The sequence below is a fragment of the Phaseolus vulgaris genome, chromosome 3 (assembly GCF_051622355.1).
Source record: "Phaseolus vulgaris cultivar YP4 chromosome 3, ASM5162235v1, whole genome shotgun sequence".
NCBI lineage: Eukaryota > Viridiplantae > Streptophyta > Magnoliopsida > Fabales > Fabaceae > Phaseolus > Phaseolus vulgaris.
The window spans coordinates 12,471,887-12,592,514 of NC_143500.1; the positions used below are offsets into that span (position 1 = coordinate 12,471,887).

At 33.5% G+C, this 120,628-nt stretch overlaps 8 protein-coding genes and 3 pseudogenes across 20 annotated transcripts; 5 read left to right on the top strand and 6 right to left on the bottom strand.

The window, feature by feature from the left end:
• Nucleotides 1-13,840: 13,840 nt before the first annotated feature.
• On the top strand, nt 13,841-17,514 carry LOC137806608 (guanosine nucleotide diphosphate dissociation inhibitor At5g09550). 9 transcript variants are annotated; one of them, XM_090300570.1, is made up of 8 exons: nt 13,841-14,170; nt 14,375-14,536; nt 14,640-14,667; nt 15,215-15,316; nt 15,427-15,486; nt 16,020-16,230; nt 16,632-16,706; nt 17,260-17,514. In XM_090300570.1, exons 2-5 carry the CDS (start codon nt 14,418-14,420, stop codon nt 15,463-15,465), a joined length of 288 nt encoding a protein of 95 aa, XP_090156696.1. In that variant the 5' UTR covers nt 13,841-14,170; nt 14,375-14,417; the 3' UTR covers nt 15,466-15,486; nt 16,020-16,230; nt 16,632-16,706; nt 17,260-17,514. The 9 variants fall into 9 exon arrangements, 4 of the variants coding, with proteins under 4 accessions (XP_090156696.1, XP_090156695.1, XP_090156699.1 ...); XM_090300569.1 differs by having other exon boundaries at nt 15,478-15,562; XM_090300573.1 differs by lacking the exon at nt 15,427-15,486.
• A 9,601-nt stretch (nt 17,515-27,115) lies between these two features.
• LOC137805807 (WRKY transcription factor 72A-like) lies at nt 27,116-39,989 on the bottom strand (annotated as a pseudogene). Its single transcript, XR_016519378.1, has 4 exons — nt 39,890-39,989; nt 28,586-28,996; nt 28,211-28,324; nt 27,116-28,117 (listed from the first exon to the last, which is right to left on the bottom strand). The product of XR_016519378.1 is annotated as a WRKY transcription factor 72A-like (transcript).
• Nucleotides 39,990-58,613: 18,624 nt separating this feature from the next.
• Nucleotides 58,614-59,359, top strand: LOC150028687 (uncharacterized). Its single transcript, XM_090300055.1, has 3 exons — nt 58,614-58,874; nt 59,079-59,252; nt 59,327-59,359. The coding sequence occupies exons 1-3, from the start codon at nt 58,614-58,616 to the stop codon at nt 59,357-59,359; spliced, it is 468 nt and encodes a 155-aa protein (XP_090156181.1).
• A 290-nt stretch (nt 59,360-59,649) lies between these two features.
• On the bottom strand, nt 59,650-61,336 carry LOC137839092 (uncharacterized). The gene is made up of 5 exons (XM_090300056.1): nt 60,941-61,336; nt 60,638-60,889; nt 60,167-60,469; nt 59,877-60,107; nt 59,650-59,796 (listed from the first exon to the last, which is right to left on the bottom strand). The coding sequence occupies exons 1-5, from the start codon at nt 61,334-61,336 to the stop codon at nt 59,650-59,652; spliced, it is 1,329 nt and encodes a 442-aa protein (XP_090156182.1).
• A 13-nt stretch (nt 61,337-61,349) lies between these two features.
• Nucleotides 61,350-62,485, bottom strand: LOC137839093 (protein FAR1-RELATED SEQUENCE 5-like). The gene is made up of 2 exons (XM_068648223.1): nt 62,357-62,485; nt 61,350-62,282 (listed from the first exon to the last, which is right to left on the bottom strand). Exons 1-2 carry the CDS (start codon nt 62,483-62,485, stop codon nt 61,350-61,352), a joined length of 1,062 nt encoding a protein of 353 aa, XP_068504324.1.
• A 5,037-nt stretch (nt 62,486-67,522) lies between these two features.
• On the bottom strand, nt 67,523-70,651 carry LOC137806609 (single-stranded DNA-binding protein WHY1, chloroplastic). Of its 2 annotated transcripts, none has more exons than XM_068606820.1 (7): nt 70,297-70,651; nt 69,883-69,983; nt 69,703-69,795; nt 69,038-69,132; nt 68,630-68,703; nt 68,236-68,324; nt 67,523-67,877 (listed from the first exon to the last, which is right to left on the bottom strand). In XM_068606820.1, exons 1-7 carry the CDS (start codon nt 70,517-70,519, stop codon nt 67,758-67,760), a joined length of 795 nt encoding a protein of 264 aa, XP_068462921.1. In that variant the 5' UTR covers nt 70,520-70,651; the 3' UTR covers nt 67,523-67,757. The 2 variants fall into 2 exon arrangements, with proteins under 2 accessions (XP_068462921.1, XP_068462922.1); XM_068606821.2 differs by having other exon boundaries at nt 69,883-69,977; nt 70,297-70,625.
• A 4,403-nt stretch (nt 70,652-75,054) lies between these two features.
• LOC137839095 (uncharacterized) lies at nt 75,055-75,408 on the bottom strand. Its single transcript, XM_068648224.2, has one exon. The coding sequence runs from the start codon at nt 75,406-75,408 to the stop codon at nt 75,055-75,057; it is 354 nt and encodes a 117-aa protein (XP_068504325.2).
• A 6,968-nt stretch (nt 75,409-82,376) lies between these two features.
• LOC150028688 (uncharacterized) lies at nt 82,377-84,246 on the top strand (annotated as a pseudogene).
• Nucleotides 84,247-87,835: 3,589 nt separating this feature from the next.
• LOC137806610 (zinc knuckle (CCHC-type) family protein) lies at nt 87,836-92,852 on the top strand. Of its 3 annotated transcripts, none has more exons than XM_068606822.2 (8): nt 87,836-88,166; nt 88,274-88,329; nt 88,950-89,112; nt 89,751-89,839; nt 90,960-91,092; nt 91,558-91,650; nt 92,183-92,285; nt 92,361-92,852. In XM_068606822.2, exons 1-8 carry the CDS (start codon nt 87,978-87,980, stop codon nt 92,813-92,815), a joined length of 1,281 nt encoding a protein of 426 aa, XP_068462923.1. In that variant the 5' UTR covers nt 87,836-87,977; the 3' UTR covers nt 92,816-92,852. The 3 variants fall into 3 exon arrangements, 2 of the variants coding, with proteins under 2 accessions (XP_068462923.1, XP_090156612.1); XR_016519583.1 differs by having other exon boundaries at nt 87,841-88,166; nt 91,544-91,650; XM_090300486.1 differs by lacking the exon at nt 89,751-89,839 and having other exon boundaries at nt 87,843-88,166.
• Nucleotides 92,853-97,923: 5,071 nt separating this feature from the next.
• Nucleotides 97,924-100,648, bottom strand: LOC137805808 (AP2-like ethylene-responsive transcription factor PLT2). The gene is made up of 8 exons (XM_068605726.2): nt 100,366-100,648; nt 99,912-99,994; nt 99,772-99,780; nt 99,588-99,676; nt 99,417-99,490; nt 99,276-99,326; nt 99,099-99,175; nt 97,924-98,719 (listed from the first exon to the last, which is right to left on the bottom strand). Exons 1-8 carry the CDS (start codon nt 100,590-100,592, stop codon nt 98,115-98,117), a joined length of 1,215 nt encoding a protein of 404 aa, XP_068461827.1. The 5' UTR covers nt 100,593-100,648; the 3' UTR covers nt 97,924-98,114.
• A 4,704-nt stretch (nt 100,649-105,352) lies between these two features.
• Nucleotides 105,353-107,046, top strand: LOC137839096 (uncharacterized; annotated as a pseudogene).
• Nucleotides 107,047-120,628: the final 13,582 nt, after the last annotated feature.

Consider the following 120,628-nt stretch of genomic DNA (forward strand, 5'->3'; position numbering starts at 1 on the left):
ATAGGAGAGAACGTCTTGGAGAACAAGATAGAGGGGTATGGGTGTCATTTGTGAGAAGCCTTCTAGAAGGTAGGTTAAAGAAATCCCAAACCTAGAAGCACTTGTTATGAAAGGTGGACTTGGCACAAGCCCAAATTACTAATCACACCTTACTCAAATTACTAAGCACGCCCTACTCAAATTACTAAGCACACCCTACTCAAATTACTAAGAACACTCCTATTTATGCTATGTAAACCTACTGATGGAGATCAAGCTCAAGAGGACATGGAGGCCAATCAACAAGATCAAGAAGAGGTAGAGGCACAAATGGAGGACGCCCATGGAGGTCAAAGCCCACCTTAAAGGCTCACAAGAAGCATGTTCAAAGCTTTAGGAGCTAGGGGACATTTATTTTCTCTTTTTGTAATTTCTTTGGTTGAAGGTGCTTAGAGGGAAACATTAGAAACCTCTTTTGTTATAGCATCTTTTAGTTTTTAGTTAGGAGCTTTAGGAGGGGGGGTGTGTTAGTAGATAGGTGTAGGAGTAGAATAGGAGGTGCCAAAGTGAAGGAAGAAGTCACACCTTCCTCATGCCTTGTAAATAGGCGCCGGTTCTAGAATATGTTTAGGGGGGAATTTTGAATTTGTGTAGCTTACTTTTCAGCACCATAGGCTATAAATAGAGGTGCTCTCTTTGTAAAATTCAGATTTGAATTTTAGAGAAAAGAAACTATACTCAAATTTTGAGTGATCATTGGAGAGCTTTTGAGCCTTCTTCTCTAGTCTTATCTTGAAGGATCCATGGTGTCCTCAAGTGGCGGCAGCACACTCATCTAGGAGCAACCATCCTTCTAGTGGCGTGATCATCTAACCATATATCCATCTTCATGAGCACTCTCTTCTCCTTCCTTTCTTCTTTTGTTATTTCCTTGTCTTAGCTTGTTTCCTTGTTGAACTTGGTTCGGCAGTTTCAGTTTTAATTGTGTTGCTTCGGTTCTTTTATTGTGCCTTGCTGTTCTTCATCTTTCTTCTTAATTTTCCAGCTTTTTGTTCGGTACAATTTAATTTCCAGCATTCTATTTCAGTTTGCTTAGCTTTTGTGCCTTTTTGTTCGGTTCAATTTGACTATAATTGGAACTTCCATATGAGTTTGTGTTTTGGCACTAGTTTTGGTGAGTTCTTGTTCATAGAACCTTGATCCATTTCTATGATAAAGTGCCTATCTCTTAACCAACTCAAGATAATTCCTAAGAATGTCAAGAATCATTCTAATTGTGCTAGTGGAATCACATCATGTGGTATCAAGAGTTTAGGTGTGTTCTTGTTTAATTGTTGAGTTGTGTAGCACTTTATTTCAAGAGCTCTTTTATTTTCTTGCAATTTAAGTTTCTGTTTTAGGCTTATTTTGAGTTTACTTGCTGTTTTAATTCTTTTGCCTATCATATGTTTGAGTATTTTCCTTTTTGAATCATGTCAAGTTTTGTCTTAGTCATGTTATTCCATAATTGTCATTACTTCTAGTAGTACTTTTATTGCTTTTGATTGTTTCTTGCTTTAGTGTCATATAATTTTTTGTTCCGAATTGATTTTGATCCTTTGTGCTTTTTCTTATTAGAATTGAGTTCATACTTGTATTCTAGACCTATACAAGTTCCAATACATCATTTTCCATTATGTCTTTGCTAGTTCATAATTCTGTTTTTTTATTCCTATTAGGATTCCTCTGTTTCTGGAAAAAAGTGCTTACTGTTTTTCCTTATTGCAATTGATTTACTCACTGGAAAATTCTGAAATTCTGGATTTGTGATATTCAAAGTGTTAGAAAAGAGTAGAAAAAAGAATTACTCAAAAATTCAAAGTACACAAAAAATGATAAATAAAATAAAAAAAGTGTACAATTCTGCCGAAAAGAATACGGTAATCTGGCAGCGATTTTAAAAAATTTATCTCAATTAATTGGTTTACTGTTTTTAATTGATTCCAGTGCCATTATTGAGTTAACATCTTGAAGTTTCTATGGTTTAAATTTCATAATCCAGTTCGCTCTAAATCATTCCAGTTAAATCAGTGAATATCAAGCACAGTTGCATTAAATTTTTTTTTCCAGTAGCTAAATTTTTTGTTTTCTTCATCTACTCTAGTGCTTTTCCTTAAGTATTCTTTTGTGTGCCTACTTTCTCATTGAGTTCTTTATTTTCTTGATTGTCTTTCATTCCTTACTCTTTGAGTTTTTCTTACATATTGTTTTCCTTTTGCAATTACCTTTCTTTGCTTATACCTTTTCTTGTTTGTCTTTATTGTTTCATTGGTTTTGTGGTGGTTGCCTTTGAGATTGGTGTGCTTGCTTTGACATCTTTCATTTGAGGATTCCAAGGCCTCAAGATCAGATTGGTGCAAGGACATTATTTCTTTGAGAGTGACCTCTTTTTCTGCCTCATTTCACTTCGGCATTCTTGCTGGACACACTCACTGTTTTTGCTAATTTTGTTTCTTAACTTGTTTGCTGTTTTTGTGTGTTTTCTGTTTTTTAATTCCAAAATGGCTGGATTTTCAAGTGATGCATCATACAAGCAGAATTTTCCTTCCAAAGCTTCAATCCTTGGTGAATTACATGAAGCTCAAAGAACCATTAGACGCTTGGAGGAGAAATTGCAAAAGATGGAGGTGCAACAAGCTAGACCATCTCCTTCTATCCATGATGAGCATCATAGACCTTCAACAAGAGCTTCTTCCAATGATTTTGGCCGTGAAGATGAGCATAGGAGAAGGAGAACTCCACCCCAAGTCCATGGACAAAGACATCCTCACCAAGGGGAAAGAACTCACTACGGCAATGGCTTCTATCATGATGCAAAGTCTAGGCTTCCTTCAGTCAAGCTTCCTTGTTTTAATGGCTCTAGTGATCCTAATGTATATTTAGATTGGGAGGCTAAGTGTTAACAAATATTTGAGATCCATGAGATCCAAGATGAGCATAAGCTTAAGCTAGCCACCCTAGAGTTTAGTGATTATGCCATGAAATGGTGGCATGGAATTGTAAATGACATTATCTATCACAAGGGTCCTCCCGTGGACTCTTGGAACTCTTTAAAGGATCATATGCGCACTAGGTTTGTGCCCCCACATTTTAGGAAAGACCTCATGTTGAGACTCCAACGGTTTCAACAAGGCACGCTAAATGTGGATGAATATTATAAGGAGCTTGAGACGCTTGTGCTTAAAATTGAATTAGAAGAAAGTGAGGAAGCTATGATTGCTAGGTTTGTGAGTGGTCTTAGGAAGGATATTCAAGACATTGTTGAGTTACAAGAGTATTCATCATTGGGCTCTTTAGTTCATCTTGCAGTGAAGGTGGAAGCCCAACTTGCTAAGAAAAATTCTTTAAAAAATGCTTCCAATGATGGATACTACTCCAAGTCTTGGAGAAACAAAAATTCTTTTTCTAAACATCCTTCCAAAGATTCTTCTTTCAAACCCAAGGAAACTAAGCCATCTACTTCTAGACCTAAGTCTCCCACTAGAACATCCAATACTAAATGCTTTAAATGTATGGGTTATGGTCATATAGCTGCAAATTGTCCTTCCAAACGAAGTATGTACATGCATGAGGGCATTGTAGTTAGTGAGCATGATTCGGATTCTCCTAAGCATTCATTGCATTCTCATGCATCTAGTGAGGAAGAGAGCGAATGTCCACTTGAAGGGGGCTTGTTAGTTGTGAGAAGACTTCTTGGACAAGTTTCACAACCTTTTGATGAAAGTCAAAGAGAAAATATTTTCCATACAAGATGTCTTATTCAAAACAACATTTGTTCCTTGATAGTGGATGGGGGTAGTTGTGCAAATGTGGCTAGTACAAGAGTAGTAGATAAGCTTGGATTGCCTACTATCTCTCATACAAAGCCCTACAAATTACAATGGCTTAGTGAAGTAGGAGAAATAATTGTCAATAAACAAGTCCTCATCCATTTCTCCATTGGAAAATACAAAGATGAGGTATTATGTGATGTTGTGCCCATGGAAGCCACTCATGTTATTTTGGGAAGGCCTTGGCAATTTGATAGAAAAGTTTTACATGATGGCTTTACCAACAAACTATCTTTTGAATTCCATGGTCACAAGGTTACTTTAAAATCTCTCTCTCCAAGAGAAGTCCATGAGGACCAAGTTATCATGAAGAAAAAGAGGGAGAGTGAAAAAGATAAAAAAGATAAAAAAAGATAAGAGTTCTAAGCCTACACTCCTTGTGTGTAGGCGTGACATTGAAAGGGAAATAGTGGCTCATCATCCTCTTTTCTTAGCCATCCCTAGAACTCTTAGAGTAGAATCACTTGTTGATAGTCCTCATTGCTTGGAAAATTTGGTAGAAGAGTTCCAAGATGTGTTTCAAGATCCTCCAAATGGACTTCCACATTTGAGAGGGATTGAGCACCAAATTGATTTGATACCGGGCTCTTCTTTACCAAACCGTCCAACATATAGGACCAATCCAAGTGAAACCAAGGAAATTCGCCAACAAGTTGAGGCTTTGATTGAGAAAGGGTGGGTGCAAGATAGCATGAGTCCTTGTGCTATGCCTATCATCTTAGTGCCAAAAAAGGATGGCACATGGCGAATGTGTTCGGATTGTAGGGCCATCAATAACATAACAATTAAGTATAGGCATCCCATACCTAGACTAGATGATTTGTTGGATGAATTACATGGTTCAAAAATCTTTTCAAAGATTGATCTTAAAAGCGGCTACAATCAAATCCGTATCAAACCGGGTGATGAATGGAAGACGACTTTTAAGACCAACTTTGGTTTATATGAGTGGTTAGTTATTCCTTTTGGCCTAACTAATGCACTAAGTACTTTCATGCGCCTCATGCATCTTGTTCTTAGACCTTTCATTGGTAAGTTTGTTGTTGTTTACTTTGATGACATTCTCATTTATAGCTTATCTTTGAATGACCATAGGTTGCATGTTAGGCAAGTTTTAGAAACCCTTAGGAAGGAACATTTGTATGCTAACCTTGTTAAATGTATGTTTGCTCTTGATCATATAGAATTCCTAGGGTTTGTTGTGAGTTGCAAAGGGGTCCATGTGGACAAAACAAAGGTGATGGCCATTCAAAATTGGCCTACACCGAAATCTTTGAAAGAGGTCCGAAGTTTTCATGGACTTGCTTCTTTCTATAGAAGATTTGTCCCAAACTTTGGTACCATTGCCGCACCACTCAATGACATAGTGAAAAAGGATGTGGTCTTTCATTGGGGAGAAGCACAACAAAATGCTTTTGACACTTTGAAAGAAAAATTGACTAATGCTCCCATCTTGGCCCTTCCTAATTTCACTAAGACATTTGAGATTGAGTGTGATGCTTCAAGCATAGGTATTGGGGCTGTTCTCCTTCAAGAGGGCCACCCCATAACCTATTTTAGTGAGAAATTGAAGGGAAGTCATCTCAATTATTCCACCTATGATAAGGAATTATATGCACTTGTTAGGGCTTTGTTTACTTGGCAACACTATCTTTTTCCCAAAGATTTTATGATACATAGTGATCATGAATCTCTTAAATATTTGAAAAGCCAAAACAAACTTAACAAGAGGCATGCTAAGTGGGTGGAATTCATTGAGCAATTTCCTTATGTGATCAAACACAAGCAAGGCAAAGTAAATATTCTGGTGGATGCTCTTTCTAGAAGATACACTTTGCTAAATCTTTTAAGCTCTCAATATCTTGGTTTTGATCACATTAAGGAACTTTATCATGATGACCTTGATTTTTCTCTCATCTATCAAGAGTGTCTTAAGGGAGGACACAAAGACTTTTTTATTCAAGATGGCTTTCTTTTTAAAGGAAAACGTCTTTGTGTTCCTCAATGCTCTATTAGATTATCTCTTGTTAGAGAAGCTCATGAGGGGGGTTTAAGGGGACATTTTGGGGTTGCTAAAACTTTGGATGTGTTGCATGAACATTTTTTTTGGCCTCATATGCATAAACATGTTCATAGTTTGTGTGATAAATGCATAGCTTGCCGCAAAGCTAAGTTAAAATGCATCCCCATGGTCTATATACTCCTCTTCCTATCCCTTCAATGCCTTGGGTAGATATATCTATGAATTTCATCTTAGGCTTACCCAAGACATCAAAGGGAAAGGACTCCATTTTTGTGGTAGTGGATCGTTTTTCAAAGATGGCTCACTTTATTCCTTGCCACAAAGTGGATGATGCATGCCACATTGCAAACCTCTTCTTCCAAGAAGTGGTTCGCCTACATGGGATTCCTAGGTCTATAGTGTCCGATAGAGATCCCAAGTTCTTGAGTCACTTTTGGAAGACCTTGTGGGGCAAGCTTGGGACTAAGATTTTATTTTCTACCACTTGCCACCCACAAACTGATGGTCAAACTGAGGTGGTGAATAGAACTTTGGGACAACTATTGAGATGTTTTATTTCGGGGAATCCTAGAGTGTGGGAGAATTTACTACCCCATGTTGAGTTTGCATATAATCGTGTAGTAAATTCTACCACCTCACATTCTCCTTTTGAGGTGGTCTATAGGTTTAATCCCCTAACACCTCTTGATCTTCTTCCTATTCCCCTTCTTGGAGATGTCTTGTGCAAAGATGGGGATGAAAAGGATTCTTTTGTGAAAACTTTGCATAAAGACATCAAGAAGAGAATTGAGAAGAAGGTTGGCAAGTATGCTGAACTTGCCAATAAGAGGAGAAAAGCATTGTTGTTTGATGAGGGCGATTGGGTTTAGCTTCACTTGAGGAAGGATCGCTTTCCTACTCAAAGGAAGTCCAAACTAATGCCTCGAGGGGATGAACCTTTCCAAATCCTCAAGAGGATTAATGACAATGCTTATGAGTTAGATATGCCTGATACATTCTTAGGTAGTCATACTTTTAATGTCAGCGATCTAACTCCTTTTTCTGTAGGTTTCCAGAATTCGTGGTCGAATTCTCTCCAACTCGGGGAGTATGATGGAGATCAAGCTCAAGAGGACATGGAGGCCAATCAACAAGATCAAGAAGAGGTAGAGGCACAAATGGAGGACGCCCATGGAGGTCAAAGCCCACCTCAAAGGCTCACAAGAAGCATGTTCAAAGCTTTAGGAGCTAGGGGACATTTACTTTCTCTTTTTGTAATTTCTTTGGTTGAAGGTGCTTAGAGGGAAACATTAGAAACCTCTTTTGTTATAGCATCTTTTAGTTTTTAGTTAGGAGCTTTAGGAGGGGGGGTGTGTTAGTAGATAGGTGTAGGAGTAGAATAGGAGGTGCCAAAGTGAAGGAAGAAGTCACACCTTCCTCATGCCTTGTAAATAGGCGCCGGTTCTAGAATATGTTTAGGGGGAATTTTGAATTTGTGTAGCTTACTTTTCAGCACCTTAGGCTATAAATAGAGGTGCTCTCTTTGTAAAATTCAGATTTGAATTTTAGAGAAAGGAAACTATACTCAAATTTTGAGTGATCATTGGAGAGCTTTTGAGCCTTCTTCTCTAGTCTTATCTTGAAGGATCCATGGTGTCCTCAAGTGGCGGCAGCACACTCATCTAGGAGCAACCATCCTTCTAGTGGCGTGATCATCCAACCATACATCCATCTTCATGAGCACTCTCTTCTCCTTCCTTTCTTCTTTTGTTATTTCCTTGTCTTAGCTTGTTTCCTTGTTGAACTTGGTTCGGCAGTTTCAGTTTTAATTGTGTTGCTTCGGTTCTTTTATTGTGCCTTGCTGTTCTTCATCTTTCTTCTTCATTTTCCAGCTTTTTGTTCGGTACAATTTAATTTCCAGCATTCTATTTCAGTTTGCTTAGCTTTTGTGCCTTTTTGTTCGGTTCAATTTGACTATAATTGGAACTTCCATATGAGTTTGTGTTTTTGCACTAGTTTTGGTGAGTTCTTGTTCATAGAACCTTGATCCATTTCTATGATAAAGTTCCTATCTCTTAACCAACTCAAGATGATTCCTAAGAATGTCAAGAATCATTCTAATTGTGCTAGTGGAATCACATCAACGTCAAACTGAAATTCTTGGTTTAATTCATACCGACCTTGCTGATTTAAAACAAACCATGTCTAAAGGTGGTAAAAATTATTTTGTAACTTTTATAGATGATTTTTCTAGATACACCAAAGTGTATTTAATTAAACATAAGGATGAAGCTTTTGACATGTTCTTAACTTATAAAGCGGAAGTAGAAAATCAACTAAATAAGAAAATTAAAATAATTAGATCAGATAGAGGTGGTGAATATGTTTTATTCAATGACTATTGTGTAAAAGAAGGTATTATTCATGAAGTAACCCCACCGTATTCACCTGAGTCTAATGGAGTAGCTGAAAGGAAAAATAGGACTCTTAAAGAAATGATGAATGCTATGCTTATTAGTTCTAATGCTCCTGATAATTTATGGGGGTGAATCCCTGCTTACTGCGTGTTTTTTACAAAATAGGATACCACATAGGAAAACTGGTAAAACACCCTATGAGTTGTGGAAAGGTTATCAACCTAATCTGAAATACTTGAGAGTGTGGGGGTGTTTAGCAAAAGTGATGTTACCTGATCCTAAGAAAAGGAAAATAGGCTCTAAAACATCTAATTGTATGTTCTTAGGATATGCAGAACATAGTGTTGCCTATAGGTTTTTAGTTCTTAATAGTGATATAATTGAACGTAACACTATAGTAGAGACGAAAAACGTTGAGTTCTTTGAACACATGTTTCCTCTAAAGAGTAGTGGTACATCTGAACAACCTATAGATAGTGCTAGTGATACCTTGAGTGAGGATGTTAGGGGAAGTAAAAGACAGAGAAAGGAAACATCTTTTGGAGATGACTTTTATACTTATCTAGTTGAGAATGATCCAATAAGTTTTGTAAAAGCTATTAGTGCTCATGATGCTAAACATTGGGATAAGGCCATTAAAACTGAGCTTGATTCAATTAAGAAAAATAATACGTGGACCTTAGTAGATCTGCCTAAAGGAGCAAAATCCATTGGTTGTAAGTGGATCTTTAAGAAGAAGTACCATCCTGATGGATCCATAGAGAAATATAAGGCAAGATTAGTTGCTAAAGGTTTTACTCAAAAACATAACATAGATTACTTTGATACTTTTGCACCTGTTACTAGGATTTCCTCTATCCATGTATTGCTAGCCTTAGCATCTATCCATAAGTTAGTAATTCACCAAATGGATGTTAAAACAACTTTTCTGAATGGTGAATTAGAAGAGGAAATTTATATGACTCAACCTGAAGGATGTGTAGTTCCAGGTCAAAAGGAAAAAGTATGCAAACTTTTAAAATCTTTGTATGGTTTGAAACAAGCACCAAAACAATGGCATGAAAAAACTTGATAATGTTTTACTTTGTGAAGGTTTTTCTACCAATGATGTTGATAAATGTGTGTATTCTAGATCTGAAAATGGTGAATATGTCATTATATGTTTGTATGTGGATGACATGCTAATTTTTGGTACATGCAATGATATAGTTTTTCAAACAAAATTGTTCTTGGATCTAAGTTTGAGATGAAAGACATGGGTGAACAAGTGTGATTCTAGGAGTTAAAATCATAAGGAAGGGAGATAGTATATTACTATCCCAAGAAAAATACACTGAGAAACTTCTTAAGAAGTTTGGTTACTATGACTTTAAGTCAGTGAGTACCCCTTATGATGCTAACTCTAAATTAAAGAAGAACAGAGGAGAATCTATTTCTCAAACTCAGTATGCCCAGATAATTGGGAGCTTATTGCATTTAATGAGCTTTTCTAGACCAGATATTGCTTATGCAGTAGGTAGATTGAGTAGATACACTCAATGTCCTAGTCAAGATCATTGTGATGCACTTGCGAGACTCATGAAATATTTGAGAGGTACAATGGATTATGCCATTCAATATAGTGGATTTCCCGCTGTGCTAGAAGGGTATAGTGATTCTAACTAGATCTCTGATTCAGATGAGACAAAGTCCACTAGTGGTTATGTATTTACACTTGGGGGTGGTGCAATTACATGGAGGTCAGCCAGGCAAACTATTATTGCAAGATCAACAATGGAATCTAAATTTGTTGCTCTAGAAATGGCTAGTAGTGAAGCTGAGTGGTTGAAAAACTTCTTAGCAAACATTCCTTTAGGAATGAAACCAACCCCATCTGTATCAATGCATTGTGATTGCCAATCGGCAATAGCTATAGCTAAAAATGAAAGCTACAATGGAAAGAATAGACATATACAATTGAGACATAATTTGGTGAAACAACTGTTAAAGAGTGGAATGATTTCTATTGACTATGTCAAGTCAGAATGGAATCTGGCAGATCCTCTAACTAAACCCCTAGGGAGAAAAATGATTTTAGAAACATCGAGGGGAATGAGACTTAAGCCACTTGCAAACAAACAAGTGATGGAAACCCAACCTTTGTGATTGGAGATCCCATGAATAAGGTTCATATGGGTAAAAATAAGTCACTTGTTAGTTCTGCTAGCACTGATATTGATTTAAAATCAATTTTTTCCATTTCTATGGTGTATGTGAAAGTGCTAGTTACTGCATCATCGAGAGGATAAACTTTGTGGTTAAAATTCAGCTATAAAAAAGTTTTAATGATTTACAAAGTTTTAATGATTTTCATATCCCTATGGGTGGTGTATAATTTGTAGCATACACTTGATGAAATCACCTATATGAGTGTCAAGTGGGGTCGCTTGCATGAGATCTTGGCAAGATCTCTATAGCACTCATGAATACCGGGCCCGCGCATGACCTAATGGCGCAACACAGCAATAACAACAAGTAATGTGGGGGTGTATTGTGATTGAAAAACCTCTAACACATACGAAGTGTCTTGGTTCATATAGCTTGCTATACCAACTACACTATGTGTTAAGTCCATCAATCTAAGACTGGTTCATATAGTTTGCTATACCAGCTCTGATGCATTACATCTTAGATGAACCCAAAAGCTTTCTTTCTTTATCTTTATGTTTTATCTTTTGCAATATGTGGGGGATTGTTGTAAAACTGTATATATTGCAAAACGAAAAACAGAGTGCGTTTTTGCGAAATGGAAAACAGAGTAAGTAGTCAAACCCTAAAATTCTTCAGTGACGTTGGAGGAAATCGTGGAGGTTTGGCGAAGACTGGATCTGCTCCGAGATGATCGCGCGACGTTGCCCCTTCCACCCTGAATCGTAGCCGCACCTCTGGGAACGCTCACGCCTTCGCTCTGCAGGTCGTGTGGAATCTTAAGAACGTTGCTAGATTCGTGGGTGGTTAGCTCCTCCATTCCCGCAGATCTTCCTCCACCTCCGGCGGCCATGACCGCTCCTTTAGGGTTTGAAGATGTGGCAGTGTGTTTTCTCCATCTATAAATACTGCATCCCTTTGCTTCAAAAAATGCATCTCACACACTCACCTCTTCATCTTCTTCAAACCCTCCGTTCACCATCTTCTTCCTTCTCCATTTTCCCTTTTCAATTTCTCTCTCTTCATTATTTTATTATTATAATAATTCTGGGTTCTATTTGGGTATTACTCTTTTAAAGAGAAACTTGCCAGTTCTGATCCTCAGAAATTACCGGGAAGTTCCCGTTGTATCCTGGGGGACTTGCGCCTGTAATATCTTCTAGAGCCAATTGAATGTTCAGTGATGAGAACAACTTGCACAAAGTCTCTTGAATATCTTCAAGTTCTCTCAACTAGTGACTAATCCTAGTGGAAGGTAGTAATCCCTTGCTGCGTCTCACAGGGAGAATGGAAATGCCTTAAGTTTGGATTTTTTTCCAAGAACATCCTTTTCAAGTTCTCCCAACTAGTGACTAATCATAGTGGAAGGTAGTAACCCCAATCTTTTGTTAAGTCTTACAGGGAGAATGTAAATTCCTTAAGCTTGATATGTAAATTCCTTAAGCTTGATATGTTCCTCAGGAACTCTAGACGATCTTATAATGGTGCAAACAATGTGAAATTCCTATAGGTGTTTGTGTGGGTCCTCACCTGCAAGTCCATGAAAACCAAATTTTAATTCACAAGGCACATTTGTCTCGGGATATTAAATATAGAGTCTAACATCAGGTGAAACAAGCTCTCTTAGATTTCTCTTAGCCATGATATCAATAATAGAATAAAAATCAAGAGAAGTATATAGTGAAAAATAAAATAGACGCTCTAATAGATGTTGTGTTAGACAGTCTATTTGTAGACGTTTATACCGGGCAAGTGATGACTTTTTACGGCAAGCGCACTACATTTGTCAGAAGTAATAATTGTCCCTAAGGACGGATATCGATCCCACAAGGAACATTGAATTATCGAGCACAATAATCGTTAAATATAAAAACAGAACAATTAAAAGAGTTTTGAATTAATTGTGTTGGCACTGATCAATAAGAAAACAGACAAAGAATTAGTTGTTTCAATTGGAAAAATAAGGATTAGTTTCATCTCTCTCACTCTCAAGTATTTTGATTAGCATGTCAATATTAAGTTCTTTGATTGAAATTGATGCCCGTATAAAAATCATTTATGTTGATTCCTCGCATATAAAATCCTTAAGAATGTCCCTAACTATTGATCCCTCGCATAATTATAAGAACAACTTAGAACGAAGCTCAGACGTTTAATAGCAATTAACATTTCAAGTCTATTCCTAGCACTCAAATATGTTAAGTATTGTTGTTTAGGTCCGAACCCTAAAAATACCTCCCGGTCAGATTTAAGATTCTCAATTTGTCACGGAAAATTAAAAGTAAAACAACAATACCAATAATCAATCAAGAACTAAATATTAATATATAAGATATCACCTCAATACATAAGAGTTTGAGCAGATTACTCCCAATCCCAAAGGGTAGAATTAGCCACGCATACTTCTAGCACCTTCCATTCTCCCAATTGGGTTACAATTCACTCTATGGTGTTTTCCTCTCAATCTGGCACACTAGGGTTTAGCCTCTAGCCCCCTATTTATCATAGTTTTCTAGGGTTAGGTTGTTTCCTGTGTCGCGCTAATGGGCTAAATGATAAAACATAAAAAAGGTCCAATCTTTCTTTTCATCTTTTTCCATTTTGGGACCTTCCGGCTTTATCTTTTTAGCTCAAATTATTCTCCTTTATTCCAAATCTTCAATCTTCCCTAGAAATCTGCAATTAACACCAAATTTGGGAATAAAATGTTTTTATTCAAATAAAGCTCATAAAAATGTAAAAAGGTTTAAATTCATAAATTATGGATTATTTTATATGTAAATTAGCAATAAATCCTCATAAGTGCCTATATTTTAATATGAAATATTACTGAAATTAGGCACTTATCAGCAAGTAGAAAACAATGACAAAAAACATTGATTGTCTATAACTCAATAATCAAACCAAAAAATAAAAAGAATAAGATAATGACAAAGCCCCCAACCACACACAACAACATAATAAGGAGGATGAAGACTTATACTCTGTTTATGGACTTATTTGGAAATATGGGTCTATGATGAAGGAATGTACAAAGCATATCTAAGAAGATCTCCAACTCATCAAAACATAAACTAGAGCTTTGGTCAGAAGAACACAAGAAGACTGAGTTTCAACTAACTAGCCAACATTATTTTTGGACCAAGCTTTACACTACAAAAAATCGTGTAAAAAGTGGCGGTTTTAATATGTCGATTATTAATAACCGCCACAAATTTCAGTATAATACGTCATTTGACTAACTGCCACAATTATCTTTCAAAATATGTCATTTTCAACTGCCACAATTACCTTTCAAAATATGTCATTTTCAACCGCCACAATAATCCTTCAAAATAAAAACAATTTTTCCTTGTCTTTTCAATTATTTTTTAAAATGATTTTGGTAACCAAAATATTTTTGAAAATTTGGTTCGAAGTCCTCTCCTCACGAACACCCTCCTCACGAACATCTTTCAACGTTTGCAAAATAAACCCTAAACGCTTTCACGCTCAAATTGCTCTCACGCTCAAACCTCTCCCTCTGTGCCTAAACTCGAAACCCTAAACACACTTCACAGTCACGAACCCTAAACGCTAAACGCTCTTCACCGTCATGAACCCTAAATGCTAAACGCTCCTCACAGTCACGAACCCTAAACGCTCGAAGCTGTACGAAATCATTTCGATTTTCCGAAATCGCTACCATTGGCGCCTCCGCAGAAGAATTTGTTCAGGTTAGTTCACATTCTTTTTGAGTTCGATTCATTTAGTGTTCTCTGATTTGATTGTTCTTAATTTTATTTTTAACTTTGTATAGTTTAAGGTTAATTAATCTTGCTTTGAAGTGATTTAGAAAAAAAAAGCCGTTTAACTTTGTATAGCAATTTATTCAGTTTTTTTCCTCATAAAAAAATGTTACTGTGTTCATGTGATGGTAGGTGGAGAAGTTCAGGGTCAGAGAAGAACAAGGTGAAAGTAAGGATGAAGCTGAGAGAACCACAGTTTTGTTTCCAGAAAAGAAGTGATGTGGATCTGCTTGATGATGGTTACAAATGGAGGAAGTATGGTCAGAAAGTTGTGAAGAATAGCCTTCACCCAAGGTAATAACAATCCTTTCAAAGAACTGATTCATTTGATCAAAGAAAATAATCACAAAAGTGAATTTTACTGAGGTATGACGCAAAATTATTTCATAACGTGAAGGCCGAAATCATCCTCTGCAGTAATAGAGGTAAATGCATTGGTCTGAATTCATTTTTCTTTCTTTAATTAGGGAGACAATACGCATATGGGAGAAGATATACTTTCTGCTTTCTTAATATAGGTATATACACATTTAGTTGTCTATTCTTTTATTTATTTTCTGTATGATAAACCAATTGCTCTATAATTACTTGTGAAATTTGTATCAAGAGCTTTTATTTTAACTTTGAAGTTTTTTTGGGAGTCATTTTAAAATAGTTAATTTTGTCCTTACTAGTTATTCCGTTCTCTTTCAGTTTTTGTAACTTGATGATTACCTTAGTTTGTGTTGCTCAACTCCTGAGACGTGCTAAATAGAAGAATCCACGATATACAGAGCAAAATGCTATTCAGTACTCTTCAAATATGGGTTAAGGAAACAAAAGTTGAGAGTATTTAATCACAAACATTATATTAAAATAGAAAAATCAATTAGACTTACTTTTTAAGTATCTATAAGCCTCTATTTGAATGTGTACTAAATGCTCCTTAACCAATATAATCAAAAGTACTCTCAAGTTCCTTGTTGTACACAGGTAGAATTTGACGAAAATGGGAAAGCCAATGGTGTGAATTCAAAAGGAGAAACAACCAAATGCAAGAAAGTTGTGTGTGATCCATCATATTTATCTGATAAGGTTAGATTTCTATGATAACAAGGACTGTGAGCTAAGTTTTCTCAAGTGTTGTATTTAGTTACTGGACAAGCTTTACATGAATGTCTGAAGTCTGAAAACATGAATTGCAGCAAAGTGTGATCTCCTCCACTCCATCTGACACTACTTAATTCATTCAACAGGTTCACAAGGTTGGAAAGGTTTCACATGCAATATGTATTATGAGTCATCCTATTCCACAAACCCATGACTCTCACTCAGCACAAAGTATTTGTAACTGACAGATATTGTTTTGTTATACTGCACAATATGTTATGAAATGGAAAATTCAATTCAAAATTCCATTTTAAAAATCATAAAAGCAAAAGAAAAAAATATAGTTTCCTACACCAATGGGAAAAACTACCGACTAACAATGCATTATCCATTAGTTTGGTTCATTCAGTTTCTAGTTACAACTTAGAAATTTTAAAATTAGTGAGTAGAATGTAGTTCTAGTTTGGATTAGCTCCTAAGTCGTGAGAGTTTTACTTAAAACTCTTATATTATACTTTTTTAGTACTGGAAGGCAAATTTCTGTTAAGTTTATAGGCGCTTATTCAGAAGTTATATGAAAGAGTTTGGGTGTACTTGATGAGAAGTTAATTCAAATTAGTTCTTACCTATGAAGATTATTTTTTCCTACTTTATTGGCTATGTTTGCTCATGTACCTCATTATTGCAGGTATCTCTTATGCTACTCTTATGCTCATAATGTAGCACCCAAAGGAAAATTTATCGCTTTTGTTACAACAGAAGTAGAGACCGACCAACCTGAGGAGGATTTGAAGCCTGGTATTAACCTTCTTGGATCTGTAAATGAGATATTCTATGACATGTATGACAGGTTTGAACCCTGCAATGATCATGAGGTTGATGGTTGTTTCATCTCTACTGTAAGTATTAAGTAGAATCTCTCACAAGTATATTTTATTTTCTTTGGTTGTTTCTTATTTCCAAACCATTACGGCACTTGATTGGGTTATCTAGAGTATAGTCATACAAACACATTACAAAGTTGCTTGTTTTATTTAACTTTCGTAAATATCCAAAAGTCTATCACTGATGAATATGGTCAGGACATGTTGCAAAAAAAAAGAATCAAATGTTATTTTGGTTTAAATAAAGTAATGAACATCTCATGTTCTGTAAATTTACAATTAGAATCCAACGGTTTTCCCTGGTGTCCTTCATGATAAGTACGAAATCTTATTACACTTCTTTTTCAGCATTTAGATGAAATTTCTTTCCTTGTATTTTTTTTTAATTGTAATAATCTGAAATTAAATCCTTGCAGAGTTATGATCCTACCACACACTTTGAAATCACAGTTAAAGACGTGGTCGGGATGTACAGTAAAATCACTGGAAAGGTTTGTATCTTTTCACTTAATATGCAATTCACATTACATATCTCATCACATACTATGACAATTATAGGTTTGAGAACAAGAAATAAATAAAAAACTGGTATAGCAAAACGACTAGGCCAAGAAATTGATAGATCTCTATTTCTAATTGACTAAACTTGTAATTTTTACTTTCTTTTGATAAAAGGTATCTTTCATTTACACAAAAAAGCTTGTGCTTGGAATTTAACACTGATTTCATTGTTTTTACTCCTTATTTATGGTATTGCATTTTAAAAAATAAAGCTAAATTTTAACCAGAATATAGAATGGTACCTGCACTTGTAGATTTGAACTAAAAAGCATGTATAGGGTTACCTCATATAACATAGAATTTCTATACCTTTAGAGGACCTGATAAAAACGATCTTGGAATTCCGCATTTGCATGCACAAAAACATTTAAGCTCCAAATATAATGTTGCATAAATAAAATATCATATTCAAGAAGGAAAAGGTCATAAAGTCTGGATTTGTTTTCTTGTCTTGATTAGCATCACTTTTGTCTTTTGTTTCAGATTCTTGATCTTTTTGTCGACCTGAGTGTCGTAAGTGCTGCAGCTGAAGAATGAGATTGCTTGAAACTATATCATCATGCCCAAATTTCAAATAATTATGTGTTGTAATTTTAAACTTGATTAGGGATGTATGAACTTTTAATTTGTTTTAATTTTCAATTACATATAAACTCTTGAACATTATTATGTGTATAAACTCTTGAACATTATTATGTGTCCTTTAATTTTCAATTACATATAAACTCTTTAACATTATTATGTGTGCTTTAATTTTCAATGAAATGAATGGATGATTATAACTTTATACATTATTTTATTTTATTATGAAAAAATAGTGGTTAAATTTTATAATTGTATAAAATAGATTATAAAAAATATTATAAAAAAGTGGTTAAATTTTATAATTGTATAAAACAGATTGTAAAAAAGATTACAAAAAAGTGGCGGTTAAATTTTATTTATTCAGAATTAAAATTACGTCAGTTAAAAACGTCACTACTTACGTATAATATGGTGTCAGAATTTTTTTCAATGGATGTAAATTGTGACAGTTATAACTAACATTATTTACCTATAAAAACCGTCACTACTTACACTATGTTTAAAGTGGCGGGTGTTGCGGCGGGTAGTGTAAAACCGCCACATTAAACTTTGTGGCGGCCAGTTCTATGACGGTTTGGGAGACCGCCACAAGCGTATATTGTGGCGGTTATAAACGCCAGTTTATACGAAAATAACCGCCACAATATACACTTTTTTTGTAGTGTTAGCTTAAATAAATTATATAAAAAAATTTAGGATTTGATGGGCCATGTATTGAACCTAGTAGCATAAAATAATTGGACCAAATATTTGGCTAAGTAGCATAGGTTTTTTGGTTTGTATTTGGACCAATAATAGAATAGGTCTAGTTAGGGTTAAAAATGACTAGTTATGGTAACAATTGGACTTCTTTGAGCCCAATTGAACCCTAGAATGTCTAGGGTATAATGTAGGACAAAAATTAACTTGGTAAGGAGCACATGGACGTCTACATGGAAGCCTAAGAGTGGAGAGGATTTAGCATGGAAGGTGTGATCTAAACATGGAAAGCATGATGACACCTTCCATTGAAGAGTTTTATTTTGAATTTTCAAATTTTGGTTCCAAAATGTTCAGCTCTCTCTCCTATATTTTGAGGTGCTTAGCTCATGTAAAGGAAGATCAAATATATGAGTGTTATGGCTCATGGGTGCAAGTAATCCATGGCTCCAATGGAGCTCTCCTTGACTCACTACTTCCATTAAGCTTCCACTAACTTTCACCCAATTTCAAGAAAAACTCATTCAAATGAAGGAGATGTTATTATTAAAATTGTTATAATTTGAACAAACCAATTGTTAGAAAAAAGCATATTGTAATCAATGCAAAAGGCAGGAATGAAAACAAAATTGAAAAATTAAAAATAAAATATGTTGAAAAATAAGAAAACTAGAAAATGAAAATTAATTGAATTCCCAAACAAAAATTCCACTTTGATCATTGTCGTTTTCAATCAAATAAAAGATTGTAAGTGTAGATTGTCAATCAATTCGTGAATTAATCAAACAAATGTTATGAATAAAAGGTTTTTCTTGCTCAGTCCATAGGGACCAAGGTTTTTCATAAATAACCTTTTCATTTTCAACCATAGGAATAAAAAGTCCATTTTTAATTGCATTCCAAATACCTTTGTCAATAGATTCAACAAAGATTTTCATTCGTACCTTCCAAAATTGATAATTCACACCACAAAACAGTGGTGGTCTATTTATAGAAGCACCTTCCCCAAAAGGTAGTTTATCAGCCATCAATTCAGAATTTGATCAACTTGAATATCTTTCAAGAACCTAGCTCTTGATGCTAGTTGTTAGAATTGAAGGCCTTAAACAAGAGGGGGGTGAATTTTTTACAAATGTTTTTCGCAAAGATTGAAGGTGTGAAGAAAGTCAAAGAAGAATCTCAGCCAAAGGAATAAAAGAACACAAGATATAAAACAATTTTAGTTGAATTCCAGAAATTCAACCGGTTGTTTCTGCAATTCAATCAGTTGTTTTTACCAGTAGAATATAAAAACAATTAAAAAAATAATCACACAAACAGTTTTATACTGGTTCACTCTTACACCAAGAGCTACATCCAATTCCCAGAAACCTCTGGGTATCCACTAAGTAATCAAAAACCAGATTACAAACACACAACCACCAAAAAAGTGATCTTGATCCCCTCAAGAACACACGCTTCCTTTGGCACGCCACAATCACACCACATATCAGAACACCCTTTGACTCTGTGAACACCAGTACTAACAAAATTACTAATGAATAAAAAAATAGGATTGATCACACCTGGTACAAATCAAATCAAAGTATACAGCAAGTCCTACTTCACTCTTATAGAAATATCCAAAGCCTTAAAGCAATCTTGGCGAAAACTTGATTTCACAAACTGATCTTGTAAAGTTAATGCTAGGAGCGTAAAACATAACATTTATACTCCAATCAGCAGTTGAAAACATTTATTATAAAATCTAAATCAGTTTCATCCCTTCATCATTTTTATTCTTTTCTTGCACCACTTTCCATTCCATATATGTCTTTCTCTACTCTTTAATTGGTCTTTGCTTTGGTTTTGTTCTTTATTTGTTCATTGTCTTTAATTCTGCACCATTGCATCATCCACACCATATATTTGTGTTTTTCTTTTTGCCCTCTAGAAGTGAACATTCACACTTACTTAACCACTTTGTTAAGTTCGTGTCTAGTGGGAATCTTCTTTGGGTTTCTCACCATATTTTGTTAATCCCAAAAAGCTAATCAAAAGAGAAACCTCTAAAAATGTGTCAATCTAAAATCAACTCACATCAGATTATGTTCAATAGGTAATGGAAAATAAAAGTCTTACCATCTGCACACTTATTCTTTTTGAAACTTATACAAAAAAAAGGTAGCCATTGGAATAACTTATTTAACAAAATGATACCTGATGCGAGTAGGACATGTGTTATGTGGGAGGCAATCGATGAAAAAATGCGAATTATTTTTCACATGTAAGGTTATTGAAAGTGTTTAGGATAGGTGTAATAAGTGGGTTGGAATTAATATGACTCAACACTATACGAAAACACCATTTTAGCCACTTTAGCACTCTAGAACTGAATTATAAAGAAAATCAATTATGGAGTTATTAATGGGTAGTTATACTATGGAACACATGGATATAGAGAAATAACATTATTTTTATGAGTTACAGGGTGGATGCTAAGGAGATTTATAGTTTTGCTTAAGTAAATGAATGGACTTGATAACAAACAGGAATCCAAAAGGAAAAATTCTCTTACATCCAATTTTGTCTATGAAGTCTATGCGTTGATATGTGGAAAAATAGGGATAGGAAGCCGAGGTTGATATATCAAAGAATAACATCCTTGCACAAATACACAAAGACTCATAAATGATGCCAAATTAAGTAAGCTCTAGGTTGAATTATGTTATTTAATAGTCCAAAGTATACATAAAAGACTATTTTCTTTAGATCTACCTATGTAACTCAAATCCCGTAACATGAAAGTTGGTAGGAGTAATGACTTGGATACTTTTTCTCATTATGTGTGGAGAGATGATAAGGCAAATATCACACTTAATATATTTGAATATAGATTGAAACAAAAGTTGTCTTGTATGGTAAAAAGACTAGACAAGTCCTAGGTGGTTGTGTGTTTTTTGAATTTTGCACTATTGTTAATGAAATAATATAAAGTATTGTAGAAGAAGTCACTCTTCTCGTTCTTTGTGAGGAGCAAGAGGAAACAACAATTCACCTCCTTCTAACTTGTAAAATAGCCAAAAGAATATGAAAAAAAGGTGATAGTTGGGTGGGAGTAAGATCAGTACACCATAACCAACTAAAACAAAACTTCAAATACTACCATCTCATAGGTCTCAATACTAAACAAAACATTGCATGGAAAGGAATACGGGTAGCAATAGTGTTGGGGATATGAAAACAAAGGAATTTGGTTATTTTTAGGCAAGGAAAAGTATATGTAGAGGAAATATGATGTCTGACATGACTAAATGCATGGACTTTGATGAGAATCAACTAAAGGTGGCTTTTTATAATGAAGAACAAGATCATTCGCCTTCATATTTAAAGTTTTACTTGTTAATCTTTGCAAAAGATAAAGCCCAAGCCCAAGCCCAAGCCCAAGAAGGCCAAAGCCCACAAAAGCCCAAAGTCCATCCCATGAAGGGCAAGGCCAAGTATTAAATAAATATTGTTTAGCAAGGTGCTTAGAGGGAAACATTAGAAACCTCTATTGTTAAAGCATCTTTTAGTCTTTAGTTAGGAGTCTTAGGGGGGGTGTGTTAGTAGATAGGTGTAGGAGTAGAAAAGGAGGTGCCAAAGTGAAGGAAGAGGTCACACCTTCCTCATGCTTTGTTTTAGGCGCAAATTCTAGAAGCTTTTTGGGAGGGAGTTTTTTGAATTTGTGTAGCTTATATTTCAGCACCTTAGGCTATAAATAGAGGTGCTCTCTTTGTATTTTTCAGATTTGAATTTATCTAAAGAAACTATACTCAAAATTGGAGTGAGCATTTGGAGAGCTTTTGAGCCTTCTACTCTAGTCTTATCTTGAAGGACCATGGTTTCCTCAAGTGGCGGCTTGCACACTCATCTAGGAGCATCCATACTTCTAGTGGCGTGATCATCCAACCATTCTTCCATCTTCATGAGCATTCTCTTCTCCTTCCTTTCTTCTTTTTCAATTGTTCATGTTGCCTTGTGTTCTTGATTTGTTTTGGTTCGGCTATTCCATTTTCCAGCACCTATGTTCTGTTTTTGTTTTTAATTTCTATTATGTTCGGTTCATATGTTTTCTTGCCTAATTCTGTTCGGTCAATCCATTTTATAATTCCTTTGTTGATTCAATTTGACAATATTTGGTTCATCCAAATGAGTTTGGGATTTGGTACTTGTTATTGGTGAGTTCTTGACTTAGAACCATGATCCAACTCTAAGAAAAGTGCCTCTATATTTTCCAGCTCAAGGTGATTCCTAAAAATGTCAAGAATCTTGTTCTATGTGGCTATTGGAATCACATCAGACTTGGTTAAAACATAAGAACTTAAAAGCTACTTTCTCATACTCAAATTTGTGCTTCTACCTTGTACAATGTTTAAAGGCATTTTTATCTAAATATAATGTTAATAGTGCAACAATGGTACTTAACAAAGTATATTTAAACGTGAATGAAAACTCCAATTTGGCCAAAGTTAGGACCAATAGGTACTACACATCTTGTATAAAGTAAAGAGTAATAGGTATTGTACAAGTTGAAATGTTGGTTAGCGATTCAACTTTAATTATTTGATAAACCTTGCACGAAGGTATGTGTGTTCTATGTTACAGGTGCTTTGGATAAAGAATGCATATATCATAACTTAATGCGTCAAAGTTAGAGTACAACAGAAACATAATATGATGATAGGTTGCTAAGAGAACAAACTAGTTTAATGTAACAACTTGCTCATCATGCTGCAATCTTGGGTTGAACTGCATAATTATTTGTGGAATGCTAACTCAAAAGCAACAAAAGAAAAAAAATGGACTACATGAGTTGTCGATGACAACATATTGGGGAAATACTAGTACCAAAATCTCAAAACTGATGTTGCATTATGGCCCTTACCTTGTTCCTAGTGTTGTTGTCTATACTATGTATCTTGTTGTGTGTCTTTCATTGAGCTATAATTTACAGGTTATACTTTCATACAATCCTACAAAATATCTTACTTGCGAGGAATTGGACTGTTCTCAAGTTTGGGTCATTATGTACATGTTTTTTTGTGTATGACATCTGGTTAGCTCTTTTTGGGTCCATTTGATTAGGCAAGGGGAGGGTGGTATTTGTATGGATTATGAAGAAATATGGGAAATCATGCAAGTTCTAGTGCTTTGGAATACTACCGTAACTCTAATCTTTTTTTTTTATGGGTCTAGACATCCCTTAAATGTCCAATCTATTTATTTCGTTCTTTGTTGATAAAAAAATACTACACTTTTTAATCAATGTCAATGGGAGAGTTATCACTAGGCGGCCATAATAGAGAAGCAGTGGAAGGTAGGAATAATGCACAAATATCTAGTTGCATATGGTTTATCTAACATTTGTCGGGCTAAAACAATATATAGCAGCAAAAGGGATGCTAGGAATACCTGAGAGAAACAACATATACAATTGAATTACAAAAGACACTACAAGAAAATCACTAACTATCAACTAATTTTAGAGACAAAAAGTAATTAGTTATTATATTGTCTAAGTCTATTTTATAAACTAAAAAACTATTGATATCTAAATTAGTTTTTATTATTAATAAAAGACTAATTTAGAATCTAAAGTAGTTAATAGCTAATTTTTATTAACATTAGAAACTACTTTAGATATTAATAATTTTTTAGGTGTAGGGGAAGATGATGTCTATTAACATAACCTAAAATACAAAACGCATCAGTATCATTTTAAGCATATGGTAGGATTGTGTTCATACATAGGTAATGTCTTAGGTGCTTTTGATGAGATTTTCATATAGGTGTTTTTTTTTATGTGACCAATTTATATTTAGTGTAGGAGAGGCAATAGTATGTTCTAATGTATTTAACCAAGTTTGATCTTGTTGTTTATATTGTGTATATGAGTTGGAACTCCAAGTGTTTCTTATAAATATAGTTTTATCTTTTGCTGAAAAGAAAAATGTACCTTCTCTTTTCTTAGCCTCTTCAATGCAATGTGTATACGTAAGAGTCCATAGGAAAAGTCATGAGCTTGGTTGAGGGTGCTTATCCATATTTTGCAGGTCAACACAAAATACGTGGACATGACTTTTCATCAACTGGTGCATGCATTTTCAGTTACTTTTGAGAAGAGAAATGCATGTTTCCTTCATTATTATGTCGTCCGTATATATTGTTTCGTTTAAAGCTAATTTTGAAATGAGACCTTTTTAAATTTAATATATACTTCAGAGAGAAAGACTTTTGGTAATCAAAGAATTTGGTAAAGAAATTTAGAGCTAATTTAAGAATTTTAAAATGAGATATTTGATAATCAATTGCAATTAACGATTTTTAGTGGAAGAAAAATAAATAAACAATATGGCTTTGTAAAAAAGTTCAAAACTAACTTTATAATAAGAAAAAAAAATATTAATTATCACCACAGTGAACTATCTAATAGTAAAATTTATACAATTATGAAGGTTAACAATTTTTTTCCATGTCATTTACCTTGTTGAGTACGGTTGTTGGTAACTTACATTTTTTTTCCATCTTATATATTGATTCCATTCACCAGCTAGCTGGAATATCATCGGCTCGAAACAAGATAGAAGGAAAAATTAAAAGTAATTTTTAATAAACTATATCATTATTATTTTTTTCTAAAAGTTTTCATGTTAATTATTACTATGAAACTTGACATCTTAACTAGTCTAACACCTCAAGTAACAACAATCATCCGTCACCATACAAAACAAATATTATTAAAAAAAGAAAAAAAGAAAGAAAGAAAGGAAATACAAACAAATGTGGGGCACCAAGACCAAAACTCATATATAAAAAACTTAAGAAAAACGATACTTAGGTAATCTACACCATTAATAAAGAATTCTAAGAAAAGTCTAGATGGAAACTTATTAAATAAATGAAATTGTTCTCTATGAATAAACACTAAGTTAGCAAGCTTATCGGTACATGCATTCTCTTCACAAAAAATATGAGAAATCCTAATCAACCCAAGTGTTCCACCTATTACAAAGAATCCAAGGAACATTAGTTCTAGCAATAAATGCAACGCAAACCAAGGCAGAATCACATTCAAGGCATAAACTAGTAAGACTCATATTTTTAGTTTCTTTAATGACATGTATAATTTCATAAAACTGAGCAACCAAAGTAGTATGAATATCGAGGAAAGCAAAGAAACCACCAATAAACTGTCTCATACTCTCACGAAAAATACCACCACAAGCAGTAAGATCAGGAGAACCCCATCGGTATTAATTTTAACCCAACCTGATGAAGGGAACTCACATCTAACAAGAAGAGGATGAAGAACTTTGCCACTAGAGTACTAATATCAAAGAACTTAAGCACATTGAAGTCAAACATAATATTCCTCATAAAACTTTTAGACGAATTACCCACTAGGCAAGTGAAATACTTAATGGTGAAAATGGCCCTGGAAAGATCAATCTTAACCTGAAATCTAGCATAATTTCTCATACGCCATATCATCCAAATAGAGAAGGTAATCAGAACAAGTTTAATCAAATTAACCAAATGACTATCATCGCTTTTAATAAAAGAAAGGAGCATCTACATTAGCAAAATGAGAATTAAGAAAAATTAGCCCAACCCAGCTCCAAATACACAAAAAATTCGGATATTCAAAAAATAAATGTTGAATAGATTCTTTCTACTTTTCACAAAGAGTACCCATAGAACATATGTGCAAACCTCTATGCTGAATGTGTTGATCCGTAGGAAGCCGCCATAAAAAACTTTCCAGAGTACCAGAGTTTTGGAATGAGGAATATATTGAGACCAAATGATCTTACCCAAACCACAGAGAACACCTGGATCCAAGAAAAATTTCCTAGCAGATTTGAAAGTGAAATGGCCAGAGTCTTCCAGAATCTAATTAGGAGTATCATGTTCCTGCCTAATCATGATATGTTTAAAAAACTGTCACCTGTTGTAAAGTCAAGGGAATAATCCAATCACGACCATTCCAGAATTGGTAAACTATAGTCACCAATGTTGTAAAACATCAGGTGCTCCAGCAATGTTTGATAAACAAGTAGAAGAATACCATTTATCATTCCGAAAATAAATAACAACCTGTACCAACAATGCAAGAGGTATGTTTAAGAATAGTTCCATAAAATTGTTTAATCCCATGCCAAATAGAAGAGGATCTATAAGCCAATTTAAGTTGGTACTTAGATTTAAAAACTCTGACTTTCAAGAGAAGAGACCAAAACTTATTACTATAAGCAAAATTCCAAGTAAGCTTGAAAATGTAAGCATTATTTTTGTACTAAAGGTTATTAATCTTCAATCCTCCATTGTCAATAGGAGAACAGATCTTAATCCAATTAACCGTAGTTATGTCTTTCTTTATAATATCATCAGTTCAAATAAAATTTTTGCTCCACTATTCAAATGACTTAATAATAGAAACAGAATATTTATACACATTAAATCTATATAATTATTATGTAATTTTTACTAACTTACTATAAATTCATAAGCTATATTGCCATGTCTTCCACTGAATGATTGATGAGTTATTTTCTATATTTTTTTTCACATTCACTAAATAATTAGAAAAAATATATTATTTCTAAAACATAGTCAATTATCCTGAATTATAAATCTAGTTATATACTAGTTCTAACAATATGTATATATATTAAATTATTTTTCATCCCTTTATGTATATACAAAATTCAATTAGTCTTTATATTTTTAAAGAATTAAATTTGGTTTCTTAATGTTTCAAAAAAATCTATATGTTACCCCTTTTTGTCCAAATCATGCTGACGAAGTTAACGATACACCAGCATATTCTTTGTGCCTAATATATTTAGACAGAAAAGATTATATATTATTTTTTTTTAGAAAAATTTAAGGAATCAAACTGAACGGTTTGAAAATAGAACGACCATATTCAACTTTCTAAACATAGAAAGAAACTAAAAATAATTTAATCTAGATAGAAGTTAATAAGTATCAAACGCAGCAACATTATGGAAACAACAATAATATTCCTTTCCATTCCTTGCAGTTCAAAAGAACAACTTAGAAAACAATTATGATGTAATTGTGTACATTATCTATTGATCTAAGAATAGGTTACTTTTACTAGACGAAGATCCAAAGGAGCTTTTAGATGCATGTGATGGTTGAAATATCACCGAGTCTCTTTTCGGAGCACTAGGAGCAGAAAATGACATTCTCTTGTACCTTGATGCATTAGAATTAGCGAAAACTGTGTTCGTTGGGTATGCCATATCTCCACCTAGATTTAAGTCCAAACCTGCACTCTGTGCCTCTCATGATTTTCTCTTACCCCATTACCAGCATATGCTGTGAGGGCAGCTGCTAATATTGCAGATTGAAATTTTGGGGCAGCAGTGATTGCTTTGGTTGCAGCTACAATGGAATCAGGTAGAGGTTGTTTAGATATGGTGTGGTTGCTAATGTGATTAGATTGACAAAGATGCCCCAGGAATGGTTGTTTTCCGGTGTTCATAAGGGAACCATTATGGTTTCTATTTGGGGTGATCAATCCCCCGTAGTTGAAGTAATCACCATAGCAAGGTGAGTGTAGCATACTAGATTGCAAAGGAGAGAAGGTACTCGAGGAAAAATCAACATTGGTTGATGAATATTTTGGTATGAAAGACAAGCTTGGGGTGAATTTTCCAATGTGAGGTGAGGTTTGAGGAGTGGCAAGGTCAAGAGTGACTGTGGGATGAGAATTAGAGGTAGAAATAGATGAGGTGTGGAAGTATAGGTGTGGTGATTTTGAAAGGTGGTGATAGCTTGATGTGAAGTTTAGAGCATTAAGGTTACAAGGAACACTAGAACTGATGAGAGGGACAGTATCTGAATTGGCTAGTCCTAGTTGTGTGGTCAAAGAGGGAGACTGAAGCATGGAAGCAGCAGCAGAAGTTGTGTAGGCTATGGTAGTGGCTGAAGTAGGAAGAGGGTGGTTGTGAGTTCCTTCGTAGGTGGTAATCAAGATTGACATGTCTTCAGCACATCTTTGAACCTGAAAATTTGAAGCAAGCATTAATCATTTAATCATTATGTGACCTATTCTCCTTTTTTTGCCTTAGACAATCCACTAGAAAATTTTGTATACTTGTTTTTTCACAGGACATGATGGAGAGACAGTGCATCGATAGTATGCTCGAGGGCACGGATTCCCTTTTGCCATTTTTTGTCCATATTTTCTCCATTGGCAACCATCATTCATCTGTACAAATTTAAGTTTCAACCATGTAGAATTAATAGAAAGCAATAAAATGGCATTTATATAATAAGATAAAATTTAGTATAACTATTTAATCTAAGTAAGAATCTATCTCAATACCTACAAATAATAGTTTGTATTAAATGTCAATAATGGTTACCAAAACATAGAAACTGCTATATATTGAGTCCAAAAAAAAGGAAGAAATCAATGTGTGATATGTTCAATATATGTTCAATATATTAAGTTTATACTATTACTAACCGTGAGGGTATCACATCTAGCTCTGATACAAACCCTAGCCTTCTTGACTTCAACATGTTGAGAAGCTTCACTTTTATCCCAAGTTCTCTTGAGAACTTTACTGGGTGGCCATATCACTCTGAGCTCCTCTTCCTTCCTTTCCCCATCACACCTACTTTCAGTGCTGTGATTTTTTATAGCTGAAGGGTCAAATCTTATATCTAACCCAAGTGAAAGTCCTTCCTTCAAATCCTCATTTTCTCTGATCTTTTCAGTTCTATTATTCTTCTCATGTTTACCTGTAGATGAAATTCCAAGAGAAAGGGAAACAAGTTCACTTTCTTCATCACTAGTTGAATCCCTTACCAATGAAAGTTTCAAGTTATCGTTTCCTTCTCCAACCTCTCGCATTTCCCTTTCGAGCTTATGATCCTGCATGTTGTAACAGATAAAAGACCTAAGACAAAGCTAATTAGCAAGTTTACACACATATATAACACACTTTGCTGTGTGATGTGAAGTAGATGAAAATTTCGGAGTGTTGTTATTGGTGGGAGAACTATGATGGAATGATGCAATGAATTACAATATACACTATTAATATTGAATGTGGAAAGTTGTGGAACAAGTTATTATTGTCGATCCACTAATTGGTGACAATTATCATTCTTGTGTCACTGTTTACTTTACGTGTCATGATTTGTTTCACTGAGAATAATTATTAGTTAAATTGCAATTAAATTAAACCAAGAGTTCTTGATTATTAACCTTTATTAGTCCACGAAACATACACATCAATATTTATACAGCAAAACATACGCGGCAAACTTAGCAAAGCCAAATAATTCTTCGTTTGTACTTAGAAGCCAGAACCAAAAAGATAAGCTAAGTGACGAAAAAGCACAAACCAACTGTTAAATATATTCCACTTTTTCAGTGCAGTTTTTCTTTATCTACTCAAGTATTAATTAGTTCTCTTGTGAACACATGTAGGAGAAAAAATAAAGTGCTGAAGACTTTGACAGAGATTAGGGCGTAGGTATAATCATAGAACTTGAAGACACATGCTTTTCGTTTTTCACGTTGGATTGAGTAGGAATATTGGTACAGTAACTCTGACCCTCATCTTCACATTGATATTGATGGCACTAAATCATGAGTAATTCAAATAAGTTGCATATTTGAAGCTAAATTGAAGCTAGCATCTTGGAAAGGTAAATCTCTTAGCATGATGGGTCGAATTCAGCTGGTCAATACAGTGATTACTGGATTTCTAGCTTATAGTTTTAATATGTATAAGTGGCCTGTTTCACTTATTAAGCAAGTTGAGCAGTGGTGTCGGAATTTTATTTGGACTGGTGATATTCTGAAAAAAGGTATTGCTACTGTTAATTGGGGGGAAATTTGTTCGCCTCTTGAGGATGGAGGCTTGAATATTATTAATCTTTATCATAAAAATAATGCATATCTTCTTAAGCTTGCTTGGAACTTTGCTTATAGCGACAAACCTTGGTCTTTACTCTTGAAAGCCAGGGTTCTTAAATCAAAATATGAATTTAGAACGGTTTATAGATCTTCCTCTTTCTGGCCTGGAATTAAGCAATTTTATTCTACCATACTTGACTATACTTCTTGGACTGTTGGTACAGGTTCTTTTATTAATTTCTGGAATGATAAATGGTGCTCTACTACTTCTTTAGCAAATATTGCAGGGTTATCTAATGGTGTTAGCATTCCGGATACAGTCTCTCAATTTTGGACAGGTTGTGATTGGAATATTCCCTTATCTTTACAACAGATGCCTCATTTTTTTAATCATATCATGGTTAGAGAGGAACAGGATATTCCTAATTGGATTCTAAATGAGTATGGTCGTTTCACTCTTAAATCGGCTAGGACTTTTTTCTTGGAACCAGGAGTTCCAAGTGGTTGGGGTAAATTCATTTGGTCTTCATCTATTCCGCCTTCCAAAACTCTAGTACTCTGGAAAAATTTCATGGGCGACTTCCTACAGATCAACATATTCAGAATAAGGGTTTGCATATATGTTCTATGTGTTCGCTTTGTGAAAAGCAAGAGGAATCTATTCAACATCTATTTTTTGAATGTTCTAACGCATTGCATATTTGGAGTTGGGTTCGACAAATTTTTCTTACTTCTCATTTCTCTAATAAGGATGATATACTTTCTTTTATTAAGAGTGATGGTAGTCCTTTGGTTAAATTGATTAAGCTTGCGGTGATAACCTTTTCTATATGGATGATATGACGTATGAGGAATTATGCTAGATTTCAGGATAAGATTGGGGTTTCTAAGGCTATTTCGATAATTAAAGATTTAACTTGTCTAGTGGGAAATTCGTCTAAAGCTTCAATGAAGAATGATATGTTGGACTTCAACGTGATTAAGTTTTTCGGTATTAAGACTCGTAGTGGTAAAGTTCTTCGTCCTCTTCCTATTAGATGGGAATTTCCTTCACCAGGCTGGGTCAAAATTAATACTGATGGGGCTGCTAGGGAGTATCCTGGTCTTGCTACTTGTGGAGGTATTTTTCGTGGGAGTATGGGAGAATTTATTGGTGCTTTTTCAGCGTTTCTTGAAGTTCAAACTGCTTTGGTTGCTGAGTTTTATGGAGTTATACATGCTATAGAGGAAGCTCAAAAAATGGGACTTACTAATGTCTGGCTTGAATGTGATTCTGCCTTGGTTTGTGCTGCGTTTACTGCTAGGACTAATGTTCCGTGGATGCTTCAGAATCGATGGAATACTTATTTTAATTTTTGTGGGACAATCAGGTTTAGGGTAACTCATATTTTTCGTGAAGGGAATGCGTGTGCTGATAAGTTGGCTAATTTAGCATTTATTCATAGAGAATCATTTCATTGGTATAATAGACTCCCAGCTAGTCTGTTCTTAGAATTATTTATGAATAGGTATAATCTACCTATGTATCGTTTGTGTTAACATTTGGGTTTTGGTCTAGTCCCCCCATATTTTTGTTTTTTTTTTTTCTTTTTTTTTCTTTTTTTTTAATAATATTTTTTTTCATGTGATGACAGATGATTGTTGTTACTTGAGGTGTGAGCTTAGCTGAGATGTCAAGTTGCATAGTGATACCTAACACGAAAACTTTATAAAAATAAAAAATAAAAAAAAATACGTTGCATATTTTTTATATAATTACATTATAATTCTTAATATTATTATTTTAATATTTTTTTTATATTATTTAATTTTAAATTTATATATATACACACACACACGAGAGAATTACAGTAAAATACTTTATCTAAAAATTTGAAATCATGGTTGTGGTTAAGTTTCCTTTATAAAATGGAAAAATTAGGAAAAAAATAAAAGTAATTAAGAAAGATTATAATTATGTCATATTGTTGCCAACCGTGCAACTGAATACGCCTTTTTTTTTTAAATTAGGATAAATTATATTATTTTGTTTACAATTTTATACTTGTAGAGTATTTTGCGATGTCCATGATAGTCAGCTAACTAGGTGTGTGTCTAGTGAATGGTTTTGAGGATGAGAAATGATACTTTAATAGTTGTATAAAAATTTTGATGCGATAGATTTAGATATAAATATATATAATAAAGGATAAATTTGTAATTAAATAATATGAAAAAATATTAAAATAATTGTATTCAGGGTTATAATATGGTTGTATAAAAAATATGGGTTGTTAATATACACTACAAGAAAATCATGAAATAAAAACCAATTTTAGAAACAAAAAATAATTAGTTGCTATAATGACTAAATTAGAGACCATTTTAGGAACTAAATAAATTTTTGGTTTCTAAATTAGTTTCTATTATTGTTAAATGATTTCTAAATTAGTATCTAGTTAACAACTAAAGTTTTTTCTACCAAATTTAGAATCTAAATAATTGGTAGTTAAAACTTTGGTAGTTAATTAGATACTAATTTAGAAACTATTTAACAATAATAGAAACTAATTTAGAAATCAATTTTTTTTTAGTTTCTAAAATGGTCTCTAATTTAGTTACTATTACAACTAATTATTTTGGTCTCTAAAAATTGGTTTCTATTTGATTATTTTCTTGTAGTGATATCATTACCCTTTGAGGAGAATGAACGAAAATTTAAAAGTTGTCATTTTACGTCATTTTACATCGATCGTCCTTGAGATGATCTTTCAAGTGATAATAGGTTGTCTATTTAGTGAGATAGGTATCAAATAGGCCTCATCATCTATGTTAAGTTTAATAGTGAAATAAATGGAAATGACCATTTTTTTTATCAAAATTTTAGAGGTTTAAGTAGTAAATAATAGTCCTTAAATTTTGGGTCTCGATTTTCATGTAGAAGAAGACTCTTTTGTCCTTTAGATCTGGAGTACTTAATTGATCTTATAGTAGTGGGGTGGACCTACATACAATATGCCTTAGATGGTGGAGGAGGACTCTCTAGTTAGAAACCATTGTTTTAAACCAAGACAATTTTTAATTGGAAGGCGCCCACACTGGGCTAGATAAAACTTTTCCTACCTCCACACAATAGTACATAATATTTTGAGAAATAATTGCAACATCATGAGGAATTAGCAAATTTTTGGATATCGTATCGGGAATTGTAGTGTGAGAATGTGGAGGCCAAACCATGAGGAAAAGAAGCTTAGGCTGAAGGAGAACGACTTTGGGAAGAAGTTCACACTAAGCAAGATAAATAAAGAGAAGAGACTCGCATTGAGCACAAGCGACTACGAGAAGAGACAAAGATGTCACACCATTCAATGGGGGAAGTCATGTGAGGACATAAGGAGTTACAAAAAGCCAATGAAGAGCTACAAGAGGCCATGCACATATAGATGTCCAACGGAGGTGGGGCAAATCCTTTCCTGATACACGCTCAAGAAGATCCACAACCCTTCTCCCAAGCGATCATGGAAAAACAAGTACTCTCTCAATACATGGTGCCCAAAAATCACACCTTTTTCGGGATCAAGAGATCCAGAGAGCCACTTAAAACCTTTTAGAGCGCAAAATGCTTATCCCAGATGGCTCGGACATTGTATGATGCAAAATATTTGTCAAAACATTCACAGGCACTACACTTCAATGGTTAAGCAGAATCCCTAGCGGAGTCATCAACTTTTTCCATATTTTTTCTTAAATGTTTGTGGTCATGACCAATAAAGTCAAGCCTCCACGAATTGTATCTCTTTAATGTTAAACAACAAGAAGGTTAACCTTTGAAGATTTATTTTAATCGCTTTTGCGATATCTCGATTCGCATACATCAACCTAACAAAGAGATGTTCATTGATGCTTTCATCAAAGAATTGCAGTTCAACCCCTTTAGTGAGTCCCTTATTCATAATAGGGCCGATTTTATGGCTGAAATTTGAAGTTGGGCATCATCTCACATTTAAACCAAGGAAGTGATGCGGTGTAAGAGATCAGAAGAAAAATGTCAGCCACTTGTGAAGTATAAGGATAATACTAAAAAATTGAGGCCAAAATGAGAAGATGATTAGCAGGAGAGGCACATCAACTGGCGATTTGTATATTATGTACCCCAAAGGTCACAGAAGAACAAGGAAAGATTGAAATGTCCAACCTTCAATGTCTCTCTAAAGGAAATCTTTGAAGATGATAAGGTAGCTCGTTGTCTTCAGTTTCCCAAAGATGAAAATTATGTTTTGTCTTTAAAATCATTTTTGCTCACATATTCAGTTTTCAACTGATCATAGGTTAGTTATATTACCACCAAGTGTTTTTTCAAAATACAATTTGTTCTTTCAACTTTTAATCTGTTGTTTTATAACAATTTTCAAAACTATTTTGAGAAAATTGTTTTGATTTGAATCCTATAAAAAGAGAGCTTTATCACAGTTCAAACCATCCCTTGCAATTATAAAGTGCATAGTTTTCAAGCGATTTTTATTGAGGTTTCACGTGAGCTTAGCTTTGAAAGTTTTTCTCAAAAACTTTTAAGTCTTTGTAAATACTGTTTTGTTTTTAGTGGAATCCATCTTGGTGTAAGGTGGGACTGGATGTAGCTCTTATTGAGTGAACCAGTATAAAACTGTGTGTGCCTTTCTTCTTCCTCAATCACTACCTATAAAACTAAAAATCTGAAAATTTGTGATGAAATAAATCTGTTGTTTTAGAATTGAATATGTTGTGTTTTAACTGCAGAAGTGGTCTGAATCATATTCTGTTTTCAAGTTTTTTATAAGATTTTAATCAAACTTAAAACTCAAGGAATCCTTCATCTATGACAAATTAACTCTTAAAATTAGTCAACTATAATCAATCTTGATATAGGAACTATTTTAGAAATCATCATACCAAATCTGTTTTTAAAAGGAAAGTGTTTACATGTTTAAATTGATTTGTTCTTAATCAATCTTTTAAAGAACTGGTTTGAGGAAAACCTTTAGAACTGTGTGTTTCAAAGCTTTTGTTTTTAAATCTGAATTAAAGATCGTAATCTCCCTTGATTTGTTTTTTCAAGATATTGGTTTTAAAACTAAATTGAATCTTTATAACTCATTCTATTCAATGATTTTATTCGTGATACAGTTTTCAATATTTCCTGTGTATAAAGATAAGAACTAGTTTAGATGAAATACTTAATTCAAAAATAAAACATGTTATTCTTTAAACTAATTTGTTGCATTTCTGATTTACACTCTGAACAAAAAATCAATTTGTTTTTCTTTAAATCAATCTGATCTTTTTTCTGTCAGGATTTCTTAAAAGCTTACATTTGAGAAAATTATCCTAAGTACAATTCACCCCCTCTTGAACTTAGACTCCCATAAACTCAACACATTCCTCATTATTCCATTGGTTCATTGTTTAAGGTTTTTGTTCATTGCTCCACCACCGCGCTCTGCTTTCCCATCACAGATGTCGCTGCTGCCTTTGTAAGTTCTTCCTACCTTCATTCCTTATTCTTCCGCTTTCGTCCTCATCTTAATTTTCCTCCATTCTTCCATTGGTTCATTATTTAAGGTTCTTGTTCATTGCTCCGCCACCACGCTCCGCTTTCCCTCCACCGTTAGCGTTGTTGCCTTCCCCCGCGTTGTTGTCATCACTTTGAGGTTGGTATTGTTTTTTTTTAATATTTTTTTTGTCTTTAAGTGACTTATAGACGACGATAATCGTCGTCTATACCTCAATAGAATAGACTACGTGCTGATAGACAGTGGTTTCAAAATCGTTGTCTAATTGCTAAAAGAACCATTGTCTTTGACTTTTTCTACACTAGTGTGAGCATTGACTTCAAATATTTAAATAACATTTGTCCAAAGGACTTTTATTCTTTGCCCAATATTGATGCATTGGTGGATAAAACATTCGAATGTGGACTCCTTAGTTTTTTGGACGCTTATTCTGGGTACAATAAGATTTGAATGCATCCTATGGATGAATATAAGACCGCCTTCATGAGTGAAACATCAAATTATTGTTACAAGGTGATGCCATGCATATTGAAAAATGTTGTGGCTACCTATCAGCATTTGATGGATCGAATATTGCATTCGCTAATTGGGAGAAATGTGCATGCTTACATGGATGATATGGTGGTCACAACTTTCGCAACAAACTAGCACCAATCAGATTTGGAAGAGTTATTCAACACCACTAAAAAGTATCAACTTAATCTTAACCCAAAATATGTGTACTTGACATGAAGGATAAATTTTTTTGAGTTTCTTGCTCACTAAATAGAAAATAGAGACGAATTTGAATAAGTGTTTGAGCATTATTAACATGAGAAGTTGAAACAACATAAAGGAGATTTATCAACCAAACAAGTCAAATCCAAAGCAGGAGATAATGGTTCTCATTATTTCCAATACCTTTAGCGAAATGTTATTGAGTAGACAGAAGAATTTTAAAAGACTTTCTTGATGTTGAAGGAATACTTATCTAATCCTCCAATGTTAAGTAAGCCAATATCAAACAAGTCGTTTTGGTTATTTATCACGGTGCATAACAGACAATACACTACAAGAAAAAAGAATTTTAACGGAGGTTATTTAGTAGAGGTTGATATAACCCTAGGAATTGATTTAATTAACAGAGGTTTTTTACCTCCGTCAAGTTCCAAAGGTTATTAAAAAACCTCAGCAAAATAACGGAGGTTTTTTAACTTGCGCTAAATTTCAAAGGTTTATTTTAAAACATCAGCAAAATAACAGAGGTTTTTTTAACCTTCGTTAAATTCCAAATGTTTATTCTAAAACCTCAGCAAAACAACAGAAGTTTTTTTAACCTTCGTTAAATTCCAAAGGTTTATTCTTAACCCTTGGCAAAATAACGGAGGTTATTTCACCTTCGGTAAATTCCAAAGATTCATTCTAAAACCTTAGCAAAATAACTAAGGGTTTTTTAACATTCGTTAAATTCCAAAGATTTATTGTAGAACCTCAATAAAACACTCCAGATTTTTTAAACTTCAATAAATAAATAAATATAATTAAATCTATTTATAAATAAATAATTAAAAACTACATAGTTTTAATATATTTTATAACTAAATTTTCTCTAAAATTTTGAAAGTGTAACTTTACAATACAAATAAGTTTTCTAAAATTTCAAAAAAAAAAATTGAAAAACTCAGCAAAATAACCTTGGATAATAAGTATATCAACAACTAATCATGGATAATAAGTATTTCAACCGTATTTGCATATTTTTTATGATTGATGGTACTTGGTTTATATAATTCTTAGTTTTTTTTGTTATGGGCTCATACTTCAAAAAAACTTGACTTATTTTGTTTTAGTTTTTAATGTACATATATTTTATGTGCAATTTTAGTTTTAATTATAATTATTAATATTTAATTCTCATAATTTTGAAATATTTTAAATTAAGGTCTTTATTTTAAAATGCATATAATAATTAATTCATTGCGAAAGTGAGAAGTGATAAAGTTAATTTCTCCAAGCAATATGTTCTTGCAATCTTTAGCCAAGAACACACATTACTTTGAAGCCTACATCTGATAGATAATGAAATTATTTAGGATATATAAAGCAGGGATAAACACCACTTATGAGCCAAGTTGGAGAAGTAAAGTGATGGAAGAAGTAATATTGATGCAAGAAGAAGATAGTGCCTTATTTAGTGTTTCTTCTCCTTAGATATAATAGACATACGTGTGGTTGAATTGTGATTTCTTGTTATGACTACTGTCGACGACCATTGAGCCTGTGTGTCGAAGAGCAATGTGTCTACGGTGGAAGAGAGAAGTCAAGAGAATTGTTAGAGATTGTGAAAAATGGGATTGAATGTTATTTCAAACGGCAAGTCATTTTACGAAAATTTTGAAACTCATGGTATTTTACTGATGTTCTTAAACCCGTGGTATTTTACGGATAAATTTTAAACCCATGGTATTTAACGGAGGTTTTGAAACCTATGGTATTTTCCGGAGGTTTTGAAACTCATGATATTTTACGGAGGTTCTTAAACCCATGATATTTAACAAGGGGTTCTGAAAGACTTTTCCTAAGAACACGTTCTTCAGGGATGGTTTAGCGGGATAAACGACAACCCTGGGTAAATGATTTAACACTACAAGAAAATCATGAAATAGAAACCAATTTTTAGAAATCAAAATAATTAGTTGTAATAGTAACTAAATTAGATACCATTTTAGAAACTAAAAAAAAATTGGTTTCTAAATTAGTTTCTATTATTGTTAAATAGTTTCTAAATTATCTAATTAGCAACCAAGGTTTTAGAGACCAAATTTAGAAACTAAATAATTGGTACTTAAAACCTTAGTTGCTAATTAGATACCAATTTAGAAACTATTTAACAGTAATAGAAACTAATTTAGAAACCAATTTTTTATTTAGTTTCTAAAATGGTCTCTAATTTAGTTACTATTACAACTAATTATTTTGGTCTCTAAAATTGGTTTCTAGTTCATGATTTTCTTGGAGTGTAATAGAAGTTTTAATCCTAGGTAATGTAAAAATAAAACTCCATTAAAACCATTTTTTTTTAATGATAATTCAGGTTGCTACATGAAGAGAAGGGGCAAACAAAGACTAATTTATTTTGTAAGCAAGGTTTTAAACAAGAAAAGTTTTTAATCACAACAATACTTTTCTACATAATATTTTATATTTTTATTACTAAATTATTATTTTTTTAAATGTTGTAATGATGATGGCAGCTATATAATGCTTTTTTTTATAATATCTTAGCTAATTCACTATGATTAAAAAATTGATTAATTTAGTTGATATAACTAAATACTTATTAAATTTATACTTTTACAAAACTACTCCACGTATTAATTAGTCGTTACAAATACTTAAAATTAACGTACTTATTTTTATAAAAAAATTAGACAATTTTTAACTAATTCTTGTCAAATGAAATCAACGTCACTTTTCTTAAATCTCATAAAAGCTTCGAAAGAAGTAATATATCTTTTAAACTAAACCAACTCCTACGTCATGATTATTCCCTCTCAATATAGATCATGAGTTCCACTAACATTTTTTGTTGGACAAACAATATGAACCCATTTAAATTTTAATACACAAACATAGGATTTTGATAATTATTAGAGCTTCAACTGAGCTTTCATAAGAAATCAAAATATTTCTTCCTAGGAAAAACAAAACACAGAAACATATAAAGCAACACTATATTCTTGTCTTAGAATCCGAACATTTCAGTTATTAAATATTAGAATAAATTTCCCACTTAAGGAAGAGAAACCAGTATTTGTAGTATTTGTTAGAAATATCAGTGGTTTTTTATTTAAGAAGCTTCATCAATATATTCTTTCAAAATCTGGAAGATTTTAAGAGAAATATGTGCCAAAACTGATACTTTTAGTTACTATTTTTTTAATTCAGATTACTATATGAATGAATATATTTCCTGCCTTAAATCAAGAAACTTTATGACTAAACCTATCATTCATGTTTGTGTTCAATAATCTTCTCAAGTACTCATTTGATACTCAAATATGTCCTCTCAAACAGCATCAGAAGCATTAAATATTTGACTCAAACATGGGAAAACCAGACCAGTCCTTGTCAAAATGAAAAAGATGGAGAACAATCATCACTCAATTCACATTTATGATTAATAAACTTAACATATAATGATGCTTTTAAGAACTAAAGCTAGCATGCATGCACCATCCCAGAAATTCTAGATTCATCATTGCCTTCTACCTCATAACAGAGTAATAACGAAAGTTTCAAATTCCTAATTATACACATCAGGAACACCAAAATGAATATTCAAAGATGAAACTCACGAATTCAAAAGTCACAGAATAAAGAAAATCATCACCTTGTTATTGATTTCTTCACTGCTAACTTCCATAGATTTTTGGCAGATAAAAAAGTGCAAATTGTTAATGGAGCAATGTTTTCTTCTTCTCATCACCATATAGGTCTGGCTTTGTTATGTACTGAAGCCAGCAGTTTTTGACTTCGATAATATAAGCTAAAATTGAGGTGTTGTCAGCCTCACGTCAAGAGCGTGTAAAGAACAAACAGTGATCTTCTTTTTTTTATATGTGATTATAAGAATGAACATTATATAATTCAGCATTTCAACTCTAAACACGATGGCTAATGGCTATGTAATTAGTATTTTAGACATGAAATAACAGTAGATTTGAAGATTTATGTGTTAAAGGTCACAAAAATGCCGACTTGAGTCAAAGTTCACCTGCCATGTTTCTCATCAACCTTGAATATGGTGACTTTGTGTGGGTCCTCCATTTCGGTGCCATTTTTATATTACACCTTCCTTTCTTTTACCTTAAGGTCATAAATTTCCAACAAATTCCCCCATAGATAGCTTGTATTTATTACTTTCGTTTAATAAAGAAAAGACACCAATGGAACTTTATCTATATATGTCCATTATAAAATTAAGAGCCCTTCCTTTTCTTCCAAAACTACTACAAAATATATTATATATTTATATATATTACTAAAAAAATCATTCAATAAAAATTAATTTTAAAGATAAAAAATAATTAATTAGTATATTAACTAATTAGATATTATTTAAGAAATAAAAATATTATTGATATTTAAAGTAATTTATATTATAAATAAAATTTTAAAAAAATATTATCTAATTAACTATTAAAATTTTAATTATCAAATTAATATAAAGTAGTTGATAGTTAAAATAATTAATTAGATGTAAATTTAGAAATTAGTTTATAAATTATATTAATAATATAAAGTACTTTATATATCAACAATTTTTTAGTCTCTAAAATTAAAAATTTATTAATAATTGTCATATATATATATATATATATATATATATATATATATATAACTTAGAGATTATCTTACAACCTATTTTCATTTGCTAATTTTTTAACTCATTAGTATACATATGTTAAAGAATTCACACATTTTCTGCCAAGTCAGATCTCCCCGACCCTTCAATTTTTGTCCTATTGGCATAATTTTTTCACTAATTTGAATTACTATATTTTGTTCATTTTTTTCTATCCTTTGCATTATTTGTTTATACATTATATAAATAATATCTAAAATTTATTTATCAAGAGTTTTTGGTAAAGTAAAATAAATTTTAAATCTTAAACTGTTTTTTCAATCTTTCATTAACTATATCTTTAAACTTATAGTTGGAAAAACTCTTAGATATTAATTTAGAGCATTCTTTATATACACACAATTAAGACTAAATTCCTAATGTCATGACTGTTACCATGGCCCCATTTATATGCAATCTCATCATTTTGACTGTCTCCACAGTTAAAAACCTTGGATACAGCATAAGAGTGTTTTTTGTTGTTGGTGTTCATTGCGTCCCATTTCTTGCTAAAAAGATCAGTTAAATTTAGATGATTTATGGGTGGTTAACTACTCATTAAAGATTATGCCATTTAAAATGTTGCATCAAAATTTTCAATCACAGTATTATGAACCCTTATTAAATCTTGTTTATAAATTAGGATTGACCTAAAACAGGTTGTGTCTGCAGAGTGTACATCCATTGTGTAGGTCTAATGACCCAAGTCACCAACCTACACGTTACTGTTCCTATTTATTAGTTTTGTTTGAAGTAATGATCAACGTTTTCAGTATATCTCAATTATATCATGCTCCACATGGCATGAGCAGCAAAATTAATACTTTAATTCAACGATCGAGGCCTTAGTTACAGGCACAAGTCCATTTTCAAAGCTATTCCTACCTTTGAAGGGTCATTTCTGCAGGCAGCAGCTACATTTTAAGCAGTGAAAATCCAGCTTTCAGTCACCAACTAGACACGTTTTGTGAGAATTTAAGGGCCGGCAAGGCAATTACACACACAATACATTAATCAATTATTGACTATATCTCATAGATTCTAATTGGTATTTCAGATGTGTTACCTTTGTTGTGTCTATTAACTTAACTTAAGCTCTGTGCCTGAAAATATTTTAGGTCTTGAAACTTCAAAGTATAGCTTCAGAAGTTATGGACCAAAGCCCTGTCATTGTCCATGGGAAATATAGCACGCCTCTAGTTGAAAAAACCTTGCCCATTTAGTATATTATTTAGGCCAAAATAATTAGAATTTTATTTAAGTGATTCACTCACAAAAAGTCATTACTTCTGAGTTACCAGAATAAAGTTCTATTTTTATGTATAAATGTCTAATTTTGATATGTTAAAGAATATCACGAGTTTATGTCACAATATTTAAAATTTGCTACTATTTTTCATTACAGGTACTCGAGTTTGTTCTTATTATTTTGAAATTATTTCTCTACATCTTTACGAAGTTTTGGCACCAGATTGGTTTTTATCTTGTATTAAATTTCTAAAATGTCCGATTTGATTTAATATTTTTTTTTAAATATTGATAAATTATAACTTTAATTTTTTTTTAAAACAAAAAAAACAATTATATTTGTAATTATTGACTCTAACACTAGTGCAAAAAAGCTTTAAAACGGTAACTATTTTAATTGTAAAACGATGATTTTCTAGCCGTCTTTGATCAGCGTGTAATCTTATGTCCGAAAACAAAGAAGACAACTTTTTAGCCATCTTCTTAGATTCAGATAAAGAGGACGACTATGGTAAAAGTCACCCTTTTACACCTCTCTTATGCATGAGGTGTAAAAGGGTGAGACTTTTACCATAACTACCCTTATAAACCATTCTAAAGCATATAAAAAGGCGGTTATGTACCCTTATAAACATTTGCACAACACTTAGGAAGACAACTATGATAAATAGCCGCCCTTGTAGATGGTAATTTTTTTAGTACATTCTGTTTAATGCTAATTCCCGTCTAAATTGACCTGTTCAATTATAACCTAGCAAGACAAATACATAAATTCAGAGAATCAAATTATATATATTAGTAAAAATGTATTACAAACACTAATAACATATATTTTTACTTATATTCCTATCTATCTATCTAATTCCTACACTATTGATTAGGTATCCTAAAGTTATAAAAATTTAGGAAATATGTGGTCCAAGCATGTCTCACATATTCTATGGCGGTCGAAGGCATTGCTTGCTCATCCATAAAGAACTACATTACAAAATAAGGTTCACGTAAATTAGTGTTAAGATACACATGTGTTAAAGTTATAAAAATAATTTATCATCATGTTACCTACTCCCAATCACTTTTAAATTTAAAGCCCAATCTTACAATGGTAACCATCAATTGCATAACGTAATAGCCACACTCATAGCTTTCTGGTTGTTTATTACACTATAATTTAACATAAAGTAAAAGTTAATATTGATAAACAATGAAAAGAAAAAGACAAAAATTACAAACATTTAGTGTCATCCACTTCAAATTTTGATAATTTGAATTGGATCGACCTCTTAGGATGTTATATCCATGCCATGAACTGATTAATACTAAAAATCATACGGAGTTAAGTTTATAGTACTTACTTATCAATCATATTCTTTAAATGTGTGGATGACCTCTTGTGTAGGGAACAAAACCACACATTAGTCTTATCAACCGTGGATGAGACAAGTAATTGCTAATGACCCTTATATCATCCATGAAAAGAGTTAGTAAAAATTTAAAACATGAAATAGTAATAATTGACGACTTATAATTAAACTTACTCATTAATATAAGGGCATAAATAAATTTATTTTCCCTCTTTTTCCAGGGTGTCAGTGATGTATGATTGAGTTTCACATTTCTTTATTCTAGTGGGATTAGGATATGAGAGATCTAAGAATCCATACACATCTTCATTCCCATCATTGATAGAAACTTCATGCAAATACCTAAAAGTTATTAGTTAAAGCATAATCAATAACAATTTAACATAAAGTAAATTGAAATATAGGTAAAGATACTTACATCATAAAAAATTGAATTATATTTATATTGAGTTCCTGATCCCCAACTGCAAATTCTAACAAATCTAACATGTATATGTACAATGGAATGTCAGTGTTTATTTCAAAAAAAATGTATCATCCCACAGAATTTTCGTAGAGTTATAACCAATCTCTCTAGCAGTTGCAGGTAAGGAAGCTATAGGATCGTCAATCGGAACCTCATGCTTCTTTTTCAGACTTGGTTTTTGACGAGGTTTCTACAAAATAAAAAACATTTGTATTAAATTACATGTAATATATCAATATAAATAAATATAATGAAATGAAATTATTACCAGAGGTTCTGGTATAATTCGAATGAGGTGTCTATGTTAGGCTACGAATGTCTGAAATGCATCGGGCACAGTTGTTACCTCATCTGAAGGTAGTGGAACACGAGCATCAACTACTCGTACTCTTTCCACCATTACCTTCGCCATATCAGGGGAGAGAGGAACATTATGTAAGGGGGTGGCCTCTTCATAGACTTTTCCATTGGCCACCACCTGAGTAAACATGCCGCCCTCTACCAGTAGCTCACATTGGCTCGTCTGGCCAATGATATCCTCCCCTAATGTTGTAGGAGCCACACAACTCCCTTTTGTGCTCTTTGGAGCGAGACTAACATGCGCCTCAAGCAGCTCAACACAACCTTGTTGTGATAGAAACTCCTGTTGTAACTCTAACCGCACCTGTTCAGTCTCCTTTCTCATCTCCTCCATTAATTCTTGATGTATCTTACTCGTCAGTTCTGCTTTAGTCTTTGAGGCGAGGGAGAAGGATGAATGTTGTGGTTCAACTCCTAAATAATGCTTAATTTCAACCCCTTTTCCAGCTGCACGAACATGATCACAGTGCTCAAGTCGTCTAATTGCTTCAACCAGAATCTTGCGACGACCTTCATGATACTCGTAAGACGATCTAATAGAAGTTGAATGCTATAATTGCCACAAAAAGGTCACTTCAAGTCAAGTTGTCTACAAAAGAAGAGAAATGGGAAAGGCAAGAACTCTCATTTCAAGAAGGAATCTACTAATGTTGTTGTAGCATCTAATAGTTATGAGTCTGTTGGGGTATTGATGGCATTTACTTCTGATACACAAAGGAGTTAGGTCATGGACTCAGGACGCACTTATCACATGTGTCCTTTGAATGAGTTTTTTTAGAAGTTGGAATTGAAAGAAGATGCAAAGTCCTTCTTGGGAATAATAAATTCTACAAGGTTCAAGGTATGAGATATATCAAATTCAAGATGTTTGATAATCGAGAGATGTTGTTGCAAGAAGTGATGTATGTTTTGGAGCTCAAGAGGAATCTTTTGCCAATCAAATTGGTTAACGACCAAGTTTGAACAAGTGATAAAGATTCTAAGGGAAGCATTTAGAGTTGTTAAGGGGAAGAAAAAAAATAGTTTGTATATCTTATACTATTCAACAGTGATGGTGGATTCCTTTGTAGTTAGTCAGACGATGCAAGATAAGGCGAAGTTGCGGCATCTGAGGTTAGGACACATTAGTGAGAAGGGTTTGTTGAAGCTGGAGAAGGAGAATGTGCTAAGATATGATAGGATAAATGGATTGGAGTTTTGAGACTAGTAAGCATGTTTTAGTAGACTCTTTGAGTTTGCTCATGTAGACATGTGGGGTCCAATGAGAGCTCGAACTCATGGTGGGGATCTTATTTCCTCACATTCATAGACAATTAGTCAAGGAAGGTATGAATCTATAAATTAAAATGTAGGACTAATACTTTTAAAAGGTTTAAGGAGTGACACACCATGGTTAGTAATTAGCAGGGGACCAAATTGAAAGTTCTCAAGACAAAAAATGGATTGGAGTTTGTTCAGGGGAGTTCAATGAGTTTTGTAGGTGGAAGGTATAAAGAGGCATAAGATAGTTGCAGATACACCACGACAAAATGGGCTAGTTGGGATGAACATAACCTTTATAGAGAGGGTGAGATGTATGATACTGGGAGCTAGATTGTCTAAGTCCTTCTGGAGAAAGTTGTAAACATTATCATCTACCTGATAAATAGGAATCCATTGTATGCTCTAAATTGTAAGAATCATATGGAAGTATGGAGTGGAAGGTCAACAAATTATGGAAATATGAACGTATTTGTTACCTTGGCATTTTCACATGTCAAGAAGAACAAACTTGAAGCACGGATTGAAAGGTGTATCCTCATTGAATATGTAAAAGACATGAAAGGGTATAAGGTGTTGAGGTTGGATCCTAGAGAGGCTAGATGCTTTGTTAGCAAGGATATCACATTCAATAAGACTTGAATGGCTATGATGTGTGGAGATCCAAAGAAAGGGAAGGAGAAAGTCCATGTAAAGGTGGAACTTTCTAATGATGGATCAGACTGCCTAGAGGTGTCAGATGATGTAGATCAAGAACAAGTGTTTATGGCCAAAGTTTGGCAGCATAACTCTTCTCATTCAAGTTAAACATACAAAAGGGGAGCACACTTATTTATAGCCCTAAAACTTGGCCAAGGAGAATAGAAGGTTCAAGGGAAAATTCAAGTTTAAAATCCTTCAAACTTGGGAGCCAAGGCTAATCACACCTTGCATGTGATCAAAGGCATGGAAAAAACACTTGCTAAGCCTAATTGGCACGCCTCACTCTCCTCGTGATGGCCTATGGTTTCTCTTTAGGTAATGAAAGACCAATTGAAACCCTAGTTAGGTTAAAGCCCTAATTATATCTCTAGTATACTATATAGGCCCACATACAAGCTCAAAACCTATACTATTTTGTCCAACTATATGGTCTATGGTCCAATTTATTTGGTAAATACAAGCCCAAACAAAACTTAATCTACTATATACATTTATACAAACTAATAAGCTTGACCCAAGATGATAAGAGTTTATCTTTGTTGAGCTCAGTTGAGTCTCATTTTTCTTGAATTCTCCTAGTCATATCTCTAGTGGTTGAACCTTGATTAAGGGTCTTTCATCACCTTATTAATTATGTTTTAACAACATATGAAAAGATAGAAGGTTTTGAGCCTAAAAGCTTCCAAGACTATAGTAGGTGTAAAAGGTTAGCAATGGTAGGTTGCCATGGAGAAGGAGATTAAATCTTTGAGGAAGAACTACATGTAGGCGCTTATTCCTCTACCAAGAAACCACAAGGTGTTAATGATGTCAGAGACCCATGCATAGGATCTACTACTAGGGCAATGGCTAGGAGAATCCAGGAAGAGTAGGACTCAACAGAGACTGACAGAGAAACCCTCTTGCACATTTTTAAAGTCGTGGCCTAGTTGTAATTAGTAGAATAGGTTGTAAATAAATTGGGCCAAGGAGCACAAGTTCTTGGGCTTAGGTGGTGTTGTTTAATTAAAAAAATCCTTTTTTTCTCTTGTAATTAGCCGACCAATTAACCTATAAATAAAGGTGCAAGACTTGGCGAAATTCAGAACAATACACTTAGAGTTATGATGCAGAACCTTCCAGACATTACTTTTATTTGTCTTCTCTCTTTAAGGTAGAGACCTTAATAGACCACACCTATTACTCTCCACACACATCACGACTATTCCAAGGATCCTTGAACTTTATGAGTTCTCCCTTGCTCCCAACTTCCATTTGCTTCCGCCAATTCCATTCAATCTTGCGCAATCTACACAACATGAAGATGGAACCATTATCATCTATAGCCCGGTTTCAGGAAGCTAAGTGGTTTCCTATTTGTTTGTGTGTTTTAAATCATTTTTCATGTTGTTTCATTTCAATTGTAATTGTTTTGATTTGTTTTCACTTTAGTTCATCATTTATTTTACTGTTGTTTGAATTTTATATGGTTCAAAATTGTGTTTCCGTCTTTGAACCTTCCATTTTTTTTAGCTAGTAGGATGCTCTTTGAGTTACCGTGTGTGTTTTTATGTTTTTTTAAGTCTTAATTCACATTTTAATCAATGCAACCTGTTTTAGTTTGAGCCAATTTTATCTTTATATCTTAATTCAGTCATGTCTAGTCATGTATTTCCATAAATGTTACAAATTTCATGTAGTACTTGTTCTTGGACATTTGGTTGATTGCTTTTATTTGAGTCGTACACATGATCTATTTTGTGCTTTGTTAATGGTTGTTTAGTGCATTTTAATTTTACATAATTGAGTTTTGTACTTGTTAGTAGATTCATAACAAGTTCCTTGAGTCACAATTCCATTGTGTCTTGAGTTTCATTGCAAATTTTATTGGAATTCCTTAGGTATTTCTTCTAATCACTTTCAGATTTTGAGTAACTTGCTAAAAAAATTTATTGCAATATGTTCCTGTTGAATTTTGTTGTATAAATTTGGATTAGAATCAATGGATGTGTTAAAAAAATACAAAAAAAAGGCGCAAGGTAGCCAAGTGCACCAGTTTGTAGGGTTCAGCACAAGGTAACCTCGCCCAGCGTTTTGAATGTGAGCATAAAATTTCCATAAATTATTGCAATAAACTGTGGCTTATTGGCCTAATTTTGAGGAATAAAAGTTTCAAGAACAATTTCCAAATAGATAAAAAGAATTAATCTAGCAAGTTTTACTTGAAATTTTTTTTAATATTTCTTAGCTAATTTTCTTTTGTTAATCTACTTTATATCCTTTCCTAGGTTATGTTGAGTGCTGATTTTCTTTCTAAACCTTAATTCTAGTTTGCCAATTCTTCTTAATCTTTTATGTTTCTCAATTCAAATTCTTATTTGAGTAATCCCTATTTCAAATGGAACTTTTGTTGAATTTTGATTCTTTTGGCCTCTACTTGGAATGGTTGAACACTCTGGTGACATTAGAGAAATGATTCAATGAAAGCAATCCCTTATTACCAAAGGTTGAATCCCCAAAGAAGAGAAAGCAAATGGATTGTCTCAACAAGGAGTGACAAACACTTAGGAGGATTATGATATGAGTTGATTTGAAATGTGCACATATTTTTAAAGATTTCACTTAGATTAAGAATTAGATTAACATTTATGGTGATGACTCGGTGAGGATTGTCACTGGACATGAACTTAATCAAATGGTTAATTAAGTGTGAAAGTTCTCTTCAAAGAGCAAAGAAAAAAGACTCACACAAAGAAAAATATGCAAGCGGAAAATAAGAACTCAAAATATAGTAGAATTGGCGAAAATGAAAGACATGGAATAAGAAAAAAAGAAATGAAAACTTAGATGGTTGTAGTCGTTCATGGAGATGGAGGAATGGAGGATGTCACGCCACTTGGAGGAGAGGAATTCCAAGATAAGTGATGAAGAGAGTTGTCACTTGAAGCATCTTACCAAGATAAGACTTACAGAATTTTAGACACTCAGAAAATCACTCACACAGAGTTTTTTTACTAAAAAAATGTTGTGAATTACAAGAGGTAAGATCACCTATTTATAACATGAGGTGCCATGAGCTTAGTGTGTGGAAGGAAATTCAAAATTCAAATTAAACATGTTTAGGCTTCTAATTATGTGTCACTAAAAGTGGATCTAGGAGGATCATGCTTTTCACATTTAAGCATCTGCTTAATGTGGAAAGTGTGATCACATGTGCTCCTCTAGCTAGGGTTTCTAGAAGCCTTAGCTAGATTATTTTTCTTGGGCCAATGTGAGCCCAATTTATTACATTTAATCATGTCTTGTAAAAAGACTAAAATAAAGAACAGTTGATATCTAGTCCATGTTCAGGTGTTCTTCTCCTGAGGATCCCATGAGGAATAATGGAATATGTGATAAGAATCAAATAAAGGAGGCTTTTATTAATGGAGGAAGAGGACATCCACCCTCACATTTGAAGTTCTTCCTTCTAGTCTTCTCAAAATTAAAAGAAGACATAAAATAAAGATGAGGCCCAAGCCCAAAGCCCAAGCCCAAACCCAAGAAGGCCAAAGCCTAAAGAGCCCAAGTCCATCCCATGAGGGGCAAGGCCAAGCTTTGAAATACTCTTGTATAGTTTTAGGAGGTGTGGTTATTAAATAAAGGAGTGTGAAAATGTAAAATAAAGTCACATTGTCCATGTGACTTAGGAGAGTGGTGTAGGTATAGTTTTTAGGAGGTGTCATAGTAGAAAAAGGTCACACCTCCCATGTGACTTGTTTTTGGTGGGAATTTCAAATGAGTTTATTTGAAATTTCCCACCTATTTTTCAGCACCTCTAGGCTATAAATAAAGGTGCTTAGCTTGTACAATTCAGATTTCAATTTAGACTAAAGAAACTATACTCAATTTTTGAGAGAGCATTGGAGAGCTTTGTGCCTTCTTCACTAGTCTTATCTTGATGGTTCCATGGTTACCTCAAGTGGCGGCTTGCACACTCATCTAGGAGTCTCCATCCTTCTAGTGGCGTGATCATCCAACCATACATCCATCTTCATGAGCTTTCTCTTCTCCTTCCTTCCTTCTTTTTCAATTGTTCATGTTTAGCTTGTTGTTCTTGAAATTCTGTTCGGCAGTTTTCAATTCTTATGTGTTTTTGGTTCGGTTCCTTGGTTTCTTTGCTGTTCATTGTTGTTCTTCTTCATTTCTAGCCTTTATGTTCGCTTCATTTCAGTTCTAAGCTAATTCTGTTCGGTGCAATTGTGTTTTCTCTCAATTTAATCGGTTCAATTTGACAATAATTGGAACTTCCATATGAGTTTGGATTTGGTACTAGTTTTGGTGAGTTCTTGACTTAGAACATTGATCCAATTCTAAGAAAAAGTGTCTAACTATTGTCCAACTCAAGTTGATTCCTAAGAATGTCAAGAATCATTCTAATTGTGCTAGTGGAATCACATCATGTGGTATCATGAGTTTAGGTGTGTTCTTGTTTAATTTTTGAGTTGTGTAGCACTTTAATTTCAAGAGCTTTTTAATTTCTTGCAATTTAAGTTTCTGTTTTAGGCTTATTTGAGTTTACTTGCTGTTTTAATTCTTTTGTCTATCATATGTTTGAGTATTTTCCTTTTTGAATCCTTACAAGTTTTGTCTTAGTCTTGTTTTTCCATAATTGTCATCACTTCTTGTAGTACTTTTATTGCTTTTGTTGTTTCTTGCTTTAGTGTCATATAATTTTTCTGAATTTGATCTTGATCCTTTGTGTGCATTTTCTTTTTTAGATTGAGTTCATACTTGTATTTTAGACCTATACAAGTTCCTGTACATCATTTTCCATTATGTATTTGCTAATTCATAATTCTGTTTTTCATTCCTATTAGGATTCCTCTGTTTTCTGAAAACGTGCTTACTGTTTTTCCTTATTTCAATTTATTTACTCACTGGAAAATTCTGAAATTCTGGATTTGTGATATTCAAAGTGTTAGAAAAGATTAGAAAAAAGAAGTACTCAAAAATTCAAAGTACACAAAAAATGATAAATAAAATACAAAAAGTGTACAATTCTGCCGAAAAAAATACGGTAATCTGGCAGCGATTTTGAAAAATTTATATCCATTAATTGGCTTACTGTTTTTGCATACTTCCAGTGCCATTTTTGAGCTAAGATCTTGAAGTTTGTGTGGTTAAAATTTCATAATCCAGTTCGCTCTATATCATTCCAGTTAAATCAGTGAACATCAAGCACAGTTTGCATAAAAAATATTTTCCAGTAGCTAATTTTTTGTTTTCTTCATCTACTCTAGTGCTTTTCTTTAAGTATTCTTTTGTGTGCCTACTTTCTCATTGAGTTCCTTATTTTTCTTGCTTGTCTTTTGTTCATTAATCTTTGAGTTTGTCAAACATCTAGTATTCCTTTTGCTCTAGCCTTTCATTGCTTATACTTTTTCTTGTTTGTCTTTATTGCTTCTTTGGTTTTGTTGTGGTTGGCTTTGAGATTGGTGTGTCTTGCTTTGACATCTTTCATTTGAGGATTCCAAGACCTCAAGATCAGATTGGTGTAGGGACATTATTTCTTTGAGAGTGACCTCTTTTTCTGGCCAAATTCACTTCGGCAATTTGGTTGCCAAACTCACTGTTTTTGCTAATTTTGTTTCTTACCTTGTTTGCTGTTTTTGTGTGTTTGCTGTTTTAATTTGCAAATGGCTGGCTTTTCAAGTGGTTCTTCCAAACAGAATTATTCTAGCAAAGCTTCTGCCCTTGGTAAAGTAAAGGAGGCCAAGCAAGCCCTTACGCAAAATCATGAAGCTATAAGAAAGTTGGAGGAAAGAATACAAAGAGTTGAAATGAAGCACACTAGGTCCTCTAAATCAATCAATGGAGAACGTCATTCTCATACACCTTCATCTAGAGGCTCTTCCAATGATCATGGACGTGAAGAAGAACATAGAAGTAGGAGGCATCACCATCATTCTCATGAAGATAGCTATAACCGTGACCAAAGATATCACCAAGTGTTCAACATTGCTTGTAAAAAAGTCCCTAGTTTTAATGGTGATAGTGATCCTAATGTGTATTTAGATTGGGAGACTAAGGTTGACCATTATTTTCATGTGTATAAGGTCCAAGATGATGATAAACTTAGGATAGTTTCTTCATCCTTTTTGGGCTATGCCAAAGAATGGTGGCATAAAATTGTAATGGACATTATATATCGCAAGAAACCTCCCGTGGTTTCTTGGAATGCTTTGAAAGAGTGTATGCGCGCGAGGTTTGTTCCTCCTTCTAGGAAGGAACACTTTTTGAAGTTCCAAAGGCTTCCTCAAGGACATAGGATGGTAGATGAATACTTTCAAGATTTTGAAACAACTTTGACTAAAATGAATATGCATGCTAATGAAAAGTCAAAGATTAAATGGTTTGTACGTGGTTTGAAAAGAGATATTAGAGACTTTGTAGAATTAAAAGAATATTCTTCTTTAAAGAGCGTGTTTCGCAAAGCCATCAAGGTAGAATCATATCTTTTGAACAAAACTTTCAAAAATACTCATGATGATGATTTCTACAACTCTTCTAGGAAGGATGTCAACAAAATTTCTACTCAAAATTCTCCTTCCAATTTTTCCAAACAAACCATGTTTCCAAAAAAAGTTTCTACTACAAATCCTTCTACTCCTAAGTCACCTACCAAAGCTTCAAATATCAAATGTTTTAAATGTTTAGGTTTTGGGCACATAGCTCTTCATTGTCCACAAAAACAAATCTTAAAGATCAACAAGGAAAAACAAGACCTAGCTCACCCACCTACCACAAGTAAAAAAGAAAAAGACAAAGAAGGCCAAGTTGCCATGGGTCTTATCCTTTCACCTCCAAGGTGTTTTCCTTCCTTATCTTTTTCATTACCCAAGGTTCCTATTTCACCACCATCTTGGTTAAAATATGTTACGGATGATTTGTTCATACCTTCTAATGGTTGTCACCATTTAAGAGGCCTTTTTCCAAAACATCACATCATTCCCAAACAACTTTTTCCAACTTGGTCGATTTATAGAACCTCCTTTTCTGAAATCCCATTATTTACAAATGCTAAGTCATGTTTACGTTTTTCTTCCACTTTTACTTGTAAAACTAAACTGACTTTGTTATATGCAGGGATGCAGAATTCGTGGACGAATTCTCTCCAACTCGAAGAGTATGATGAGAATCAAATAAATGAGGCTTTTATTAATGGAGGAAGAGGACATCCACCCTCACATTTGAAGTTCTTCCTTCTAGTCTTCTCAAAATTAAAAGAAGACATAAAATAAAGATGAGGCCCAAGCCCAAAGCCCAAGCCCAAAGCCCAAGCCCAAACCCAAGAAGGCCAAAGCTCAAAGAGCCCAAGTTCATCCCATGAGGGGCAAGGCCAAGCTTTGAAATACTCTTGTATAGTTTTAGGAGGTGTGGTTATTAAATAAAGGAGTGTGAAAATGTAAAATAAAGTCACATTGTCCATGTGACTTAGGAGAGTGGTGTAGGTATAGTTTTTAGGAGGTGTCATAGTAGAAAAAGGTCACACCTCCCATGTGACTTGTTTTTTGTGGGAATTTCAAATGAGTTTATTTGAAATTTCCCACCTATTTTTCAGCACCTCTAGGCTATAAATAAAGGTGCTTAGCTTGTACAATTCAGATTTCAATTTAGACTAAAGAAACTATACTCAATTTTTGAGAGAGCATTGGAGAGCTTTGTGCCTTCTTCACTAGTCTTATCTTGATGGTTCCATGGTTACCTCAAGTGGCGGCTTGCACACTCATCTAGGAGTCTCCATCCTTCTAGTGGCGTGACCATCCAATCATACATCCATCTTCATGAGCTTTCTCTTCTCCTTCCTTCCTTCTTTTTCAATTGTTCATGTTGAGCTTGTTGTTCTTGAAATTCTGTTCGGCAGTTTTCAATTCTTATGTGTTTTTGGTTCGGTTCCTTGGTTTCTTTGTTGTTCATTGTTGTTCTTCTTCATTTCTAGCCTTTATGTTCGGTTCATTTCAGTTCTAAGCTAATTCTGTTCGGTGCAATTGTGTTTTCTCTCAATTTAATCGGTTCAATTTGACAATAATTAGAACTTCCATATGAGTTTGGATTTGGTACTAGTTTTGGTGAGTTCTTGACTTAGAACATTGATCGAATTCTAAGAAAAAGTGTCTAACTATTGTCCAACTCAAGTTGATTCCTAAGAATGTCAAGAATCATTCTAATTGTGCTAGTGGAATCACATTAATATGTCTGGCCAAGTCCTGAGTCTTGTGTCATGTTCTTGGTCATCCTCCTATTAGGTTGGGTTGGCTTAGTAGGTCCTCTGTCAATCAAGGTCTCATCATATTAGTATTAGGCAAATTTAATTGTAATTTTCTTTTTGTGATTGTATTTCCTTGAGTTGTAATTTGTTTTATATCCTTCAATTAGTGGATTAATAACTCAGATTAGACGATGAGTGTATCTTAGAGGTCCAAAGGTTCCAAAGAGTCTCACCTAGGAAACAACTAGTTTAAAATTCTTGCAATAGTTGTTTTTGGATTTCCAATTTTTTCTTTATTTTGTTTTAGGAAACATCTTCAATTGTGTTTCAAGTAAGTTTCTTTAGAGAAAAAATTGTAAAGTGTATTTTAATAGGAAGAAGAAGTATTTAAAAGATGCAATTATACTTTAAATGTGAGATTAACATAGGAGTTATCATAACTAAACACCAAGAAGAGGCACACCACACAAGAAATAGGAACAAGCGGTATAAGTTGACACCAAATCGTCTAAAAACTATCCTTGAGTGAGAAGGAAGAACAAAAAAAATATTCACACATTCTAAGAGGATGCAAGTCACAAAGAAAAGTTAATGACAATTAGAATCATTTGAATCAGCAAAAAGCATTATGTGATCAATTATCAAAAAGCGTGTGATCAATTATCAACAAAAAAAAAAACTTCTTTAATGCATGTCTCTTAAGGTGCTATGGAGAAAACAATTGACATGCACATGCACAAGATTCTTTCTTGCATGATCATTCTCTTGAAAGAATGTTTGACTGTTATGAACCCTCTTCTTTTTTCATTCTTCAAACTTTCATCACAAGGCAGTGGCACCCAAAAAAGTTGTAAAGAAACATCATATTTCTCCACTGTTGGTAAGTGTGTGTGCATGTTTACTATTTGGATGCAATCATTGCCTTCGTCTGCCTGCCAAATAGATTCTTTAAAGATATATAAGCTAAGGTCAACAATGATTTCTTGGAAAAAAGAGTTAAAGTTACCTTCATCACCAAACTCCTAACATTAGGGGTGTTCATGAATTGGATTTTTCAAAATCCCGTCTAAATCCAATCCAAATCCAATATAATAGATTGGATCTAAAATCCATACACATTTAAATGGATCAAACTCATTTGGATTTTTCAAAATTGGGTTAAATCTATATTAAATCCACTTTGTCAATTAGATTATATTTGATGTGCGATTGACCTAATCGATCTGATGTGTGTATCGGTCGGATGCATGGCCAACTTGACTTGGCCCGATCTGCCCAATTCGTCTTGATCCCACCTAAGCCCAACTTAACCTAGACCTAGTTGGACTCGGCTCGATCTTGGCCCAACCTAACCTAATCTCGATCGAATTTGACCCGACATGGACCTAATAAAACTCGATTGAATGTGGGTCAAATTGACTCGTTCAACCTGGGAAAAGGTCTACTTAGCTTTACTTGACATGGATCGATACAACTTAGCTTGAAAAGGCCACATCTTTATATGAGTCTAATGTCTCAACTTGAACTAACCTAGTTCAATCCATCTTGGTCCCACCTAGGCCCGTTTAGACATAGATCTAACCCGACTCAGCTCAACCTATACACTCAATCCGACTAGACTCGATCTTACCTAGGTCTTGCCCAACTCGGTTGAACATGGGCCAACCCGATGTAGGCTTGATGTCACAAGCCAATATGGGCCCAACTCGAATTGGCCATACCTAACCCTGTTTATCTAGACCTGAGATCAGACTCACTCTACTCAACAAGGGCCTGGGCTAGATAGACTTGAGTTTAGGCTAACTTTAACTAAACTCAACTTGACTTGGGCCTGATTCGACTCGACTCTATCTAGGACTGGATTTAACTTTAACTTGAACTGACTGTAACTCAACTCAACTTGGACACGAGCTTAATCGATTCAACTTGGACATGAGCTATACTTGAAACAATCTTGATTTTGAACTTTTAAAATCCAAAATATTATCCAATTTATATTCAATCCAAATCTATTTAAATGAATTGAATTTAAAATCAAAAATATAAATTTAGATTTGAGATAAATCCATTTAAATAGACTTAAAATAACAAGAATTTGGATAATTATAAATTAAACTTTTCTCTCCACAAAACAGTTAAATTATTACCCAACCTTTAACGTTGTGTTTGTTGTTTATAAAGGAGAGCGAGGATTGGGCTTTAAGTCGATTGTTGATTTTAAGTGTTTCTCGTTTGGCTGTTTCTTCCTGCACCCCCACTTTTTTCTTTCTGCACCCCCACACTCTTCTACAAAGATGAAATCACCCTTATTAGTTTTTAAAATTCCAAACATATCCCTAATCTAAAAAAACCCTAAAATGAAGGCAGCGTTGATGTTCTGATTTTTACGCAGACAATTTTCTTCCTCTTCCATAGCAGTGGTGACACCTCCACATTCCTCTTCTCCTTTGAATCTCACACAATCCTTTTTGGTGAGGCTTCTTCTTCCTTCTCTTGGCAAAGGTAAGTAAATTTTTCTGTTTTCGGATTTAGACATCTGTTTTTTCCATGGATTTATGTTTCTGTAATCATTTTTTTACATTCCAAACTGATGCATCCGATAGAATCCCGAATTTATGATTCCGAGAATGTTTTGGATTTTGGGATCCGGTAAGCTTCCGAATTTATGGATCCGGTAAGCTTCCGAATTTATGGATCCGGTAAACTGCCGAATTTTTGGATCCGGTATTGTACCGGATTGATGTGTCCAGAATAATGAGTTGTTGTTTGTGTTTATGTTACTCGAATTACTAAACAACAATTGTATTGGGTCAAGGTTTTGTAGTGTTTTGCTTGGTATTATATAGTATTGTACTCTCACTTGAGTGGGCTTGGCTATATTTATGATTAATTTTGTATGCTAGTTAATTTTATTATTGGTTTCATGTTGATTATGAAACCTAACCTTGTGTAAATTAAAGAATATGACTGAATATCGTAGTTTTTTCCAAACTAAGTCTTAGTGAATCTTTGGATAATGTGTGCAAACATACTTTTGAAAGTCAGCATCATGCAACTAGGGGTGAATATTGGTGACTAAATGAATATTGGTGACTTTGAATGGTGTAATTGAACAGAAATTGTGAAGACTAGGGGTGGAGGTTCACAAGGTGATCGTCTACGGCCCACAGCCTCTGTTAGAAGAAGAAGAAGATATGTGAATGAAGATGAAGAACATGTTGAACATGAAGATGCAGAACATGTTGAACCTGAAGAAGCTGAACCCCAAATGGAGGTGGAGGATGAAGACACACCTGAAGTAGATGATGAAGGTTATCCCAGAGGTCCAAGGATAGGACACTGTTGACAGGTTATGAAGCCCATGTGGCCATGCAATTATGGAATGGTGTGGTAAGTAAATATGTTGTAATATGATACTTGTTCCCTGTTAATTTTATATGATTTGCGTTGATTAAATTGTATATTTTATATGATTTTGGTTGGTTGAATTAGGATCGAGGAGAGTTAAAATTGGTGTCTCATGGCCGAAAAATGAATAAGATGGGTGCTCCTCATCCTCGGATACTACCTGCAGTGGAGTTGTCAGGTTTAGTTGCACTTGTTAGGGCAAGCTATGACACGATAGACAAAGGACTGTTGTGTTCCTTTGTAGAAAGGTGGCACCCAGAGACAAATTCATTTCATCTGCCTATAGGTGAGTTGACCATCACATTGGATGATGTGTCGAATTTGTTGCACCTCCCAATTATGGGGCAATTCTACACGTATTCGACCTTGAATGCAGCTGCGGCGACCGATTTGCTTGTTGATTCACTTCGTGTAGATCGGGGAGTAGCAGCTGCTGAGACTCGTCATTGTAGGGGTGAACATGTGTGTCTAAGCTGGTTGAGGGAGATGTTTGAGGACGTATGTACCAGGAGACAATGGACTATTGTTGCACGGGCATATTTGCTACACCTAGTAGATTAAACCATCTTTGCAGATAAGAGTGCTACGTCGGTTAGTGTATCCTACTTGGGATTATTTGTAGATTTAAGGCACACCGAATGATACTCGTGGGCAGCAGCTACTTTGACCCACATGTATGAGCAGTTGGGAGATGGTTCCTATGCAAATACTAGACAGTTAGCTGGGTATGTCACGTTATTTTCATCATGGATATATGAGCACTTTCCGAGTATTGGGCACCGACAGCTTCAGGATGACTATGTTGAGGATCAGCCGCGGTGTATGAAATATGTGGTCGGGAGTAGGTTGTCCACACTTGCCTCAGTTCGGATGCAATTAGATAGCCTTTGTGTAGGTGTTGATCAATGGATGCCCTATGAAGAGAATAGAGCGGTGCGTCCTTTTGAGTGGATTTCATTATTTTCAGGGTACATTCGGTTGAGGGGTTGTAGGTAGATGCATTTGCCTGAACGTGTACTCAGACAGTTTGGATATATACAGTGTATCCCTAGTCACCCAACCACCATTCATCATGGCGATCCATCCACATCTGATATCGACCATTGATGGTTAGATTATAATGCTAACCTCGTACAGGGTGTAGTATTAGCAGCTGATGTTGGAACCTGTGTTCCTGCATATTTGGAGTGGTTCCGGTCTATATCACACCCGTATATCATCCACATGGCTGAGGATGATCGACTTCCGGTGATTACCCATTATGGACGACGTCAGGGCGGGAATGATACTATCTCTGAGCATCCCACAGTGGTAAGAACTTATTACTTGCTTATTTAAATAATACATGCTCAATTGCAATTAATGTAATTTGTTTATAATTGTAGGGTCTTTGTAGAAGAATAACATCCACCTTGTAGTTGATTATAGATGATGGTCATCTAACCGAGGATTCACTTGCATGGGAAGGGACACAGACAGTCTTGATGCTAGCCCGATCAGCCACTGAGGACATGTCTGTGTATGTGCGCAGACGACGACACGGGCGATGATGATGATGTTATGTTTTGTAATTTCGTGAACAAAGACTTAGTTTACAAATATTTCTGAATTTGATGAATGAACACTTTGGTTATGAAATTAGACAATTCTTCTTCCGCATTTATAATAGTCAGAATGTTAACATATTCATTTGTCAATGCAATTACAACTATAAATGTCGTCTAATGGACATAATTTGTGTAAACATTTGCATCCGACTAGTATAATATGAACACCATGTTTTGGCAATTGGATAACAATGAGTAAACCATAAAATATCTGTTGGTGGAATCGGGCAACCTTCTTGCAACTGAACCTGTTAAAAATTGTAAGCAATGTCATTAATTATGTTTTTCTATGATTCCTAAAATTCATTGATAATGAAGTTTAACAAACCTGAACAAAATGATTTCCATGAACATGTCCAATACAGATGATGCGGTGATGATTAAAATTTGTTGGAGCTTGGGATCTTAATGGAAAAATAGTCAATGATTGTTTAAGAGATAAACACACAACAATCACATTATATCGATTTGCAATAACGTATCCCATATCTGATATTGTCATCCACTTATCTGTACTTATTTGCAAACAGAAGAAAATGTAACAAGTTAATCCACTTATCTGCAAACAGAAGAAAATGTAACATCATTCATAATGAATACAATTACCATGTGGTCAACAAGAAGTGAATTTTTCAAAAATTCATATCGTTCATCCCCGCCAAACAAATCAATATATTCTTGACGCCATTGACAAAGTTCTTTATGCAAGTTCATGCGTACAATAGCCCAGGACTCCTCTCCCATACCCAATAATGCACCAACCGCACGATACCCACAATGACCGTCAGCCTTAACATCAACAATATCAACAATGTAAGGATGAATTCCCACCGGAAATTGTTGTAGCATTGGTATTAATTTGGTCGGAGGAGTCTCCGAAATAAATCCCTTGCTACATTTCAACCTAGATGAACTATCATGCTGTGAAAGAATAGCATCAACATGTTCAAAGTAAGAAGGAATTCGCTTCGTTGATCTACCAAATTTACTCGACGCCCTTTTAGTGCACCTTTTGTTTTGACTTTCTCCCTTGGTGGACATAAAGATGTGTTATCTGGCTTTGATGTTAATCTTACCAGCCATGTCAACCTCATTGAACCGATTCATGATGACAGCCCACTCTTGTTGGATGGACAACTCTGCTGAAGTATCACCACTTGAAATATCTAAAAAGCTTAATCGTGTCCAAATGAGATGCACTGACTGCAATGGTATGCTACCCACACCAAATGAAGCCAATTCACAGGCACAAGGAAGGCCATGAGTAGATCTAATGGTGCACTTACAACGAGATTTATCTAAACCAACATATTCAACTCGATCACTCTCTTCTGCAATATACTGCAAGGCATATTTCGATACGAAGCCAAGCAATTTCTTATATCATGTTACATTGAAGACATGACTCACTACATCCAAACTCTTTTCAAATGAAGATTTAATTGCATTATGTTGCAAGATGATCATTTTATTAATGGATTCCCAACAAAAGCATAAGTCCCTCATTGACGTCTCAAGGATCCTCTTTAAACTCCAATGTGCAGCCTCAACCTTGTTACTTGTCGTGTTGCCTAAGTGCATGACTTTATCCGTCCAAGCCTTAACAATCTTTTCTTTATGTGGATTTAACCAAGTACTAATCACATATTCAGTAAATATAGGCCATGGTGAACAAACAACATTAAATGCCTCAACACGATGTTCATAGAACTCTACATTTTCACAATCAACAATTGCTCCCCAAGATTCCATCACTTGATCCCATGCCTCTTTTGGATGAACAATCATTTTACATTTAGCTTTAACATTTTTTATCAATGTGAAAACGACATAACAAATTAGCAGCTTCGGGAAACACAACATTTATTGCATTCATTAGAGCAATATCTTTATCACTAACCACAACCTTCGGGTATGAATCAAATCTCAAAAACAAACCTTTCAGCTTCTCAAGGGCCCATACAAAGTTATGATGACGTTCTGATGCGAGTAACATAAATGCAACACTGAAGGTCAATCCCGTTGAGGTTACACCAACAACTTCAAACAAGGGCATCCTATACCTATTAGTTTTATAGGTACTGCCCATCATCAATACAATGTTAAAGGCATTCAATAGCTTCACTGAATCAGGGTGTGTCCAAAATAAATCTTGCACAACATTTGTCCCTTCTTCAAACCTAGACCAATGGACATACATATCACGCTTAAGTAACATCATCAATTGTTGCATTTCAGTTCTATCACCTCGTATTGATTTTTTGTACATATATCGTGCATTATAAACTTGCTTTATTGTGCTCACATTTTTCTCATTATGCCTTTTCATTGTCAGCAAAATATTTCTAGGATTCACCGAACTGCCTATCATGTCCATAAGCATTGACTTCTCACTACATGTGAACCTACCAGCATATGGATGACCAACCAATGTATTTGTCAACTCATGATTATAAGACCCACAAATTAATTTCAATATCCACCCTTCATCACTCTTTACTGGATACCCTCGTAATCTGAAAGGACAACCACATTTCCTAGTTCCACTCTCAGTAACCTGTAAATCCTTTTTATATCGTTTGTATTGCCCTCCTCTCTCACAACCTAATAATACAAATGTTTTCCTTCCTCGTTGGCCAGTTGAAGTATCTGATCTCAATATCACAATACAAAAATCAATGTCAAACGCAACTTTTCTAACCCACTTTAGGAGCTCATCCCGAGTACGAAATACCTATAAAAGTTATAATAACAAATTATTTACTAATTAACAAACAACTTAAACATACTTTACAAACTTAACTTTACCTCATTTGTAGTAAACGCATCTATACATTCATATCCCTTCGATTTAGATAATGACTTCTCAATATCATCATCATCCCACACATTCACACCATCATATAATTCTTGTTCAAATTCTTCACTATTGTCCATGCTTCTACAAATAAAAAAAAAATGAAACAAAATTATTGCATCCCGGATCCATGAATCCATAAGTTAAAAAAAAACCATTCCAGATCCAACAATCGATAATTCAAAAAGACTATTCCGGATTCAGAATCCATAACACAAAAAAACAATTCTGGATTCATAAATCCATAATGCAAGTGATGCATTCCGGATTCATGAATCCATAACACAAAATACAATACCGGATCAACCCATCCGTAATGACATTTAAGCTTCCGGATTCAGAAATCCAGAGAACAACATATTATGACATTTTACCTTCCAGAACACATAATTTAATTAATTTTGGATTCATGAATCCAGAATATATTACCGGATCCCGATATCCGGTAATCCCGAAATTTCCATAACCACCGTGCTCCTTAAAAAAACCTTAACTCTTACCTCTATAACCCAAACAACAATTCGGCAACGTTGTGTACTCCTCCGCCTTGCTACCAACAATTATGAAGAACCTCCACAACAGTTGATACTCAAGGATGAAGATGAGCAGTGACTGTGGAACTGCTGAACGTTGCCTTTTCAAATTATTGCTCAAGGTTAATGTTGAAATATTTAAAATTGTGGGGGTGCAGGAAGAAAAATGTGGGGGTGCGGGAAGAAGAAGCCTTCTCGTTTTTTAGACGAAAAGCTTGGAAAGCCAATGTAAACGTTGATGATTTTACCATTTTATCCTACTTTAACAGCTTCCCTTACAAAGTGACCTAGGAATATTCCTGAGCCTTCATTCTTCTTTGCTTCCTTTGGTTGTGACTTGGGTGCTCTCATTTTACTTCATTTCGTGCTTATCATTCATCCATTGTCATCTTCTATTCCTTCCTTTTATTCCTTCCTTCAGGAGTGAAGGTCATCTTCTCATTGTCTGATGTGGATGAAACTGTAGGAGGGCAGTTTCTTCATGCACCCCCACATTTTTCTTCCTGCACCCCCACACTCTTGTGCAAAGACAAAATTACCCTTTTTAATTTTTAAAATTCCAAAATTACCCTTAATCTAATAAAACCCTAAAAACTGGAAATGGTTGCCATTTGTGCGTGGAGGCAGCGTCTTCTTTGATAGCAGCGGCGCAACCCACATTGATTCTCCTTCCAAATCTCATCCATCTCTCTTGTGATTTCCAAATCTCATTCATAAAGGTAAGTAACGTTTCATTCATGTGTTTCGGACTTTGAGATCCGTTTTTTTCATGGATTGTTGTTTCCGTAAATGTTATTTCACATTCCAAATCACAGAATCCAGTAGATTTTCGAATTTGGGGATCCAGTACTTTCCCGGATGTGAGGATCCATCACCTTTCTGGATTTATTGATCCGATAGTAGTCCGAATTTGTTGATCCAGTAGTATTCTGGATTTAGGAATCTGGTAGTGTTTATACTTTTATGTAGCAAAAGCTTTAATTCGTAGATGGTTATTGAAGTAGGAAAACCATTAGACCTTTGTCTACTATTCCTCTATTTTTTTGCTTCGTTTTTTTTTTGCTTGGAACTTCTCCTTTACCTCTAAAAATAGCTAAGCATTTTCGGCAGCCAAGGAAAGGTTCATCAAATGTTCATGTATACTTTATAAAAGATTAGAATTAGATGACATGTACACTGTTAGTGCAGGGTACCACATGCAAATTTCTGCAGGTTTATCAATATAAACTTAATCTAACTTGAATGGTGTAATTGAACAGAAATGGTGAAGACTAGAAGAGGAAGTTCACAAGGTGATCGTCTACGTCCCACAACCTCTGTTAGAAGAAGAAGAAGACATGTTAATGAAGATGAAGAACATGTTGAACATGAAGATGCAGAAGATGTTGATGTTGAACTTGAAGAAGTTGAACCCCAGATGGAGGTGGAGGATGAAGACGGACCTGAAATAGAAGGTGGAGGTTATCCTGGAGGTCCACGGGATGGGACACTATTGACAGGTTATGAAGACCATGTGGCCATGCAATTATGGAATGGTGTGGTAAGTAAATATGAATGCCCTATGAAGAGCATAGAGCGGTGCGTCCTTTTGAGTGGATTTCATTATTTTCAGGGTACATTCGGTTGAGGGGTTGTAGGCAAATGCATTTGTCTGAACGTGTACTCAGACAGTTTGGATATATACAGTGTATCCCTAATCACCCAACCACCGTTCATCATGGCGATCCATCCACATCTGATATCGACCATTGATGGTTAGATTATAATGCTAACCTCGTACAGGGTGTAGTATTAGCAACTGATGTTGGAACCTGTGTTCCTGCATATTTGGAGTGGTTCCGGTCTATATCACACCCGTATATCATCCACATGGCTGAGGATGATCGACCTCCGGTGATTACCCATTATGGACGACGTCAGGGTGGGAATGATACTATCTCTGAGCATCCCGCAGTGGTAAGAACTTATTACTTGCTTATTTAAATAATACATGCTCAATTGCAATTAATGTAATTTGTTTATAATTGTAGGGTCTTTGTAGAAGAATAGCATCCACCTTGCGGTTGATTATAGATGATGGTCATCTAACCGAGGATTCACCTGCATGGGAAGGGACATAGACAGCCTTGATGCTAGCCCGATCAGCCACTGAGGACATGTATGTGTATGTCCGCAGACGACGACGGACGATGATGATCATCATCATTTTAGTTGTTGTTATGTTTTGTAATTTCTTGAAGAAAGACTTAGTTTACAATTATTTCTGAATTTGATGAATGAACACTTTGGTTATGAAATTAGACAATTCTTTTTCTGCATTTATAATAGTCAGAATGTTAACATATTCATTTATCAATACAATTACAACTATAAATGTCGTCTAATGGACATAATTTGTGTAAACATTTGCATCCGACTAGTATAATATGAACACCATGTTTTGGCAATTGGATAACAATGAGTAAACCATAAAATATCTGTTGGTGGAATCGGGCAACCTTCTTGCAACTGAACCTGTTAAAAATTGTAAGCAATGTCATTAATTATGTTTTTCTATGATTCCTAAAATTCATTGATAATGAAGTTTAACAAACCTGAACAAAATGATTTCCATGAACATGTCCAATACAGATGGATGACCATAAGCATTGACTTCTCACTACATGTGAACCTACCAGCATATGGATGACCAACCAATATATTTGCCAACTCATGATTATGAGACCCACAAATTAATTTCAATATCCACCCTTCACCACTTCTTACTGGATACCCTCGTAATCTGAAAGGACAACCACATTTCCTAGTTCCACTCTCAGTAACCTGTAAATCCTTCTTATATCGTCTGTATTGACCTCCTCTCTCACAACCTAATAACACAAATGTTTTCCTTCCTCGTTGGCCAGTTGAAGTATACGATCTCAAAATCACAATACAAAAACCAATGTGAAACGCAACTTTTCTAACCCAATTTAGGAGCTCATCCCGAGTACGAAATACCTATAAAAGTTATAATAACAAATTATTTACTAATTAACAAACAACTTAAACATACTTTACAAACTTAACTTTATCTCATTTGTAGTAAACGCATATGTACATTCATATCCCTTCGATTTAGATAATGACTTCTTAATATCATCATCATCCCACACATTCACACCATCATATAATTGTTGTTCAAATTCTTCACTACTGTCCATGCTTCTACAAATAAAAAAAATGAAACAAAATTATTGCATTCCGGATCCATGAATTCATAAGTTAAAAAAATCATTTCGGATCCAACAATCCATAATTCAAAAAGACTATTCCAGATTCAGGAATCCATAACACAAAAAAACAATTCCGAATTCATGAATCCGGAATGCACCATAACACAAAATACAATTCCGGATTCATGCATCCATAACACAAAATACAGTACCGGATCAACCCATCCGTAATGAAATTTAAGCTTCCAGATTCAGAAATCCAGAGAACAACATATTATGGCATTTTACCTTCCGGAACACCCCCTCATCCGGAACACATAATTTAATTTATTCCAGATTCGTGAATCCAGAATGTATTATCGGATCCCGATATCCGGTAATCCCGAAATTTCCATAACCACCGTGTTTCTTAAAAAAAACCTTAACTCTTACCTCTATAACCCAGATAACACTTCGGCAACGTTGTGTACTCCTCCGCCTTGCTTCCAACAATTATGAAGAACCTCCACAACAGTTGAAACCCAAGGATGAGGATGAGCGGTGACTGTGGAAGTGCTGAAGGTTGTCCTTTTCAAATTTTTGCTCAAGGTTAATGTTGGAATATTTAAAATTATGAAGGTGCAGGAAGAAAAACGTGGGGATGCAGGAAGAAGAGACCCTGTAGGAGAGATTACATTTTTGGAAACCATAATCATTTACCTACATAATCGATTATTCAATAGGTTATGTGATGGTTGTGTGTCGAAGAAATATGAATTATTATGTTAGATAAAATAATCATAATCAATTATAGCATAATCATAATAATAAACTAAAAAGTAATTAAAGATAATAATAATACAAAAAAATTAAAATAATATATAATGAAAATAATAATAATAAATTTATAAATAATAATTATGATAATATAAGTATAATATTAATAATAATAAATTTATAATAATAAAAATAATCATATAATAATAATAATAATATTAATATTAATAACAATAAAACCATAAAATAATAAAAATTAATAATGATCAAATCATGAAATAATATTACGATTATTATAATAATGAAAATAACAAAATAAAAAAATTATAATTTTAATATTTCATTAAAACTAATTAATAATCATAAGGGAATTTGGTAATTATATCAATTAAAGTAAAATTAGTAACAAACTCTTTCAAACTTCTTTTCCATTTTTTTTACTTTATACTCTCATAATAAAAACTACCTCAATTCTCACGAAGATTCATTCTTTTCAGCACATGGTGATTGAAACCCTAAAAACCAAAAATAAACTAGGACCCTGCCCTCCAATCAATTAATACCAAAAAATTGGATTTTGCATTGTAGCTCTTACCAGCCAAATGATAATAGGTTAATCAAATTAGTATGAGTTTATACTTACCATAAATATCATTTTACACTTTAAATTCTCTAATCATTTCAACTTTTTCAACCGTAATATCATGCTTGAGCTAAATTCCAGTAACAAGAAGAAAAATAGAAGAAACAATTCAAAATTGGACATCACTAAAACAATTCTCAGCTAACAAAATGGAATGGTTTAACATATTTCCAAGTTCACAGGATGAAGGCGGTGAAATACAGCCCTATCTGTTCCATTCATAGTCACCTCCATATCTTGGGTTGGCATTATTCCCTCCGCTAGTATCTTCTGGCTTTATAGAGTTTGCAAAGGTATGCCAACCAAGAAGGTATGGCATGATAAACTACAAAGAAAAGAAAAAAAAAACAAAGTATCAAAAGTACAGTTAATATAAACAAAACAGTAATCAGGTCGTTTGAATAAAGGAAATATTACATTCACAAAAGCAGGAAATGTACTCCATGCAGAATTAGAAGAAAAAAGAGAAAGATATGCACTTCATGATATCCAACAGTGAATTTACATGACTAGTGTTAGCCAACTACTAAGGCAAACTTTACAATAGTCAGATTTTCATTCTGAGTACTCTATTGATGATCAATCATTTCTGCTACAAAATCTTTTCAGAGAACTACAAGAGAATCATGGCAATGCAGATTTTGGCAATTGACATTAGAAGGAAATGAGAGAGAGAGTTGTACATTGAAAGTTGAGGTCAAAACTGCTAACTCTGCTTTTGTAATAGGAATGTAGATGTTTTCATCCACGTTTACAAGCTTGTTTTGAACACCTTCAGAAATGCCACAACAAAGTCAGAACCGAAGCAAATACAGGCATTTAACTTTCTTCATTTATATTGCAGGCATTGATAAAAAAGAGGGTCAGGTAAGTTATGCTTTAAAATGATTACACAAAGATTGATAAAATTTTGGAATAATGCATCACTGTGGGAGCTTGATGCAGTTCCCGCAATATGCAATGGACTCAATGAACCCACAACATTTCACAGTGTCCCAGAAACATAAATATGGAAAGGAAATACAATAAGAAAAAATATAATAACAGTAACAAAAGCTTCATTAAGAAAGTGTATACTTAGGTTAAATAAGTGCCCAGAACCATCTGGAAGAGGTTCCAGCTTCAAAATTTTCCTGACTTTGCCTTCATCGCTGCATAGTAAGATAATTTTAAATGTGTATAAGCATAGCAGCCAAAACTTATGACATCAAAATATGAGCCCCTCCCCATAATCCACCCACATAGCAAAAAGAAAAATGCAAATGCATATTCAACAACATGCAATAACATAAACAGTAAGTATGAACCAGTCTACACGGTCATATAGATCAATTAATTTTATTCAAAGAGACTAGGATCCAATAAAGAAAATGTGATTCTTATTCTAAGATAATGAAGGCATCAAGAAACTATCAGTGATCAAGGATAATCCCATTACTAAATTACATTTTACAATAATTGAAAAGGTACGGGGTAAAAAACTACCTTTTTCCCTTAAAAGGGTCATGAAAAAATTCAAAGGACTCCCTTGTACCAAGGCTTATTACACTTCCCATTTCCCCCACTGATAAGGAAAACACCTGCAATCAAGTAAACAATGCTACAGATATTCACACTTCTAAACCACAAGAGAATATCAACAGACTGAATCCAACAGAATCATACCAAAACTTATCAAAATAACAAAGTCAGGTTTTGTCTAAAAATACTGTGAACTCAAGTGCATTGATCTCAGCCGTTCATATTATATCTGAACTTCAACATATAATACTTTAATTCTAATCAAATGGCCTGTATGATTATGTTGGGCAATGTCTTAATTGTGCAATATTATGTACAGACTGATAAAATACTCTCAGAGAAGATAACAACTTTGTGCATCTTTTGATTAAAGTTTGCAAACCTAACTTTGAATGAACTTTTATTTTGCAAACTTAAGTTTAAATGAACTTCATTTTACAAACTTAAGTGTGAATGAAATCCATTTTGCAAAAGTAGGCCTCTTTTTTCTTCCATTTCAAACTAAGTTTCAATACAAAATTGAGACCTCCCAACTGAAAACCAAACAAAGCCTACTCGATTTTAAAATATAATATCAGCATAGATATAAGTTATAACCCTCAAATCACAAGAAAATCATAACAACTCACCTGCTTCCTATTCCAATCATATTGGCGTGTACCAACAGCAGGTGCAAACTGAAGCAGCACATAACCTTCCTTAGATATTTTATATGCCCCTGACTAAAAAAACACCAAAAAGCCCAGTCAGTTAAATGCTGAATTCACAAGTCCATAATAGCACATCCAACAAAACGAAAATAAACATACATCGAGCGGCACGAATTCCGGTGGCCTAGGAGTCAAAGTAAGCGCAGCCTTCCCTTTGTAAATGGAGTAACCAACATAAACCCTAGGCGGCAAAGCTGCAACTGAGCATACATTAAACCAGACAACAAAATAAGTGTATTACACAAGAACAAAACAAAACCCAACACAAACCCTTTGCATATTTCCTAACTACCCCACAATTCTATTGTGGCTGTTCACAAAAGACATAGCACAAGAATAAGTCCTATTCATCTTCCAAGTACTAAAAATAGATTTTTAAATAGGAAAACCAAGCCTCCACTAGGTTTCTGAGAAACCCAAATGTTTCTCTTAGTTATTATTTTAGTTTTGAAGGAGCAATTAAGAAACCAATAAAAAAAAAAACAAATGGGGTTGTGGAAAAAGAGGTTGTACCTGAAGCAGTGGGTCTTGTGGGTCGTTGTGATGAGGCTAAGGTGTTCTGGTCGAAGAGGTCAGAGTGGCGACATCTTAGGGAGAAGGGTTTAGGAGGGTTGAAAGGAAGAGACTTTGGAGAGAAAGAGTGGTTTGCGAATAGCTTAGGAGAAGACGAGGATAAGGAAGATAAAGACGATAACATTGATGGTTGAGAGTGTAGTTGAAACTGCAAGTTCAACATCTTCCTTCGCCTTAGTCTCACTCTATCTTTTCTGCTTCTGCGGCTTCCGCTTCCCTTGCCACCCAGTGCCTTTCCCGGTATTCGCAAATATGTCTTTGTTTCTCAATATACAATACTTAATGTTCTATTTTCGTTTTTAAAACAAAATATTTCTTTTTTATTTCTCAAAATTAAATCTTTTGTAAATTAAAAAAAGTCAATAATACCTCCATTTCTATTCAAACACGCGTTTAAATTACTATATTTAATTATTTTTCAATATAGTTAAAGATATTCATAATTAAATCAATAAAAAATAATTGAAAATTAGGGATGACAATGTGAGTCAGTTCGGTTCGTATTAGGTCTTAGTTAGCATGTTCCTTGTAAAAGTTAGTTTTATTGGCCTGTTTCGTTTATTGGATTCTGGTCTTCATGTATTGGATTCTGGTTTTTCTTATAACTCACACCAGAGTGTTGCAACCTTCTTGGGTGTGCTTAGCCTTCTGTGACAGAGGACAGTGTTATGCCATGACACACATGGTGTGGTGAAGAAAACGATGGAAAAGTAAGAGAAGAGAATGAAGAAAAAAGAGAAAAATGTATTATTATATTATATCTGAAATAAGAATACAATATATATAAGACTATGTTAAACAGAAACAAAGTAACAAAAATAATAAGAAAATAACAACTTAATATCCCCCCAAGCTTAGCAGTAGATGTTTATCAACCCAAGCTTGGAAATTGCATAAATAAAATCACCACGTTCAAGTGGTTTTGTGAGAACATCAGTTGTTTGATGATTGGAGGAGATTGGCAACAGCTGAAAGAATTTGGATTGTAGTTTTTCACGTACAACATGGCAATCTATTTCTATATGCTTTGTTCTTTCATGGAAGCTTGGATTGTGAGCTATACATTGCTGATTGATTATCACAGTAGACAATAGTTGGGGTCTGAATTTTTATTTTGAATTCATTGATGAGATATTTCAACCATTGAATCTCACAAGTTAGAGTAGCGAGTGCACGGTATTCAGCTTCGGATGATGATTGTGACATAGTAGATTGCTTCTTGGATTTCCAACTAATCAAGGAGGAGCCCAGGAAAACAAAAAAAAATGATCGCCTAGTTTGTGGAAAGCTTGCCCAATCTAAATCGCAAAAACCTTTGAGCTGGAGATCAGAATCTGCAGGGAAGAAAAGCCCTTGTCCAGGAGTTCCTTTAATGTAACGTAGAAGTCAGTGTGCAACATTGTGATGTTTTGAAGTAGGTGCCCGCAAGAATTGACTTAAAAACTGAACGCAATAGCTTATGTCGGGTCTGGTGTTTGTAAGATATATTAGCCTCCCAATGAGTCTTTGATAAGCAGTAACATCCTTTACAGGAATTCCTTCTTGAAACATGTTTTTTGTATCCTTCATCGTAGGCGTGGCACAAGGCTTATCAGCAAGGACACCAACATCATTGGTGATGTCTAGAGCATATTTTCTTTGCGAAACATGAATGCCCTTATTAGATCTAGCTATCTCGAGACCTAGGAAGAACTTCAAATCGCCCAAGTCTTTTACTTTAAAAACTTTGTCTAGGTGTTGTCACTTGTTCAATGTCAGCTATAGATTTTCCTGCAAGAATAATGTCATCTAGATATACTAGCAATATAGTAAAACTGTTTTCAGAATTTTTTATGAATAAAGAATGATCATATACAGATTGAGTGAAACCAATTTTGTTAAGAGAAGAAGTAAGTTTAGCAAACCATGTAAACTTCCTTATTTAGTTCCCTATGTAGAAACGCATTTTTTACATCTACCTGTTTCAGGTGCTAGTTTTGTTTGGCAGCAATGGCAATGAGCATTCTTACCGTTGTGAGTTTGACCACAGGTGAAAAAGTGTCAAGATAATCTATTCCTTCCATTTCAGTATATCCTTTCGCAACAAGCCTAACCTTGTGCCTTTCTATGTCACCTTTGGCATTGTATTTAATTTTGTACACTCATTTACACCCAATGGTTGTTTACCGTGGGGAAGATCGGTCAAAATCCATGTCTCATTTTCTTTCAAGGCTTGAATTTCCTTTTTCATGGCTTCACACCATTTAGGTTTTCTTATGGCTTCATTGTAATTATGTGGTTCTTCATTAGATGATATAGCTAAAACATAGTTAAAATGCTTAGTAGTGAGATTGTCATAGTCAAGATATGTAGATAGAGAATGAATGACATTACCAGAATGATTTAGATGTTCACTGTCAGTGTGACTAGAAAGTTGACAGTGATAATCTTTTAGATAGCTGGGTGACTTCCTGTGTCTATCAGACCTTCGCAAGTCGTTCCCTTCATGTGACTCTTCAATAATATTCCTTTTGGGTTGATCAATATGATCACTTTCATTTGTATCAACTGGTTCAAAATTGAAATCAAAGACATCTATTTGTTGATTACCTTTTTCTTTGTTACAATCATTATTTTCATAATAGGGAAAAACATACTCATAGAAATTTACATTTCTTGAAACAAAAATTTCTTTATTATGAATATCAAACACAACATAATCTTTCATACCAGTTTTATATCCAAGAAAAATACACTTCCTTGCTCTCGGATCTAACTTAGATCTATTTCTTTGCAAACTTGAAGCAAACCAAAGACCTTTAAATTTTGAAGATTAGGTTGTTCTTTATATAACTGATCATAAGGAGTATGATTTTCTAGAACTGTAGTAGGTATTCTGGTTATTTGATGTGTGGCATAAGTCACAGCATAGGACCAAAAAAACAATAGACAAATTGAACTGAAATAAAAGACTACGCGTAACATTCAAAATATGTTCATGCTTCCTCTCAACAATAGAATTTTGCTGTGAAGTTTCAACACAACTGGTTTGATGAAAGATGCCTAAACTTTCTTACAATGTGGCACATACAAAATCACTTCCATTATCAGAACATATGACTTTTATAGTAGTATTAAACTGATTATGTATAAGAGTAATGAATCTGCTTAAGGCATTCCTAGTTTTAGATTTTGTTGTCATAGGATAAACCCAAGTGAACCTACTATGATCATCCACTATGGTAAGAAAAAACTTGTGACCATGCATAGAAGTAGTCCCAAAACGCCCACACATATCCACATGAATCATATCAAATATATGTTCAGTACGAGTGTTATTATGAGTGAAAGAATGTTTGTGCTGCTTAGCATAATGACAAACATCACATAGTTTATTATCATAGAAACTAATATAAGGAAAAATGTTACTCATATGTTGTAAGATTTTATTAGACGGATGTCCCAGCCTGAGATGCCAAATATTCTTTGTAGCGTCTTTGCTTGGATCTTTCAACTCTCTTGCAGTGTTGACCGTGACTTCATGCTTTGGTGTATCTATAAGATACAGTCTTCTATTCAGCCTAGCACATCCAATCATCTTCAATGAGTCCACATTTTGAATCTGACAAAACTCAGAAGTAATAGTGAGTTTACAGTTATGATTTTTAACCAGCTTTTGCACAAAAACAAGATTAAAGGCAAATTCTGGTACATATAATACGTTATATAAGAAAAAAAATTCAAATAACGCTACTGTTCCATCATAGTAAGCTATGACATGCAAACCATTTGGTAAAATGATATGAATAAGGTCTATTCTGTGAAAAGCAACAAAATTATTTATAGAAAAATTCACATCATCTGTGGCACCCGTATCTAAAACCCAAGAGTTTTTGTTTTTCTTACCTTTCACAGTGTTCTCATTTGAAGTGTCATTCACAAAATTGTTCACCTTATGCGGAGAGTCATTCTTCGTTTCTTGGATAAGTTTCATAATTTGATATACCTGTCCTTGTGTAAATTGATTCCCGTTATATGAGTCAGACTTGTCTTCTTGTTCTTCTTCACCTTTGATATTCTTATCCATCACAACACTGTTTGTAACTCTCTCAGTTTTTTTCACCTTTCTGTTTATACCAACGAGGAAACCCATACTTGAAGTAGCATTCCTCTACTGTATGGTTCAATCAATGACAATGTGTGCATTGTTTACCATTGTTTTGATACTTGTTTTTTTCCTCTTCCTTGAGATCTACCATTTCCGCTGCGAAACGTCTTCCAATTTCCTTGATTATCTGAAAAATTAAACAAGGCTTTGCTAATCATCATCACATTACCTTTATTCATCATCTCATTGCCTGCCAGTTGTCGTTCTTGTTGGATGATGAGAGAAAAAATACGATTTATACTGGGTAAAGGCTCCATTAGCAAGATTTGTGTCTTAACAGTAAGATAAGTATCATTCAGACCTTTTAACAAACACAAGGCGTACTCAGATTCTTTATACCTCTGGATGTGCTTAGTTAACGCACAAGTGCATTTGATCTTGCACTTGCAATCAAGAGTTGGTCGTAGTGCTTCAAGCTCTTCCCATAAGATCTTCAAATCAGTGTAGAATTCAGTTATTGTCCGTTCACCTTGTCTCATGGAATGTATCTCTTAAAGAAGATCTGAAATTCTGAAAAGATCTCCCTTTGAAAAGTGTTCACGTAAATCTTCCTAGAGTTCCCTCGCATCTTCTATGTAAACCACACTCTGTGCAATTTGTCCACTCAGAGTTCGTCTTACCCATGATATAACCATCATATTACATCTTTCCCACGTTTCTTGGAGAGATGTACCTGGTTTTGGAGCAGGCAGAGTGCCATCAATGAACTTGTGTTTTTTCTTGGACAAAAGTGCACGACACATAGCCCTACTCCATGGATGATAATTGATGTCGTCAAGCTGAATATTTGTTCCTGGATTTTCTCCAGGATGTAGATAATAAGGGTTGCTTGGGTTTTGTGTGGGATCTTGGTTACTGCTTGAATTCAGAGTGGAATCTTTACCACTGCCAGAGTTAGTTTCCATCACGAATCACACAAAAAGAAATTAAAGAAAAAACCCAGAAATCAGAACAAAAGAAAGAGCGGAAGCAGAGCGGGACTTTAACCTGCTCTGATACCATATTGGATTCTGGTTTTTCTTATAACTCACACCAGAGTGTTGCAACCTTTTAGGGTGTGCTTAGTCTTCTGTGACAGAGGGCAGTGTTATGCCATGGCACGCATGGTGTGGTGGAAGAAAACGGTGGAAACGGTGGAAAAGTAAGAGAAGAGAATGAAAAAGAAAGAGAAAAAATGTATTATTATATTATATCTAAAAAAGAATACAATATATATAAGACTGTGTTAAACAGAAACAGAGTAACAAAAATAACAAGAAAATAACAACTTAATATCATCTGTGGGTCAACTCGCATAGGAAATATTTTTTTTAAAATTAATGAAAAAAAATTAAATATAAATTTTGAATACATTTATTTTTGTTTATTAAGTTTTTTTTTCTTATTTAGATGAATTGGATAAATGATCTTTCAGTATTATTCTCAAGTCACATGCCTAATAAGATATAGCTAAAAAAAATTATAATGTTTTGATTTTTAATGAAATTTGAATTTCAATCACATTAATAAATTGACTAATAAAATATTTCATTAAGGTAATAATTACTATTCTAATTTAAAAAATAATGTATAATAATTACTATATTAAAATTTTATTATAAAAAAGATTAAGGTTTGACTACTGTATTTAGCATCTAATGAGTATGTAAACCTAAATCTATGAATTCTGGAAAGACAAAAAATACTATTAAATGCTAAAAAACTCATTATCTAATTTCTTGAAGGTGTTATGAATTAAGGATTGAGCGTAGTTTCTTCCTGCACATCCATCTCTTTCTTTGTGCACCCCATACTTCAAAAAATACTCAAATTATCCTTTAACATTTTTCATTGAATGTTTTTTCTTTAATTCTAAAATGTGAAATTTAGAGATTTCTCAGACTATTTCATTGAATTTTTTTCTTCAATTCCAAAATGTGAAATTTAGAGACTTTCGGATTATAAAATTTGTGTTTCAGATTGTACAATATTTCAAATTGCCCAGTTTAGAATACAAATTTCTATTCCATATTGTAGAATTTGGAATGGATAATTTTAGAATTTTTTAGAATATGAGACTATAAGAAGAAATTATGAGGGTATAAAAAGAAATTTCTAAATTTTAAAATATGCAGATTATACGAGTTAGCCTGCCCCATCTTGCACTTGACCCACGTGGACTGCGGGTTACGCTATGCAGACTTAAGCAGGTCAATGAATTGAAATAGATCGTCTGCCCCGCTTTATCATCTTCTTAATGAAAATTGATCCAAAAATTTGATAATTAATTAAGATTATTTTTCTTATTGATTGAACTATTTTTTTAGAACCAAGAGGTTTGATTCGATTTTCACTTTTAACACAACTCAAATTGAACCGAAATCAATTATTATATTAACTATTCTTTTATTCATACATGAGAGATATGTGTGCACGAGAAAAACTTGGTGTTTTTAACTAAGTTCATGTTAGAGAGGAGTAACAAAAGTATATTTAACATATAACATATGAATCAGGTGGATGAAGAGTTGTTCTCTTCGTATTGTTAGTTTGGAGGGAGAAAAATACTAAAACAAAATAAAATATTATTTGAAGGAAACTATAAAGGGACTGAGAGACTAATTATGAATTTTTATATTTTGAATTTTTTGTAATATTATACAGTTGTGTGTAGAGGGTTTGTTAGACTTATAAGAAGTAGATCTTAAGAGTTATCTAATATTTATACCAAAATATATAAATATAACATAATCATTTTTGTTTTTTATTTATCCTTTGTTGAAAAGTGTATACATCCTTTGTCTTAGGATTTGTTAGGCTTTGAGAAGAAGATCTTAAGGATTATATAATATTTATACCATAATGTATAAATACAACATAGTTGTTTTTGTTTTTCATTTATCCTTTGTTGAAAAGTGTAAAGATCTCTTGTGTTTTATATTTTATTTTAATTTTTTTTTATAAAAGAATAAATAAAGTTGTTAGGTGAAATTATTTATCATGATATAACATAAGTTTATTATGTCAACAAAAATAAGACTCAATACATGTAGTAATAAAATAATATAAATAAAATCGCAAAATCGATTCAAATCAAATAGTTAGTTTCTTTTTGGCAAGGATTTTTTTATATTCAAACTAAACTAATATGCATATAACTTTTATGTTTAGTTCATATACATTTTTAACCAAAAACTAAATAATCCATATTGGAACACTCTTAAATATAGTTTATGTTGTATGTAAATTTTACATCGGAGACATACTAAATTGGTTATAAGTGTAATTGATATGGTATATACACACCAATGTTGACATTAGGAAGCAATATAATATGGTAAATTCTACATTGATTATAATAGGAATTAATGTATTATGTCCTAAGAGAAATTCTACTTGGTGATCCTTCATTCTCATTCTTTTCCTTCACTTTTCTTCTTAACAACATGTCTTTAATGTTTTGTTATCAAATGATTCTACTCTCGCAACAACCCACCATTGCAACCACTCATCACTATGGCTACCTTCTCATGTGAAAAAACTCTCTGCAATGCGGATTGGCCCGCCCCGCACTTGGTCTGTAAAAATCGGGTTGGGTTGGCCCGCTCCGGATAAAATTTGCGGGCTGATTTTTCTAACCCGTCCCGCATAAGAAATATTTATTAAAAAAATAATTTTTTAAATACAAATTTTGAATTTTTTTTTATTTAGATGCATTAGGTAAATGGTTTCATAATATTATTTTCATGAAACATGCGTAATAACATGCTTTAAAAATTTTGGAATGTAAAATATGAGACTAGATGAAGAAAATATAGGGGTGTAGAAAAAAAAATTATACATTTTAAAGTTATGTGGGTTATGCGGGTCAACCCGCCCCGCCCGGCCCCGCACTTAGCCCGCGCGGGCTGCAGGTTATGCGGAACGAGCCTAAGTGGATTAGCGGGTTGAAATAAGCGGGTCGCGAGCCGGCCCGCATGGCCCGCCCTAATTTGCCACCCCTAAACAAAACCCTCTCATAAATTGTTAAAGGTCATTAATGTTAGATGTTGTTTTCAATTTGGGTTTGGTGTCTACATTTTCTAGGTTTGGAGTGTTGTTTCTCGATATGGTCCTTATTGGATGTTGTTTAAAGGAATCTTTGGTTTGAGGTTTCCAACAAGGATAATGAGGCACAAATATTGGTTTTGGTGACATGGTAAGAAATAGTCATGTTTCTTTTAAATGAAAAAACAAAACTTCTTCATTACCCAAAATTTTTACAGACAATATGAAAATTTATAAAAAAAATTAAGCATAAATCAATATTTATCGGTAGAATTTGTCGATAATTAAGCGCAAACATAATTTATTGGTAAAATTAATAATAATAATAATAAGGTTAATATTATTAATAATAATGATTTTAATATCAATAAAATTAATAATAATTACAATAATAATAATTACAGTAATAATAATAATAATTTTAATAATATTAATCATTATTATAAAAATGTAAACATTATTATTATATTTATTAAAGTTATTAATGTTAACATTATTATTATTATGTTTATTAATATTAATAATAATAGTAATAGTAATAGTATTAATAATAATTAAAATAATATTAATTTTTGTAACATCTCTATTTTTATCCATATTTAATAAAATAATATATATGCAATAATTAATTAATATATAAATATATAACTATCTCATATTGTATCTCAAAATATATCCCTTGTCATAAGGATTTTAATATATACACAAAAGTTAAAAAAATAAAATAAAATCAAACAATAAGGTAAATTGGCTATAAAGAAATTCTATATAATTTGAATTTCAATTTAACAAACATAAGTCATCAAGTCTAATACAATTTCTCAAACCATCAAGTGTCCATCATAATTCATCATTCACATTTGATACAAACCACATCAACCAGTAGATGACTAAAGACATAACAAGCACTTCACAAATAGGTTAGTCATCTCAATATACAAAGTCAGGCCCCACCAAACCTCGAGAGAGTATCAACAAAAGAAGAACCAAATATAAATCAAAATATCAGAAGTTCTTCCTTCTTGTCTTTCCATAAGAGAAGTTATGTACATAAATTGGGCTCACTTTTGGGGTCTTAATAGAAGAATAAACTAGAGTATGGTGTGCTTAGTAATTTGAGTAGGGTATGTTTAATAATTTAAGTAGGGTGTGCTTAGTAATTTGAGTAGGGTATGCTTAGTAATTTGAGTAGGGGGGTATGCTTAGTAATTTAAGTAGGGTGTGCTTAGAAAATGTTTAAGTTTTGTGCACATAGTTGCCTATTATCCAACCAAAAGAACCATGATGGTAAAAGAGGTAAATAAAGACAAAAAAAAATAAAAAAAAAACAAATATGAAAAAGATGACAAAAATAACAAAATGGGTCTCATCACCTCACCAAACGTGGTGAAAACCGTAATGTTCATCCGTCCAAAAAATAAAAATTGTCGTCTCACTTTAGTACTTTTCTTCCTTCTCTTGTTAATTTATTACATCCAACATTTGTTAGAGAAATGTAAGAATATTTTTCAAAATCCTTCTAAAGGTTTACGCCTTATAAGAAGTTTTTGACACCAAATTCCCTTTGATCGTACATGTTCTCTACAAATATTACATGTAACTAGAACCATTCCACCCAAACTCTGAAATATCAATGAACATAAGTTTGCTTCACAACTCACATATATAAATCAAGTGAACAAACTAACTATGTTATTTGCAGGAGTTCTAAATTCGAGGTCGAATTTTGTCCAACTTAGGGAGCATGATACAAACCACATCATCCAGCAAATGGCTAAGGACACAACAAGCACTTCACAAATAGGTCAGTCATCTCGGTATATAAAGTCAGACCCCGCCAAACCTCAAGAGAGCATCAACAGAAGAAGAACAAAATATAAACCAGAATATCAGAAGTTCTTCCTTCTTGTCTTTCCACAAGAGAAGTTATGTACATAAATTGGACTTACTTTGGGGGTCCAAATAGAAGAATAGACTAGAGTAGGGTGTGCTTAGTAATTCGAGTAGGGTATGCTTAGTAATTTAAGTAGGGTGTGCTTAGTAATTTAAGTGGGGTGTGCTTAGTAATTTGGGTTTGTGCCAAATCCACCTTTCATGACAAGTGCTTCTAGGTTTAGGGTTTCTTTGACCTACCTTCTAAAAGGCTTCTCACAAATGACACCCCTACCCCTCTATCTTATTCTCCAAGACACTCTCTCCTATAAATAAAGTGTCTTGCCTCATGTATTTCACACTAGATATTGAATTTTGAATAGAAAAGAAACTAGATAGGAGTGTTTAGTGAGCTTTGTCTCCTAGGAATTTGGTCTAATCTTGGATGTTTGTGCACTTCAAGTGGCGAATCTTCACCACTTATCTTGGAGTCTCCTCCCCCTCTAAGTGGTGTGATTCATTATTCCATAAGCATCTCTTAATCTCTTCACCTTTTTGTTTTTCTTTCCTTTTCCTTGCGCCATTTTTCCATACTTTTATTCATTTATGTTTGTCTTTCTTCATCATCTTATGCTTATTTTCATGTCTTTCATTTCCGCACCTTCATCATCATAATCACCATACTTGTGTTTTCTCTTTGCCCTTTAAAAGTGCACCTTCACACTTACTTAACCACTTGGTTAAGTTCATGTCCAGTGGGAATCTTCTTTGGGTTTCTCACCATAATTGATAATCTCAAAACTCATAAACAAAAGAGTGACCCATAAAATATGTAATCCTAAAATCAACTCACATTAACATTACTCATGTCAGATTTCTACTGATCAACATACCCAGACATTTGACTCTACTTTTGGAAGATTCGTGCACTTGTCATACTATCTCATTGAGAATCCACACAAATATGCGCATAAATAATCTCAATATCATATCACCTAGTATGACAAGGTTAATTCATATGACCTGAAAGACCAGATTATATTTCACACCCAGACAAAATTATATGAATCTGCTTCGACTTTCAACACTTGATAACCTTAATCTATATGACTCCAATATATTAGGAGAGTCATGATATCTCATTCTAGACGAATCCTTAATTAATGCACATCCTAAACAATCTTAACATGGTATTTTATTTCCTAAAAATACTATGTCTTGATTAAGATTCATATTCCACATCTCACAATATCTAAAATCACACAATTAAATCATACCAAAGCTTAGAATTTCAAAACACACAAAAATTCATCCAATATCACATAAATATGTAATTAAAGGATTTTTCAATTAAATATACATAAAATAAAATGCTACATAATTTATAAGTAAAAACTATAAAATAGAGATAAACCAACCTTTTCAAAGCAAGGATAAAAATTTCAATTTTAAGTTTTTTTCTTTTTAAGGCTTGTTTGAGCGAAACCTAGCCACCACAACTCAAGATAACAACAGAGACACAGAAGAATATGTTTCTCTCTTAAGCCTTGTATAATTTTTACGAAAGTAGAATAGGTTTCCTTTCTCTGGCTTTGTATTCTTAGCCATATTTTTCCTTTGTTTTTTAGGCATGTTTAGAACTCATCAAAAGGAAAAAGGAGAGGCTTCTAGAAAACCTAACATAGGAAGCAAGCTAGGGTTTCCAAGAAGCATGGATGACTATGCTAACCCTAACCCTAACTTGCCATGCAAGCACTAGTGCGGAAATGGCTTACTACAACAACATTCTAGGTCGGTCAAATGAGAACCGGTCTAAAGAAAAACACAGTGGAATTTTTGTAAATATTTGGTACATATTACACCGGTTAAATATATATCTTAAACATGTTTTTATTCTTTGTAGGTCGATCACATGGTTGAGTCATCAAGGAAGACCCGAGATCCTACATGACTGAGAAATCTTGTGATTAGGAGTATGGGTAGTAATAAGGTTCCAATTCAAATAGACCCTCAGGCGGGTAGGACATCATGCCCTAATTAGGCTCAATTTGTAATTGGGAGTCTTAGCTCGATCTAAGGTCTTTATCTTGACCCCTGACTAGGACCACGTATCAGAAGTAGACAAGAATCTCATCTGGGAGGATATTTGTGTAAGTTATTTATTTAAATGCTATTAAATAATTTGTCTATTGAATTTACATTTTAATGATTTATTTATTATATTTAGTAGGCAAATTTTGAGTTTGAGACTTCGAATTTGGTTCGGAGCAAAATAATGTCTTCAGTAATTACAAAATGGAGGCAATTCAAGACAATCTAACAACCCATTACATCTTTGGTAAATACAAGGACAAGTCTCCTTCTAGAAAATATTCTATAGATGAAGAGACATGGTCTCAATTTGTTTAGAGTCGAACGGATCCCAAATAGGAGGTTTGTGAACAGTTCATTATATATGTTATTTTATCTTATCATGGAATTTATAAGTTATATGTGTATGATATAGTTACAGGAAAAGAGGAAGAAAGCTCAAATGATTGCACAAAAAATACTACCCCCCACAAACTGTCTCGGGGAGGTTATGATTTGCTAGAGAGAAGAATAGTAGAAGAAAAGTTAAAGAGACAACAAGCAGAATCTGGTTCTGCTGAACTTATCTCTCCCCCATCCCCTCCTAGTCGACATGAGAAATGGAAGTTGGCTAGAACTAAACTAGGGAGTCATATGACATCTGAGAAATCATTAGAGATTTCTCAGCGTATTGTAAGTTCATAATTACAAGTCATACTTGTAGTCTTACAAACTTATCATTACATATTATTATATTAACGCATTGTATTATTTTTTACAGAATGAGCTAGTGGAGCAAAGCTCCCAAGGATGTTTTATTCCCAAAGGTCGAGATGAAATCTTGATCGTGGCCATTGGCACTGAAGAACATCCTGGGCGTGTTCGTACGACTGGTTTTGATGTTGGTGTTAGACAATATTTTGGATCAGTTTCTCGATCTAGCTTTTCTAAAAATGTCAGCTAGTAGATGATGGATCAATTAGTTGCACAATTGACAAAGAGGGTGATTGGACAACTAACTAAGAGCATAAAAGAACAAGTTACTTAATAGTTAAGAGTTGAATTAGAACAAAGATATAATCCAGCTGAACCAGTGGATATAATTTATTCTCGTGGTCGAGCTAGCACCAAAGGTAGTTGTGATGTGAAGGACTTTGAAGATGATGACATTAAATCCTCCTATCATTGCAAGTTACTGTTGATGGAAATCCTCCTCATGTAGTGGTAATTGGCATAGTGTATCCAGGAGGTTCAACCATCCACACCGTGCCCATGCAGAGTGATTTTTCTAGAATGGTAGTTGAAAAAGTTAGACATGCGTCTGTTGCAATTCCAGTTCCCACATCAGAGGTTAATACAGTGACAAAGGTACTTGGAACATTTATTGCATGACCTACACATCTGATAAAGACCATTTCAAAACATTATCAAGTATATTTCACTAAGGGCTATTAGTGTTATGATGGTTTTTAGATTTATACTTTATACTTTATATTTGTTGTTATGTTTTACAAGACTCTGCTACGAGACAGAATGCACCAATTGGTGTTCCTTTAAGCCCTCAAGTCCAACCACTAGTCCAAACATATGTGAACCCAATCCAAGAGTTGGTCAGGGTTTCATATCAAATGTTTCAAGATTCTTATGTGATTCCTTGGGATGCCACATTATTTGGGGTTGATAATGATGGTATACCATTGTACATAACCATGCAAGATGTGTTTGAAATCATTTAGGGTAATCAATTGTTGAACATCGGAGTTATTCAACTATGAATGATGTAAGTACCCTTAATAATTACATGTTATTTATTCGAATGATCTTTCATGAATCATGTCAGTCATATTTATATTAACAATGTAGGTATATAAATCAAATAATTATCAACATGGAAAATTTTGATACTTATTGTTTCCTTGAGCCCAAATCCATACAAAAGTCTGGGAATAAAAAACTTGATTGTCAGACTTACATTCAAAGATAGATTCAGACATGAAAAAAAAAGGATTTATTTTGCTCATTTTATAAATTGGTAAGTAAAACTTTTTACATTTAAAATTTACATAATTATAAAAATGACTAATGAAATTTTGTATACTAGGTCTCACTGGCAATTGATGTTTATTTTCCCCATAGGGTTTTGTTCACTACATACAAAACCGAGTCAAGATATAAAGACTGTAGTACAAAGGTATGTTAATGTAAATTATATAATTTATTGTGAATTACTAATGATTTTTATCATTTTAGTCCAATCAATGTATGCATTGTCTTAGGGGATAGGTCCACTTCATCATCACAAAATCTACGTTGGATTTATCCTAAGGTTATTCACTTCTTCATTAAAACTATTAAGTTTTACTTTTTTTAGTTCAATTAAATTAATTGTTACTTATATTTCATAATAGTGCAATAAGCAACAAGGGAACTTTGAATGTACTATGTGATGCATTGGATGTGGACCATAGCACGTGTGAGGATTATAGACTCTTGGGAGCAGATATTATGTGATTTTAAATACTCTAACTTCTCATTTTGAATATTTAAAGTTAGTATGAACACTAACATATACTCTTACATTTCTCAGCTTTTTTGAAGATTTCGAGCCATTAAGCACACAAAATATTGAAGAAATCTGTATGCAATGGGCCAAGTACTTTCTAGAAGTTAGGAATCAAAACATGTAATGATTTGTTACTTTCTAACATATGTACATTTTCATTAGATGTAAATTATACAATTTTGATTAGTTTCAATAACAATCTTTGTATTTCTCTACATATACAAATCAATCTGGCTGGTATTCTGATTTTATTATATTTACAAGTTTATAAATTTGTGTAAAAGAATATTTTTTTAAATTTATAAAAAAACTGGCCTTATATTACACTGGTTACTCGAGCCAATCAGTGTAATACAAGGGCTTACCAACTACACATTTAAGCCTCTATATTACACTGGTTGACTCGAGTAAACGGTGTAATATATGACCACATATAACACCGGTTGAACAAGTTGTGTTATATGTAACTCACATTTTAGAACGCCCACATCAACACTGGTGACAAGAGTGATGTAAAATGCCTCATAAAACAAGTATAAAATGTCATTTTTGCACTTGTGAAACTAGGGTTAGTGTGACTTCACTTGCAAGCTACCTTCCCTTCCCAATTAATATAAATAGGTTTGTCTTCTCATTATATATTCAAACTTGATATATGAGTAAAGAAACTTTACAAATTCAAAATTTTTAGTCTCTTGTCTCTCTCTTTTCTAGAGTTTCAAGAACCTAGAGCTAGGGAAATATTTGAAGAAGCTTCTTCTTCAACAAAGCTTGAACGTGCAACTCTTGCACTTCCTCCAATTCAGAATCATTCTTCCTTCAATTCATATCTTCCACTGCAAATCCTCCAAGCTTCCTTCCATCAAATCAGTTTGGAATTCCATGGAACAACTCTTCCTTCATCAATATCTCAAATTGTTTCTTCTATCTTTGACTTTGTATGCAATATGCAGTACGTCCAATATATATTTAGTGCTTCTGTTGTTCTTTCCACTATCAATAAGATGATTTTCTTTTCTCAATGCTTTGCTCAGTGCCTTCTCTTTCTCTGCACGTAAGCCTCTTTCTTTCTCCTTCCAGTTTCCTCACATATTTGAAGATCAATTTTACACATTATATTAATTTGTCATTAAATTATAAAGTTCAGAACCAATTTGTCATTAAATTATAAACATTCTAAACTAAAATAAAAATGTTCATTCTTTAAGGTTTAAATTGTCATCTATTTACATACTTAAATTAAAATGATGATTTATTTAAAAAAACACATTAAAACCTTTATCTATTATCATAATTTATTATCATCATTATATATAATCCAAATTTTACATTTGACAACCCACTCTAGATACTATTTCGTTAATTTGAATCACCAACATTTTAAAAAACCGGTTTGAGTTTCTCTTATAAACCAATATATTTATTTACCAATTACATAATACAATGTGAATATGAAATTCTAGGATAATAAATAAATAAAATTGAGTATATAAATAAAAAAAGATCAATGTAATACTTCACTTTTTTTTCTTAGTTAGTTATGGTGTTAAATACATCTACGTGATCATTAATATTAGTCTTTCCATATTTCTTCACTTTCCCATATTTATTTGGAAATGTTTCTAATAAATTAATAAATAATTATATCTAAGACTTATATGTGTTAAAGTTTTTTTTGGGTATAAATACAAGGATTAGTAACATTCTTAAGCCTATTCAAGTTTTTTTGGAAGTTTCCTTTTATTCATTGGATTAAGGTAAACATGAATGGTGTTCCAAGAGGTTCTCGTGGTCTTCTTTCTTATGTAAGTATCTTTAGAGGTAGCATGAGTGATTTTGTTGGTGGTTTTTCTTTTTTTCTAGGTGTCCAATTTTCTCTAGTGACGGAATTCATGAGAGTTATTATTTCTCTCGAGGAAGTGCAAAAAGATGGGTATATACAACTCTGGTTAGAGTGTGATTCTTCTTTGGTATGTCATGTTTTTCCCTCCAAATCTTATGTGGATTGGTTTTTTAGGAATAGATGAAATAAATGTCTTTCTTTTTATAGAGAAATTGTTTTTAAAGTTTTCCATGTTTTTAGAGAAACTAATCATTGTGTTGATAAACTTGTCTCTTTAGGTTTGCTTAATAGGCATGAATTTGTTTGGTATAACAGTCTACCTCCTAGTATTTTTTTGAACTTTTTTCATAATAGGTGTAAGCTTGTGATGTTTCACATTGTTTAGTTTTAGGAGCTTTAGTTTATCTGTATGAGTTTTAGTCTAATCTGCATGCTTGTCTTGTATTTTTTTTTATGTGATGATATATGATAGTTAAAACTTAATGTGTCAGCTTAATTAAAATGTCAAATTTCATTGTGATTTTTATATAAAAAAAATTAAATATATGCACAATATAAGGCTACTAGAAGACTTCTTATCTTACCAATTAAAATCTTAGTCTTGTATTTTTTTTTTATGAGATTATTAATCATTATGGAAAGTAATAATTAATGTGATATGAACTTTGATAGTATTAGTCCATATATAAAATTAGTTTTAGTTAAATCGATTTAGAAATGAAATTAGTTTGTAAAATTGATTTTTGTTAAAACAAAATAAAAAATAATATAACTTATAAATGAATGTCTTTATAATAAAATGACAACAAATTTTTATCCCACACAAAACTACTTGATTCCAAAGTGAACTTCGAATCCAAAATGAACATATGAAAAGTGATTAATAATTATTAATGAGATTATTTGGGAGAATCCAACGACCTTATCATATGCCACTTCCCACTTATCCATCCACCTCACCCGGTCTTTGTAGCCGCACGTTTGAAGCTCAAACGCAAAACTCCAACACCAATTAACATCATTTCCACTAACAGAACAGAACACACTTCCAATAACCAAATCAAATCAAACACAGAACACACAAAGCTTCTTCTTTGTTCATGATTTCCAACCAAATTCACGTGTTTCACTCTGCATTTCGCGTTCTCAGATATCCATGCACAAACTCACCAAACGCGCGTCCTTTGCTTTTGCTTCATCATAACACAAGTGCTTCCTTCTGCCCCTCACCAACCATCCTTTGTTCTTCACTCACTGACGATTCCTTTTCCACCCCAAAACCAAACCAGGCACATTATCTTTTTCTTTCCTTACCTTAAAAAACATAAACAAAACCATAACTTTCCTTTTATTTTTAATTATAGTTGGATAATAATAGGTTATTGTTCTGTGACAGTTGGGCTACAATCCTCCAGAAGAACTGTTCGGGCTGGAGGTGGAGCTCAAACCAAGGTCTCAACTTTTTACTTTTATTTTATTTATTATTTAACTATTTTTGCTCTTACATTGTCGGAAATAAAAATAAAAGTTTAATATATCGCTAAATCGTTAACTGTTTGGAAATTTTAAATTTTGTTTGCATTCTGAAAGTTGTAAACAGATCATTGATCTTATACAATTTTTATATTGATTTTATGGCAAGAAGACAAATAAGAATCTGTGACGGTTTTACTAAATCCAGGGAACCCAGTTATTAAGAACAGGGAAGATAAAATATTTAATTACAATTCTTTTTTAGTCCCTTTGAACAATATTTAGAGGGACTAAAAGCAAATGAAACACAAAAATATTTAGAGGGACTAAACCAAAATAAAAATACCCAAAACTGAACAAAATTTTGACAAGACCAAGAAACAAAATATGACTTTATGTCAGGGAACAAAAACATTTTTAAGAGCCTTCATCTTTTGCTATCACTGAATTCCTCTTTTATATTAGTGTGTGTTCCGGATTCTTGCCTGTCTAATTTTGGTTATTTGCGTTGTAACGAACATATGATGTCTATTAAGGTTTAACATTTTATTAGAAGCTTTGGTGGAGTAACTTTTAGCAGTATTTTGCTCTCATTTCAGCAAGGGTAAGTCTCATTCACCAGAACCAAGGTCCTGGTTTGGTCCAAATGGACAGTATATCAGGGAGCTACCTTGTCCCAGTTGCCGAGCAAGGGGTTATACACCTTGTACAGAGTGTGGAATAGAAAGATCAAGGCCAGACTGTCCAAAATGTTATGGAAAGGTAGTTTCTTTTGGAATTATTGTTGGTTACTGAGTAAAGTAAACCACAATTTAAACGTGGTTTTAGGAGATTTTAATGGCTTGGATAATTTATTCCTTAAATATCCATATTTACTCTGAAAAGTTAGGATCATCATCAAGTTTATATAAATGTCATGCCATACATATCCTACTTCCATATAAGACAACCCGAAATTAAGTCATTTCTGATTTTGAAAGAGAAATTCTTAAGTTGAAATTCACTTGAGGATGAGGCACATGAGCTTTTATTTATCTTCTGTGCACTTACAATGCAAAAATTTAGACTTACCTTGGCCATATAAGTTTGATATTGCTGAGTTGATCGTAGGTGAATCAACCCATATGCTTCCAGACTTATATTTACACAAATCATAAGACTTCAACATAGCTTTTGATGCCATGATGACAAGACACTTGTTAAACACACTTGTTACTGGTGTAATTTGCATCGTATGTGTTTATGAGTTTATATATATTGTTATTTAAAAGTTCTTGCTTGTTATTTTCCTAATATTCGTAGAAGTTGTGAAACACTAAGATATTGAACCTCATATCCGTGCAATGTGCACAATAGCTACTTTGTTTACTTTTTTTCCCATTCGTTCTTCTTGTACACAGGGTATATTGACTTGCTACCAATGCTCTGGAGATCGTGTTATATGGGAGGAATCAATTGATGAAAAACCATGGGAGAGAGCCCATTCTATGTAATTATTGAGAAATAAATTTGTATTTCTTTACTAATCTTATCATTTGTTAAATCTGACAATGTTGATATGACATTTTACATAGTCATCTGCAAAATAATATAAATAAATTTTTGAAGACTTATCACTGCCATGGATAAAGAAAGGAGCCTTGTGTGTACAAATGACTAGTTGTATCAAGCACATACCAGACACTTGTTTGATGTGGCATGCATTTTGCATCCTAATATGACATCTTGAATTTTTTAGTCACAATATCCTTCTACATGTCAATGTCCATGCTTAGCTTTAGTTTTCCACCCTCTTCCAAATAATATTGTATGCAAAAATGGTTCATGAAATACTAAATAGTTAGTTATGTATAATATTCCTTTTCAATCTATCAAAACACATCAATAATTATTCGTTAATGTGTTGAGTATGAGCATAATCTGATCATCTGGCTGTTTCTACATTATTATTTTTTGTTATGATTTGCTCTTTTTTTTTCCCGGTGTGATGTTTTTTTTCTTAATTTTTCATTCTTAATCTTTGATATTCCTTCCCGCTCATAGGAGATTATGTCAAAATAGTCTGTTGAACTGCTGTAATCTGGCATTGCTACTCTGCTTCCCTGCACTAGTTCAGAAATTTGGGGCTGCATTTTATTGATTGTTGATGATAATGATCTATCAGTATAAAATATTAAATATTCTTCAGAGTTTGTATAAAAAATGTTATGTATGTTCATTCAGAAGGAAATTGGTTCAGCTTACATGTTTGGATCATACCATATCAGTATTAGTTGTGGTAAAGTATTCAGACTAATTTGTGGTTTGTATTTATCACTTTATTTTGTTGCACCTTAATGGTATGAGGATCTGGCTTTTATTTATGTTGCTTTTGTTCTTGTCATTGAGTATAATTGACTCAACATCAAATCTATGTGAAATTCTAAGCAAAATGATTTCATGAGATTCCTATATGATGGTGGTATATTTTGTAACATACTTGACAAACGTAAAAGTTTAATTTTCTGTCTGTTTATTATGCATCTAAATCTTTGAATTATGTAAAATGTTGTTTGTTTTGTTTTATTTGGGCATACATAAATGTTTCTTTATGGGTTTGACTTTTTCAGTTCCCCACTTAAAGTGAAGGAAGATGATGAAGTTGACAAATTAGACATAAAGCTGGATGTGAAGAAAAAATCCAAGCGTGTTTACCACTCACCACCTCCAGAAGTTGGATTAAAGATTAGTCGTTCATTAAAAGTTAGTTGGTTGCTTATCCTTACTTAATATGCTTTGGATACAAATTGTTATTTATGATGCATACGTTTTACATGAGATTTTGAGCCATTAGCTTGTTCCCATCATTGTTTATATATTTAGACTTACATGCACATTCCAAACACCTATACACACAAGGGAGAACACAGTACATAGAAGTGAATGGCAAGTTTTGGGGTCTTATATAATGAAAGTTAAGTTGATAGGAACACTTCTTATCATGCAGAAGCATCAACCTGCTTCTGATTAAGAGACTTGAGCATTAACTTGTTCTATATGGACATATAAGGCACAAATACAAGGAGGAAGTTATAATTGGGTAGTGATATAAATTCCATGCACGGTTTTTACTGCTGTATTAATATGATAAATCAAGAAGGGGAATTTATGGATATTGTTAATGTTGCTTGCAAATTTAAATGTCTTTGTTTAGTTGAATGATTGCAGAGTCTCAATGCCAAAACTGGTCTGTTTAGCAACCGAATGAAGATTATTCACCAGGATCCCAAGCTTCAGGCACAGCGTGTGGCTGCTATTAAGGTTTTAAATGTTAAGATTTGTATTTCATTTGAAGTAATTTTCTCTTGGTATCAAGGCCTGTTTGGATGAGCTTCTACATAAGCTCCTTCTTGAAGAGATAAATAAAAGGAAAAAAAATGAAATTAACTTCTTTTATAAGCTAAAATTGACTTGTACACGAGTTAAAAATAAAACTTTAGAGAAACTATATGAGAAAACTTCTACAAATTAATTTATGCATTGGTAATTTTTTGTTTATGGAATTAATTTGAATTTTCTTCTTATTTTTCTCTCCTATAAAGAACTTTTGGAGAAGTTTGTCCAAGTAAACCCTTACTAAATGATTGCTTCCTTCATATTAATTTTTGTTGCATTCTTGTTCAGAGGTTAAACCCTACACTTGTTTTGATCTACTGGAACATCCCCAAAATAAAATATGGCTTCAATAAGAAGTTTCCTGTGCTGTTTTTTTGTGATTTATGTAGTAATCACTCATTTTGGTCGTCCAACGATATGTGTGACATCACATGAATATTTGCTTCAATGGATGCAGAAAGCCAAGGGAACTGTTGCAGCAAGAAGGCACACTTCCAAAACTATGAAAGCTTTCTTTAGTGATCCAATAAACAGACAGAAAAGGAGCATAGCCATGAAGGGTAATTTTCATACCCCTGCACCTGTGACTGGTTGAAATTTATACTCATTTGGTTTTTGTCCCTCCTCAAATGCAGGAGTAAAATTCTACTGCCAAAACTGTGGACGAGAAGGGCATAGGAAACACTACTGTCCGGAACTGAAGGATACCTTGATTGATCGGCGATTCAAGTGTAGGGTGTGTGGGGAAAAAGGCCACAACAGAAGAACATGTAGCAAGATAGGGGTAAGCCATAGCAATGAGAGAATGATAAAACCCCATGAGTGCAGAGTCTGTGGGGAAAAGGGCCACAACAGAAGAACATGTAGGAAGTTAAGGATAAGCCATAGAAAGGGGAGAATGATAAAACAGCGGAAGTGTAAAGTATGTCTCCAATTGGGCCATAACCGTAGGACCTGTCCTGAAGTTGTTCCTAGTAAAAGAAACACGGCCTCTCCAAGGCCATACAAGTGTAGGTTGTGCAAGAAAAAGGGACATAATAGTAGGACATGTCCAAGTAAGACAGTTGTTACTGAACATCCTCAAGATTAATAATAATCACATGTCTTGTTGTGGACAGTTATCAGAACTGGAAGCTCTTCTTATCTATCAAGCTTTTCCTAGTTAGTATTCAAAAAATAAGCATAATAAATTGTTTGACAAAAAAAACTGTATCAATCACAAAAACATAAACACCATAAACATAAACAACAAAAATCACAATAGATGTCAATAAAAAAATGTAGTTCATATTTGTCAAAAAATAGTCTTCCCAACATTGAGAAACTCTGTTCAAAAAAAATGTAGTTCATATTTGCCAAAAAGTAGACTTTGCAACATTGACTGAGAAACTTTGTTTAGTACTGAGTACGAATTAATAGTGACGTACGAAAACAATAAAAATAATTTTAACAATTTAAATAAAAATAGTTTCTATTAAAAAAAATCGTAATTAGTGTCAGCTGAAAATTGATCATCACAAGAGTGTTTTGATATTGGTAAATCAGTGATACTTTGATTAAAATTGAGTTGAAGAGAGATTATGAAGAAAAGATAGATGAATTTAAGAATATGAAAATTTTCAAATTCTTTATTTATTTTGTGAAATTTAATTTTTTTAATTTTAAATAGTTTAATTAGTCTCAAAATTTTAGAATTTTAATTTCTTTTGAAATTTCTTACTCAAATAACATATTTTGTAATAAATAATTTTAAATTTTGTATATAAGTAAATTATTTTTCTAAAATTTACTATTGAATCACACCACTATTTTTTTTATTAAAGCTCTTTTTCAAATGGTTTTTTAAAAATGTTTTTGAAGTTATTATTCTTAATATCCCATTTGGCAATGTCCCAGTATGTGTATGCTTATGGTGGCCACCCTGGAAAATTTTCAACCTATGGTGTTTTCTTATCACATAATGCTCATAAAGGCTAAATTAACTTTCTTGAGCCCAATAATAAATAATATTTCACAATTGTTTTCCTATATTCTTCTAACATGTGACGAAGTTTATGATGTCACATCATTATTGTTCGTCTAAACTTGTCCTTAATTAATGTGTTGGCTTCTTCAATTTCAAAATCACGTATAAAGTAGTTGTAATATTTTCTAATTTCATCATTACTATATTCTCTCATTTCTCTCAAGATCTCACCATCCATATGCATCTTACACATGAGGTCATCTAATTATTGAATAAATAATAGATTCTTTGTCAAGCCCTTAACAAGTTGTACTTATTAAATTGTGTGAACAATATAATCAAATATTTTTAATTTGATAGTATAGACTCAAAATCTCTAAGACATATCATTTCCCACGAATATGAATCTCTCTTGTATAGATTCATTTGTGCAAAATCAGTCTCGGTGTGAAGTCATTTATTAGGTTACGTCTAAATCCAATGTCCATCAATCATAAAGTTATTTTTTGTCTTTATAACTGATTATTGTTTCGCTAACTATAACATCTCAATCTTTTAAGTATTTACAACATAACCTTACGAGGTTGTTACTTTAGAGTTATTTTCTCCATTTTTCTTATGTCAACGATCTTTTTTCATGTTCCCTTTTGCATTATAATTATAACATTTGAGATTATTTTTTCATTCTTAACTTTGATATAACATGATTTTGATTCCTACTAAAGCCATGTTTTTTTTATTTAGATCTCATAATAATTAAATCATTTGTTTGCTCTAAACTTCCCACCATTATTTCTTACTCTTTACTCTTTCGCTTGAATTTTTCTTCAAGAACAACTTCAACACCATCCTCGACATCTATCAATATTATTATTTGTCATGTTGATAGTAAGTTTATCATACGAATAAAATAAAATTTGAAGTAGAAGTTCCATATGTTCACTTTCAACTATATTGATATCTACACCTAAAAGTTGAGTAAATAAGGTATTCAAATTGTTGAAGTGGTTTATTAATGGCGTGGACTGATGAACATAATTCTACTTACACTTAATAGCTTTAATCATATATTCTTGGGCTGTAATCATGGATAAACATATTTTTTTAATTAATATTCTTTTAATTGGGTTCATTTGGGCCTTAATTGTTATTTCTGTTGTTAATTATGTGGTTTTAACCCAAGTTATTCCTTTGAATCAAAATAGAAAACGAATATGAAATAAAAAATTAGAAATTAAATATACAAATATCTCAGAAAAATAATTGAAAACAAATATTTTGTAGGGATATTCTCTCAAAATCCGGCAATTAAAACTCCTTTATAAAACCGTTCAAGAACAAAGAAAATATACTTTTAAGACATTATTTAAGAAAATCTTTAGCAATATCTCTCACAACAATACTGGAATCAATTACAATCAATGCGCAAATTTGAAGCAAAATTGAAAACAAGAGAAGTAATAATAAAATCTAAGATTGTTTGGGAATGAATATATATGTTTAATAATTTGGAACAGGAAAATAAAAGAGACTTCAGATAAAGAAATAAATAAAGAAAGAAGGAAAGAAAAGAGCTTTTGGATCGCATCTCATAGCTGCACAACACACTCTAAACCTAGTTTTATTTCCTTTTTTGTATGATTCTTATTTTCTTGCATTGACATGGAAGGCAAAACCTTTTTGCTTGATTCCTTTGTAATTCCCCAACGAGTTTTGAGGTTTTGATCAATTAAAGTTTTGTTTTTCAATTCTCTGTAATAGTTGTTTTAATCTTCTAATCTTTTGAAAAACTGATTTTAGTGAGAGGTTGGACTTGAACATGTGATTGAGAGTCTTCCTTATCTTAAACTTTAGTTTCTTAGTTAGTTCGTATTGTTGTAATTAATGTCTTAGGTGCATTCAAGAGAGAGGAGATAAGCATTTTCATGAAGTATATGCATGGAACAAAGTGGTAAGTGATCAAACCAGTATACAAATGTTTTACTAGTAAGTTTCAAGTTGAATCAAATTGACGCATGTTCAATTTGATTTAGCTCTGTTTGAGGATTAAGAAAGAACTTGGGATCAACCTCTTTTTATTTGTTATTTTAAAAATATATTTTATGTTTATTATTAAACAAATTAAAAAACCCATTTTTTATCGTTATTCTTGTTGTTATCTTTTCTTACTTGCAAATAGATTTTGAACATTGATTTACTAATTTCTTTATTGGATTCGGTGAGAGACAACTTAGGAGTATCAGGCCACAATTATACTATCACCTTTTTGGGGTTTAACGGACCATCATTGTATTTGATAAACTATGCTAGAATAACTTTAATTTGACTGTCAAACGACAACTATCATGGACTCACTCATTTATAGACTGTATTTTTTATTTATTTCAAAAACACACTTGTTTAAAGTGACTTAATCTTATACAATTTGATGAAGGTAAATCTCCTTTGCATTCTTCTTTTACAAAACACCAGAAAAAATTGCATTTGTCATTACTAATTACAAATTGACGATAACACTATCATTAATTTCTTTCCACCTTGATTTTTTGACTTTTCCTTCAATTGTATTTGCAAAATTGTCTTTCCCCAAAATTAATCTTATTTTCAATTTCCTCAAAGAGAAATTACTTATTTTAAACTTTTTTATCACATATTTAGTTGTCATATATTACACGAGTTCCTCATGTGTGCATGGATAGACACACTATTAAATAGTTTTATAAAATAAATACTTAGTTAAAGTATATTTTGAATGTAAATTTTAGAAATTAGAAACTTACTTGTTAGAATGTATAGCTTTAAACTAGAGGGGGTGAATGGTTTTAAAGGGGGTTTTCGCAAACTTTTTTAGATAGAATGAAATTCTTTGCAAGAAACCAAATTTAGAAAGTCAGTTTGCCAAGAACAAAGCTCAAAACAGAAAAGCAATAAAAAAACCATCGGTTGTTTCGCAGAAACAATCGGTTGTTTATACCAGTAATATAACATCAACTGAAATTAAAGAGTTTAAGGAAGAGAGAAATGCACAAACAGTTTATACTGGTTCACTCTTAACCCAAGAGCTACATCCAGTTTCCCAGAAACCATTGGGGAATCCACTAGGTAATCAAATCCAGATTACATACACACACCACCAAAGAAGTGACCTTGATCCCCTCAAAACACACATTTCCTTTAGCTCAGCACATACACCACCAAGAATGTTGATCTTGACAACCTCAAGAGCACACAACCCTTCTTGGCTTTACAACACCAGAATGTACACAAATCACAGAACGAATTACACTGTTACAGAATCAACTGAAATCAATACAGAGTAATCCTATTCCACTTCTCTCTTGAATAACCAAAGCTCAAGGTCAAACTCAAAATGCTTCAAAACTCTTTGAAAAACTCAAATCTGTTTTTCTTTTCTTTGTTATTTGTTATAAAATATTAAAAAACTATTTATAGTATTCAAATCTTGGACAAAGCATTTAAAGTAGGAGCGTATTCAGTTATGAAATCAATTAAAGTTCTTTTAACAAACAAAACTGTTTTCTGTTAGGATTCCAAACAAACAATCGGTTGAAATAGCGAATCAATCGGTTGTTTGGGTTTGAGTCAACCATCCAAAACAGTTTTCAAACTTTTTCAAAAACACCTAAGTATAAAACAATCGGAACAACATGTTGTTTTTTCACTTAGTTTGAAAAACACTTTAAACTTAAAAGATTTGAAAACACTTAAGCTTTTAGATTCAACAAAGAGTGGATTACAAATATAATCTACCCCAGATCCTATTCTAAAGCACCTCAGCAACAACAATCACATCCAGTCTTCCATCAAACACAAAGGATTTGGATTCTTCAAAGCTTGAACACACTTGATTCAACATTACTTTCATTTTTCATTTGTGTAAAATGTATGCAATTAGTAATTTTGTATTTGATCTTATGCCAAACAAGCTAGGGGTATGGACTTTGGAAGAAACCAGTAGCAAATGGAAGTCATCCGATACCAAGAAAGCCTATTGCAAATTTCAGCCAAAAAGAAGGTAAGACAAGTGTGAGAAAGCATGGAAAGGAGAAGAACCAAGGAAGGAATGCTGTCCAAATAAGCTAGATTTTATTTTTACCTTTGAAATTCAAAATTTCTTCCTTAGGTTAGTTTACATTTTTGGCTAAAACTTGAGGATTTAGTCTTATCTTGGATGGTTGATCAAGTGAAGAATCCATCAATACGAACAACTTAAAAGAAGAAATTTTACACTTTTTTTTCAAAGTCAATATAGTAAATATTTGACATTGTTTGATTTATGAACAGTAAAGGTCGAAGTGCCTGTATGCACATCTTGGCAATTATTTGACTTCCACTAGTATGCTAAGAAGGTGAGGTTTTCCCTCAACTTCTCTTAATAGAAAAAAAACAAAAACAAAAGCAATCAGTTAGACATGTTGAAAGAACTGCTCCATCCGGATTGCACAGTTCCATGATACACAGGCAATGAAGTCTCTTCTGGTGACTCCAGGTTCGGTAATCTGTTGATAAGAGAAGAGCAAAAGTAAGAGTTACTGGTGTTGTCACTATAATAAATCCCTCCATTTGCATCATTGCCTTCTTGTGGGTATTTCAATTCAACTTCTTCAGCTTCCTCACTAGAGGAGTTCAGATTTCTCTGCATCAATTCTCTAAACACTGTTGATTTTAGGAGAAGTCCTAATGCAGTTGGAGAAGATGGTTTGTTGCAAGGACTCAGAGGGTTTATATACTTGGAAAAGTCTTGCTTCTTCGTACTGTCCAATTCAGCTGAGGAGAATGAATGCATGTTAGAGTTGGATACATCAATGTTCCCTCTTGTTTGCATTGATTTAGAGGTAGCAAAGGGTTGAGGGTCTGTGCTAGGCTTTTGATCATGTGAAGCTATAGGATGTGTTCCTGGTCTTAGCCATCTGATGTAGGTGCTCAAGTCAAAGTTTGTCACAGCATTTATGCCTCTGTACTCAATTGCTGCAATGTCATATGCACGAGCTGCTTCTTCTTGTGTACCTTTAGAGGAAGACATGAGCACATGGATGAGGTCACAGCTCTTTATCAATAAAATATTTGGATCAATCAAGGTTTAAATTTGGTGTCACAGTGCCAGTTTTATCCCAATCTCTGATATTATGAGAACTTATGAACAAAATGGGACCAATACAAGTATATAAAGTCCACAAACCTTACATTAGAATCCAAATTAGAGTAACCATTTATTAAAACCTTGATATGGATAATGAATCTTCCTAGTTATCCCACCATCTAAGTTGCAATCTTTTGACCCTTTGTTTTCCAAATTCTTGTTATTTTAGACATGGATACATGGTGAAGTGGCCAAGTGGTGTTCTTTGTAAGAAACATGGGAATTATGTTGAGTGTGAAAACTCACTGTAAGTCCCAAGGTAGAGGTACTTGTTGCCAAACACTCTCCCAATTCTTGCTTCCCATCTTCCATTGTGATGGTGCCTGTATTTAGTTTTCATACATAAAATCTCAGCACCATTTATTTCTTTGTTGGACAAAAAAGAGAATGATGTTTGATTACAAAATTTAACAAATGTTTCACCTTGCTACTCCTCTATACTTTGATACACCTCTGGAAAAACCACTGCTCCTCCTACAATAAAGATACAAAACAGGATATAGAGCTTCAAAAAACAAAAACCAAAAGATTTAATGGCAGTATTTCTTGAAGAAATAGGATTACCTTCTCAGTGAAGCAAGATACTCTTCTTTGGTTACTGTTTTCATTATCTCAATTTCTTTGTCATAATCAGATACCTGAAAAATATCAGTATGTGAGAAATGGATATCACTCAGATACAACCTCTTCAAGAATAAACTTCAGCTTTTTTTTTTTAATGTATGATAAACATACAGGAAAATTTGTGAAAGTTGATGTTCCCCAGTACTTGAGTGCAGCCAAATCATAAGCTCTAGCAGCTGCTTCTTCATCATTATAAGCTCCTGGTTAAAGCATAAATTTACCCACAAAGTCAATTTCTCTATGTATCCTTGAATTCAAAGAAAATACAGTTAAAATCAAAAAATGATGTACTTACCCAAATATACTGCTCCACATCAAGAAAGCAACAAAGCCACATACAAAAACAGAACAACAATGCAATGAGCAATCAAAAATAAAAATTAGAAATAATAAATAACCAATAAAAGTGAAGTGGGGAAATTGTTCAGCATCTACCTTGCTTTCCTTTCTTCTTCTGAGTGGGATTCCAGGTCCCTTTATCCCATAGATGTGCTTCAAACCTTCCAGTCCACCTGTGTCTGTTCCACAGAAAGAATATAATTTTAGCTTGAATTCAGAAAACAATCACTAAAAGAATTGGAAATAGGTAAAAAAACTGAGAATAAGGGCTGTCTGATTCTCTTCTCATTTGTTTTATGTTTTCAAAACTACTTTCTGAAACAGTTCCACACTACTTAGTAATCAATTTTTCATCCAAAATAATGTTGTCTCATCCTTTTCTCTTCTGTTTTCTTCAAATGTTTTCCATTTTAAGTACTTCAGGGACGTACTTTTAGAAAACATAATTATGCTCAAAAGGTTTAAGGGGCAAAAGAATTTTAGAATACAGAAAAGTGCCTTTGAAAACAATAAACAAACAAGGCCTAAGATATGTTTATGAAGATCATGCCTGCTAACACCCCTGAACCTTGAACTTCTCTTCACAGTGGTGGCAGTACCAAGTTGCTTATGTTCTTCTAACTTTTCACCTTGTTGTTCATTGCCACCTAACACTGACATAGACGAACCTCTTCGCCTCCTTTTGACACACTTGGTAGCAATAACCTCACTACCATCTATCACCAGCAACCTATGGCTTCTTGGGCTCAGTTCAGATTTCACAGGTGCAAGCTCCATTTCACTCTTCTGTTTTCTTTTTCACCAAACAGCAATGCTATATTATTACCTGGAATGGTTCAATCAGTGACTTCTCTTTACATATATACTGCAAAAGAAACTTGTTTCATTCTTAACTTGTCATTTTATTGTTTAAAACTGGATTTTGGAACAAAGACAAAAAAATGTCGATGATAACATTACCATAAAAAACAAATTTAATTTTCTCACAACCCACGAAACCAATTACAAGTAGCTATTTGTGAGCTGACTCTTATTAAAGTATAAACAAAATGACCCTGTTCAATGCAAGACAACGTTTGATTTGTTGGTTACCATCTAAAACAATACATTGATTTTATCAAAATGTACAAGAGTTTTATTATGTCATAACTTATCACTTCCATGTGTTACAGAACTGAAACCAAGTAGATGTTGAATAAACTTTAAATGTAATTTGTGGGTTTTAAAATTAGAAGTTACTAGAAAATAGTAGAATGAGAGTTTAGATATGTAAAAGGTAAAAAAATTATGAGTGGGACAATGCTCTCTCAGTTGTAATATACACCACAGAAAGAAATACAATAAAAAAAAATTCAAAGAAAAGTTTTCTTTAGAAAAAATTCAAGTGTGAGTGATTGCTTGTTTCAGAGTAGATGGATAAATTCTTTTGCAAGAATAAGAAAAAAAAGTTCATAAGAATAATCATTTTATATTGTTGTTACTTAAAGTGTCAACCTAACTGAGATATTAAATTACATAATGATGTCTAATTAAAGAAACTTATATTTTTTAAAAACAGAAAAGAAAATATATCTAAAATGGAAAAGGTTGTTTAAGCCTATATACATTACAAATTTGTATATAAACTTAAATGTAAGTGACCCCAAAGTAAATAAAAGAGCTTAGTCTCAAGAAATGAGAAAGCAAGAAAAACCAAGTTTGATGAATGAAAACATTAGTTTAGAAAGTTATAGAACAAATGGTTTTGGCATGTTCTGAGTTAAAAGTGTGTTTATAGTGCAGTTTTTGTTTTTTTGGGGAAAAGCATGAAGGAGTGATTTGTGTCGTGATATGATAAAATTTGTCAGTAATGATAGTGGTTAGAGTAAAGGCGTGGCAAATGTCGTCGAATAAGAGTAGTTATTTGTTGGATAATTGTGAAATTGTGGAAAAGTTCCAACTAACTTGGTCTCTTACCGAGTTGCAGATAAATGACAGAAAGAGTTTATTCCCTCTGCGGAGCTTTTCAAGTTCTGATTAATCCCTATGCAAACTTCCTTTTACATGGACTCATACAATTTAAGCCTTTTTCAAGTAACTCACAATTTTATTACACACTACAAAAAAAAATTATTAAATTAAAATAATTTTAAAAACAAAATATAAATAATTATTTTTTTATCTTATACTTTTTATTTAATAATTTTTTATAATACATTTTTTTATGGATTTGCGCCTGAGGAAGTTTATCAAAATAATGTATACAATATAATAATATATATTATTAAATTTATTTAAGTTTTAATTGTTGGAGATCCTCATTAATTTAAACATTTTTAATTAAGTTTTTATTGAAATTTATGTTTTAATAAATATTTAGAAATATTATATTTTTTAATTGAGTATTTGTCATTTGATTTTGTTTAAATTAAACTGGTAACTGTTAATTTTTACATGTCTTCACATGTAAAATAAAAAATAAAATCAGTAAATTTTAACTTTCTTGTAAATTTAAGTATTTTTAATTAAATTCATATTTAATATTTATTTTATTAAGTTTCAAAAATTTATATATTTTCAATTGAGTTCCGACTCAACTAGAGTAACATAACAATTTAATTTTATAGTTTTAAGCACAATAAATTTCTATATTATTTTCAATTGAGTTCCGACTCAACTAGAGTAACATAACAATTTGATTTTATAGTTTTAAGCACAATATTATAAACTTGGACAATAAAGAAATGAAACTTTGAAACCTTTTGTTTTCACATAGTTGATCTTATTTTTGTTTTAGTATTTAATTTAAGAAACAATTGATGTCATGTTTTACAAAATAATTAGGATTATGAAGATTTGATTTTATTATTATCCAAGTTTACAATGTTGTATGGTGTTTGAGACTCCAAAATCAAAATATCACGTCATCACAAAATCAAATGATATAAACTTAATTAAAAAATATAAAAAGTTTATGAATATTCAATTAAAAACACCTAAGTTTACAAGGAATTAAAATTTAATTTTATAGTTTTTTTATTTTCTATGAACGATCATGTTATTCACATTTCTCGATAAACTTAAACAATAGAAATTCAATTAAAAAATATAAAACTCTTAGAGACCTAATAGGAAAAAAAAAATCTAATAGGAATTTAATTGAAAATACCATTAATAAATCATTTTATTAAAATAAATTTATTGTTTATAATATTTTGTGAACTATAAACATAGAAGTATTTTTTATTAGAAACGAGAAGAAAATAAACAAAATATAGGGTTAGGGTTGTTGGGGATGAATCAGTTCCATGTGAGAGGAGGATGAGGATGTGGTGAATGGAGCAACTCCAACATTGTTGTTGTATGAGGCGTTCGATATGATATGAGGCATAACATTACTATTATGGTTCACTAGTAACTCTTTTCTAAACTCAATATATACCAATGGTTGCAAATGGGATGGGTTTAAATAGAATCATACAGAAAATTTGTAAGATTTAAATTATTCGTGATTTTTTAGAATTAAAGTTAGAAATTTTCAAATATAGAAATACATAGAATTTAGTTAAATGAACTAACCTAAGTAATTATTAGAATAATATTAGTAAAATATAAAATTAGAAGGTGTACAAATTAAAGTTTAGATTGGAGTGATTAATTCTAATTAGTTAAACTTTTCTTCTATGTTTCAGGTCACAATAACTGGGCATCTTCTATTTGATCTCCTTTATAGTTATAACAAAAAAAATCATAAAAGATATTGGGCTTCTTCTTCCTGCACCCTCACGTTTTTCTTCCTGCACCCCGACAATTTTAAATATTCTAACATTAACCTTGACATATAATTTGAAAAGGGCACCGTTCTGCATTTCCATAGTCACTGATCATCTTTATCCTTGGGTATCAACTGTTGTGGAGATTCTTCGTAATTGTTGAGAGCAAGCTGGAGGAGTACGCAACGTTGCCGAAATGTTGTTTGGGTTATAGAGGTAAGAGTTAAGTTTTTTTTAAGGAGCACAGTGGTTATGGAGATTTCGAGATTACCGGATATCGGGATTCGGTAATATATTTTGGATTCATGAATCCAGAATTAATTAAATTATGTGTTCTGGATGAGGGGGTGTTCCGGAAGGTAAAATATTGTTGTTTTTTGGATTGCTGAATCCGGAAGCCTAAATTACATTATGGATTGGTGGATCTGGAATTGTTTTGTGTTATGGATTCCTGAATCCAGAATACATCACTTGCATTATGGATTTATGAATCCGGAATTGTTTTTTTGTGTTATGGATTCCAGAATCCTGAATGATCTTTTTGAATTATGGATTGTTGGATCCATAATGATTTTTTTGACTTATGGATTCATGGATCTGGAATGCAATAATTTTGTTTCATTTTTTTTATTTGTAGAAGCATGAACAATAGTGAAAAATTTGAACAAGAATTATATGATGGTGTGGATGTGTGGGATGATGATGATATTGAGAAGTCATTATCTAAATCGAAGGGACATGAATGTACAGATGTGTTTACTACAGATGAGGTAAAGTTAAGTTTGTAAAGTATGTTTAAGTTCTTTGTTAATTAGTAAATAATTTGTTATGATAACTTTTGTAGGTATTTCCTACTCGGGATGAGCTCCTAAAGTGGGTTAGAAAAGTTGCATTTCACTTTGGTTTTTGTATTGTGATATTGAGATCGGATACTTCAACTGGCCAACGAGGAAGGAAAACATTTGTATTATTAGGTTGTGAGAGAGGAGGTCAATACAGACGATATAAGAAGGATTTACAGGTTACTGAGAGTGGAACTAGGAAATGCGGTTGTCCTTTCATATTACGAGGGTATTCAGTAAAGAGTGGTGAATGATGGATATTGAAATTAATTTGTGGGTCATAATCATGAGTTGACAAATACATTGGTTGGTCATCCATATGCTGGTAGGTTCATATGTAGTGAGAAGTCAATGCTTATAGACATGACAAACAGTTCGGTGAAGCCTTGAAATATTTTGCTGACAATGAAAGAGCATAATGAGAAAAATGTGAGTACAATAAAGCAAGTTTATAATGCACGATATATCTACAAAAAATCAGTATGAGGTGATAGAACTAAAATGCAACAATTGATGATGTTACTTGAGTGTGATATGTATGTCCATTGGTCTAGGTTTGAAGAAGGGACAAATGTTGTGCAAGATTTATTTTGGACACACCCTGATTCAGTGAAGCTATTGAATGCCTTTAACATTGTATTGATGATGGACAGTACATATAAAACTAATAGGTGTAGGATGCCCTTGTTTGAAGTTGTTGGTGTAACCTCAACGGGATTGACCTTCAGTGATGCATTTATGTTACTCGCATTAGAACGTCATCATAACTTTGTATGGGTCCTTGAGAAGCTGAAAGGTTTGTTTTTGAGATTTGATTCATACTCGAAGGTTGTGGTTAGTGATAGAGATATTGCTCTAATGAATGCAATAAATTTTGTGCTTCCCAAAGCTGCTAATTTGTTATGTCGTTTTCACATTGATAAAAATGTTAAAAAAATGTAAAATGATTGTTCATCCAAAAGAGGCATGGGATCAAGTGATGGAATCTTGGGGAGCAATTATTGATTGTGAAAATGTAGAGTCCTATGAACATCGTGTTGAGGCATTTAATGTTGTTTGTTCACCATGGCCTATATTTACTGAATATGTGATTAGTACTTGGTTAAATCCACATAAAGAAAAGTTTGTTAAGGCTTGGACGGATAAAGTCATGCACTTAGGCAACACGACAAGTAACAGGGTTGAGGCTGCACATTGGACTTTAAAGAGGATCCTTGAGACGTCAATGAGGGACTTATGCTTTTATTGGGATTCCATTAATAAGATGATCATCTTGCAACATAATGCAATTAAATCTTCATTTGAAAAGAGTTTGCATGTAGTGAGTCATGTCTTCAATGTAACAAGATATAAGAAATTGGTTGGCTTCGTATCGAAATATGCCTTGCAATATATTGCAGAAGAGAGTGATCGAGTTGAATATGTTGGTTTAGATAAATCTCGTTGTGGGTGCACCATTAGATCTACTCATGGCCTTCCTTGTGCTTGTGAATTGGCTTCCTTTGGTGTGGGTAGCATACCATTGCAGTCAGTGCATCTCATTTGGACACGATTAAGCTTTTTAGATATTTCAAGTGATGATACTTCAGTAGAGTTGTCCATCCAACAAAGAGTGGGTTGTCATGAATCGGTTCAATGAGGTTGACATGGCTGGTAAGATTAATATCAAATTCAAATTACGTGAGATTGCCTATCCAGATAAGACATCTTTATGTCCACCAAGGGAGAAAGTCAAAACAAAAGGTGCACTAAAAGGGCGTCAGAGTAAATTTGGTAGATCAACGAAGCGAATTCCTTCTTACTTTGAACATGTTGATGCCATTCTTTCACAACATGATAGTTCATCTAGTTTGAAATGTAGCAAGGGATTTATTTGAGAGACTCCTCTGACCAAATCAATACCAATGCTACAACAGTTTCCGGTGGGAATTCACCCTTACATTGTTGATATTGTTGATGTTAAGGCTGACGATCATTGTGGCTATCGTGCGGTTGGTGCATTATTGGGTATGGAAGAGGAGTCCTGGGCTATTGTACGCATGAACTTGCATAAAGAACTTTGTCAATGGCGTCAAGAATATATTGATTTGTTTGGTGGGGATGAACGATATGAATTTTTGAAAAATTCACTTTTAGTTGACCACATGGTAATTGTATTCATTATGAATAATGATATTAATTGTAAAATGGTCTATGAGTGGATTAACTTGTTACATTTTCTTCTGTTTGCAGATAAGTACAGATAAGTGGATGACAATACCAGATATGGGATACGTTATTGCGAATCGATATAATGTGATTGTTGTGTGTTTATCTCTTAAACAATCATTGACTATTTTTCCATTAAGATCCCAACCTGCAACAAATTTTAATCATCACCGCATCATCTGTATTGGACATGTTCATGGAAATCATTTTGTTCAGGTTGACAATGAATTTTAGTTATCATAGAAAAACATAATTAATGACATTGCTTACAATTTTTAACAGGTTCAGTTGCAAGAAGGTTTCCCGATTCCACCAACAAATATTTTATGGTCTACTCATTGTTATCCAATTGTCAAAACATGGTGTTCATATTATACTAGTCGGATGCAAATGTTTACACAAATTATGTCCATTAGACGACATTTATAGTTGTAATTGCATTGATAAATGAATATGTTAACATTCTGACTATTATAAATGCGAAAGAAAAATTGTCTAATTTCATAACCAAAGTGTTCATTCATCAAATTCAGAAATAATTGTAAATTAAGTCTTTCTTCACGAAATTACAAAACATAACAACAACTAAAATGATGATCATCATCATCGTCCGTGTCATCGTCTGCGGACATACACAAACATGTCCTCAGTGGCTGATCAGGCTAGCATCAAGGTTGTTTGTGTCCCTTCCCATGCAGGTGAATCCTTGGTTAGATTACCATTCTTCTATAATCAACTGCAAGGTGGATGCTATTCTTCTACAAAGACCCTACAATTATAAAAAAATTAGACTGATTGCAATTGAGCATGTATTATTTAAATAAGCAAGTAATAAGTTCTTATCACAGCGGGATGCTCAGAGATAGTATCATTCCCGCCCTGACGTCGTCCATAATGGGTAATCACTAGAGGTTGATCATCCTCAGCCATCTGGATGATATATAGGTGTGATATAGACTGAAACCACTCCAAATATGCAGGAACACAGGTTCCAACATCAGCTGCTAATACTGCACCCTGTACGAGGTTAGCATTATAATCTAACCATCGATGGTCGATATCAGATGTGGATGGATCACCATGATGAACGATGGTTGGGTGACTAGGGATACATTGTATATATCCAAACTGTTTGAGTACACGTTCAGGCAAATGCATCTGCCTACAACCCCTCAACCGAATGTACCCTGAAAATAATGAAATTTACTCAAAAGGACGCACCGCTCTATGCTCTTCATAGGGCATCCATTGATCAACACCTACACAAAGGCTATCTAATTGCATCCGAACTGAGGCAAGTGTGGACAACCTACTCCCGACCACATATTTCATACACCGCGGCTGATCCTCAACATAGTCATTCTGAAGCTGTCGGTGCCCAATACTCGGAAAGTGCTCATATATCCACGATGAAAATAACGTGACATACCCAGCTAACTGTCTAGTATTTGCATAGGAACCATTTCCCAACTGCTCATACATGTGGGTCAAAGCAACTGTTGCCCACGAGTATCCTCCGGTGTGCCTTAAATCTACAAATAATCCCAAGTAGGATACACTAACCGACGTAGCACTCTTATGTGCAAAGATGGTGCAACCTACTAGGTGTAGCAAATATGCCCGTGCAACCATAGTCCATTGTCTCCTGGTACATCCGTCCTCATACATCTCCCTCAACTAGCTTAGACGCACATGTCCACCCCGACAATGACGAGTCCCAGCAGCTGCTACTCCCCGATCTACACGAAGTGAATCAACAAGCAAATCGGTCGCCGCAGCTGCATCCAAGCTCGGATACGTATAGAATTGTCCCATAAGTGGGAGGTGCAATAAATTCGACACATCATCCAATGTGATGGTCAACTCACCTACAAGCAGATGAAATGAATTTGTCTCTGGGTGCCACCTTTCTACAAAGGCACACAAAAGTCCTTTGTCTATCGTGTCATAGCTTGCCCCAACAAGTGCAGCTAAACTTGACAACTCCACTGCAGGTAGTATCCGAGGATGAGGAGCACCCATCTTATTCATTTTTCGGCCATGAGACACCAATTTTAACTCTCCTCGATCCTAATTTAACCAACCAAAATCATATAAAATATACAATTTAATCAACACAAATCATATCAAATTAATAGGGAACAAGTATCATATTACAACATATTTACTTACCACACCATTCCATAATTGCATGGCCACATGGGCTTCATAACCTGTCAACAATGTCCCATCCCGTGGACCTCCGGGATAACCTTCACCTTCTACTTCAGGTGTGTCTTCATCCTGCACCTCCATTTGGGGTTCAACTTCTTCAGGTTCAACATGTTTTGCATTTTCATGTTCAACACGTTCTTCATCTTCATTCACATGTCTTCTTCTTCTAACAGAAGTTGTGGGACATAGACGATCACATTGTGAACCTCCACCCCTAGTTTTCACTATTTCTGTTCAAATTACAATTTAAATAAAGTTCTTAGATGATGAATAAATTCTTAAGAAATTTTAATCAACTAGAAGAATGCACCCTTGGGTCTAAATTGTATTCTTCATTGCAAATGTAATGCTGACCAGCTATGATATTCAAAGTCACCAATATTCATTTAGTTTCATACAGGGTAGAGTTCCATATAGATTTTTTTTTTTTAATTGCATGATGCTGACTTTCAAAAGTATGTTTGCACACATTATCCAAAGATTCACTAAGACTTAGTTTGGAGAAAACTATGATATTCAGTCATATTCTTTAATTTAAACAAGGTTAGGTTTCATGAAGATATTGCATAAATATTTGGACTAAAATTCGAGACATGCTTACTAGTTGTTTTAGTTTAGTAATTTTAAACCATAAACAAAATTCATTACACTGTACAATATGATACAAAATCTGATTTAAAAAATGTCAAATGATTGATGATTATTTAACATGACAAAATTGATAACGGAAATAAAACTGATATCAAATGCTTTATTTCAACATGAAACCAATAATAAAATTAACTAGCAAACAAAATTAATCATAAATGTAGCCAAGCCCACTCAAGTGAGAGAAGAATACTATATAATACCAAGCAAAACACTACAAAACCTTGACCCAATACAATTGTTGTTTACTAATTTGAGTAACACAAACAGAAACAACAACTCATTATTCTGGACACATCAATCTGGTACAATACTGGATCCATAAATTCGGAAGCTTACTGGATCCATAAATTCGGAAGCTTACCAAATCCCAAAATTTGGAACATTCCCGGAATCAGAAATTCAGGATTTTACCAGATCCATAAGTTCAGAATGTAAAAAAATGTTTACGGAAACATAAATCCATGGAAAAAACGGATGTGTAAATCCGAAAACAAAGAAATTTACTTACCTTTGCTAAGAGCACTCTAAATCACCAAAAAGGAATGTGTGAGATTGAAAGGAGAATGTTGTGGAGGTGTTGCTATGTTGTTGTGGAAGAGGAAGAAAAATGGCTGTGCAAATGAGAAGATCAACCGTTGCCTTCATTCTAGGGTTTTTCTAGATTAGGGATATGTTTGGAATTTTAAAAACTAATAAGGGTGATTTTGTCTTTGTAGTGTGGGGGTGTAGGAAGAAAAAAGTGGGAGTGCAGGAAGAAACTGCCAAGATATTGTTTGATATATTATTAAATACATTTTTTTTTTTTGGGTGGATTAGAACTAGAATTGTGTAATTGATCAATTCCTTAGAGTAAGTAAATATTTATTTCATTAAAAATGTGTAATTCAATATTTGCATTGAACATGCTCCTAGAAAAAGCAGGAGCCAAATGCAGTGTTGTATTGTATATATTTTAAAATAATTGTATCAGTTATTGAATATGCATGAGATATAGATATTGCATTTGTGCATCCACTTGTAAAATAAGTGGACCTAGGCTTGGCCATTAGTAGTTGGGCTTGTAGTAAAACTACCAATGCTTGGGCTTCTCATGGTATGAATAAATGCATTTAGTTGTTTGTATGTAATATCTTATTATCAATCTCGATACATTGATTATGGTCCATTGTGCTTTGGATATATAAATATAAATAAATAAAAGTGAGCATGTGAATTGAGTAAGGACTCCCTATAGAATTGATATGTATTTATAAGTTTTTTTAAGTCTGGATTGAGGTATTCAAAAGATATTTAAAATAAATAAGAAATATGATTTATTATTAAATATTTATAATTTAATCAATTATTAATATACAAATATTTAAGTTATATAATTGCATTTGATTTGATTGAATTGCACCAAATTTGATTGAATTTTATATTATTATGTATATTTCCATATATCTTGCAATTAAGTACATAAGTCCTCCAAGCTTGGAATCCATAAATGATATGTAGGTAGACCGATTTGATGGATGAACGAGTTTTAGTGTTCTGCAAGTGTAACCGAACTATTTTGATCCAATGATATTTTATTTGTTGTGAATTAGATTACTTTGAGATGGTCATTTATTTTCAAACGACTTGTTGAATTATGATGGTAGCTTATTTTCGAGCGATTTTGATAGTTTTGTTCCAATGATCAGATGATCGTTTGATCATGTGTAGTGATTATGTATGGCTTTAATTCGATGGTCGTCGATCTCGGATAATGATTTCATATAACTTTAGTTTGATGATCGTTTGATCTCAAATAACAACTTTGTATAACTTTGATCTGATGATCATTTGAATCTCGGATAGTGATTATGTATAGCTTTTTTCTAATGAATGTTTGGTCTTAACTAGCAATTATTTCAATGACCATTTGATATTGGTTAGTGATTTTGTTCCATTTATCATTTGATATTGGATAAACATTGTTGTTCCGATGATTATTAGATCACGAACAATGATAACTTTTTTCCAAAGATCGTTTGGTCTTTGACAACAATTGCTCCTATGGTTGTTTAATCTTGGTTAGTGATTTTGTTCCAATGATCATTTGATCTTGGAAAAATATTATTATTCCAATGATTGTTTGGTTTCGGTTAGTGATTTTGTTCTAATGATCGTTTGATCTTGGATAGACATTGTTATTTTGATGATCTTTTGATCTCAGTCAATGATAACTTTTGTCCAATGACCGTTTAGTTTTGGATAACAATTATTTGGATGATCATTTGATCTCAATTAGCGATTTTCTTCCAATGATCAATTAATCTTGGATAGACATTGTTATTTTGATGATTGTTTGATCTCGATCATTGATAACTTTTTTCCAATGACTGTTTGGTCTTGGATAACAATTGTTTCGATGATCGTTTGATTTCAATTAATGATTTTGTTCCAATGACCATTTAATCTTTGATAGACATTGTTATCCAATGATTGTTTGATCTTAGACATTAATTATGTATAACATTTTTCCATTGGCCTTTTGGTCTTGGATAGCAATTGTTCTTATAATCATTTGATATCGGATAAACACTATTATTTTATATTTGTTTGATTTCGGACAATGATTATGTATAACTTTATTCCAATGACCATTTGGTCTTGTATAACAATTGTTTCAATGATCGTTTGATCTTGGGTATCAATATACTCTTTGAAATATATACCAAAAGAAATTTCATTTCAAGAATGTGTCCCATTAAAATCTTATTTAGAAAAGCCCTCCTTATGGATAAAAATTAGTTAAAGAAAAGGTGTACATCATCCTTATCAATAATCCAGTTGTAATACTTTTTCAAATGGGTCGTGTTTCAAGTTCTTGGCAAGAGTTTTTCATTTGATTCTTCAAGCTTGTAAGCCCCATTTTGTAATGATTTTACAACTTGTTATGGGTCTTTCCAGTTGGGTGCTAGCTTTCCTTCATGTCTGTCTTTTCGGGCTTCTCTGATCTTTAATCACACCAAATCACCTTTATGAAAGAGTCGTTCTAACATTGATGAGAATCAAAAAGATGTCTTCAATAGAAGAAACGGACAAGGGCCAAAGCATTTAAAGTTCTTCTTATTAGTCTTTGCAAAAGATGAGGCCCAAGCCCAAAGCCCAAGCCCAAGAAGACCCAAGCCCAAGAAGCCCAAGTCCAAACCATGAGGGGCAAGGCCTAACATTAAATAAAAGAGCATCATTTGAATGACTCTTGTAGGAGGTGTGGATATTAAATAAATAGGTGTGAATGTATTAGAGAGAGTCACATTGTCCATGTGACTTAGTAGGGGGTGGTAGGTGTAGTTTTAGGAGGTGTCATAGTAGAAAAAGGTCACACCTCCCATGTGACTTGTTTTTTGTGGGAATTTCAAATGAGTTTCATTTGAATTTTCCCACCTATTTTGCAGCACCTCTTAGGCTATAAATAAAGTGCTTGCCTTTGTAAAATTATTGGAATTTTATAGTAGAGAGACTATACTCAAATTTAGAGAGAAATTGTGAGTCTTGAGTCTTCTTCTTCCTTTGCCTTATCTTGTGAGCAATGGTGAGCTTCAAGTGGCGGCACTCCATCACTTATCTTGGAACAAGGCTCCAAGTGGCGTGAATGGCTTCTCCAAGTCTCAAAATCCAGCAAGCTCCTTTCTATAAGTGTTCTTCTTTCATTCCTTCAATTTCCATTCGATAGTTTAGCTTTGCTTAGTGTTTCCTTTCATTTGCACCGATTAAAATTGTGTTTCCAGCTTTGTTTCCTTTGATTCTGTTCGGTACAGCAGCTGTATATTTCAATTCTGTTCTCAATCTTGGTTGTTTGATTCCATTTGACAATATATGGACTTCCATATGAGTTTTGGTTGGTGCTAAGTCTTGGTGAGTTCTTGAGTTAGAACATTGATCCAATTCTAAGTAAGGTGTCATTTATGACCAACTCAAGTTGCTTCTAAGAATGTCAAAGAATCATGTATTCTTGTTGTTGCATTCACATCAAACATGTATGCCCTACTTTTTACAACTTTTTCTCTTATTCGTTCTTTTTCTCATACTTCTTGCACGAGGTCTAGATCAACTCTGAGGTTGTTATCATTATTGTTCTCATCAAAATTCTTCCTCTGCCACAACGCTTCTCTGAGCTCAATAGTGTTAGAATGTATGGCTTTAAACTAGAGGGGGGTTGAATGGTTTAAAGAGGTTTTTCACAAACTTTTTAGTTTAGCATGAAATTCCTTTGAGAAAACCTGATTCAGAACTCAGTTTGCCAAAAACACAAAGCAATTTAGCACAACACCAGAAAAACAATCGGTTGTTTCGCAGAAACAATCGGTTGTTTATACCTGTTAAAATATACAAACTGAAATTAAAGAGTTTAAGGGATAAAGAGATTGCACACACAGTTTATACTGGTTCACTCTTAAACCAAGAGCTACATCCATTCTTCCCAGAAACCACTGGGGGAATCCACTAAGCAATCAAACCTAGATTACTTACAAACACCACCAAAGAAGTGACCTTGATCCCCTCAAGACACACACTTCCTTTGGCTCAGCACATACACCACCAAGAATGTTGATCTTGACAACCTCAAAAGCACACAACACTTCTTGGCCTATCACACCAGAGTTTACACAAAGTACAGAAGGATTACACTTGTTACAGAATGATCTGAATGAAAATCCTATTCCACTCTCTCTTTATCAAAGCAATCTCAAAGCAATCTTTCAACTCTTGAAAAACAAAATCAGTGAAAAACTCAAATCTGTTTTTCTATGATTAAATCTCAGTTGTTGTTTGTTACAAAAGCTTAGCAAACTATTTATTGCTTTCAAAGACTGGTCAAAGCATTTAAAATAGGAGTGCATTCAGTTATAAAATCATTTAAAGCTTAGTCAAAGCACAAAACAGTTTTTTGTTATGGTTTGAAAACAAACAATCGGTTGAATGTGCGAATCAATCGGTTGTTTGGGTTTGACTACAAGTCAACCATCAAAAACAATTTTCAACCTTTCTCAAAACACCTAAGTATAAAACAATCGGCTGTTTCGAGAAAACAAGAGGTTGTTTTTCACTTAGTTTGAAAAACACTTTCAATTCAAAAGATTTAAGAATACTTAAGCTTTGGATTCAATCAAGAGTGGATTTAAACAGACAATCTACCCCATATCCTATTCTAAAACACCTCAGCAACAGCATGCACATCCAGCCTTCCATCAACCTCAAAGGATTTGGATTCTTTAAAGCTTGAACACACTTGATTCAACAAATAGGGATTATGGCATATGCCTTATATGTTAGTCAAAAATGTGTTTCCCCTGTAGATAATGATAACCCCACAATATATTGGGTATCTCTCTAGCTCAAAGATCTTTAACTTCCCAAAGTTTCTTCTTGACTTCTTTCAAGATAAACTTATTGGTCGTGTTAGCCTATTCATTAGTTTAAGGGTGTTCCACAAATGAAACTAAGTATTTTATGTCGAGTTGTTGAAAGAACTAGTCAAACCCCTTGTTTATAAATTTTCAATCGTTATCGGTGATGACGAAATACGGCAGACCATGTCTACACATCACACTTTTCCAAAATAATTTTTGTACTTATTGAGTTGTGATAGTTTCTAATGGGTTGCCTTATATCCACTTCATGAAGTAATCAATGGTTGTTATTAAGAATTTTACCTACCCTTTCGCAAGGGGGAATGGACCGAGCATGTCAATTCCCTATGTTGGAAATGGCCACGGGGAGGTTATCGTGTACAACTCTTCAAGAGGTAATGTTTTTTGGTATTCTTGGCATTTTCAATAAAGGTGTAGGCATCCTTCAGAAATGTTAACCAATAACACCCTATCCTTAAAATACGTGAGACAATACATCAGACTCCCCAATGTATCCCTATATGCCCTGTGGAATTCAACGAGCCCGTATTTGGCTTAGTCGTCATTTAAGAATTTCAACAGTGGAGAAGAAAAACCTCTTTGAAAGAGTTTGTTGTTATACATAGTGTAAAAGGATGTTTGTTTACACACCCTTTTAGCTTATGCTATGTTGTCAGGTAAAGAATCTTTGGTCAAAAAATTAATGATAGGTGTCATCCAACTCGAGCTACCCATATTTACTTACATCATCGTGGTCCCAGCTTGGAGTGCTTAGGGTTTCTTGAATGAAGGTTTGGTTTTGTCTAACTTTCCTTGATAACATCCTCTTCATCCAGTTGGAGTTTTCTTGAACATAGGTTGGAGTTGGCATAAGCAAATGGAAGTGATGTGTCAAAGAGAGCTCCATCGGAGCCTTGGATTCCTTGGAGTTGTCGTGAGGTGTGGGGAGAGGGATTAGTTCAGCCAAATCACTCTGAGAATGAGAGAAGAGACCAAAAGGTGTCTATCCTAGATAGGCTAGACATGAAAGTGCTTAGGCTTGCAATTTGGCAGCATAACACTCATGTATTTGATCTACTAAAATATGAGCCAAACATCTTTTTTATAGGTGAAGGAGGTCGGCCAAGGATTACAAAAAGTGGTGGGAAAATTTAAATACAAAATGTTTGAATTCGGCACCTAAAACAAGTCACAAGACAAGCATGAGTGAGGTGTGCACCATGTGACCTAATTAGGTCTAATGATCGATCTAGGGTTTAATGTGGGCTATAATTACGTCAAATTGTACTTTAAGTAGGTTTTAGAAACCTAACCCTAACCATAATCTACTCAAGATAAAAATACAAGCCAAAATCCTACTATACATTTAAGCAAGAAAATTAAATTCTACTCTAGAAATTCCAAGGAGGAAAATATCCATCTGCGCCACAAATTCATTCTTATCATTTATTAAATTAGTTTTCAAAATTTTGCACTGTTTTTTACCAGCTATTTTGGCTATTTAACCATTTCTAGACACTATTCATAAAAAATTGAAAATAATGCTTACTAAGTGATCCATGAAATGTTTCAATCAATTAGACAGAGCTTGAACAATTCTTATTGATATCCGCCAACGAATCAACTTGTATTCCAATTCAAATCATTGAATTTTTATCACCTTCTCTAATGTTTGTTGTAATTTGTGCAGCGATTTGCTTCCTGTTAAAAATCCATTGCAGAATTTTAACGAATCAGCTCAGTTGATGAATTCCAAATCAAAGAGAAAAAACAAATCAAGTAACGAATTAGGAAATAGAAAAAAAAAATCAAGCCAAAACAAACCAAAAAACCTACCTGACAGATAAGAACAAACGAGAGTAGGTTTGGCCTCCTCGCTGATAGAAGAAAAACGGGGTCTAGAGTTCCTTTTCCAAGGGCACCGAAGATAAAGGCTGAAGGAAGGAAACCCAATTGGGATTTTCGAACAGAGAAGAAAAAACAAAATATAGAACAAGGAAGAAAATAGAGGTAAGGGAATGTGTGTATTATTGCTTGTTAAAATTCTTCGATTACAATAGGCATTAAAGTGGTGGAAGCTATGGGTCACCGCACCGCTCACCTAACTCTAAAACTCACTTTAAATGTAACAATACCCCTCCCATGAATACATTATTGTCCTCAATAATGAAATGAAGGGTATTTTCTTTTGAAGTCATAGTAAAACTACCATGTAGCATCTTCTGGAAGGTCATGTTTCCATTTCACAAGCACTTTGGCTTCGGGCTCTTTCTCCTATAGCACACATACACCTCAAGTAAGTCCTAAGACAAAGATTCACTTACTTCCGTTTGTCCATCAGTTTGTGGATGGTAACTTGTAGACAGCAGGATCTTAACCCCTTGCACAACCATTAGTTCTTGCCAAAATTGGCTCACAAATATGGAATCCTTGTCACTAGTTATAGTATCTGGGAACCCAGGGAATTTAAACACATTGTCTAAAAAAGATTGAGCTACTTCCTTTGCTGAGTAAGGTGAGATAAAGCCATGAAGTGAGAAGCCTTGCTCAGACTGTCCACAACCACAAAAATCACCTATTTGCCATAGGAACTAGGCAATCCTTCAATGAAATCCATAGTAATATGTTGCCAAATATTTTCAGGAATGGGCAAGGGCTATAATAAGCCTAGACTCGCAGCTGTATCACTTTTATTTTGTTGGCATATTATGCAGCGCTGTATAAAATGTTTTATATCTCCATTCAACCCTTTCCAGTAAACCACTTCTTTAACTCTCTTTATAGTTGCATTCACTCATGAATGTCCCCCACTAACTGAAGCATGCAACCACTGCAGAATTTCTTTCCTCAATAGGGAGTTTTTTCCTACCACTAATCCCCCCTTTCTCTTCAATTCATCATGTTGCCATGATAATGTTTGTGCGCAATTACATTTTTCTGCACTTCTGTAATCAATTTCTATAAATTTGAATCAACAGTCCAAGATTATTTTATTCTAGTTAGCATATGTGACTCTAAATGAAGAGTAATAAGGCTTTTGCATTCCACATTATCTAGTCTAGAAAGGGCATCGACTACCACATTGTCTTGGCCTTTTTTTGTACTCTATTGAGAAGTCAAATTCCATCAATTTCACTAACCACTTTTGCTGAAAATCAGTTGTCCACCTCTGGTCCAAGATGTATTTTAGGCTGTAATGATTTGTTTTATACTAAAATGCTTATTTAATAGGTAATGCCTCCATCTCTGTACAGCAAAGACTATTCCCAACAATTCCTTTTCATAAGTTGAATAAGACTGTTGTTGCTTATTAAAAGCTTTGCTAATATAAGCATTGGGATGATTTTCCTGCATTAAAACTGCCCCAATTCCGTAACCAGGAGCATCCACCTCAATAACAAAATTTTGTGAGAAGTTTGGGAGTGCCAAAACTGTGTGCTACTCATTAATGTTTTCAGCTTGTCAAAAGATTGTGCAACTGTATCAGTCCATGTAAAATGATCTCTCCTTGACATATCAGTTAACGGTTTAATTATCACTCCATAGCCTTTAACAAATTTCTTATAATAACTGGCTAGCCCCAAAAAACCCCTCAACCGCTTTAGGGTCTGAGGTAAAGGTCAGTTGACAATGGCTACAATTTTATTAGGATCAGTAGAAACACCTTTCCCATATATGATATGTCCTAAGTATTCCACGTTAACCACTGTAAAATAACACTTAGATCTTTTAGCAAATAAATAATTGAGTCAAAGGTTTCTAGGACTTGTCGCAGTTGTTGTAGATGTTCCGTCAAATTCCTACTGTAAATGAGGATGTCATCGAAGAAAACCAATAAAAATTTCCACAAAAACTGTTGAAATATTGTGTTCATGAGGCCTTGAAAAGTAGCAGGTGCATTAGTGAGGCCGAAGAGCATCACCAAGTATTCATAATGCCCTAAATGTATTCTGAATGTTGTTTTCCATATATCTACAGTGTCCATTCTGACTTGATTGTACCCTGCACTCAAGTCAATTTTTGAAAAGATTGTGGAGCCTTTAAGTTCATCTAACAAGTCACCAACTAAGGGAATAGGAAACTTGTTTTTCACTGTACCCTTATTTAACTTCCTATAATGCATGCATAACCGCCAAGATCCATCTTTCTTTCCCACCAGAACTATTGGACTTGCATAGGGGCTACTGCTGTTCTGAATGATTCCAGACTTCAAATATTTTTGTATAAGTTTGTCAATAATGTCTTTTTGGTTTTTAGCATACCTATATGGTCTTCTATTTACCGGTTTTATGCCTTGACTAAAGGTTATTTGGTGATATGTCCTGTCTTGAATGGAGGTAATTAAGTGGGTTCTCGAAACACATCATGAAACTCTTCCTGTAACTCTTCTACTTCAAGTGGTAATCTTGATTGGTCCACAAGGGTGTGGGCATGGGTTGTTAAAGACTGTAATAAAGTTCTTGTTTCATCCGCTACTTGCATCAACGAGAGGTGCACTCCATCAATTAATGTTTTACCAAATTGTTGTTTCTTAACCATTTTTTACCTTATTTGTTGTCGCTCCTCTTAACACATGTCTCCCATGTTAGAATGTATGGCCTTAAACGAGAGGGGAGGTGAATTGTTTAAAGGGGTTTTCGCAAACTTTTTAAGCTACAATGAAATTTTTTGCAAGAAACCAAATTAGGAATTCAGTTAGCCAAGAAACAAAGCTTAAAACAACAAAGCACCAAAAAAACAATCGGTTGTTTATACCAGTAAAACAATAACAACTAAATTTAAAGAGTTTAAGGAAGAGAAAGATGCACAAACAATTTATACTGGTTCACTCTTAAACCAAGAGCTACATCCAGTTTCCCAAAAACCACTGGGGAATCCACTAAGTAATCAGAACCAGATTACATACACACACCACCAAAGAAGTGACATTGATCCCCTCAAGAAACACACTTCCTTTGGCTCAGCACACCCACCAAGAATGTTGATCTTGACAACCTCAAGAGCACACAACCCTTCTTGGCTTTACAACACCAGAATGTACAAAGTATTCAGAACGAATTACACTTGTTACAGAATGAACTGAAATCAATACCGATGTAATCCTATTCCACTCTCTCTTGAGAAAACCAAAGCTCAAAGGTAAAAACTCAAATCTTGAAAGCAATCTCTGGAAAACTCAAATCTGTTTTTCTCTTTTCTTGTTTGTTATAAAGCATTAACAAACTATTTAAAATTTTCAAATATTGGTCAAAGCATTTAAAACAGAAGCGCATTCGGTTATAAAATCATTTAAAGCACACTTAACTAACAAAACAGATTCTGTTAAGATTTTCAAACAAACAATCGATTGATTTCACGAAACAATCGATTGTTTTGGTTTGACAGCAAGTCAACCAACCAAAACAGTTTTCAACCTTTTCAAAAACACCTAAGTGTAAAACAATCGGTTGTTTCGACAAAACAACAGGTTGTTTTTCACTTAGTTTGAAAAACACTTTGAACTTAAAATATTTGAAAACACTTAAGCTTTATATTCAAAAAAGAGTGGATTACAAAGATAACCACCCAGATCCTACTCTAAAAACACAGCAGCAACTCCAAGCAACTTCAGCCTTCCATCAAATGCTAGGATTTGGATTCTTCAAAGCTTTTGATCACACTTGATTCAACAATCTCCCCCTATTTGATGAAGACAAATCCCTGGTTGCTTGTGTTGGACTTGTTTGAATCTGAAGCAGTTCCTGCAAAACAATTTTTAAGCCATA

Coding starts and splice junctions, on each gene's coding strand:
- LOC150028687 (XM_090300055.1), top strand. CDS start 58,614: ATGTATGAGCAGTTGGGAGATGGTTCCTATGCAAATACTAGACAGTTA. Junction 58,875..59,078: donor CCTATGAAGAGAATAGAGCG/GTGCGTCCTTTT, acceptor AACCTCGTACAG/GGTGTAGTATTAGCAGCTGA. Junction 59,253..59,326: donor TCTCTGAGCATCCCACAGTG/GTAAGAACTTAT, acceptor TTATAATTGTAG/GGTCTTTGTAGAAGAATAAC.
- LOC137839095 (XM_068648224.2), bottom strand. CDS start 75,408: ATGGAAACTAACTCTGGCAGTGGTAAAGATTCCACTCTGAATTCAAGC.
- LOC137806610 (XM_068606822.2), top strand. CDS start 87,978: ATGATTTCCAACCAAATTCACGTGTTTCACTCTGCATTTCGCGTTCTC. Junction 88,167..88,273: donor CCACCCCAAAACCAAACCAG/GCACATTATCTT, acceptor GTTCTGTGACAG/TTGGGCTACAATCCTCCAGA. Junction 88,330..88,949: donor GAGGTGGAGCTCAAACCAAG/GTCTCAACTTTT, acceptor CTCTCATTTCAG/CAAGGGTAAGTCTCATTCAC.
- LOC137806608 (XM_090300569.1), top strand. CDS start 14,418: ATGAAGCTGAGAGAACCACAGTTTTGTTTCCAGAAAAGAAGTGATGTG. Junction 14,537..14,639: donor AAGAATAGCCTTCACCCAAG/GTAATAACAATC, acceptor CATAACGTGAAG/GCCGAAATCATCCTCTGCAG. Junction 14,668..15,214: donor CATCCTCTGCAGTAATAGAG/GTAAATGCATTG, acceptor TGTTGTACACAG/GTAGAATTTGACGAAAATGG.
- LOC137839092 (XM_090300056.1), bottom strand. CDS start 61,336: ATGATTGTTCATCCAAAAGAGGCATGGGATCAAGTGATGGAATCTTGG. Junction 60,108..60,166: donor TTTTGAAAAATTCACTTCTT/GTTGACCACATG, acceptor TTCTGTTTGCAG/ATAAGTGGATTAACTTGTTA. Junction 59,797..59,876: donor ATGGAAATCATTTTGTTCAG/GTTTGTTAAACT, acceptor AATTTTTAACAG/GTTCAGTTGCAAGAAGGTTG.
- LOC137839093 (XM_068648223.1), bottom strand. CDS start 62,485: ATGGACAATAGTGAAGAATTTGAACAAGAATTATATGATGGTGTGAAT. Junction 62,283..62,356: donor ATGCGTTTACTACAAATGAG/GTAAAGTTAAGT, acceptor TAACTTTTATAG/GTATTTCGTACTCGGGATGA.
- LOC137805808 (XM_068605726.2), bottom strand. CDS start 100,592: ATGGAGCTTGCACCTGTGAAATCTGAACTGAGCCCAAGAAGCCATAGG. Junction 99,995..100,365: donor AGGTTCAGGGGTGTTAGCAG/GCATGATCTTCA, acceptor TCTGTGGAACAG/ACACAGGTGGACTGGAAGGT. Junction 99,327..99,416: donor TATCTTGCTTCACTGAGAAG/GTAATCCTATTT, acceptor TCTTTATTGTAG/GAGGAGCAGTGGTTTTTCCA.
- LOC137806609 (XM_068606820.1), bottom strand. CDS start 70,519: ATGTTGAACTTGCAGTTTCAACTACACTCTCAACCATCAATGTTATCG. Junction 68,704..69,037: donor GACCCTTTTAAGGGAAAAAG/GTAGTTTTTTAC, acceptor CTTACTATGCAG/CGATGAAGGCAAAGTCAGGA. Junction 67,878..68,235: donor TTTTGACCTCAACTTTCAAT/GTACAACTCTCT, acceptor TTTTCTTTGTAG/TTTATCATGCCATACCTTCT.